Below are 121,896 nucleotides of genomic sequence, written 5' to 3' on the forward strand. Positions count from 1 at the left end.
GTTCTGAACCGGATCATTCCCACACAGGCTTCTTGTCACTTACCATTTCAGTCCCACGCCTGTCTCTCTTCTCCGTTCGTTTCCATTTATATCGCGGTTTATGCTACACCGTACTGGAAAGGAATGTGTGTGAGGACCGGTGCAGTTTGGGGGAGGTGTGTGTCCGTTAGTGTCCTTTGGTGTTGAAAGGAAAAGGTATTTTTCTCCCTTCCCAGTATGTTCTGCAGATTGATGAACATTTGCAAATTGCTTTGAGATGCGTTAATTTAAGGTGTGAAATAATAGATCTTGAGCGAAGGCTCAGCCACATTTCTGGCATTGATGGATTTCTCTCCCGTCTGGCCTGTGATTTGGAGAGGTAAAAATAGTCCTTGTTTCTACATTTTTATCTTTTTTTCCCCCTGACGTCATTCTTAGGAAGCAGCGGGCACATGCCGTGGACCTTTCCTTGGCCATCACCTCAGATGGCAGCCAGCACGTGGAGCTCCGGGGAACTAGAGGCTCCTGGGGTGCGGCAGTCCTCTGGGGTGGTCTGGGTACCCTCTGAGTGTCTGTGGAATTGCTGTGATACGAGCAGGTGGCCAGTAGCCAGGCTTGGCCAGCGACCCTCAGTGGCTTTTTGGTATTTGGCCATCTTCTCATTTCTGACCCTTGGGTAATGACAAGGTAGCTTTTTGGAAAAATGTTAGTTTAAAAAGAAAATAATCAGGCCATTGGCTTCACTCGTTCCGTTGAAGCTGGGTGATATACACAGGCCCTTCCTTTGCCTGAAACTGAATTAGACCAACAGCCTTCTCAGACGCGACTCCCAGACAGGAGCTGACATTAGCACAGATTGGCTGGTGGTGTAATTTCCTGTGACGTTTACACTGGGGACTTGAACTAGCATTTTGACATCTGTCCCTCTAACAGGACTTGCTTGTGTGGAAACAGACCCCCACACACAGCCTCTGCCACTGTCTCCAATTCTGGATTTTTCCACGGCAACTTCTCTGGTGGTCTGGTGGCAAAGGACCGGCCTTCTAGCCAGGCCTTCTTGGCCTCCACCAGCAGGATCACCGCACCCCTCCAAACCCGCAGTGGTGGGGCTCTGTCTGGGGGGCGAGTGAGGGGCCAACAGAACTGAAAGGTGGCTGCACAGCCGGATCTGAAATGCATTCAGTTCCAGCGGCCCTGATCCACTCGGAGCCATTCTTTCTTTCTCTGAGACATCTGCATGATGGTGACCTCATAGCAAAGAAAAGGGGGCTTTATGTAGGAAATCCACAGAGTGTGAAGGAATTCGGACCAGGGAAAGGGGAGGGAAGCTGCCATTCAGAGCCTGCATTTTCCCGGAGTTGTTTAACCTTCACACTTCAAAACCGGGCTGGGGGAGGGGGCGTGCTTGACCCTAGTGCACAGAGGGCCATTTAAGGAGAACTTCCTGAGCTGAGGCTACTGGATTGAGCCCCTCGGACCTTTTCTCACCGCAGGTGTGCAGCGGGGTTGGAATTTGTCCCCAAACCCTGCCCTCTCTGTTCCCTGTGTCCCCAACGTCTTTGAAACTGGAGTACTTTACAAACGACCTTCAGCTGTGATCGGTCCAAGCTGCGGATGAGGAATTCAGTTGGCTCACAATCCAGAAAAGAAAACGGAAACTGAGGCCCAGAGAGGGGAAGGCACTCACCCACAATTACATTTAAAAACTGGAGCCTTGGCGCCAGACCTACCACTCATGAGCAAGTCGTTCGCCTCGTAGAGCCTCAGTTTGCTTATCTGGAAAGCAGGGACAGTATTATGACCTTGTAAAGTCCGTGGGGACGACCAGAGGAAATGATGCATGTACAGTGGTCAGCATGTGGGTAGCATCTTGTAAGTGCCTGCCACTCACTCCCCAGATTTTATGCAAGACATCGTAGAGAGTATTTAGGTACTAAGGACCTGCCCAGGGTCACACGATCGTCTCTTTGTCAAGAGCATTTCAGTGCCCCTGCATATTGAGGTCCTAAATGAGGCAGAAAGGGGTTTCAGGAGGGCCCCTCTCCACATGCCACTGAAGCACTTTCCTATGATCAGTGACCCTCAAAATTGACTGGGAAGACACAGCAGCAGTTTGGAAAGAGGCAAGATTTAAATGTCAGGTGGCCCTGGGCATCTTCTGAAAATTTTTAGAAATCAGTACTTTTTGTTCCTCTCCCCTCACCCCCTGCAAGGCAAGAAGAGTGAGCCTGATACTGTTTTTGGTGCGTCCTCTCTGAGTTGGAGGGTCTCGGGAGGCTCCCAGAGCCGTGCCAACCACAGTGCGTCATTAAGCAAGGCAGATGTCGCGTTAGTTATTTACACAGCCCCAACCCCATCAGAGGTCTGTGCTGACAGCAGCGGCTGTCGGAGACCGAGGCGGGGCAGGCAGCTCTTGGTCAGAAGTGAGCTAGTGGCCCTCTCCCCACAGAGGCCTAAGGGAGTCCAGGCGTGTTTGGTGCGGACTAAGCCATTTGGGTTTCCCTCCAACTGACTTGTTTTCCCCGAGGGAGAGGTGAGACCCTCCTCCCGAGGAAGTGGCCGCCCCTCCTGAGGCAGCTTCTGCGGGAATTTGCCCTCCAGGGTACGTGTGGTGAGGGGAGAACACCAGTGGCTCCGGAGATCTTTGGGTCCAATGCCTGCTGGTCCCCCCCAGCGGTCACCTCTGGTGAGGGCTTCATGTGTGCACAGCCTCCACTTCCTCATCAGGAAAATGGGCCAGTAACATCCGGCTCGAGGCTCTTGGTTCTAGGACACTGTTCGTGGTGACTTGCCGTACAACTCCACCTTTAGGATTAGAATTCTGAGAAGAAAGGACCTGGGATTGGAGCCTTCCCTGAAAAGCCACTATGAATGAGGGGCGTGAGTACCAGGATGGGAGGTGCGGGGGGGGGACCCACGCCTGCCTTCAGCCACAGCACTCCCCCTGTTACCTGTTTTACATGAGGAGGTTTTGCACAAGAGTCATTTTAAGAAAAGGCTCTTATATGAAATATCCAGAATCCATAGATTCCTAGAGACAAGAGAGCAAATTGGTGGGTCTCAGGGGCTGGGGGAGGGGAGCAACCGCTTACTAGGTGGACACAGGGACTCCTTCTGGGACAATGAAAATGCTTCAGAGCTAGATAGAGGTGGCAGTTGCACAACGTTGTGAATGTGCTCAGTGCCACTGATTGTTTACTTTAAAACAGTTAATTCTGTGTTATGTGGAAGGAAGAATTGTAAGAAAAGGTTCTGATGCTTAAAACAAAAGCATGAAAGCCTCTCACTTTACAGGTGGGGAAACTGAAGCCCAGAGAGACTGTCCCTATCCTGGGGTCTCCTGTGATGTCTGTGGCTGCTCTGTAGCTTTAGTTGATCACCCTGCAGCTTTCAGGCCAAGGCTCTGGGGTGGTGTCTGGTCCTGGGCTGTGGGTGAAAAGTTTGATGCAGAAACACAGACTGCTCAGTGTTGTGTGGGTTGAGTGGACTCTATTTTGTAACAGATACGTCCATGCTGGCTGGCATGTGGCTGTTCAGTTCACTCATTCATTCAAGAAACATGTCCCAACATTCTGGGTCAGGCATTGTGCCGGGAACAGGCCCAGAGGCCCTCTAACAACCCCAGCCCTGGACCCGGCCCCAGCTGGTGGGGACACAAGTTGTATCTCGACTCCCTTGCAGGTAATTTTAAGTAAGGATCTTTCAGGACTCACTCTCTGGGGAAGTAAGAGGACTTCCAGGAGAGAGGGGCATCTGAGCCAGAGATCTGAGGTGTGCTCGGCAGGGTGTCAGGAGGCCCGAGACCTAAGAAGGCAGAAGTGAAGGGCAAGAAGATCACAGAGCAAGTGGACGTGTGGGGCTGTGGGCTGGGGTGTGGGCAGACCCCAAGCAGTGTGAAGCCAGGGACCTCCTGCCACTTCCTTGGCCTTTGATTCTTTCCTTAAATGGGCCCTTTGTCAGCACTTACCATGTGGTACATTCTATTCTAACCCTCCATGGACTCATTCACCCTCCCAGCAATTCTATGACGTAAGTATGCCCGTTTTATGGACAAAGAAACAGAAACAGAATTGAGGATATATGGTGCTTTGATACATTAGCATGAGTGCTGTGAGGAACGTGCACACGGGGGCCTGGTCTAAAGAGTCAGGGGGCAGAGGCTGCCGTCTGATGTGCTCGTTAGGTGGGTTGTGAGTCAGTGGCCAGGCCCAGGGCCTGGAAGAGGGCATCCTAGGCACCTGGAGGGAACAGCATGTGCCAAGCTACCATGCTAGGAGCACAGAGCATTTGTCTGGTCTAAGAGGAGGCCAGGGGGCTCAGCCACAGAAAACAGGCATATGGTGGAAGAGAAGGCTGCTGAGGCCCTCCCGGACCCCGATGAGAGCAGTGGGCCCCTGCGCCTGCTGCAGCCTCGCTTCTCAACAGTGTCCCCGTCACTCCCTCTGCTTCAGCCCGGCAGCCTCCTTACTTTTCCTCAAACATGCAAAGCATTCTCTGAGCTCAGGGCTTTTGCCCTTGCTGTCCCTTCTTCCTGAAATCCTTCCCCCAAATTCCCATGACTTGTTCCTAGCCTTCTTTCAGGACACCGCAAAAGTCACTGCTCCCAAGAGATCCCACCATACCCACGCTCTCAAAACGAGTCCCTTCCCCTTCCCCTCCATTCCCTGGCCTGGCTTTATTTTTCTTCAGGGCCCTTCCCTTTCCCTGACACCGTATGTCTGGTAATCTGCCTCCCAGACTAGAACCTGAACTCCATGACGGTAAGACTTGGTCTCTGGACCACAGCTGTGTCCTCCGTGCCCAGCACTGTGCCTGGCTCATAGTGGAAAATTTTAAGTGGGCAAGTGGCCGGATCCTTGGAGAATGTTTATATGAAGTTACTGAATCTGTTAGCAAATTTTGCCCCTCCCAGTGGGCAGTGAAGGGCCAAGTCGTGCTTGCCTGACTCTGTGCAGAGGAGGTTTCTCAGAGAAAGGCTCCTCCTCAAATTGTCCCAAGTAGGAGGAACTTAAGTCCAGAGGCAGGGCTGTACCTCCCAGGGCTAGAGGCTCCACCCTTGCCCCTTTTCTTCACAGGCTGCTCCTGAATGTCTGTATAGGAGGGGCTTTAGGTTGGAATGGGCAAATGCCTTGTCTTAAAGTGCGTTTTCTATCAAGCACACTTCTTTTTCTGGAGGGCATATCTTCGGGGGTTGCTTAAGGAAGGGGCTAAACTTTCACAAGCCACTTCTAGGCCCAGACATTGCTGTGTAGCAAATAAGCAGGACCCCAGATTCCACCCAGCCCAGAAAACGGGGACTCCCAGGTTGAAAGGAAATGCTTCCCTAGTTGGTGGACCACTGGGCACCACATGGCAGATAGACAGGGACCCCACTCCATGCGTTTGGCTGGTCCAGCTGAGTCCGGATGGATGTAGTTACACCAGGATCTCAAGTGGGAACTTGGCAAGCCTGCCTCGGTGGGGTGCATTTCCTTTGTTTGTCTCCCCCAGGAATTTTAGTGGCCTTTTGTGTTTGTGTTTGTTTCAAATGTCAGTCTCCTTAGCTAACCCAAGAGGAACTGGGACTGGATTTTTGTCTGTGTAGAGGCTGGGGACCAGGGTGGGTGCTGCCTGCTCTTGACGGTGACAGCGTGGCATTTGGGAACCACACGCAAGAAAATACTTTTACTCCAAGCTAGCAACTTTGGTTGGGGCCTACTTCTGTGATATCCCAGCTCTTCAGACGTCGGTCATCTATAGGTTAGGCACATGAAGGCCACAGTTTTCAAACTCGCAAAAGGGCAGTGGTCTGTGAAAGCATTCTAGTGACATTTGGGGACAGGAGAGGCGGTTTGGAAGATGCTGTTTGGTCGCCGGTGTGTGAGAAGTTCCCGGATGCTCGAATGGCTTAGGGGAGGTGGCATCCTTGAAACTGCACTGTGCTGAAAATTCCGGGACATATGGTCACTGTGATGTGCTAATGTTAGCAGTTGAGATATTTAATTACCCAGAAAAGCTCCTTTGCCTACCCACTACGGGTTACTGGAGAGCCTTTATTTCTCAGGAGGAGGGTCTTACACAGTGCGATAGGACCAGAAGACAGGAATCATTATCTTTCATTAATTTGTTAGCTAATTAAGTGATTTATCTGGTCATGCGTTTATTCCTGCAATTGCCATTCATCCAGCAACATTCCCTGGTCCCGCTCCCTGCCTGGCCTGGCGCTGGGCAATGGGGAGAGAATGAAACAGGAGGGTAAATATTACTCAGTCCATGTCAGGTGCAGCACACTGGGTGGTGCTTTAGGCTGCAGATGAATTAATTCATTTCCCAGTGGATGTTCACTGAGCACCTACTATGCTCAGACCCGTGGAGATGCAGAAATGAAAATGATACAGCTCCTAGTGGTTTGAACCCCTGCCCCATTCTGATGGGGTCTTTTGGTCCGTGTCCCTCTGCTTTCTGTGATAAACATGGCCAGCCACCGTGCACAGGCCACATGACCATGTCCCCGGCATGAACCAAAAACAATCCAGATGCCCACGAACTGACGTGAGAACAAGGCATCCCCTTCACACGTCGCATCTCAGTTCAGCGTCTTGCCACCACCCAGCATTTTGAGACAGAATGTGAGATCTCGTGGTTGGCTAAATACATAAATATTTTATGTCTCGATATTCTGAAAACGCAGCCCAAATGCGCAGAACTGCAGCACATCAGTGCTATAGATCATATGTTATAATAATCTGATGACATGTTGTTTAAATATTTATGGACGGATGCGACATGACAATGGGGGAGAGAGCAGTCTCTGAGCAGAGTCCTGGCAGATGCTGGAAAGGAGGGAGCCGATTCGCGGATCCCAGGAAGCACCACGCGATGCTCAGTTTTCTGAGTTGATGTTTTGGGGTTTCGTGACAATGGCAATGGCTGACATTTATTGAGCACCTTCTGTATGCTGTACCCTTCACTGACATCATTTCCTTTAATCACCACAGCAACCTCTCGAGGATGGGACTCTTGTTAACCCCAAGTTACAGATGAAAAGCTGAAGCTCAGGGCAGGTCTGATGGGCCCCAGACCCCACAGATGGGGGGTGGCCCAGGATCAAACCCAGAGTGGCCCCACCCCGCAGTCTGAGTTCTTACTCACTGTGTATTCTGCTCTATGGGTGATGATTCAGATCAGAAAAGCCACCACTGCCACCTGCTTGACCCCTTGCTTGGAACTAACTGGTCTTCCTAAGTCACAGAAACGACGTCTGCAAAATGTCAGGTGGGAGTAGAAACCACAAGGAACAAATATCTAACCCAGAGGGGCGATTGTGTGACAGCAGAGCCATCGTGGCCCCAAAAGGAGTTCGCCCCAAGCTAGTGGCCTGTGCCCCAGCCTTGCCTGTGTTGTACCATCTCCCTGCAGTGTATCCAGGGCTGGGGATACTCAGACACAGTGGCCACTTCAGGCTCCAGCACCCCACCTTACAGATGAGGGGCTCCTGCGTCCCCCAGAGTCGACTCCGAAGTCCCTGCCTTCCGAGGTCCCTGCCTTCCCAAGCAGCCTGAGTGTACCAGGCAGAGTAGCTGTGCCCTTCATGCTCTCCCTGATGCTCTGCTGGACTGTTTCCCTCCACCTGACGCTGCTACCCCAGTCCTGCCCATTTATCACGCCGCTGAGTCCTGGTTGATTGTCACATCTCCAGCCCCGGAAACTAGGCCTGGCCCACAAGATAGAATAAATGACCAACCATAGGGGTTCAAAGAACAAGACCCGTGGGCAGGGGAGGCCTGAGTTCTGAGAAGCCGCTGGGGGGGAGGGGGTGTGACTGTTTCAGCCCAGTACAGAGTGGAAATGCAGGTCCGTTTGTTCAAAAAGTAGGGAAAAGGGGTTTTCCTTCCCTTCGCTGTCTCTCCGCCTGTCATTTTTTTAATTAGCTATTTAATGCCACGCTCCCTTGGGCACAGGGACACTCATGGGGCAACTGCAGACCTTAGAAGGTACCTGGCGCCCCCACCCTGCAGCTGGGTGTGAGGTCGCCTGACCCTAACCCTCCCCACGCCTGCACTGGTGCCCCTGCCGAGGATGGAGGGCGGCAGAGCTTACTGGAGTGGGGTGGGGGGAGCGAGCAGCTGAGAACCTGCCCTGGGGAAGGCCGGCCACGTGCGAGCCGGGGCTCCAGCTGCCAGCACAGGCTCCCTCGTTCCACCAGACTTCACTTGAAAGTTTGAGGACAGAGTGAGGACCTTCAAGACAGTGACCACAAACCATGAAACCCCAAGCACGGGGCTCCCTTCTGAGGGTGACTACACTGGTCACTTGCACGTGAAGTTGGCCCTGACAGGAGGGCTGTGCCTCCTCCTAGCAACACCTACATTTCACAGAGCGCACGGCCCCTGTATCCGGCCTCTCCATGGGCTCGGAGCCAGATCTTATTTGAAGGAAACGTGCTGCTGAAGCACTGTCTGCAGACCACTGGCCCAGGATGTGACCACCGTCAGCTGGTCTCCCTCCTCACCCAGGCCCTCGTGCCAAGGACACGCCGTGAGCATGGGCCTCCTTGGAAATGCCCTTCTGGTTCAACCCCTCACGTCGTTGCCGGATGTTACTGCATTGACAGACCCATCCCCTCTGACTTCCCGTCCTTGAGTGACAAGGGTCAGAAATCAAATGACAAGGTAGCTGACCTGTTCGCTTGGGAAGAATGCCAAGCAGGTGGTTCCCTGGAGATCACAGAGGGCGGGGGGCTCGGATTCCACCAGCCACCCACGCTGTTCCCAGCCCTGAAATTGGGAGTCCGGCAGCCACCGGATGTGGATGTCTGGCTACTCTGGAAAACACGATGAGGGAGGCTCTGGAGAGTCAGCTGTGCTTGTTATTTGATAACTGCTGTGCCTCAGGGACCTGGCCAAGGGCTCTATCTGGGTTAATCCTCACAACTTTGGGCTGACCCCATTTTTCAGATGAGGATAACTGAGGTTCAGAGAATGAAGCCACTGGTCCAAAGATACAAGCCACACAGTGTGAAAACTGAGATTTGAACCCAGGCCTGAGTGACCCCCCAAACCAGTGCCCTTTGCACAATCCCAGGCATGGCTAGGTGGCTAGGGTCACTGCCTGGCTGAGCCTTCTGCCCCCACTGTCTGCTGCACATGCATGGGGACAGGACAGGAGCCAGAGTTCAGCCGCTGCCTCTGAGCAATCACCCTTCTTGGCAGGGAGCAGTCCCGAGCCTCCAGGTCCAGCTGTACTCCTCCAACGTCCAGCCGGCCCTGTGGCCACGCTCAGGCCCGGAGATGGAGGAGGCAGTGAGGTGAGACACACCTGGATTCGTGTCACACTTCCACCTTTTGCTCACCTGTCGCCTTGACTTGTCACTTCCCACTGAGGCCCTCAGTTTTCTCACTTGCAAAGTGAGGGGCATTCTCAGTTCCTGCCTGGGGGCAGTTTTCATGATCAGTAAGTTACGCATGAGCACCACAGGCATTCAGCAACTGGCGGCCCTTATTGTGCTGGTAATAAATGACACTGTGTGGAGTGAGGATTGCAGCTTGGTGGCACCCTGGTGCTCAGGAGCACCTCCCCACACTGGGACACATTGGAAATCACAGCCCAGAGCCGCCCTCCCCAAGGCAGTCACCCCCTCCCTGCTTTGCTTGCTCATTCATGCAGTGGAGGGGCACTGTTGTGGATGCATGATGAACAGAGGCCACAGGCTGGAGCTGGCGCTCTGGGGGGAGGGCGATCGTAAGCCAGAGGGAATAAAGTGTGTTCAGTGTTGCTGGTGAGAGTGTTGCAGACAGATGGACCGGGATGTGGCGTGAGCGGGCACCGCTGTCTCGGGCTGCCTGTTGGAGTGATGCGCCCCCCCCCCCCCCCCCCCCCGTGTCTTTCTTCCCTCCAGGGGCAGTTGCTGGGGATTTCACATGTGCCTGTTGTTAAAGGCCCCAGCTCCTCCAAGGGGCCTGGGACGGCCTCCTCGGGCTTCCTTTGCCTCAGGTGTGTTTGAGAAAGTGGTTTCCCCAGTGTGAATGGGGAAGTTTTTCTCAGGTTCTCCCAAGACTCAGCTGCTCACTCACAAGGCTGCTGGTCACCAGAGCCAACTGGGAAGTCCCTGGCCACCTATAATCACTCCTCTCAGTGACCCTGTGACCAGGTTCTATTAGTCCTAGACCAGGAAAGGGAAGCTGAGCGAGGGCTGGGTCATTTGTTCAAGGGCGCACATTAGGTTTGTCGCCGAGCCAGGTTTATGAACCCAGGCCTTCAGCTCCCAGAGCACGCAGCCTAAACCAACCTGCTCCAGTGTGAATGGATGTTTTTGTTTTTCTAAACATCAAAAAGTCCACAGGTTCTGCTCACAGAGCCTATGCTGAACAAGCACCTACTATGTGTCAGGGTGGTACTGGATGTTGTGGGAGGGTGTGGCTGAGAAGAACAGAAAGACCGTGGGTGCTAAAATTGGCCTGAGAAGTGACCATTTCCCACGTGAGCTGAGTTGCTCCAGGGTTGTGAGGTGGGTGGGGTTAGCCCGCCTTGGAGGTGAGGAGGCTGAGGCTCAGAGAGGCCCCACAGCTTGCCAGGGTCACACAGCCCCGGGCAGCCTGATTCCACCTCAGCTGTCTCTGTGACAGCTTTGGCCTCCACCCTCATTTTGCGTTTGGACAAACTGAAGCCTAAAGAACAGTTTGGCAGCTTGGTCCCGAATTAGAGAGAAAGGTGGGCCCTTTTCGTAATTGTGGAGATGGACTCCCATTCCACAGTGAAGGTGCCTTCGAGATGGTTCTCAGAGGAGGAGAAGACTTGACAAGTGAGTGTGTGATGAGGGCCTTTGGGTGTGTGACTGGGAGGGGCTGTGTCAGGGTTTCCTCCTGGGACTGACGCAAGAGCCATAGGGTTATATGGCATCTGGACAGACGAGCCTCTTAAAAGAAAATATTCCCAAAGCCATCCCATCCCACCGTTGGCAAACAGTCCCTAAACGGCAAAGAAATGGCCGCATTCACAAAATGGTGAGCTGGCGTTCAGGCCCATTTATTTAAACCCCGAGTCTACAAGGCTAAAGACCGGCTTGCCGCCCGCTGCAGCAGGGGAGCGTAATCTTCAGGGTTTTCTTCCCATTACAGTTTTTTTTTGTTATATATTTGTAAAATGAGGCTTCTGCTGGCAAAAGCAGGTTTTAGCGAGTGTGGCAGCTCTTTCAAGACCTAATAAGGCCCCAAAGGAGGGTGTGTTCCAGCCACACTTCCCTCCCCCCCAGGGCGGCGGCTCTGCTGGCCTCCTGTGTACACTTTGGGCACCTCGTACCATCCGTCTTGCTTCCCATTAACAGAATTACCGTCATCACTTCTGCAGGATGAGATGGGCCCTTTGGAACTGCCTTGGGGACAGAGGCAGGAGCAGCCGCCAAGCAGTTTTGCTTAGAGGGGAAAGAAAAAAAAATGAGAGACAGAGAAAAACCAAACTCTTACAGATGGATGGTTCCTTGGGCCTAAGGAGCCTGGGCCAAGGAGGAAAGGGGGCAGCGGGGCGGGTACAATCTCACTTCTTGCTCAAATCCCTGAGAGCGCTCTGGGACACCTACCTCTTGGAGGAGAGTGGACAGGGCATGTGATGGCCCCATTCCTGACACTCCTGAAGAGGGCTTGTCATGTGTGCAGTGAAAGGAGAGGCCCTTTGGATTCAGAGGCAGGGAAGGAGGGGGACCCAGCATTTATGGGGCACTCACATATGCCTAGCACAGTGTCAGCTGCTTTGAGTTTGTCTTGGGAGTGGGTGTCTTTGGCCCGTTTTTCAGATGAAACAGCAGAAACCCAGAGAGTCTCCAAATTCGCTTAGGATCACATAGCTCCTAAGTGGAAGCTCTGAGGTTGGTTTGTTTTCCTGGGCTGCCCTCTGAGAATGGAGAGCCCCTCCTTGAGGCTCTGGGAAGTCACAGAGCGAGGACTCCAGTCCAGATGCCTGTCACTAACCTGCCCCTGCCACCCACCTTCGATGATCAGTAGGATTTAGCCAGGTGGAGAGGGCATGCCAGAGGGAGTACACAGTGTGTGCAGGGGCCCAGAGGTGCGAAGCAGCAGGTGCAGGAAACGAAGAGGCCCTGTGGAGTTGATGTGGCGAATGGCAGGTGTCCCCTGGGACTGGGGTCAGGCAGGTAAGGAGGCCTTGGATGCTACGCTCAGGAGTGATGACTTTATCTGGGAGCCTTGAAGGTTGATGAGGGAGAGGCATGTAGACAGCTAGGTGCCTTAGGAAGGTCATTCTGGTGGCGTGTGTGGAACCTGGTTTGGCGAGGGTGGGGTTCATGCCAGGAAACAGAGGCTGGCGAGGACGCCCTGGTGTGGACGCCTGTGTGGCGTCCCCCAGAGCCTCTTGGCGCCCGTGCGGCTGCAGTTCAACCCAGAAAGAACCTTTGGCTTTCTCCCACCCCCACCCACCGGCCCTTTCCTGCTGGGTGTCAGAGCGGGAGGCCCCTCACCTCAGCACCCTCAGCCGCTCTCCCAGATTTCCTGTGACAAAGCCGACGTCTACCACTCACTGGGGACAGTGTGAGAGTAAGTGATAAAATATGTAAAGCTCGCAGCACTGCTTTGGGAAGGGAAAAAAGTGCCACAGATGTGTTATTTCCCTAAATCCGGATTTTGCAGTCATTTTTCCTTCCCCGTCAGGGAAACTGTTTTGACTCCCAGGGATGAGAGAAGCCCGAGTTAATGGGGGTACATCAGCCGGCCGGCCATTCAAGTGTCTGCTCGGATACCTTTATGCCCCCATTTCCAGGCCGGCTCATTAATCCGCAAGAGCCCGGGTTCTGACGCGCTTCCTGGGGAGCGAGCTGTGTTGTCACTGTGATTGTCACTATTCTTCCCCCCTGATTGATTGATTGATTGATTGAGTGATCTGGAGATGTCAGAGGCAAAGCCGTGAAAACGAGCAGCTCACAGTTTTTGTGTCTGTCTGTGGCAGGTGGTTTGTGTTGCGGGGGTGCAGGGGTCATAGTTGCCCCCCAGCCCACCGGGATTTGCCTGTCTTGAGCTGAGGTGTGGCACGCAGCAAGAGGGAGGGGCTCACAGTGCCAGGTTTGGTATGTGGCAGTGTGGTGGGCAGGCAGCACCCCACGGATGAGCTGGCTGTTCACAGACTTCGTCCAGACATCGTTTTCCATGGAGGCCAGGTTCTCAGGAGGGTGAGCCCAGGCCAGCCCACAGCCCCCTGCCCACCCTGTAACAGAGCCAGGGAAGGCCAGGGTGGTTATAGAGGAGCCTGAGTTCCGCGTGCCCACAGGCTTAGCCCCGCGCCTCCACCCTGGCCCACCACAGGGCCTGCCTAGGGCCCCTTATTTGCACAGTGTGACCCGCTCCTTGTCTCTGTTTCCCGCACAGCACTTTTTGCTGTTCACAACGACAGCTTTTTCTTCACCCACATCTCAGGGCACAGGGCCTTCTCTGCCTTGTGCCTGAGACAGTGCTTGGCTCCGTGAGCCCCTCAAGAAATGCTTGATGGATGATGATAGAATGAATGAGCCCCCGTTTCCTTTAAAAGGAAACTGAGGCCCACAGAGCACAGGCCCTGGAGGTTGGAGCCAGCTAGGGCCCCTCTCACAGACTGACTTTTGGGCTGGAACCCCAGGTGCGCCTGTCTGTGACCCCGCAGGTCCACACTGCCCAGAGAAACTTCCAGTCCACACTTGTGGCTTTGGATCGGCTCAGAAAAAAGCGTGTCCTGTGACTGCTCCAGGAATCTGGGCATTTAGCCCAGAAAAGAGTGTGTTTCCTGGCTTCCTAAGAACTGGGGCCCACCCTGCCCCTGGCCTGGGCGTGCAGAGCGGGAGGGAGGGAGCGATGGACTCTGGCCCTGGAAGGCAAGGGCATTAGACCTTATCATCAGAGGGTTGCTGCCCTGCACCCGAGACTGTCCTGACAAGACCACCCCTACACGGCCATGCGCCTGAGCACTCCGGGCTAAAGTCCCTCAGCGCCTGGGGCCCCCTCTGAGATGGGATCAGTGCTCTAGAGCTACTAGAAAAGAAGCATTCCTCGTGCTCAGACAAATCTTTATCCCTGGGCTGGCTCTCCCAGCACACCTCACCGCTTACCGCAAGGCAGGTGTGGGTGTGACATCCACAAAGCTCAGGGTGACCCGCTTCTGGTGGGTTATCGGGCTGCCAGGGCCAGATGTTTCGAACGCCAGGCATCTGGCCTCTCCCTCCGAGCTGGCGCGGGTTTATGAGGTGTCTTTGAAGGGAGCTGGAGTCATCCGCCGCCATGTCTGCACATTGTGTAATTTCACAATTTGGTTTTCTTTTCAGAAGAAGGGTCAGTGCTTCTCTCTCCCTCTCCTGCCTTTCATTTTTTCTTTCTTTGCCTCCTGCCCCCTCCCTCAGGCTGGGAGATCACCCAGTCCTCAGGGAATTAACTGGAATTACCCACCAGGTAACTGGAATATACTGGTAAAATTTTCGAGATGGACAAAAACCTCTTTCGTGTACTCACAGGAGCATGGAGGGGCCAGTCTTGCTTCTTCTCAGCCAGGATTGAAAAAAATCACCCAGCAGGGCACAGCAGCTTGAGTTTGCTGGTTCCCAGGTGCCAGGCCCAGGCCCAGCCCCAGGGTTGTGTGAGAGTCTCACCGATCCATGGTGAACGGAGAAAACTTCAGGATAGGCCTGACACTGGCCACTTTCTTATGTCAGGTGTCCTTCAAATGCAGGATGGTGATAATAGATGGAAATTTGTATCCAGAAAAAGTTAGCGACTTTATATTGGTCTTCAGAACCTGAGGGAAGCTTGGCGGGCCTGTGAAATCCCCAGGGCTCGGGACCCCTGATTCACTTCCTCTGTCACCCCAGAAGCAGGAGTCAAACCTGAGGGAGTCCTCAGTGAAGTGTGCAGCCGCCCTTGTAGGCTGGCGGCTCCGGGTGGGCTAGGAGACAATCAGATTCCTAGGGCCAACTCAGCAAGGTACCACAAACTGCTTGGCTTAAAACAACAGAAATTTACTCTCTCACAGCCCTGGAGGCCAGAAGTCCATACTCAAGATGTCAGTGGGGTGGGTTCCCCCAGGACGCTCTGAGGGATCCTGTTCCAGGCCTCTCTCCCAGCCTCTGGTGGCTGCCAGCAACCCTTGGCGTCGCTTGGCTGGTAGACACAACACTCCCCTCTGTGCCTCTGTTGTCACATGGGCTTCTTCCTGTGTCTCTATGTCCAAGTTTCCTTCTTCTTATAAAGACGCCAGTCATTGGATTCGGGCCACCCTAATCCTATATGACCTCATCTTACCTTCATTACATCTGCAAAGACCTTATTTTCCAATAAGGCTACATTCCCAGGTTTCAGGTAGACTTGAGTTTTATAGGAACACTCTTCAACCCAGTGCAGGGACCCCATAGGTGAGGAGAAAGGCCTGTCTGGGTAGGGAGTCACCAAGCATTAGGATGCTGGAGTTTCTATGGCCATTTAAGTTGGATCAGAGTGGTTCCCAGGAGATGAGGCTGGCATGTGAGCAGCACAGTTGCATCAGGCGTGCTCTGTGCCGGGCACGGGCCTGGGGCTGAACAGGACAGACCAGGGGACCCAAGGTGCTAGCTAACGTTCCTGTGCAGGAGACATGCTCACAAGTCCAGGGAGGGAGAGCCGCCACCTCACAGGCCAGGTCTGAATAGACCCAAAGAGTCAGGGAGCTGATCTGGTGAGGGCGCTCTGACTCCACTGCCTGCTCTCGGTGCCCTAGACTTGTTTACATGCTGCCAAAGACGAGTGGATCGGTACACGTTAGCACGCTTTTCTTAAATGCAGGCCATCAGCATTTCGTCCTTTGGCGGCAGCGGCCAGGACAGCTGAGGGCTGAGAACCTTCAACACTTGGCACAAGCAGCCCCTCCCATAATGACAGGACCCCGCCATTCCAGTGACTCCTGCCAGTGCATTCTCCACCTGCTTTGTGGATAAAGGGCAGGAAGGAGGGAAAGTCCCAGGCTCTTTCTGTCCCCCAGGGACCCTTATCTATTTTGGCAAAGGCTCTGTGGTCAGAGGTGTCTGGATTAGCATCCTAGCCCCAATACCTCCTAACCAGTGATCTTGAGTAAGCAGGACCCAGTGCCTCTCTGAGCCTCACTTCTCCTTTCCTGTGGAATAGGAGTCATGATTCCAACCCTGACCATCTCAGAAGAACTAGGGGACGGCTGAGGAGTTAGAGCTTGTAACTGTGATCCTGACACATAGTAGGTGCTCGATAAATGCTCGCAGAATAAGAGAGTATCTTGGAACCTGGAATGTGGCTCCCCTGAGGTTTGGCCCCAGCATGGTCCTTTGAGAGGGAGGTTCTGTAGGCATTTCCTTCCTCCCGTCTGTGGGCAGGGTGGCCGGGTCATGTGTATGCATATAGCATTGATGGAGGAAAGGTGCTGCTAAACTGCGTCTGGGGCTTTCATTCATCACATGACCCACTGAGTAAAACTATACGTAGGCTTGGTACAGGGGGAAGCAGAGTAGTGCACTGGAGGGGAATCTGGAGAGCTGAGTTCTAGCCCTGGCTTTGCACCCTTTGCCAGCCCTGTGTGCACATGCTCAGGGCACCCTGTCGGTCCTACTGAGCAACCTTCCCCTCTGCAGACCTGAGCCCACTGCTGTCATTGGGGCCTCTATCCCACAGGTAGTGCCGGGCTTGCCTAGCTTTCAGACGTCTGCACATGCTGTGCCCTCTGCCTGGGGTGCCCTCTGCTTTCACCGCTGTTGATTGAGTGAACAAATGTCCTCAAACACATCACTCCTCTGCCCTGAGCCTCAAATATCGGTTGTAGACTGGTGGATTCCTCAGGGCCTTTCTGAGGTCTCCAGTGAGACTTGAAACCTCAAATGAATGGATTCAGGGTTTCTCCTGCTCCCAGGAATTGCGTGTTTAATGATTGTCTGCCATTGACTCGACAATATGAACGAAGCCTAGGGGGTTTTCTGAGTGCTCAGCATATTCCCAGTGAATGGATTTCAGTGTCTTTGAACAGGCAGGACTGAGGCAGCCTCGTGGAGCTGTTCTAACTGCAGGTGGGCCAACTCTTCCCCACCTGTCCCTCGGCTGCAATTCTTTCCGGGCCCGTAGGGGGCTGAATATGTGCGTCCAGGGCCTGATGCACCTGCCCACAGAACTCTCTGTGCTTCCCTGTCTGCCCAGAGCTCCTCTTAGTGGTGTAGACAGCAGGTTCCACTGGCGCTCATCCCCCACTTTCTACTCCCCAGGCTGGCACCAGATTTCAAACCCCCCCTCTGCCAAATGTGCACGACTGAGCCTCAGTTTTCTCATCTGCAAAATGGAAATAGTACCACCCACCTTGAGGAAGTGGCAGGTGGAACCAAATACGTGGTACAGTGCGTGGCATGGGGTGGGGGCACGTGTTATGGGGGCTGCTCTTAGCATGAGTACTCCTTACTCTAGAGATCAGAGTGGAACAGAGATCAGCAGTCTGTGTTAAAGCCAAAAAATGTCTGTTGTCTGAAGAATTTTGCTTGGAAGACAAGCCCAGGTTTTGGGTCAGAACCGTATCCCCTCAGCAGTGTCACGAGCATCCAGGCATATTTTCTAGGCTTGGTGACCACCCAAGCCTTTGAACCTTCCACGTGGACGTTCCCAGGGCAGGCTTTCGGGGATCTCTTGCACAGCTGGGCTGCATGTCACGCTTTGGTAGCATCTTTTCCACAGAGCAGGCCCTGCCTGGCTATGAAGAGATGATTTTTTTCTCTCTTTCTTGGACGCCTGAATGGCAGTCTCCCTCCCACGGTCCCAGAGGCAGACCTAAGTAAAAACTCCAAAATGGACATCAGAGCAGGGCCATCCATCCCTGCTCGGACTCGTGGCTCCCAGCAAGGCTCAAAGAGATGGGTCGATGGCTGCTGTGACCTGGGACTCTCCCGAGGGTCTCCCGGCTGTGGTTATAAAGGCTGCTGAACAAACCAAAGAAATCAGTTCACAGAAAAGGCAACAGCTTGGAGCAGCAGCCAGAGTTGAGGAGGATGGTTCTGTGTCTCCAGAAACAGGCCTGCTCTCAGCCAAGCCACAGACGCAAAGCCCTGGTGAGCAGGAAGGACACTAGGGACGAGGGATCAGCCTGCCGCAGGCTGGAGGGCCTTGTGGCTCAGCGTGAGCTGGACCCACACTACCTAGCTTCAAATCCCAGCTCTCCCACCTATACTAGACAGTGTGCCTGACCTTTCTATGCCTCAGTTTTCCCCTCTGTGAAATGGAGATAACAGTGTACTGTGAGGAGGAAGGAGGATTACATCACTTACGTGCATTAGAGTGAAGCTTGATGTGCAGTAAATTAAAAAGGAATAAGCTGAGGCCCAGAGAGGGCAAAGGACTCATCTGTGGTCACCCAGAAAGCCACTGGGGGCGGCCAGGCTCATGTTCCTTTCCTTTCTCCCTCTTCCCCCTCAGTCAAGACTTTTTCAGCTCTGCCTTTTGCAAAGGAAATCATGTGACCCTTCAGCAGCGAGAGTTCACACTGCACAGAATTTCGGGAACCTCTTTGGGCCTGCTGGGGGCCTTGCTGCACTTCCATTCAGCTGCTAGTTCTTTTATTTTTCCTCCCTTTTTTTTCTTTTAAATCTCTAGAGGGTCCCTCCTTTCCTATCTCCCAAAATAGAAAAATTAACCTTTGGAGACCTAGGTCCCTGCTGTGTAGGCCCCCGAACCACCCTCCTCCCTTTCTGGGCCTCATTTGTGAAATGAAAAGGTCCCTGCCCCCAGCCTGAAATTGCTTTGAGGACAGGCGAACTGAGAGGTGCCACCCGGAACACAGGTCTGTGTTGACTGCCGGGCAAGTGCTGACTCAACAAAAGTGGGTGACGCATCCTTCTAGGAAGTGAGGTGAAACCCACCAGAAATGCTGCCCGCTTCCGCCTACCTCCGAGTTTCAAAGGTTATTTGAGTCATCAGAGTTGTCTACACTTTTCTTGCTCTCCTGTTTCAGACACTGCTCATGTCTATAGGTCTCCTCGGTGTCAGAACTGAGGGGTTGGTGGTTTCCTGATCTCTGCTGGGTACCCCAGCCATGAGCTCGGGAGGCTGCCAGCCTAGGTAGGAATCCCAGCTCCCAGGCTATGGACACCAGCCCTCTGAGCGTCAGTCCCCTCATCTGTGAAATGGGTGGAAGAGCCCTGCCAGCAGGGTGATATGTATGGCAAGCTCAAAATAAGTGGGTAGGAGTCTTGCCCCAGCTCACTCCCCTCTTCCTTCCTGACCAAGAGGCCCTGGCTCACCTGGGATCCAGCTGGGGCACAGTAGGTGTTGATATGCCTGCAGCCTTCCTGACTGTGGGAGACAGAGACACTTGGCCACACCAGGAAGCCTGGAGACAGACCCTTGCCCATCAGGGCCAACAGCTTCCTGAATGTAGCCCTCTCAGCCTTTTGATGGGAAACCAAGGGCCCAGAAGGGAAAGGGCCTGGAGCAGGGAGGCCATGGAGCCAAGACTAAAACCCAGGATCCTAGACCAAGAGTCTTCTTTCCTCCAGGCCCTCCTGTAGGTTCACTTTCAGGTCAGCCTGACATCATTGGGGGGCCAGCCTGGCTGGGTCTGGGAATTCAGAGATGGGTGCCATGGTGGGCCTGCTACCCCCCTGGCAGAGGCCTTGGGCAAGTCATACCCACCCTGAGCCCCGTTTCCTCATCTCAAAAATGGGCATATTTCCTGCTCTGCCCACCTCTCAGAATTATCATGAGGCTTTGTAAGACAATGAGAGTAAAAACTTCTCTGCAGACGACCAAGAACTAAGAACTGTTCCAACGTGAAGAATCTGGTATTTGTCATCCCCTGGGGCATTTCTGTATCCCTGTAACTCAGACAGTGCCTGGTACAGAGTAAGTGCCCAGTGAGTGTTGAATGAGTGAATGACAGTAGTTTATCATTTATTAAGCACCTGCTACGTACCAAGCATCACCCAGGCAACTTTCCATAAGGTTCTGTAACATCACAACCACCCCAGCAGCTCAAGTATGTCCCCATTTTACAGATAAGAAAGCTGAGGCTCAAAAAGTGCAACTTCCCTAAGGCCACACAGCAAGTGGTTGAGGAAGTCAGGTTTCACTTGTTACTCTAAAGTCCATGTGTCCTTCCAGGTGCTCAGATGGTCCCCTAGGTCACCTCTCCCCAGGGTCTGCTGGTACGTGTTAACGAACAATTCCCAGGGAAGAGGGGCTGGTGGAGGAGGGATTTGTACAAAGCTCTCATTTGTAGCATTTGCCAGTTTCCATGGTGCAAATATTCCTACTGGGCCTGATTTCAGGCAACCAGCCCTCTCCCACCAGAGCTCCTGGCGCTCCCTGGGGTCTCAGTACCACAGAAAGACTTGGGAGGGAGGGATGGGACCTGAAGACGGATCTACAACCCCTCGACTGGAATATTAAGGTCTGCCAGCCCCGCTGTGTGCGATATTCCTGCCAGGCCCGGAGCAGAGCCCTGTAAACGCTGGGATATAATGGACAATAAAAGTCGCCAGAAAATAGTGGGTCTCCTAGGACCCCTGTCATCCTTGCCACACGCTGCCTACTGGAAATTCAGGCCCTGTGATCATGAGGCACGATCGTCATGTAAATATATAGGGTCTCTCGCCAGCCGTGGGCCAAGATTTATTTTGTTGAGACAGTGGGAGGAGGGGAAGACAGCTCAGGCTCACCGTCCCTGCCACTTCGTGAGATGCTCAGCCATCACTTCCCAGCAGCCAGAGCCCGTGTGGCCTCTCCTGTCATCCCCTGAAAGCAGCTTCCTTAGAGGGCGTGGACACCTCCTGCCATGTCCCCAGGCCCAAGGGCCTGGTTGGCCACGAGATTGGGGTCCCCTGGAGAATGAGGACCAGACTTACTGTAACAGCTGATTTGCCCAGCAGGTTGCCAGAAATATTTGTTGCAGGGATATTGCTGTTGAGTGAGCACTGGATTTTTATAATGATAATGGTAATCTTAATAGTAGCAGCGGCCACATCTATTGAGCCTCACTCAGCCCTGCAGGTATTGTGGTGGAGGTTCATGGTGACTCAGAGGCCCTGCGAGTCCACCTATGGAGGGGACTGGGTGCCACCTGTACCCCTCAGCACAGCTCTGCCCTCTCTTCTGTGTCCCAGGTGGACAGCAGGGAGTGACTGACATCAAACGTGTGTGCATGTGAGGGCACGGAGGCTGGTCAGAGTAAACTTGGACTTCTGCAAGGTTCTGGCCACCTCGGGCCCGGGAGGCAGAGGAAGGCTCCATGGGGCTGGCTCATGGCATGAATCTGTGCTTTCCCTGGGTGCTGCACCCTGTCCTGGGCCAAGCACATGTGCCCCTCAGAGGCGCTTCTCTGCCGTGGAGGGAATTCCTCTCCAGCAGACAAGAGGCTGGAAGCAAAAGAAAAACAGTTCAGGCAGAAAGTGCCCAACTCAAGGGCCTGACCAGCCCATCTGGAGTCTCCTCCATGAGTCGAGGCTGGTGCTGCCATGTAGCTGGGTCACGGAGGACAGTCCCTGAGGACTACCACACGCACCAGGGCCTCGGTAGGGGTCTGCCTGAAAGCCTGTGGATGGCTGGCCTGGGCCCAGCCTCGGCCACCCCAGGGGCTGGCACCTTGCATATACCCGACAGTTGTGCCTGGCTGGAGGGAGAGGTGTGCTGGCAGGTGGCCAAGCCCTGGTGCCAACTCTGTATGTCCTCTGGGGCCTCAGCTGCTATATGCCTGTACCAGTCCCAGGGGTTGAGCTACAGATGGGGTGCGAGGGGGTGACTTGCCCAGGGTATTGGTGGCTCTTGTTCTGGAGGAGGCCCGGGCTGGCCATGGGAGCTCTTTTTGGAGATGGAGGGCTCTGCTGGCCTGGAGCTTTCCCTGACTTCCTCCCACATGCCTGCAGGTTCACCTGCCTCCATGCCTGTGACCCGGCCATGTCCACCCCAGAATTCCCTTCCCCTCTGGTCCGAATGCTGCCCATCCCTCTCAGCCATCTCAAACTCCGCCTGTTGTGAGAAGCTGGCCGTGACCTGGCCTGGCCTGAGGTGGGAGTCGGTCAGTTCTTTTCCCGGAGGCACTCTTCCCTGGCCTGTGGATGGGTATCTGTCCCTGTGTCCCAGGGCTCTCTCCTGCAGACCCTGTAAGGGCAAGGGGTTTCCATCTGTGTCCTGGAGTCACCAGTTATCAGCACAGGCCCTGCACGGAGAAGGCTGTGGGAAGGACACATGGAAGGAAGGGAAGGTGGAAATACTCTGAGCCCCCGTTCCTAGATCCACTCCTTGTTTTGGAGAGCCTGGGCCCCAGTAAGGATGTAATAATCACACAGTAGCTCTATTAATGGGGTGCCTGTTATGTGCCAGCCCGAGGCTGAGCGCTTTTGGTCCAGATACCGTCAGGAACCCTCTGCAGCCCGAGGCAGGGCAAACTATTCTTGTCCCTGTTTTACCCTTGAGGACACTGGGACACACACACTGGGACATGGCATATCCAGATCTTGAACCCAGGGCGTTCATCTTGGCAACAAATATCTTTGGTTCTGCTCACAAAAGAGAGACTAGGAAAGGTTAAGCTTTAAAAGCGACAGCAAGAACTAGACTAGGGGACAAGCCCTTCACCACACTGTGGGAGTGGAGTACCCGGGTTGAGGAGGTTGGGCCCTGGCCGGTCAATCTTGCTTCCTGCCTCAGTTTCCCGGTGGGTAGAATTGGGGAGCAGGACTAGATGATCTTAGAGTGGACTCTGGTTGCATTCCAAGCCCACGACTTTGAGGCATACAAGCGCACTCTCTCCAAGACTGTCCAGTGGCCCCTGCCATCAGATACCAGTCTCTGGTGAGCATCAGACTCCTTGGGGACTGTGACAAGTTCTACTTGCCACAGAGGCGGCAGCTGGAGCTATTTTTGGAACAGCGCGTGGTGGGGGTTTCCTTTTGGCTGCGGCTGGGGATGGAGTCTCAGGCCGGGGAAGTCCCATACAGAGACAGGGCTGGCCCCTCTTCTTTCACCCGCCCTGGCACAGAGGCCACCCAGATCCCTGGAGCACTGAGTCCACACTTAACCCCAAGCTGAGCAGAACTTCACCAAGCTTCTCAGGAGACACTTTGCAAGGTACCTGCCTTTGCCCTCTCCTGCCGTGGGGAACCCCTCACCCTTTCCTGCCTCCTGGGGCTACTGCCTTTGCTCTGCAGGGTGTGCCCAGCAAGTGACAGGGAGGCAGGCCCGAGGGGCCTCCGGAGCCTGGGCCGACAGAGCACCTACCCTAGCTGCACCTCTGCCACTGCTGCCACTTGACCACCCCCAGGTGAGGGCTACCATTGGGCCAATGCCATCAGCCTGGCATGACCTTTGCCACCACTCTGGCGGGGCATGTCACATTGAATGACCCTGGGCTTTGCCAGAACTCGGGAAGTTATCAGGGAAGCAAGAAAAGCAATACTTGCCTCCAGAGTGGGTTTTGGCTGCCTGGGCCCCTTCCTGATATCTGAGCAGTGAGTTCACCACAGAACTTTCTCCCACCAGATATAGCTGTTCCTCAAACCTTAAAAAAGGGGCAGGAGAGAAAATTAGGGGAGGCCAAGCTTTCAAGAACTTGCCCTGGGTAGAGGCAACTGGATGGGATTGTGGATACTATCCTGAGGTCCAGGGCAAGCTTTTTACAGACACTGAAGCCCTCTAGCCCCCTGGGGGCTGCTCCCTGGCTTCTTCCTCTTGACTTTTGGTGTTGCTATACCTGGTCAGCAGTCACTTACCTGGCCCTCCCTCTGTGCCACAAGGTGAGTGTTGGTGCCTATCCTTGCAGAAAACTCCAATTGAGGGAGAGGAAAACATGAGCAAGCAGTGACAGCACGGGGACCAGGGATGTAGAGCTGGGAATAACTGTCTGAGGGAGCCCAGGAAGGCTGCTTGGAGGAGGTACCTGGGTTGGGCTGTGAAGGAGGAACCAGATTTGCCAGGAGACAACTCATTCCAAGCAGGGGAAGCAGAGCCTGCCAAAGCCTTGAAGAGAGAGCAAGTTCATTTCCCTGGAAGGCAGGGGTTTTGGGGACGGTGCGGCTGTCTGAGGGGTACAGTGCTCCTAGCAGTGAGATACCAGCTTCCCCCAGCTCCATGGTGGTCTGGAAGGATCACCCCAGACAAATGAGATTGAAACTCAGACTTTGTAAAAGTCGAATCTGGGTTCAAACAGGGTCTGCCTTTTACAGGCTGCTTGAGCTTGGCAAGTCACATGACTTCTCTGCACCTCAGTTTCCTCCTCTGTAAAATGGGGCATCGCAGACATGGTGGCAGAAGTGTGCTGAGGTGCTGCATGCAACTCGCTGGCACAGAGGCTATGCTCAGCAGGTCTTCCTCCTCAAAGGGGTAGGATGGGTCCTGACCTTCCCCAGGTCCCAGAGCTACAGGCCTCCCAGACAGGCACCAAACGCCTCACTGCTCCCTTAAGTGAGAAATGTTCACAGCTCCTGCATTTTTTCTTCTAGAACTGGGTTTATTACCTGAGAAGGAGGAAGTGAAAGGTAATCAGGAGCCTCCTGATTTTACAAAGGCTCTGGGAAGCCCTGTGGTGTGTGGGGGCATGTTTTAAACGGTCTGGTGGTGATTTCTGCCTGGCTGGAGACCTCGGGACCCTGAGCCTGAAGGCAGGGGTTTCTTGCCTGGGGCTTCAGGAGGGTGGGAAGAGCCCTCTCCACCCTGGTCAGAAGTTTACTCAGCCAGCTCCCACTGAGTGTCTGTTCTGTGCCAGGCCTTGGGCACGGCCCTGGTGGCATAGAGATGACTGCTAAGACCAGTCCCCACCTTCAACGGCTGAGCCTGAGTAGGACCCAGGATCTGGTCATGAGTAGGACTTTGCCCTGTGAGAGATCATAGGTTCCAGGCAAAGGCTGGTGTGTGGAAAGGCCTGGGAGGGACAGGGGGCTGTGTGGCTGGGTGCAAGGCCTGGGGGAGGTGGGAGTGGGGGATGCAAGAAGGCAGGCCCAGACCAGCTGGGCAGAGCTTGCAACGCCTTCTCAGTCATGTAGGCCTTTCCTGGGGAGCTTGGATGGGGATCGGCAGGTTGAGATTTGTGTGTTGGAGCTGGGCCCTTCGCATGGTGGCCTGGAGGCTGGGTCATCTAGCAGTAGACGACTGCAGGGACCTACTGGGAAGGAGCCAGGCCAGCACAGGGCAGGGGCTCTGGGTGAATGCACACTTATTTGGGGAAAGAATTGGTAGGACTGGATGAAGACCAGCTGTGGACTGTGAGGGAGGGCTAGGCTTGGGGTGAGGCGAGCCTGGGTTCCTGCCAAATCCCTGGGCGGACAGAGAGGCAACCCCTTTGCTGAAATGGGGACCTGGGAAGGGCAGGCAAAAGCTCCGATTCGGGCCAGGTGAGTGTTTGGTGCCTGTGGCTTTTGGTGGTTGGGTCTGGAGCTCTGGAGAGAGAAGGAGTGGGTGGGTGACAGGTGAGGCGAGGCGAGCTGGTAGCGCTGGGGAAGTGAGCTGAGTGGGAAGAAAGGCCCGTCGTCTGGCTGGGCACTGAATCACCCCTCAGCTGGGGCCTCCAGGTCTTGCGGGCCCACTAGGGAGACCCACTGCCTGAGGAGAGGTTAGGGACCTCTGTGCATGGCTGCTTGTGGTCCCCTGTCTTAGAGAAGCCAGGCTCCTGCTGGCCATGGAGTCCAGGAATCTGAGCAGCAAATGTGGCTTTCAGGGTAGGGGCTGAGAGGACACCAACCGGTCAGGAAACCAGACACTGTCTGTGGCTGGTCCCCTACGGCTCCCAAGCCCCCCGTGACCCTGGTCTGAGATCTGGCTGCTTCCTGTCCAGTGATGAATGGGTAACGGCTGCTTATCCCAAGACCAGAAGATAAGGGAGGCTGGGTGGGGGAAGGACCCAGCAGCTGGAGCCACACATCTGGGCCACGCTGCATTCATTCACTCTTCCAAGGCCGTGTGGACTAGGGGGTCACAGACTTGGGTTCAAGTGATACTTCCCCTACTGCCTGCTGCGTGGCCATGGGCCCCTCACTTAACTGGTATGAACTTTCGTTTCCTCCTTCCATAATGTAGATAATAGCACCCATGACTCCTTGGAGCCTCAGGTTTCACATTTGCAAAATGGGGATGATGGCCTCTTGGGTTTCTTGGAAGATATCAAGTCACTGAGCTCAGGGGCTGCTTGATATGGCTCTTGATGGATGCTGACGCTGGTCGGGTTTGACGCCACCAGTGGCCAGGCTGTGAGCTGCCTTGTCTCCTTGCTGGGCCTTCGATCACTGTGGAGGGGCGTGCTGGGCAGTGCCGGCCTGTGGCATCGCACCTCTCCCAGCTGGCCGAAGGCCCCAGGCAGCGGACATCCAAGCTATGCATTGTCGTCGGGAGACTGCCGGTCAAGTGGAAACAGTCCCTGGTTCCTGCACTGGAGTTGGGTCACTCATTTGGGAGAAAAGAAAACCATGTGTGTGTATAGGAGAGTGTGAAGTCGGAGGATGGTTTTCTGCTTCAGGAAAACAGCCCGTGAAGCTGTTCACTGAGCCGAGAGGACTGAGAAGGGGCCTTCCTCTGAGAAACCAGTACGGGCCTGGTGGTCAGCTGAGGCTGAGCCTCCAAGGAAACCTGTGAGGTTCTCCGGAGGGCTTGGCAGAACCAGTCAGCCTGGAAGCCACATCAGCCATCGCCACCTTCACCCCCAAACAAGGGACAGTGATGCCCCTGCCTCAGTGGATAGATTGAGAACTGCTGGGCTCACGGCCTGGGCAGACGAACCCTGACCACATTCACTCATGTGCGCACACATGCAGAGAAGGGCAGGGACATGCTGTTTCCACTCAGGGTTTGCGAGCAAAGTGACAAATATTTGCTCCCACACAGTGTAATAATGCACTACCAGAAGACCCCCACACACAGACCCTCAAGCATGTGTGCCCCGACCTGCCCCAAGCCAGGTCCTTGGCCTGGGCCTTCCTGGTATCTTGGATCATTGGCACTAGGAGGGTAAGGGCCCCCAGGAGCCACCAGCCTCCATGAGGTGTGACATTTGGCAGGGCACAAAGGAAGGACATGGCTTTTCCCTAACTGAAGTTTCCAGAAATTGGAAGGCAAGGGTCAGACAAGTCTTAATCAGAAAGGCCACTTGGGAAACCTCAGAGCCCTGCCCAGTGGGAGCTGATCCCTTCTAAGGAGTGCCAGATTAAACCCAAGTCCCCACGTCCCCCTGAGGTCACACCCTACAGTAGTAAGAGCCTTGTCAAAGCCCAAAGTGGGAGGGGCATATCAGTGGGCTTTGCAAAGGTACCCACAGTTCCCTTAAGTGATGAAGAAGGTGTTTGCTCCAGCGTCATCCCAAAGAAGCCACACAGTGCAGTGGACAGAGCATGACCTGGGGTCCAACAGCCCCGGCTCTATCTCTACCAGCTGTGTGACCCTGGGCAAGCCGCTGTCCCTCTCTGAGCCCCAGTTCTCACACCTGGCACATGGAGGCTGTCACTCTCCATTGCCCAGTGATGGTTGGTACTAATGACAATGGGAGCAGCTAAAGCCTCCCAAGGCCCATGCATGTGCCAGGCTCTGTTCTCAGGAGTTTACATCTGTTAACGTGTTTAATCCTCTCAATCACCCTCAGAGATATATCTTATTGTTAGCCCCATTTTCCAGATGAGGAAACTGAGACACTGTGTAATTAAAGGTGTCTGTCCCAAATAAGCCCTGCGCCTTACCCCCTGGGCTCATCCTGATCCAGTCCCTGGGAGCCTGGTAGACACGCACAGGTCAGGAGTCTAGGCTGGGAAGCCACACTGTGTCCACAGCGCCTTGGAAATGCAAAGAAAAGCCCTCTTTGAGGTGGCACTCAGTGTGGCCTGCGGCTCTGGGTCTCACATTCCACGGATTTTTGGCCCCTGACTTGGGCCTGGCAGCCTGTTCCTCATTGTTCGGCGGCTGGCAGGAGCCCCGGGGAGAGGCAGCTCCCTGTGTTACCCGGCGCGGCATGCACTGCAGGGCTTTGCCCTGCTCTCCATGTCCTTCCTCCAAGCCCCTTTGTCTTGATCTTTCTGTGTCTGAGCTCCCTAAGAAGCAGTTTCTAGCAGGAAATTTCTCGGATAAAAGGGTCGGGTTTCTGTTGAAGTATAGACAAAACGAATGAAAATTCTCTGAAATACAACCCCCCTGGAGACACTGGGCCCTAGGAGGGGCTTGGGACTCAGTGAGAGTTGGGTTCAAATCTCCCCTTTTTAGCTCTCTGAGACATGACCTTGAGCTTGCCCTCTGAACCTGATTCCTCATCTGTAAGATGGGTCTACCAGCAGCCCCAGGAGGAATGGGAAAGACCTGGCCCACTGGAAGCTCAGAGAGCCTTCATTGCCTTCCCCCTCCTCCCCCTTCACTCCTTGCCCCCTGCCCCTTTGTGGTGGCCTTCCCTTGCACTTGGGGGGCTGTGACTTGCAGGGTCCTCCTTGGCTGCTGCTTTTCTGGAACAAAGGCCTCTCCTCACTGGGGAGCCTGGAGCAGTACCTTCCGTTAGCTCTTAGGAACAGTAATTTATCAAAGCCCCAGGGGTTTGGCAGACAGGGTGTGTGGACGGCTGTGCTGCATCAGCTTGGTGCCATCCCAGAGGACAAGGACCATGGGGCCCTAGTGGGGGAAAGTGGCTCCTTGTGGCCCATGCAGCACAGGCCCCATCCTTGTTCACTGGGGAGCCTCTAGGAGGGAAGATGATGTTGGGAAGAGCTGTGAGGAGTGCACCATGGAGGTTTTGGGCAGAGATGCCTTTGTGGGTTCAAATCCTGGCTCCTTTACCTGTGATCTGTGTGATCTGGGCAAATCTCTTAGCTTCCCTGTGCTTCAGTTTTCTCATCTGTAAAATGGAACAGTAAAAGACGCTGTTTCATGGAATAGTTAAAATGAGATGGGCTAATAGAGCTGAAGTGTAGGGAGCAGGGCCCAGCATAGTGAGTGCATATGATTGTTGGTTTATCGTTACTATTATTTCTTATGAGGTCTGGGTGGGGGCCCTCACGATGCTCCTGTGTGAGGAGCAGGGCAGCCCTGAGAAGCTCCTGAGGGCATGCAGATTGTGCCCCTGAGCTCAGATGTGGGAGTGCCGTGTGGGACATGGGGAATGGCCTTTGCAGATACCTCCTAGATTTCTGACCAGTGTGACTTGCCCAGGGTCCCAGCTGGGAGTGACAGGGTCACCATACAAACCCAGGCTGGCTGGCCACAAGAGGCTGTGTGAGGTGGGATGACAAGGGAAGGGGAAGCCGGGACTTCCCCTTAGTGCCTGGTGCACGTGAAGCCCGTGAGCAGGTGGGCAGGTGAGCGATGCGCCGTGGGCCATGCCAGTGCCTCTGCAATAAAGACAGAACCTTCCTGCTGAAGACAGTTCCCCCGCCTTTCCCAGAGGTCCCCCTAAGGGCAGAGGACGGTGAACATGTCACCCCGAGGGGTCTGGGGGTGCAGCCCGAAGCAGCTGCAGAGCCTGCAGGAGTCTTGGGTTTTATCTTAAAATTCATGCGCATTTTACATTCTGTTCCCTCTGTATCCAGTTTATTGTTGCACACATTTCCCCCCTGAGTAACAGTGCTGCCTCGGGAAGCTGCTCGCGTTTATCTGTTTATCCTGGGGCTTTTTGTACCCAGGTTCTCACGTGTCACCTAGGGGTGGTGCTCCAGTGCGGAAGCTCAGGCACAGATGGTGGGCAGATGCTAAGGGGACTGTGGTCCCATCTGCATTTCAGGAAGTGGCCTCAATGGCCCATGCAGAGGAGCAGGGCTTTGGGAGGAGGGCCCAGGCACTGGAGGCCCAGCTGACCAGGGAGTGGCAGGAGTGGGGGGGGACGGGCCTCCAAAAACAAGCATAGCCGTCACAGTGCCCTAGACCTGACACTGATTTGAGATAAGAGAAAAAAGAGACAGCAAAAGATCTACCTTTATCTGTGTACATTAGGATGAGCCACATAAAGTGCTGAGTGCGGAGGTGAAAACTGGTTGAACTGGGGCAACTTCAGAGACAGGAGACCGCAGGGGCGGAGTCATGCTCAGCAGGACGCTCCTCGCCCGGGGCTCCGTGCCTGCCCGAGTTGGGTGGACCTGCACTCTGTGCCGCCTGCTCCATGTGGCCTCTCCTCCTCGCCCGGGGCTCCGTGCCTGCCCGAGTTGGGTGGACCTGCACTCTGTGCCGCCTGCTCCATGTGGCCTCTCCTTTGCATACCGGAGAGCAGTTTTACCCCAAAACACAGATTAAAGGTGTGTGAGGGCAGAGCTGGGCCTGCCTTAGGACACAGGAAGCGTGGCCCTGGACTCGGCAGTGCTGCAGAAATGCTTGTGGGTGAAGGACGGCCTGACCTCCCGAGGAGCAGGCTGCTCCCTTGCAGCCAGGAGGGTCATGTGGCCGGGCTGTGCCCTCCTGGGGCCATACAGCTTTTTCTCCATGCCTGAGCCTTGGTCCCTGCCCCAGAGGTTCTTGTCTGCTGCAGGGCTGGCAGAGGCTGCCTGTGACACTGGGAGTGGAAGTGACATTGGGAGTGATACTCGTACGGCCTTTAGCACAGGCCTGGGCACGTGATGGCATTTAATCAGGGACAGCTGCTGCAGTTACTATGACAACTGGTGACTAGCATCCTGACTCTCTGGGAACCTCTGATGTGACAAGCCCTGGAGGTTGAGGGGGTTGCTCCCTTGTGCCCATAGGCTTGTTTAGGACTGTGAGCGGGACCTGTGGCCTTGGCCTTCCAGTGTTTGGTGCACAGGGCCCAGCAAGGATGGGGACGTGGGGTCGTTCCTGCAGTGCTGCTTGTGGTCTGACTCAAAGTCTGCCTCTCCTGATCACCCAGGCTGTCAGCCTGGGTTGATGTGGGGCGATATTGGGAGACAGGGGTATAGAACTGTCCCCCAAGAGGCATGGAGGACAGTGATGTGGAAAAGAGCAAGGCTTTGGAGTCTGGCACCAGTGGGATTGAATCTGGTGCTTCCCTTGCTGGCTGGGGGCCACCTTTAGACTTTTCCCTGCACAGAGCCTCAGTTTCCCCTCTATCCATTGGGGATAATCCTAGCAAACTAGTCAGGACAGTATCATGGAAGGAAAATGTATCATGCAGGGATTCGAGTCTTAGCCCTGCCACTTCTGAGCTAAGCGACCGTGGCAAGGTACTTAAGTGCTCTGCACCTCAACTCACACATCTGTAAAATGGGGCCAGTAAAAGTACTTCCTCTGTCCAAGGGCCATCAGGAGGGGGGAATGAACAGGCAAGTATATAAGAAAGCCCTCGTTTTCTTTTGCAGCCCGTGCCCTTGTGAGGCTGGCATGCAGGATGGCAGGACAGCCCAGCCACATGCCCCACGGAGGGAGCCCGAACAACCTCTGCCACACCCCGGGGCCTGCGCACCCTCCTGACCCACAGGTAAGCCCTTTTCCTCTGTCTGCAGGGCCTTAGAGTTCCCCAGGAACATTGACCCCTGAGGCTGCTTCATCCTGGCCCACAGGGGCACCTGGAGACAGAGCCTCTCCTTGTACTCTTCCAGTGATAGGAGCAGAGCTCACTGCCTGACCTAGTTGGTCCTTCATTTCATTCAGCAACACCTGGAGAAGCCTCTCTCTGCTGGACCCTGGGTGGGATGCCAGGCCCTGGTCCTGCCCCGGGTGTTTCCATATGAATGGAACAGCCTCACCTCTGCGGATCAGCGTTGCTGAGAAGGATGGATACAGAGAGAGTTGTGGAAGCCCTGAAGAGAAAGGAGGATGCAGGGGAATGGGCAGGGTGAACTTGGGGTCAGAAAGAACTTCCTTACTCTGGGCTGAAGTCAGCCTTCTTTCTGATCAGAACTATGTTCTGGCCCCCTCCAGCCTCTTTATCCAGAACCAGCAAAGCTCCGAATCACCAGTTTTCCTTCCACCTGCCTCACCCTCCCTGTAGACCTCGGAGAGCCAGGCAGACTTTTGCAGCTTTTCTGAAGGCAGCTTTGCGGGTACTGAGCTGCTCACACACCCCATGCTGTTCCCTGGGCCTGGTGTGCGCTCCTCCAAGCCTCAGTCCAAACGCCGCTGCTTCTGGGGAGTTTTCCTGCTCCACCCAGCTCCTCCTGTGTGCTGCCTCCACACCTGTGCACAGGCACCGGGTCACATCCATGATCACATTCCACGGGGGGCTGGCTTCTGGGTTGCCTTCCCTTCCTGGATAAAGAACCCTCTGGAGTGGGGCTTTGCCAGTCACACCATCCCAGGCCAGGCGCCTGCTGAATTAACGCACTGCAGATACGTGTTGTGCACACACCCAGGGCATGACCGTGTGTGGCACAGACCCACATCTGCTTTGAGCGAGCACACAGTCTCATGGGAGGGACAGACAGGAAAGAATGCAGAAAAAACTCGGGAGCCAGTGAGGCTCCAACAAGGCATCTGACCCAAAGCCAGAGAGGCTTTCTGGAGGAAGTGGTGTGCACAGGCCTGGAGGGGACCGAGGGCTTGGGCAGCGCAGCTGGGGCCAGATGCTGTGGTGTCCTGTGGGCAGCCTGGAATGGTGAAAAGTAATTGTTTAGGGTTGACTTTTGTCCCAGGACTGTGAGACCTAAATTAGGGGAGACTCAGAGGCAGCTACCTTTCTGATCCATGAAAGGATTGTCACAGCTTCTAACCACCTAGTTCCTGTTGGAGGACTTCGGGTGCACTGGGGTTTGGCCTGTTGGGCAGGGTTGCCATGTACAGTTGTACAGGTTGGACACTGCACAAAGGTGCCTGGCCAGCAAGGCAGGTGACTCTGAAATCCTCCTGTCCTGAGCTCTCCTCAAGCCATGCTCCCTGGCGTGGGCTGCATCAGCCCCAGAGAAGGCGCCTCTATAATAGATTCACACAGAAGCGACATATGAACTAGGAGAAACCACGTGTGAGTGTATGTGGACGCATGCACATGGGTGCACACATGCACACAAGCGCACGAGGGTCCGAAGGCATCTATGCTATTTATACTCCCCATTTCTGTTACTGGCTGAGATGCAGGGGCCCATTTCCTAAATGGAATTTGAGGAGGCAGATCCCTGAAAGCTGGGCAGCCTGTGGACACTGCTGGTCCAGAGTCCACCAGGACATCTCAGTGATGGCTGGGGGCAGTGGGGCCTCCTCGGGTAATGTAGCAATTTGTCATATTAAGTCATTCACTAACAATAGAGTCCCCCTTGATTAATCTCCCAGAATTAGCCAGTTGCATTTTGAGCAATTAGGGTTAATTACAGCCTCATTTGGCAGAGGAGAGAGCCCCGTAATTATTTCACAAACAAGGAGAGGACGCGCTGGGCTGCGGCAGCGGCAACGTCCATGGCATCTCGTCGCACATGTTGGAGTGGTAATGACATAGTTAAGTGTAATTAGATAAGATTACTCAGCATTGGCTAGCGGCTGATGGTGAAGATGCCCCGGTCCTGCCAGCATCTGGCCAGGTTTGCAGAACCATGCACAGTGGTGTTGCTGCTGGGACTGCGGCAGGTTGGTCAGGCACTTGAATGAAGTACAGTCAGGCACTTTCTGTCTCCTTGTCTGGTATTTAAACACCATCGGGGGAGATATCAGGGCCTGAATCTTGCCTATTTTAGGACATAGAAACATTTGAAATTGATGGCAGGGGCATTTTGCTTTATGGCAGGAGGCATTGGTGTTTCCCTGAAATCATTCTTAGAGGAAGGAGCCAGGCTCCACAATGGCAAGAATGCTGTACCCTGGCCCAGGCTGGGTTCAGTTCTCAACTCTATCCCTCACCAGTCAGGTGACATTGGTAAGTGACCTCTCTGAGCCTCAGTTTCCTCATCTGTAAAATGGGGCCATGAGGACTAAGTGAGATGGTATACTTTAAAAGTCCAATGTGGTATCCAGCATCGTGGGTGTTAAGGATTGATCTTATTCTGATAGTTTAAAATTTATTTTCGTTTTCACAGCTAAAGAGCCCAGAGCTGGAAATAACCCCCAGTGTAGCGAGAACAATTTAGCACTCTGGTTTTGTTAACCTTCTATGCCCAAGGCACATGGTTTGTTCATTTCAAGGAACTTTCTAGCTCTGAGAGCTGTCAGCATATGAAAATATGTTTGCTGAGCCTGGCAGAATCATATGTGAAATTCATATGTATTTGGGAAAGCTGAGCATGTCTGCTTTTATTGAGGTTTTGAATGAATGAATGAATGAATGAATGAATGAATGAATGAATGAATTCGAGAAAAAGAGCTTAATATGCCTTATGTTTTATGGTTTTACCAAGTTGCTACAAAGCGTTTTCATCAGGAATGAAATGAAATGCTCAGCTGACCCAGTAAGTACCACATGAATTTCCAAGAAAAGTGTTCTTGTCTGAGAAAGTCCTGGCTGATGTGTCTTCCATCTGGAAAGTCTCTGCAAACCTGCTTGGGCTGTGCCAAGTCCTGTTGTATTGAGCACTACTCAGAGACAGAGGAACGTGCCTGCCTCTGCAGGAGATAAGCACTGCCCTGCACAGGTCCAAATCTTCAGGAAAATCTTCCCAAGCCAGCGATGGTACTTAGATAAGATTTAATGACCGAATATTGACAGCCATTAAAATGCCAGAAGTGTTTGCTTTGTTGTAAATTCAGCAAGTGCTCATCTTATTTTTGCCTTAGGTCTGCACACTCCAGGGAGAGGAAGGTGCAGGACCAGTCGGGTTAGATAAGGGTTTGAATCCCGGTGCCTAGATGAAGTCGAATGGCCGGTATTTAGGCACGGCCTGGAATCCACGCTGTGACATTTGGAATTGACTCTGCAGCAGATGGAGAGCCCATTATGGGTTTGAAGTTGACGGGGTTTGGGCTTTAGATCGCTGGTAGCTGAGGCTTGAGGCACCTGAAAGGTGGAAATAGGAGGAGGCGGGGAGGCTCCTGCCCGCACCCAGGTGAGATGATGCCTTAGCCTTAAACAGGCCGACGCAGGAGGGAAGATTTCAGAAACTGAAGGGGAAAACCAAGTGCTCTTGGTAACGGAAGGGATGAGAGGGAAGGCCAGGATGTGTCCGGCGTTCTGGGTGGCAGCTGGTGCCCTGGGTGGCTTCGCCCTTCAAGTCTTTGCTTGTCAGTCAGTTGGAGCTGGTTCCATAGTCTCTCATCCGTATGTTTAATTAAGCTCAGTTCTCTCTGAGCTCAGTTAATGAGGATCAGCCTGGGAGCCACTACAATTGAGATGACTTTGGGTTTTGCTATCCGGTGCCTTCCATGCTTTGGGCATCTTGTTGGCTGTTCCTGTGGAACTGACTGTGTGTAGGTGTCCAGGTTGAGACAGTCGTGGTGGTGGTTGCGCCAACAGTGTGACGCCTGGCACTTACCTTGTTCCGTCCTTTTACCAACTCATAGAAGAAGCAGGGCTTATCCCGAACTTCATTGTGCAGAGGGGGACACTGAGATAAATAGCTTGCCCGTTGGCTGTGAAGGAGCAGAGCCGGAGTCACTCCAGTCATGTGGCCCCATAGCCGCCGTCTCGAGTTTGCAGTTAGCCAGATGGTGAGGAGCCGAGTGGGGTTGGCCTGGTGAAGAGCCCGACAATATGGACTCTTTGTAAATCATGCCCCTTTGTGCAGCGCGGATTTAAAACACGTCTCCAAATACACATATCCCGGATCCATTAGAAGTCCTTACACACAGTGTCAGATGTCTTTAAAGGTGAACTTTGTTTATAGGAAATGTCATTCTGATGAAGTGTGCGTTTCAAAATCATAGAAACGGTTGCCTTAAAATTAATGATGCATTGCATATATCAGGGGGAAAAGGACCCATCCAGTGTAAAGATGATTAAAATTCAGGTCAGAAGTCTGACTTAGTCAGGCTAAATTTTTTAATGAGATTTCAGAAAATTAATTGGGCGAATGCATTTTTATTCTTTTAACATGTAATTTTATGCTCCTGGTTTTTTTGTGTGTGGTTTTTTTTAAAGAATTTGTCCATGGTCGAGGCTTATTGTGGTTCAAACATTTTAAACTCAAATTAGCACAGGGTGGGGGGCATTTGTGGCCTAATTTGATCTGACTTGGAGACGAAAGCTGGGTTTGTCCAAGCTTCCTGGGTGGGGGTGTTCAAGATACACCCTCCCCGTATGCCCAGGTTTCGCTTGAGAAGGCTGGCAGCATTTCATGGGAGAGTGGGATTGGGGATAGAGGCCACTTCTTGGTTCCTTAGCCAGGCCTCTAGAGTTATTTCCAGAGGCCCCTCTTCTCTATGAGATGGCACAACCTCCTGGGCATCACAGGCCTCCTCCCTCGGGCCCCCTGCAGCTGGCAGCAGAGCCTGGGTCAGCACCCCTGCTGCCTACCCAGCCCTCCGCCCCATCTCCTCTACCTTTGGGGGAGAACTAAAGGGCTCCCCCCGGAGGAAGAGGAATGAGGCTTCAGAAATGGCCTCGGTGCCCACGGCACAGCGAGACAAGGGGAGCACAGTCCCTTGGCAAACAGTCCCAGATGACCCCCTCAGGGGACAGTGAAGTCAGAAGGCTGCAGAGGCAGGCCAGCCTCACTCCTTTCCTATAGCCTGGTGACACTGGGTCAATGACCTCTCTGCAACTCAGTTTTCTCATCTGTGGAATGGGGCCATGAAGACTGCGTGTGATGGAAAACTCTAAACATCCAGCATGGCACCCCACATCGTGGAAATTTATGCCATTGATCTTATTCTTATGGTGTAAACTTCAGTTTAGTTTTCACAGCTACAGAGCCCAGAGCTGTACATGCCATCAGTGCAGACCCTCGGTGGGGATGCGGATGGTGGCATCATTGATAGCAACAGTGAAATGCCCTGCGCTGGCGACCTGGGCCAGGCACTGTACACACCCCGCCTCAGTTCATCCCCAGCCCCCTAGGAAGTAGGTTCCGCTTGCTGCAGACATCTCAGACGCCAATACCAATCATAACAACACACAGCATTTCCTATGTGCAGGGTGCTTTCATTCGTTAACCTGTTTAACGCCCTGGCCACCCTCTGAAGGGGGTACTGTCATTATCTCAGTTTTACAGATAAGGAAACTGAGGCCCAGAGGGCTTGCCCAAGGCTCACAGCCAGGAAGTGGCAGAACTTGGACTTGAATCCAACTCTGGGCCCCAGTGTCAGTGTCTCAGCCTCTCTGCCAACCTGGGCCCCAGGAGTTGTGTTCATTTTCTCCAGGAGCCATCGCGGGGCCCTAGACCTATCGGGACTGTAGCATTAGAGGAGCAGTTTTCAGAAGGGCCATTGGGATTATTGCTGTCAGCCACTGCAGTGTGAGTTGTCTGGGGCTAGCCCCACGTTTGCCCAGCAGCTTAGAGCTCCTGGAACCCCTTTCGCCAACATCATCTCCTGAGACCCTCAGGGAGTTCTGAGGCTGGTATTACCCATCCAAGGTATAGATAACCTCATTCGGCTACAAGGGCAAGAGTGGCACCTGCCCAGGGCTGACCCAGGTCAGGGAGGCCCTGGAGGTGGCAGCAGAGAGAGGCCTGGCCTTTCAGGCCAAGAATTCAGCTCACCTTTTCCCTTTCCACTCACAGCCCCCGAGTTAAATCGGGATCGACTCTGCTGGCTTAGGCAGCGCCCAGGAGCCCTGTGTCCCGCAGTGGCCTCCACCAGAGCAGAGGCCACCCGGGCGACAGACCCCATCCCAACCCCTGCGAGGAACCCTCACCCGGTGCTGCTGCCTGAGTAACCTGCGCCACCGCAGGAGCTCATTCCTCTAATTAGGTCGAATGGGTTGTGACAGGAAATGCAAATCTGGGTCATCGCATATGCAGATGTGCAGCGGAGTGTCAGCAATGCTGACTGGGATGTCACCCATGTCCTTTGGGAGCTTCCTGGAAGCTGTGGAGCTGGGCGGCCTGGCCTCTGGGGCACATCCCCCCAGGGTGGGTGGAGAGTGCAGGGGACTCCAGCCACTCAGCCTGGGCAGAAGCAGCCCAGTGTTACCAGCACAAAGACCTTTGGAGATCGCATCCTTCAAACACTTCAAGTCCCAGGAGGAACATTGAAGCCCAGAGAGCAGAGAGACCCTGCCCCATGTCACCCAGCAGTACAGCTGGCTCTAGATTGTCAGGATGTTCAAGTCCCATCTCCCCACTGACTGGCTTTGTTATTTATAAAATGGGGCTAATAAGCCTTGCTTTACAAGGCTGTTAGAACATTTAAGTCATAAAATCTGCCTAAGCAGCCAGCACAGTAACTGACACATAGTAGGTCCTAATAAATGGTAGCATGTCATCATTTTCATGAATATGTGTGTGTCCCCCAGGTGCTGAGAAAGTTGAGGGTGTGTGTCTTTTTTTGAGGGTGTGTGATCTCAGCCGCACTCATAGAAATGACCGTAGATGGGCCACAAAGTCCCACTGTGCACCAGGCTGTGCTGAACACATTCCATTGTGTCGTTCAACAAACATGCCCCAGCACTTGTTCTGAGCAGGGCAGAGCCTTAGCTCAGGGGACATGCAGGGGACTAAGATGGGAGCCCACTTTTGGAGATGTCCATGGTTGGGGAGGAGGTAAGAGGCAGACAGAACCCGGCAAACAAGCCAGTGATCAGATCATGAAGGGAGGTGATATGTGCTGTGGAGGAAACCAGCAGCCTCGGTTTCTCATCTGCAGAGTGGGGTCACTGTCGGGATCACATGGGGCGGGTGTGGAAAGTGCGGGGGGGACATTGAGGCTCTGACAGTGGGGTTGGACATCAGAGTCCCTCCTTCATCTTAGAGGGGCGCTGGGAAAGGGCAGCAGTCTCCACCTCGGCCGGGCTGGACACTGATGCCCTCTGTCTGTCCCCTCCAGAGGCACCCGAGCACCCTGTCTTTTCGCTGCTCGCTGGCAGACTTCCAGATCGAGAAGAAGATTGGCCGAGGGCAGTTCAGCGAGGTGTACAAGGCCACCTGCCTGCTGGACAGGAAGACGGTGGCTCTGAAGAAGGTGCAGGTGAGCCAGCGACCCCATGGGTCAAAGTAGTCTTGCAGGAGCTGACTTCTGTGTCTAAACATTGTGGCCCTGGGCAGTCCCTCCTTCCATCCTCTTACCTCCCTTCTCCTCCCTGCCCTTCCCCTATAAATGAGGGAAATTAGTACCCAACTCACTGGGCTATGGAGAGAATCAGATAGACGCCTGCAAGCTCAGTGTGAGCCATAAATGGGGGGGGGGGGGGGAAGAGCGTGCTCTGAGTACCTACTGTGCACTGGGTCCTGCTAGACACTCACGGAACCTTGACAACAGCCCTGGGCAGGGACTAGCATCCCATTGCTCAGATGAGGAAAACAGTGCAGGGCTGGGCATAACTCCCCAGACCCACAGAAAGAGCTAAGGCCCACTGACCCTGTTGCCTGCACTTGCTGGTCCGTTCTGGGCCTGAGTGTCCTTCCTGACCTCCGCATCCTTTCTAAATGGCAGAAGGGGGTTGAATGGATGGTTTTAAGCAGCAAACTCTGGCCAGGAGGCATTTCATTAAGAGCCACTGGGCCCATTTGAATGCTGCTTTGCTGCAGGAAATGGTTTTCCTCCTTCAGCAGAGCTTCCTGAATCCCTCAGCAAGATTAGCAGCCTGGGCAGAGGAGGCAGGAGAGGAGCAGCCTGGGCAGGAGAGAGACGGCAGCTCACACTCAGCCACTGGGTGGGTGCCGGGCGAAGACTTCCAGCTGGACGGTCTCGGCATCACTGGTTTCTTGTAGATCTGTGACTCACACGTGGCTTCAGGTGGCTGGAGGGGAAACAGGCTCCTCTGTTCAGAAAAGGCCCACATTCTGCCCTTTGTTTTCCAAGGAGGGGCTCGCCTGGGCTCTCTCTGTATCGGTTTATTTGTGCCATGATGAGTTTTGTGGTGAGGCTCCTGGCTTATTGACCATCCGTGTGTTCCTGTAAGTCAGAGGTGCTGGGAGCACCCACCCAGAGTGAGCACTGGAGGGCAGGGGCAAGAGGGGTTGAGAGGTCGGGGGCTGTACCTCATCTTCTTACTCTTTAGAGCTCAGGCTGTTGGCCCCATTTACAGAAGTGAAGACTGAGGCTCTGAGTGTGTTTCCTGGCCTGCCACTTACCAGTGTGTGACCTCAGCAAGTCACTGGACTTCTCTGAGCCTCAGTCTCCTCCTCTGTAAGTCGGCAACAATAATTCCGGCCTCGTGGGAGTCACTCTGAGGATTCAGGTTAAAGTGGTCAGCATGGCTCCTGCTGGCACATGGTGGGAGCCCACTAAGCAGAACTGTTGTCCTCACAAGGTAGGGTCCCTGGGCATGGAGATGGCTGAACCAGGACGCTGGGAGCTGGGTTTTAACCATCCTGTTTCCTTTTTCCTCTCACCCAAGATATTTGAGATGATGGATGCCAAGGCCAGGCAGGACTGCGTCAAGGAGATCGGCCTCCTGAAGGTGAGTGCCCTGAGCGGGATGGTCCCCTCGGTGGACAAAGTCCTCAGTTCAGCTGGAACTGGGCTGACTGGACAGACATGCCAGGACCTGTCCGGGGTGAGGCGTGCAGGGTGGGGATGGTGGTGAGGTCTGTGGTCTTTCCTCAGCCCCGCTAGCATCTGCATTGGCTCCCTAGAGTCAGAGATTATGGGACATTCTGGACTTGACTTGGCCCTGGCCTGGCGCAGCTCTGTGCTTGGGATCCCCCCCTACTCCCCAAGGTAGGATTCTGCTGGGATCTCAGAAGTGACAGAGAAGGGGGAGCTTTGGAGGCCCGGGAACCTGGGTTCAAATCCTAATGTCTTTATGAGCTATGTGGCCTTAAGCAAGTGATTTAATCTCCCTGAGCATCTGCTTAATGGTGAGAACACCTGCCTCACAAAATGTAGGCAGATTGAGAGAATTAAATAAAATAATATCTAAAGAGGGCCTGGTGCAGTAGAGCACACAGTAGGTGCTTGCTCCGTACCTTCCTCCCTTTCCACGAAACAGGAGAGCTTGCTTGGTAGCTTCTTAAAGTGGGGCTGCTGGTGGCAGTGACACTCTTGGAAGCCACAGCTGCAGAATTTCAGGTTAACAGTTAATCCACTGAGCCCTGCCCTGGACGCTCAGGCCTGGGCCCTGTCATTGAGGACTCCTAGGTGGTGACCATTCAGGGTGATGCTGGCCAACTCAGAGGCCATGGAGTCCAGGGGAAGCCCTGCAGAGGCTGGGGCCCAGCTCCGTTCCAGAACCTGAGGCTGAGACGAGCCTGCCACAGGAACCCTGACAATGTGGATTGGAGGCCAGTATTGTGGTGGCCTCAAATGCCATCTGAGGACTTAAATGTGGTAATGATGCATCACAGTGACGAGGCTGGAGCAGGGAGGCTTGTAGGGAGCTGTCCTTAACTCCAACTATATAGGTAAAAAATACCCTTCAAATAACATTTTAAAATATTACATAATGGTCACCTCTGGAACCCTGTTGTGATTTGGAGACTCTTCCTGATCACCAGCCCTGGGAAACAGCAGTCCCAGTCACCCACTCGTGGCTAAGAACACGTGTGCCATCCACATCGAGTAAGGAATTGTACATGCATGTGGGCTGAGCCTGCCTGTTGAGGGTCCCTGGGTGCAGAGGCATGTGAGCGCAGCCCCTTTGGCGAAGCAGCCCAGCGTGGTGTGAACCAGCCAGCCGCGGGCAGGGCTCTGTCTTCCCCAGGCGGTGCAGCTGAGTGCCAAGGACCGTGGGCTTCGGAGGCGAGCGCACCCTTTGCTCACTAGCTGTGTGGCCGTGGGCAGGCTGTTAACTTCTCAGGGCTTCAATTCCCTCATCTGTACAAGGGGGTGATGACAACAGGGCCATCTTCAGAGGTTTGGAGAATCAGAAGAAGCTGGAGTAGCTCGGTGTATGCTGGTGTGTGCTGGGTGCTCAGCCAGAGGCAGCCCCCCGGTCATGGCTGGGCAACGCCAACCCCTTCCCAGAACGCTGATCCAGCTCCTGGCCTGCCCGTGGGAAGTCAATAGGATGTGCCAGGGCAGGAGGTGTTTCCTACAAAACAAAGGGAAACACGGTTCTCAGAGGGGCTGCTGGGCGACATTGGCCATACTGTTCATGCCAGGACCTCCCAGTGCAGAGGCTATGGTACATGGGGCAGAAAGGCATAGATTCATGTGTTTATGGATTCGGCACAGGTTGTGAGCACAGGGGATGCAGCCCAGCAGGGAAGGCAGATCCGAAAGGCCACAAGTGCAGAGAGTCCAAGAAGAAGGGACCTTACATCGATGGGTCTTTTGCTCTCAGCCCTGCCTCCCTCTGGTCACTTTGTTGGACATTTCAAGGGTATTACTCCACCTGATCTTCACAGCATTATGCCCATTTTACAGATGAGGAAACTGAAACTCAGAGATGCAAAATGACTTTCCCAATGTCACCCAGCTCTGCTTGACTCCGAAGCACAGGCCTTATCCATAAGACACTCACCTCTCCAGCAAATGCCAGGGCCCTGTCAGTGGGTGCCAGCTGGGTGCCAGCCCGGGGCAGGCGCTGGGGCTATACCATCTCTCATTTACTCTGCCTCCCTCTCCCTTTCTCTCCTTGGGTAGCAACTGAACCATCCGAACATTATCAAGTATTTGGACTCATTTATTGAGGACAACGAGCTGAACATTGTGCTGGAGCTGGCCGACGCGGGTGACCTCTCACAGATGATCAAGGTGAGGGTGCCTGGTGGGCAGACCCGGCCTGGGAGCTGCCCAGGGTCCCAGCCCTCTGGGACACTCAGCCCCCCTCGCTGATGCCCACAGGCCTCAGCCGTGGCCCAGAGGGTACCCTTTCAGGCCATGTCCCCATTTGCTGTGAGGGCCAGCCATAGACAAAAGAATCCCTCTGGCTACCCCCACGGTCCCAGCCTGCCATGGGCTCATGGGCCACTTCTCCTGCCTCACAGAAGGAGCAGGCACAGGACCCTAATTAGGTCAGATACCACCAGCTCACAGAATCTGGGAAAGTGTCTCCTGGGTCCAGTTGCCTCATTTTACAGGAGGGAAAACTGAGCCCAGAAAGGTTAAGAGACTTTCCTGAGGATACCCAGCAATGTGGGGACAGAGCCAGGTCTGTAGCCCAGGTCTCTGTTTCGAGGCCTGGGACCCTCCTGTGGATATCATCCCCAAGTTGATTTCCCAGAGATTCTTCCAGCCCCTGAGGGGTATCTTCATTCCCATGTAGCAGCCAAGGCTAGGAGTCTCCAAGAGGTTAATTGACTTGCCAAGTCCCACAAGCAGGCTCAGTGCCAAGCCTGTCACTTGCTGTGTATTCCACAGCAGCCCCCATACCACTCCACCCCCTCACCCCCACCTCCTTGGACCCAGGCCCAGGCACACATGAGTCTGGAATCAGGGACCATCGCAGCCCCCGTGATGGAGCACCTACTGTGGGCACAATCCTGCTGACCACTAGCATCACTCACTGAGTCCATACTGTTCTCAGATAGCAAAGCTCAGAGAGGTTCAGTTACCTGCCTGAGGCAGCACAGCCTCTAAGTGGGACCCTCAGGCCCAAGCCCTTAGCCCCACTCTCTGCTTCTCTCTCAAGGCCTTCACTGCCCTGCTGGCTTGACACGAGTCTGCAGGCCACTTTTATGAGTCCCCCTCCCCCCCCCGCCAGCTCCCAGCCACACTTGTGAAGGGAACCAGACGTGGATTCTCTGTCTCCCACCAGGCACTGGGGGTTGAGCAGTTGCTCGGCACTTGCTCTTCTGAAATTTGGCTCCTAGGAATACGGGCGTCTCTGGGAAGTGGCATTACTGGAGCTGTTATCACCCGCTTTTATATTTTCGTTGACATATTAATGTATTTGCAGGGATGTTAATCTCCACACAGATCCCTGGTGGGCACAGATGTGCTATATCATGTCTTAGTTCTTTCTTCTCCCCCGCCCCCCACTTTGTCTCTCCTTCACATGTCGCGCTCCCACTGAACACGCATGCACCCAGCACCCACTGTGTGCCAGGCCCATCCTGAGACCGAGGGGTGCTGCCAGCATGGGCGCTGACCTCATCAGGAAGCTCCTCTTCTAATGGGGGGGCAGAGCTGTGAACAGTGAGTCATGAGCCAGTTAGAATAGGCCATGTTCAGGGCCTGCAAAGCAGGAAAGGCTTCCTGGAGGCAGTGACACCTGAGCGGACCTGAGGGGAGACACAAAGTCTACTGGCAGAGCAGTTTGTGAAAACTCCAGGAGGATGCAAAATTGAGGGGGCCCACAAAGCAGTTTGGTCCAGGAGAGCAGTGTGTGAGAGGGGATTAAGGTTAGGGAGAAGCATTGGACCACCCAGGGCCTCCTGGTCCAGGCTCAGAATTTGGGACCTTGCCCTGAGGTCATTGAGAAGCTTCCTAAGACTCATGGTGGAGTAACATGTCAGCTTTGCATTCTAGAAGAAAGACTAGATGCCTAATAGTGCCGGGGGGGCGGGGTGGACAGGAGTAGGAACGGAAGCAACAGAGAAGAGACACGGAACGCGGCCCGCAGTGAGGGCACTGGACTGTCAGTCCCAGGAGACCCCAGACTGCTTGCAACCCTCAATCCATGGAGTGGGGCTGGAGCCTGGCAGCTGGGAGGCAGGGGTGATGGGACAAATCAAATCTCTCCCTTCCCCGAACTTCAGTTTCCACCCCTGTCCCAAGGGATGCATGGGAGGGCACTGTGGGAACCAGACCCTGTGTCCCAAGGGCCCCCAAACTCGGCGCCAAGCATCATGACTACAGCCATGGTGCTGGCATTTACTGTGGATGCTGAAGCCAGGAACTTCCACCACCCTAAAACCCACCAGAGACTCAGGGCCTCCCCACTAAATGTCACACAGCACTTATTGGATGTGACATTTAGAAAATCACCTCTCGCAGCCTTGCGCATCCCGCTTAAATGCTGTAATGAGGATTACCCAACATCTCGGCATAAATAACACCCCAGCCCGGCCCAACTCGCAAGCCTGGGGCGCCCGGGGGGGACGGAGGGGTCCTGTGCTGAGGGCGATCGGGGCTGAAGTAGAGATGTGAACACAGTGGCCATGCCAGGCGCCACCTGCCCTGCCGCTCAGCCCCTCACCTGGGCCTGTCCATCTGTCTGTCTCCCCACGCAGTACTTCAAGAAGCAGAAGCGCCTCATCCCCGAGAGGACGGTGTGGAAGTACTTTGTGCAGCTGTGCAGCGCCGTGGAGCACATGCACTCCCGCCGGGTGATGCACCGAGGTGTGTACGTGCCCCCCAGCTCCTCAGACTTTCCTGAGGAGGTTGGACCACTTTGTACCCCCAAACAAGTGGCTGTCGAGCATCTTCTGTCCTTAGTCGGGTCAGCGAATGAGCATGTACACGGCCTTGGGCTCCACTACCCACACATACCTCGTGCCCCGTGTCAAGAGCCTCCCCATGGTGGGTGTACCAAAAGCCAGATAGTTACATGGACCCCAGGGAGCAGGGGCCATGCTCAGTACATCATCGTCAGCCCCCAGTACCAGCCTGGGGCCAGCACAGAGCGGGGTGCAGCAAGGACGGGTGGAAGGGCTCCGCAGGGAGACAACCCAGTCCCAGCCAGCTCTGCCTTGGAGGGCAGGGAAGGAGGCATCCTAGAAAAAGGAACTTTTAATATGGGCTTTGAAGTCTTAGTAGGAGTTGGCTGGGCAAAGAAAATGAGACGCCTACAAAGGTATGTTTCCAAAAGTTGACGTCATCCTGAGTTGTGAAGAAGAAGCCTGCTGGGTGCCAGGAAGGGTGCTGGGTGCTTTACACAGGTTACTTCACTGAGTCCTCCATTCATTCATTCATTCTACCTGTGTTTACCAGTGTTGCTGTCTGTGAGGCATTGCCCTAGTCACTGGGGAACAGTGCAAGTTACTGCACGGAGCTTTTCCTTCCCTTGTTACATAAATTCTCCAGTGCCTACCATGTGCTAAATACTATTCTAGGCCCGAGGATATAGCTTTTAAAAAGGAAACAAGAGCACAGAGATCCCTGGCCCTAGACCTCACAGCAGCCCTGTGAAATAGGTAAAATTAGACCCATTTATAGGTGAGGAAACAGGCTAAGTTTCCCAAGGCCCCGTGGTGGGGCAGCGCTGGGGCCTTGCTCTGGGGGAGCAGGACTAAAGGCTGGATCTCCATCACCTGGAATTCCCTGCCCTCCCCCCAACCCCAGGCCCCCTCCTCCCTCTGTCCCTCTGATCCCACACCAGCCCCCTTCTTCCCCTGCAGACATCAAGCCTGCCAATGTGTTCATCACGGCCACGGGCGTTGTGAAGCTCGGTGACCTTGGCCTGGGCCGCTTCTTCAGCTCCGAGACCACCGCCGCCCACTCCCTAGGTAAGGGGGCCTGTCTGTGCCCCAGCAGCCCCCAGTCCCAAGTGCCCATGGGAGAGATGTGAACAATCTCTCCACAGTACCTTTGGTTTACTCACCTCTTCAAAACGGTGACCTGAGGGAATAAACCGAGACTCCAGGGGTCCTGGCTGGGGCTTCCCTATGTCCTCGAGCTGCCTTGCCCCTTCCAGGAAAGGATGACTGAGCCCAGTCTGTGGAGCGGGGAGGCGTAGCCCTGTTGTGGTACCCGGTAGTCATTCCATCTTTTTCATTGCTGCGTAATGTTTCGCCTATGGGGCACCACATTTGGTCCCACTCCTCCTGCTGGGGGACGTTTGAGCTGTGTCCAGTCTTTGTTTTTTAAACTGTAGTTTTGAAGCTGTGGGGGCTGAGTGCTCCCAGGAGGAGGTGGCATTGTGGCTGGACTATGAGGAGTGAATAAGAGCTGGTGGGGGCAGCAAGGAGGGGAACCGGGTGAGCTGGAGAGCAGGGTCCCCAGGACCTTGGGTAGCAAAGAAGGCAGTGGGGCCTTGAATACTGAGCTCAGTGGGTGGGCACCATCCCAGGAGTGTGGGAGTGCAGTGGGCTGGGTGGGGAAAGAGGCCGTGTCCAGTGTGTGTCTCAGGTCACGTGAAGCACTGTTGAGCTCCAGAACCCACATGCTGGCTACGTAACTGAATGCGAAACCTGGAACAACAGAAGATGCAGAATTTTACATTTAACTGGACTAGAGAAGCCAGCAAAGCCTCCCAGGGAAACACGGACACAGGGCCCCTGTGCATTACAACAGGATGTATCAGCATTGAACCAGGGTAGTGTGCAAACGTTTCAGAGGCAGACGGGCGTCCCCCTTCCTGGAGCCAGTTCCAGGCTCTTCGGTGCAGTGTTTGCAGGGGAAGGTGCGCCCAGGACCCCTCCCTGTGTGCTTGTGAACACCTCCCTTCATAACCGCTTCGTCCTCAGCTCCTCTCTGCCCCCCTGCACGGCCCCAGCCAGTGTCTCCTGTCCTCTGACCCTGAGGGCCTGCGGCAGGCCGTGGGCACACACAGCATCTGGTGCTGGTGGAGGTTCTTTCTGGAAGGCACACTTTCCTAATGGAAACTGTCACTGTTCATATAGGTCCCGGTGGCTTAGAGGCTCTCAGGGCACAGCATGCCATCAGGAGAGATGTGCTAACACTCTAGATCAACAGCTCTGAGCTGCTTATAGGGGTGTGAGAGTGTGTGTGTCAGCATGCTTGTGTGTGTGCATGTGTGAGTGTGTGTGCGTGTGTGGGGCGTGTTCTTGCGTGCATGTGGGTGGAGTTGTTGTGAAACTCCGCTCCATCTGACCCTGGAGGATACCTGGCACGTTGTTGGTCTTCTGTTTGTTCAAAAAGGAAAGAACCCACTGTCCCATGCGTTTATGACACTTCATTCAGGCCTCAAATAGCGAATGAGGAATCTGAAATCCAGGGAGCTCGAGTAACTTCAGAGTCCCACAGCGGCAGAGCCAGGCCCCGAGTGCAGGTCTCACATGGCTCAGCCCACGCTTCCTCCACCAGGCTCAGGGGCCTTGGGAGACGATGCTGGGTCCTCTCCTGGAGCTCGGCCACGCACTGGCTCCTGGGGGACACCTTGTCTTTCCCTGACCCCTCAGACCCTTCTCTTGGTGAAAATCAGTGTGTCTATTAGTTTGGGACTGTTTGCCTCTCTGGTTAAGAGCTTCAAAAAGCCCGAAACTCAGGGGAAACCATCAGAGGGAAGAGTTAAAGCCACTCTCTCCTGTCCCCTGTCAGTCAGGTCCCAGCCCTTCTCTGTCCCGCTGGGGAGAAGACTGCGGTGCTCGTCAGAGCCAGTTAAAATCACATCATTAGGAGCGGGCAGAAATACGGGCTCACCGACAGCACGAGTTTATCGACTTGACTGCTGCACTTATTATATTAATGAGCAGGAATTGGAACTTGGGAAAGGCTGCCCCTGGAAGCCTTGTCCTTCCTGACGCCTCCGAGCTACCGACCGGGCGTGGTGGGTGGAAGGAGACCTCCTGGGGTCGAGGTCCCAGAACAGAGGTTGACAGTGCAGAGCCAAAGCCCAGATGCGGGAGAAAGGCCCCCTTCCACAGCGAGAGTCTGCAAGCAGCTGACTGAGTCTTGCACACACATTAGTTGGGGAGAGATTGAAGTCATTGCCATTGGATCATGACTCAGGAAGGATGCAGGAGGTGGGGCTGCTTCTCACCCGCACACGGGTATGAATTATGCATCTCTGCAAACCTACTACGTGGGGCTGCTGTGGTGGCAGCCACGTTGCCCTGGCAACCACCTCTCCTGGGCTGCAGACCCACTGGCAGGGCTCATGCAAATCTCATTTCCCTCTGCCACTCCCTCCCCCAGCCCCCACCCCGCCTCAGTATTTGCTAACACGAGGCTGGCATGAAAGGGCATTAGTCATGCCATGGCCGGGCTGACAGGTGCGGTACCCAGCGGTGGCAGAGCGGCTGCCTCGGTGTCAGGCATAGGAGCCGTAATTAGAGCGAGGAACAGAATGAGCGTCAGACGAATTACCAGGCAGCAGATCATATTTGTCAGGAAGGATTGCATACATAAAAATTAAGTGACAGTACACGCCGGCATAATGAAAGAAAAATGAAAGATTTGCCTATACACAGCTCACAAGCTACAAGCAAGTGTCTCGCTCCGAGCAACGGCAGAAGCTGCAAGACAAATTGTGGGACTGGGAGAGCAGGCCCTGCTTCTCAGTAGCCGTGACAGGGTGGCCTCAGGCTGGGGTCAGGGGTGGAAGTGAGGCTGGCTCATGCCCATGGCCGTGCAGCGCCTCACAACGCCTCTCAGTCCTGTTGGGGGGTGACCCCCCGTCAGGTATAGGGGTCAGGGCCTGCTGGCTTTCCCAGGCCGAGAACCCTTGGCCTGGCCGCCTTCCCTGGACTGGGTACAAAGGACATGAGATTAGGTGACCTTCCGTGCTTTCAGGATGCCCCCAGACTGGTGAGGGGACAGAGTCAGTCCCAGGGTGGCATAGGTGGGGACAGGTGGAACCATATCCTGAAAGGCCCACTGTGTGCAGGCACAGTGCTGAGCTCCGTGTTGAAACCAGGGGCAGGCTGCCTCGGCCCCTCCCAGGGCTGCCCTTTATTTCAGTTTTCTGTAGTCACTGAACTCACCAAAGAGGTGAGTTAACAAAGAAGGCAAGGCTTAAAAGATGTTTGAAAAAACATTTTGCTTTTAAAACAATCATCCCACCAAGGCTTATTATCTCCATTTGACAGATGAGGAAACTGAGGCTCAGGGAAGGCAGTGGATACTGGAGCCCTCAGGGTGCCGGTTCCTCTCCAAGCACAAACCTGCATGCTGGGAAGTGGGCTTGGGTCCTGATGAGTTCTCTGGGTGCCGGGACACCCAGGGCACGGAGCACCCAGCCACTCCGGGAGGAAAAGCCCATCCAACTTCACAGCCGTGGGCCACAGGGAAGTAGGGTGGAGCCTCCTCTCCTTGTTGAATGGCAGCACTCCCACGAGTGTCCCTGTACCTGGCGTTAGGTGGGCCCCATGGGACATTTGCCAAGTGGGCAGACAGTCCTCAGGCCAGTCATCCCTGGGGACCCTGCCAGTGTGGTTCCAGAGCCCTGTGCAGATGCGTCCCTGGCCCTGCTCCCACCTGTCCCAGCAGCGCAGGATGCCTGTGAACAACTGGCCTGGAAAACCTGTTTCAGCAGGTAGAGCCCAGGTTCTGAGTGCTGACACCTGGGCAGGAGGTCATGGGAGGCCACGCCTGCCTGGCCGGTGGTGCCTGCCTCGTCTGCCACATCCCTGGCATTTTTAAGGATACAAACTGTTAGAACAAGACAAGCTGATGCCAGAGCGAGAAGGGGAGGGTCTCAAGGGGACTGCATGTGAAGAACTGATCAGGCCTACCATACAAACTACAGTTCATCTGTTCGTTCACTCATTCACTCAAGAAGGATTTGTGCCAGGCCCAGCTGCTCACGGGAAGGCCCGTGTCCTCTGGAACTTACAGGCTGGGGATGGAAATGCATTCAGTCTTCGCCAGGAACCAAGCCCTGTTCCAATAATTCTGCCCTGGTATCGCCTCATTTAGCACTCCAGGCCCCTGGGGGCGGGAGTCACCGCAGAGCAGGTGACCAGGTCCGGCGAGGTGAGCACCCTTGCGATGCAGATGCGGTGGGCGAAGGTGAGGGTGAGGCGTGCTCATACCTCTTTTTTCCACCTGAGACTCCGAGTCATCTTGGGTGGGACCCCGATACCTGGAAACACAGTGCTGTGCAGAGTCAAAGAATCAAGCCCCCGATCTTCACATCTATTAGAGATACTCAGTATGGGAACTAGAAATAGGCAGATATTTGTGCCAATGCAAACAATCTGAAATTAAGTCAGTGCTGCTACAAGTACAGTGTTTCTCTGACGTTGCTGCTTCTCCTGAGGACTGTATATAGCTTAGCATAGGGTCGGCTGGTAGTTCATTTAAGGAGGACTTGATGATAAGCGGTGACACAGGTGAGCCTGGGGGGAGTGGGGCGCTGGGATCAGGAACAGTCTGGAAAGGCCGCAAATGCCAGGCTGAGGACCTGGCCTTTCTCCTGTCGGGGATGAGGCGGCAGGGCCCCTGCCTTGGTGGGTAGGACGGGTGGGAATGGACAGGACAGGAGGCAACCAAGCAGTCAGTTGTCCAGGCGAATGAGGGCAGCAGGCAGGGGGACAGAGGGGAGGGGACGCCTCAGGATGTGGGGCCTGGTTGGATGTCGGGGGTGGATCACAGAGAGACCAGTGCAGCTCACACTGTCCAACACCAAAGACACTGCTCTCTGAGTTCCAGAACTTTCTTGGTTCTTGCCCTGCTCTCCGCTACTCTCTCCCTCCCAGGGTCTGTGGGCAGCCCTGCCTTCCCAGAGCCCTTCCCCATCTTCCACGCGGGAAACCAGGGCTCTGAGGGTTGGGGGAGGGACCCAGGGACCGTGAGCTGGACCTCTCCGTTTCACCGATAAGGAAACCAGCCTAAGAGGGAGGCCCAGTTCTCTGCCGAGTGGCTGGAGCAGGTCGGGCCTGCTGGCGGGTGCAGCTCCCAGTGTGCCCTCCCCCCAGCCCGCACTGTCGGGCCCACAGGGGGACCCAGTCTCGCCTGGCCGATGGACGCCGGCGACCCTACATTTCTCCAGCCATTTTCAACTCCACCGTGTGGGAAAGAAGCCCAGCCCACAGACACCAGCCTCTCCTTCATGTGGAATCTTTGCCTTTTTCATAGCTAATGAGCCTGTTTCAAACACTGCGAGCATTTCAAACCATGGCCAAGTTTGTTTTGACAGGAGTGGCGCATCTCGGGGAAGCGGGGCCCCTTTAATCAGCCTCTGCTTTGAGGTCCCCAGTTCTCCTCTGATATCTGCGGGGTTTGAAATCTGGGCATTCTAGGTACAGACACGGGAAGGTCAGGGTTTCTTAGGCTCCTCTTTCATATGCAGAGCTTGGGCCCCCTCTGTGAGTGAGGAGAGAGGGTGGGGGCACACTGGTCTGACGGGGATATTGCTGGAAGGGGATTTGAGACACAGGCTGTTGGCTCCATGTCTGAGCATCCCTGTGGGGCTGTGCTGCTGATCTGCCAAGTGCCCGCGGAGCACCCCCTGGGCGGGATGAGGGCAGGCCCACGCGGCCTTCAGACACCTCCTCGTGCCAGCCTCTCCCACTTTCCCCAGCATCACCGCTCCCCTGGGGTTTGGGGACACATCCTCCAGGGCCCACTGAAAGCTTGGAACCTCTTTGAAGTCTCTCATCTTATCTTGAAAACTCACGCATGTTTTGCATTATGCTTCAGAATGTTTGAGGACTTGTCAGTATAAAATCCGGTTTCACAGACTTATTCCCAGGGAACACCGGCAAAACAGGAGGGGCTGTGTTCACCCCCTGCAGCTTTGTGCACCCCTGGAGCAAGTTGAGGACCCCTCCGATGAAGCAGAGCACCCCAACTTTAAGACTCACAGACCAAGGTGGAGCATGCCCCTACTCTCCCCCCCAGGGTCAGAGGACTGGAGAATCTGCCCCGAGGTGTGGGGACCTGGTGTCCAGCGGGGACAGCCCAAACTTCTCTCAGTTAACACTTCATAAATTCATTTGGTCCACAGATGTTCTGAGCATCTGAAGGGCTGGCGGGTGGTTGAAATTTTGCACAGCTCCTCCCGAGCTGTAACGTGCACCAGCATCTCCAGGGAGCTTGTGTGAGATGCCGGTGTTCATGTTCCAGCCCTGGAAGTTCTTATCCTGTGGTGCTGGCGTGGGGCTGGAACCAGAGTTGTAATGAGCTCCTCCAGGGGATTTGGCTGCAGCCACTGATCAACCCAGCCTTTCCTTGATCAACTGGCTCCTTCCAGACACTTCCTTGGACAGGCAACTCACTACCTCCCAATGGGCCCAGCACAACATCAGAGCTCAGTTAACATTGGGTAGAGATGGATGGATGGACAATTACGGATGGATGGACAGATGGGCTGTTGAATGGATGGATAGATGAGCAGATGGATGATGGATGGACAGACTGATGGATGTCTGGATCAATGGCAACTGCAGCACTGGCATCTTAGAAGAAAGTCCAAATTACATCTGAGTGTTTGCCTTCATGCCTTAAACCAGTGGAAAACGGGGTAAAAGCAGAAAGAGCAGTGAGGAGGTGGACGGGTGGCAAGTAGGCAGAAGGGGTGGTGTGTTCCCTTTCCTTTCTCTCCCGCGGCCCCAAGGCTTTTACCACAAGTAGAGCTGAGGCAGGGATCAGAGCCTCGGCAGAGGGAGAAAGTGGTGACAAGACACAGACAGACCCATCGTCCTCACTGAGTAGCCAACTCTCGCTGGCCAGGGGAAGGGCAGTTGAACTGGACGTGAAGGAACTCGCCAGGAGGCGAAGGGAACAGCATGTGCAAAGGCACAGAGATGAGTTGAAGAGCAAGCTGGGGTTGGGGTTGGGGGAGGGCAGGTGTTGGGGACTTGAGCAGGGGCCAGGTACTCAAAGCCTTTACTTTCAGATGGGCCTGGCCACTGTGCCGGTCCTTTAGATCTGCCCAGGCAGATCTAACATGAGCAGAGGGAAGACAGTGTGGCAGGAGGCGGCAGGGCTGGCCCGCACTCCTAGCCCGGAGGGGGCTTGGCCGTGGGTCTTCGGGGTGCAGTGCAGCCAGACGGGGCACTGCTGTCTCTCCTTGCGGACAGGGCCTCCGATCCTCTTTTCCCCCGCTGTCCCTGCTGTCTGTGTGTATCCTGTCAGCCCCACGTGGCCTTTCAGTGTGGAGACGGTTCTCACCTCCTAGGCATGTCCATCAACAGCACCCTGAGCGCTGGAATCACTTACAGTTTGGGCTGAGGTTCCCGCTGTTAACTGAGAACTGTTTGGATGTCACCCCGCGATTTGGTTATGACAAGTCATCCATTTCACACTTGCCTGTTCATTGTCTTCTTGCTCCCTCATGACCAAAATATACAAGACGCTGCCACCGGAAGCTGTAGTTTGCTTCTAGAATCCCACAGGTACTCGCACGTTGACTGACAGCTCTTTCTGCTGAATGGCAATTAGCCCCTGACTTTAGCCCTAAAATATACGTAGGATTACGCGGTTCTCAAACCCTGTGCGTCAGCGGTGGCTGCTGTCCTTGTTGCGGGATTATTGCCATCAGAAGTGCTGGGTGCTCTGATAGAGTAGAAGTCAGGGCTCCCTCGTGGGCAGCCATCGGTTAAGGAAACAGTGCACTGGGCTGTAAGAAACAAGTGTGAGCACTGACATGCGCTGTCTGATAATGTGAAATGGATTCATTGACTCAGTGAGTAGACGCTTACTAGGTGCCCATTGTGACCTGTGACCTGGCCCCGGGCAGGGCGCAGGGAACACCTCCGTAAACAAGGTCACACCCCCGGGGAAACCTGAACCTGGGCTTCCAACACCTCACAGCCTCTACACGTCCATGCGACAGATGCTCTCATACATCTCCAGTGAGGTGAGAAAAACAAAATAAAGCTTTCAAACAGCTAAACATTTTCCATGGTAAAAAACGCTCCCTGATTTTGAGATGAGTTTTCTAGAGTGAAAGTGTCTTTTCTTTTTAAAATAATGGTGACACTGAATGGTAGTTGGGGTTTTGCATTTTTTCAGCACCTTTACTTGGCAAAACTTAATTGCCCTGAAACATGTCTGGCCCATGAAACCCTGAAGCCGTGATGGACCCCTGTTTCGGGGGCCTGTGCTTTCCAAGTCCAGCTCAGGGACAGGCCTGTCCTCCCAGAGTCCCGTGCATTTCCGTGGTGCCAGACGTCTCTTCTTCCCAGAATGGTCAGCCACATCTCAGGCTCAGCTAGCCTCCGCCTTGCTGGACTTCAGCTTCCTACACAGACTCTGGCCAGTCCTTCTGTAAAATGAGGATGCCTCCTCATGGCACTGTTAGAAACAGAAATGAGCTAACACATGACATGCTTGGTCAATGTTAACAGTGGTGGTTGGTCAGTTGCTACCCAGAGCTTGGCTGCTGCATCCCACTTCCCCGGGCAGTTGGCAGAAACACCAATCCCAGATGCCCAGTCCCCAGATTGATTCTCAGGTCTGGGTAGGTTCCTGTCCCCAGGGGCTTTTAGTACCCTGCTAGCACAGGAACCTTCGATCTGGCCCAGCCCTCTCATTTGAAAGAGGGGACAGGAGGAGAGGGAAAGGAGCTGCCCAGGGTCCCTGTGAGACTGAGCCTGGGTCTCTCGCCAGCCCCATGCCCTTCCCTCCCTTGTGCTCGCGTGCCCTGCCCCTGCACAGAGAATAAGCACCCACTCCCTTGCTGTGTTTCAGTGGGGACGCCATACTACATGTCACCAGAGAGGATCCATGAGAACGGCTACAACTTCAAGTCCGACATCTGGTCTCTGGGCTGTTTGCTGTATGAGGTGAGCTCAGGGCACTTGGTAGGGTTTTCATGGTGGGCATCCAGCCAGGCTGGGGGCACCCCACCAGCTCAGTGTGGGAACCCAGGGATGGGCGATATCCGCCTGTGGCATCTGGGTCCATTCCCAGATCTGGTGCCATCCTGGAAGGAGGGACAGGACATTTCTGAGTCTCAGTAAGCTCAGACGTGAGACACCGTGAGCAAATAGATGCCCCACCCATTTTAGCCAGCCACCCTTGGGCCTCAGATGACTGGGGCTCAGGGGAGCACAAGCCATTTTCAGCCACGAAGCTCTTCCAGAGGGAGGGAGGGAGACCTGAGCCTCTAGTATCTCTAGCTGGTGTCCACACTACCCAGGCCCTGGACCACCTCATGCTGAAATTCTCTCCAGCTGCCCCTCCAAGTCCAGTTACTTCTTCTGGTGAACACTGTGGGCACGGGGGCTGCCGAGGCCAGTGACAAAGCCAAGCCCAGGTCACGTGCTGACCTGGCTGTCCCTGGGCTCAGTGCTCCACCATCAACAATCCTGCCCACCCACCCATGCCCCAGCCAGGGTCTGAACAGGGGATTCCAACCACCTCTAAGTGGGCATCATCTGCCCGGTGTCATCCTGAGGGGGAGGGGCTGCTGCCCTGTGTCTCCCAGGACCAAGCAAATGCCCTTTGCTTAGCAGGCGGCCAGGGGGTGCTGTTTTGAATTAGTGTGCGCGCCTGTGCATGTGTGCGTGTGTGTGTGTGCAGCTCAGATAAGCATGTTAATTTGGGTGAGAGATGCAGCATCCTGATGTGGACCTAGACTTTGGCCAGCAGGAAGCCCAAGTGCAGCTCGGCTCCCGTCCCCATGGACTCAGCCCTGTCCTCCTGCCCATGTGGTTATTGTCCCTGGTCCAGATGGTGTGTCCTTATTTTCCATTCCGCATTTGGGATTTCCGTAAGCTGCACCCTGCCTCTGTGAACCGTGAGGGTCTTCAAACATAAACCAACAGGCACACAGGCTGACTAGTGTGGGACAAGTGCCCATGTCCCCGGGGCCGGTGGGGAGGAGGCAGCGGGCCCCCTGTGCCTGTACCACGCCTTCCACGCGAGATCCGGCCTGCTCCCTGCCCGAGCCTGCGTCTCAGCTCCTAGCGGCAGATGCGTCTGAGCCGGTCCGCAGTGCTCGCCTCCCGGCCTCTGGGCCAGGCAGCCCTCCGGGTCCTTGTCTTGGGCACCTGAACGCATGTCTAACGAGGCAGCTTCCATGTTAGTGGCTCCCGCGCAGAAGCTCTGGTTCGCCGGGGTGATTTATTTGTTGGCAGTGTGTGGGACCACGCGGCTTGCAGCCTGGGAGGGACATATCGGCAGTGGGAAATCGATGAAATCAATCAGTGGGTCCTGTGGGCACTGACATCCTCAGGGACAGCAGGGCTGATCTCAACCTAATGGCCCTGGGCCTCCCACAGAAGGGGACTTTCATGGCTGATGTGGCCGGGCATGGCCAGCCCCTCCAGGGGTAACAGTTGGCGAGGGGCTCTGCCCTGGGCTCCCACCCCTCTCCCCTCTCCCCTCTCCCCTCTCCCCTAGCCCTGCCGGGAAGTGGAGGCGAATGTTTTCCCAGCAGACAAGAGAGGGAGACGCATCTGAGCCTGGGGTTTGGTAATTGGAAGGAAACATCCCACAGACACGACTGAAGCTCCCGCCACACAGCCTTTGGTGTGTTCCTGGGGTACCAGCCTGAAGAGCTGTGACAGAGGCTCCCCCACCCACTCCAGACCACATCTAAGGATTTGGTGTGGCCCCCAAAGAGCACACTTGGGCACAGAGCCAGGGAAGACCTGTCCCTGATAGGGATAGGCCTGCCCTTCCCTGAGCCCCAGTGGGGACAGGAAGAAACAAAGCCCTTGGTTTTCTGTGGCTTCCGTAACCACTCACAACAAAGTTGATGGCTTCACGCAACATAAAATTATTCTCTTACCGTTCTGGAGGCCAGAGGTCCAAAGTCAGTTTCACTGGATTAAAGACAAGCGTCATCAGGGCTGGTTCCTTCTGCCGCCTACGTTCCTGGGCTCGTGACCCCATCACTCCCTCGGCACACCTCCTCCTCTTCTGTAGGCAAATCTCTCTGCCTTTCTCTTATAAGGACACTTACGGTTACATTTAGGGCCCACCTGGATCACCTGGAAGTCTTAATTTAATCACACCCGCCAAATCCCTTTTGCCATGTAAGGTAACACATTCACAAGCTCCAAGGATTGGGACAAGGACCTCTTTAGGGGCCATTGTTCAGCCCACCACACCCCATTTTACCTGGGCAACGGGATGTTCACCGAGGACCTCCTGAGGTCACCTAAGATGCTGATGTTGACCATGGCTAGTGCAGTGAGGAGCCACCCACCACAAGGCACTACACCTGGCCCGTGCCCTCAGGGGTGTGTGCCAGGTGGGATCTGTCTTGAAGAGGTCAGCATAGGAGATGCCACACAGCTCAGCAGCTGGAGTGACACTGCCCTGGACACCGGAATGAATCACAAGAATTGCAGCAGCCCGGTCCCAGCCTCGCTCTGAGGGAGGAAACTGAGGCTCAGAGAGGTGGAGAGCCTTCCTGGTGTCACACAGCAAGGAAGCAGCCAAGTGGGGCCCTGGACCCCAGGCTGCCTGTTAAAGCTTGTTCTGTAGACAGGAGCCTGGCCTGTTCCTTCTCCCCAGCCAGCGGGGTAGGCATGGCCTTGGTGGAGAAGGAGACACGGAGTCTCTGCCCAGAGCCCCTGGGAGGGCAAAGCCAGGTTGTGAGGAGGCCCAAGTGACTTCAGCGGCCCCTCCTCTGCCCCGGGAGCTCCCAGCAGAGATGCCCGAGTTCCGCCGGCTGTGTTGGAAGGCCTGATGCTTTATTTTCATTACCCAGCACGCCCCATGGAGGCGCCCAGCAGGCTGCCCGGCTCTGCAGAATTTATTTATCTACATGGGAGCTGAAGGAATTGGCTCATTCAGTGCCAGCTCCAGGATCCTCAGCTAGGGGGACCTCACAGCTGCCCCCAGGAGCCTGTGTGGGACTGCAGCCTGGCTAGAAAGCAGGCCAGGAAAAGACCAGGAATCAATTGCACTTGCTGGGAATCCTGCTCTGGAATTCTGGCCTGAGCCAGAGAATGGTCTGGATGCCCTCACCTCATGGGGGAGCAGGGCTGCAGACTGCTTGGTGATGGGCCTCTGGGTTCAGACTCTGGGACGTGCTGGGCAGATGCTGGGTGACGAGAGGGGTGTCTGAGTCCCTGACAGGGTGGGAGTCACAGACAATCGCTGTCCTCTCTGCAGTCAGATTCCCCTTGTCCGTCTGACATCTCTGATCACACACCAGTTCCTCTGAGTACTCCCCCCCAGTGGGTGCCAGTGCCTGCACTCTCCCATCTCCCTGGCTGTGTGTCCCAGTAATGCCAGGCAGAGAAAGTTCTGCATTTGAGAAACAGCCCTGGGAGCCATGGCTTTGGCAGTGCTAACGAGGTAACCAGCATCAGCCCCAAAGAGCAATTCCTCTTCTCAATCAGAGGAAGGGCGTCACCGGTACAGGGAGATCTCGCCATCCACAGTCATCCGTCTGATTCCAGCATCCCACGCAGCCCCAGAGGTTCCTTCACAGCCCAGTGCCCTAATCTGGGTGGATGGCCCGTGGCCGGCAGCTGGAGGAGGTTCGCTGCTCCCGCCAGAATCTGCATTTGGGATGGAGAAGCCACTGCTCACAGGAGCTCTCTTGGCCTCTGCTGGCATGGCCCACTGCTGACCCTGTTCAAGCTTTTCCGAATAGTATAGGGAAGGTGCCAGGAAGGAGGGAGAAACCATCTGAAGGGAATGGCAGGCAGGTATAGGGCTTGCCCCTCGCCAATTTCTGGGCCCCTTTTGGAATCGCAAACAGCAAGGCTTTTGCAAATCAGATCAGACTGGCTTACGGAAAGCGTCACCAAGTTCCTCTCCCAGGTCGGACACATTAAAAACCAGGGCCTGTGTTATGGGGCCAGCATTTAAATGTCCTTTCTACCCTGAACAGAAACTCTTTGCAGGAAAATCCATCTTAATCCCCCCACCATGACTCCGAAGGCACCCAGATCATCCTGAGTGACCCCCTGGAGCCTCAGCTGCTCTCCGCTGTGGCAACAGATGTTCTTTTGAAACTGCTCAATTAACCCTTTGCACCCAAGGTTCTCATATTAATGATTGGAAACGCATCACCCATGCGATGCCATTTTGTACGCTTAGTGGTGATGCTGGTTCCCGGTCAGGCTGGCGGAGCCATAGGAGCAGGGCCTCTACACACTCAACCTTCCCTGCCAAGTGCCAGGGCCACGCACTTTATGCAGCCTTCTCTCAGTTTATGCAGGTTCCCAGCCCTCTCGGGGGGGCCCAAACCCCTGGTCCTGGTGGGTAGAGAGGTGAGGCTGGCCCCAGACACCCACCTGGAAGCACACAGCCTGGCCCAGGCACCTGAGCTCACAGCTACTGCCCAGGCACGCTCCTGGACCCGGGTCAGAGGAAGCCCCCAAATCTCCAGGCTACACTGCAGCCTCCCCAATGGCCATTTGGAAACCCAAGGATGCTGCCTGGGCTCTGAAGCCCCCTGGGCCCTTTTGGAGGCAGGCCCTGCTCTTGGGAAAATAAGCCAATGGGTACCCACAAAGCCAGCCCCCTGCCGTGAGATAAGGAGCACTGGGCCACCCTCCAGGCCCGAGGACAGGGAAGGTTCCTCCGTATCCCAGGGCCCCGTCAGCACCGGAGCCCAGGAGCCCTCGGCCGGGATCCGTACAGAGCGGCCTTGGCAACCTGGCTCCTCCAAGAGAACCAGGGCCAAACGGACAGACAGGCACAATTACCCGACTGCACTTCATTAGCAGGAGGCGTCGGGCCGCCTTTTGGCGGCAGGCAACAGTGAGTGGAGTGACACGAAGCACTTGAATCCCATTATGGATTAATCAGCAGATGGGCCTCGGGCTCCGTGCGGGGCCACCGTGGGCTGCCTCGTGGAGCCTGCCCCATGGCTCCCGCCTGCCCCCTTTGAAGACATCCCCCAACAGTGCTCTGAATGGTGGGGTGAGGAGTCTGGGTGCCCTCCAGACGGGGAGGCCTGGTAGTTCCCTGACTGGGTGAGAACCCCGCCGGGGCTACCACAGTTCTTCCACTTCCCAGTGCCCCAGGAGCCGGCCTGCCTTCAGGGCGCAGCCTGGGCCACAGCCTCATCAGAGCCCTGACGGCTCAGCGTGGGTGCCTCCTCCTGGGCCCCCCAAACCTCACAGCCCTGCAGGTGGAGCCTCTTCCTGTTTGGGGCAAAGGTCAGGCACAGCCAGCACACACCAAGAGAGGGCAGAGCGGGGACTAGGAGAGTGGCCGCTGGCTGCAGAGCTGGAGCTTCAGGGAAGCACAGGGCTCCAGGGTCGCAGCCGCCCCACCTTCCTCCTCCTGCCTGCCCTCCCTGATGCCTGGGCATCCCACTTCCAAGACAGCAGTAGCCAGGCCTTCGGGCAGTAGCTCTGTCGTGGGCTGGTAAAAACAACCAAAATTAAAGCCAAAAATGAAATGCCTCCCCCTCCCCCCCAAAATGTTTGTCCTTAGGTAATTCCCTAAATTTATTACTTAAATAGACATCCTCCCACAGGCGTTTTTGGAATCGCTTCTTAGAAATATAGGACGATGCCCCGAGGGGACCTGTGGGCCCAGGCATCAATCCCAGGGAGCAGAGCCCCTGTTCCACCACCTGCTATGTGCCGCGACCACCATCTGCCCTCAGGGGCGAGGCATGAGGTGGGCGTGGGCCTGCACGTGGCTGGCCCCCAGTATTCACGTGGCCCCCTGCACGTGGCTGGCCCACAGCACTCATGTGGCTGGCCCTAGTATTCATGTGGCCCCAGCACGTGGCTGGCCCCCAGTATTCACGTGGCCCCCTGCACGTGGCTGGCCCCCAGTATTCACGTGGCCCCCTGCATGTGGCTGGTCCCCTGATTGCCTTTAAAGTTTTGTCACTGAAACCCTTGTCTCATTTAATTTGTTTGTGTAACAAGGACCATGTTAAAACGGCCACTTATGTCAAATCCCAGCTACCTCAGGCTTTTGGGGATGTCCTGCTGGACAGTCGTTGCAGTGGGGACCAGAAAAGGACCACACCCCAAACTGGACCTCAAGGCTGAAAATTCCTCTCTCCTACCCCCTCCCCCTGCAGATGGCTGCTCTCCAGAGCCCCTTCTATGGAGACAAAATGAACCTTTTCTCCCTCTGCCAGAAGATTGAGCAGTGTGACTACCCGCCTCTCCCTGGGGAACATTACTCTGAGAAGGTGAGTCGGCTGCCGCCAGGGCCAGACCTGGCGAGCCCCAGACAGCTTGTGGGGAGGGGGCTTGAGCTTGGGTTCAATTGACAGGGTGGGGGAGGGAAGATTTCTGGGAAGGTGACTCGGAGGGAAAAGTCAATTATTGTTACTGAAGAGCTTTTACACCAGTGTGGGCCCAAAAGCAGGTTGGTGGCCCACCCACTGGTACAGAACCCAGGAGCCAACGAGGAGGTAGTCGGCACACCTCTGGGTATGCGGCCCCCAACCTGGGGCCCGAGTGTGAGGCTCACTGCCACATGTCCCGGTCCCGGGTTCCAGAGAAAAGCTCCGCCTAGTGTCAGACACAGGAACAAGACGTGAGGCTGGAGGGGGCAGGGCCTTGGCCCCCACCACCACCGTTGGCTGCCACTCCGCTCCAGTGATAGGAAACCGCGGCAAACGCACTGGTGTCCTTGCTGTCGCAGACCTAAGTGACACCTTGGGTGGTTTTCTAATCCTCACTTGATATTTTTTCCATTGCTTTTTTTCAGAGAGAGAGAGAACATTATTGATGTGAGAGACACACATTGATTGGTTGCCTCCTGCACAACCTGGGGATCAAGCCTGCAAAAAAGATAGGTGCCCTTGATCAGGAATCAAACCCAGGACCCTTCAGTCCATAAGGCAACGTTCTAACCACTGAGCAATACTCGCTAGGACACACCTTGGATTTTTATTTTCAACATTTCCACTGGGTACAGGGGCTCTGGACACGGACTCTAACAGGTCTGCACTGGGCTGTGTCAGGTACCGTGTGTTAGCTTCACCTTCCCCAGTTCCGTGACCTTAAAAACAGGGCTAATATTTGCCTTCATGAGTAAAATGCGAGGGTGAAATGACAGGTTTACAGCCCAGCACAGCTGAGAGTATCGACAGATGCACATAGGTTTACGTGTTCCCTTCACTGTTCTTGGGCATGACACTGAACTACTCTCACTTTTCTCATCTGTAAAATGGGGATACTCCTAGGACCTACCTCACAGGGTCAGTGCATGTGATGTGCTCAGTCTAGTGCCAGGCTGACATTGACCCCATCATCAAAAGGAGCCTTTGGACGTAGCACAGGGCCTGGCTCAGAGTAAATGCTCAGTAAGCGTCAACTACTTTATTGTCATTTCTGTTCAAGGTTAATGCTAGTAGATGTTATTGTTATTTCTGTCCAAGGTCAACCTAGTGCCTGTGAAGGGGAGTCAGACCTCCCTGGGCCTGCCCTGCCCTGGGCCTCATGACAATGACATCTCACATTTATGACCCACTGTGTTGGATCCTCCCCATCCCATTTTACCAATGAGGAAACTACACAGCCCGATTAAGTCATTTGTCCAAGGTTACATAACTTGCAAGTGGCAGAGGCAGGCTTTGAACCCAACCTTTGAGCTTGATGCCACGCTCATTGGCTTCAGACTAGGCTGTGTGTCTGGGAGCGAGAGGTGCTTCTTGGCCCTGGAGTCCCCAGCACACCTCACTTTTTAAGTTCTCTGGCCTCTTAGAAATGGAAATAGACACTTGTTTTTCTTATAAAATTTTCAAACACGCCGTTATGCTAATAGCATGGTCTACTCACAAATGATGATTGAGATCACATAAACTTCACTTTAATCCAGTTTTCTTGGGTACTTCCCCTGTCAGAGGCCTGCCACAGCTCCCTTCCTCTGAGTACTGTAAGGACTGAAAAGTATTGTCTCATCCTGGGCAACCTCGGTCTCCAGGAGTGTCGAGCCGGCTGCAGGCTCAGCTCATCTGCCCCAGGCCTCCCAGTGTTTATAAAGCGGTGGAGTCCCAGAAAGGAGACACGCAGCTCAGAGGGATGCTCACCATGCCTGACCCGGAGGAACCCCGTTTGCAGCCCGGAACACCTCAGGAGTGACTCGTGGATTGTGTACAGCAGCCCGGGGCCTCCACATGACCATTCTGCCCTCCCCAGACTCCCCTGAGCATGGCCATGGAATCCACATGAGCCCCCTTATTTAGGACCAGCGCTCTCCCACTGCTGCCCCCGACCCGCAGGGCCAGCCAGGCCTTCCAGCAGCAGGTATTTAAGTGAAAAAATTGCAGTGAGCCCAGTGATGCAAGTTAAGATGTAGGCTTTTTAAGGTCATTATTTTAATTACCATTAAAATAATTGGCACTCTGGCTATCAGAAAGGAGGCGATCAGAGGCTCAAGGCGCCCCTCCCCCAGCCCAAGGCGGGTGCAGCCTTCAGTGTCTGTATAATTAAAAGCTCCGTCTTTCATGAGCACAATAGAGAGGCCAGGGGGTGGGCAGACTGCAGCCCTGCTGCATGTTAATGCGTTTATTATGATCAATAAGCCCTCGCCTGGAGTTTTGTCCTCTGGCTTGGGCATCTGCGTGACTGACAGCAGACACACGCACAGAGTTGCCTAGCTGTGTGGACAGCTGAAAGTTCAGAATTATTTGGGGCTAACCACTCCTACGGTCTCAAAGCATGGCCTTCGAGACTGGACAGGTGTTGGACCGGCCCTGGCTCTGCAGTGGCTGTGACGCACCCATCGCCTACCCCCTTAGCGTCGTCCCTCACCCTCGGGCGGCCATGCGGGCCGTGGGAGCGGCTGCGGCGCTGCGGCGCCTCGGCCAGGCCGCCCTGGGACTAACGCCAGCTCCTCTCCCTTGCAGTTACGAGAGCTGGTCAGTATGTGCATCTACCCCGACCCCAACCAGAGGCCCGACATCGGGTACGTGCACCAGGTTGCCAAGCAGATGCACGTGTGGACTTCAAGCACCTGAGCGCGGCGCGGACGGGCGCCTCGGCAGAGCCAGCGCCACTCTGCCCCGAGTCTCCTCTCCGAAGCGGCCGCCGGCAGCCCAGTCACCTCAGCCCGGAGGCTCCAGCAGGTCCCCCTGGGGCCGGCTTTACCGCAGGCGCTGACTGCGGAGCGGCTGGGGGAGGGGCACTGGTCACGTTACTGGTGGTCAAATCCAAAACTTCTTTCTTTAAACTGTTGTGGACAATCTCAGTAGGGTTAACGAGGGCGCGTGGCTCAGCGAGCCAGCGACACGCCCCTGTACTGTGAATCTTTAGGGAATTCCTCCAGTGACTGGGCAAGGTTGATACTAACGGAACCCAGGACTGATCTTAGCGAGCATTTGAAAATGGCTGGCGGCGAGTTTGGTAGCGTAGAATCTTTTCAGTCAAGCTGTGCGCTTCATTTACTCTTGCAAAGGGGTAAAGTGGGCATAATTTTTTGAGTAGAGTGGAAATTTTCCTAATATTTTTATCTATGTTTATAACAATGAATGAGGATTCAGAAGACAAACAGCATCTGAAAGGCACGTCCTCCCTGCAGTCAGCTCGGCCACCTCCTGAACACCCGCTCTGCGGGCACTCGCCACCCGCCCGAGTGCTGGCAGTTCACTCAATGATCAGTGTTAAGTGTTTTCCTCTGTGGGACGGAAACGCGGGACACAAAACTATAAATACAAAACATGCCTTCAGGCTGTTGTCTGTACAAGTTCTGGTTCTGCAACTTCCCACCATGACCCTGGGCAAGTTTCTTAGCCTCTCTGAGCCTTAGTTTCCTCATCCATAAAATGGGACTAATAATACCCTCAGGGTGCTGACGGAATTTGAAATAAAATATGCAAGTTGTCCAGCACATTGTAGATGATCCAAAACGGGCAGCCACTCACCCCTTCACAAATCTCAAGTCCATGGACCATGTAAATCAAGAATTAATGTACAACCGTATTATGTCTAGGAAACCAGAAATGTGTTCCTTTATTTCTTCTTCCCAAATAGGATTAACTGTGAAAACTAATTTATAAATGTGAACTTAAGGAAAACTCAAGCTCTGAAGGAAATAGTTTGAATTTTGTCTTTATACTCAAGTTAATCCTCAAATGGTCCAAGTTGTCGTCCACTGACTTGGTGACAGTTCAGCCGTCCAGACAGAGCACACGCCCGCCCCTACATCTGTGTGCTGGCCTGACAGGCCTCCCTGGGGATCAAGGACGGGCTGGGCCACTGCTCGGTTTCCATGTGTGAACTCTGTTCTACTGTTAATACTGTCGGGTTTGAGAGATTTTCTTCAGATGCCACGTTTGCTTTGTACGTGTTCTCCATGTTTGAAATAAAATGGGGAGAGGGGGTTACTTGTGTGAATGAGTATAATTTGTGGATAACTTTAAAACAGTTTCACACTGTAGCACAATTCCTTGAGGCACCTTTAAAAACAGTTACTCAGGACCCAGACATTCTGAGTAATCCCCGGATTTTTTCAAGCTCCCAGACAATTCTGACAGTAATCAGCCAAGTTGCTGCCCTCAATAATTCCACTGTTCTCCCTGCCCCACTCCTGGCAGTTTTCACTGGGGAGTCTGGCCCAAGAGCAGGTTCACACCAGAAGACATGGTACTGAGCCTCTCTCGTGCCCCCGCCATGCTCGCTCTGGGGGACTCAAGGCCCTTCTCCTACTGAGCACTCACCACTGAAAGTTTTTCAGATTCCACACAGATGTTTTACAAATACTCTGCTTACAGTTCTCAGTCCCTCCCGTGTCTCCCTTGGCAGAATCAGCATCAGACATAGATGAGCTCGCTTTCTACATGTCATGAGAACAATTCTGCCTACCAGGACCCTTTGGAGGCGTACAGTTTCAACCATTTGCCCAGGCCTATGTGTTTGTGAAATGAACGTGTCCTGATTATTACAAACAGTAATCCCTGAAGCATTCCTTTGACTTCTGTGAAACCTGCTCGACAGGAGTTCGACAAGTTTCCTGAAGCTATAGCAGAGCAGACTGTCCACTTGCCTGCTTTTTCTTGGTACGTAGGACTGAGCCTGTCTGGATATCTTTCCTACTTGGCTGCTTGGGGAAAAGGCTGTGCTGCACTCATCCTAAAAAAAATTAAAATGCAAACACCCTGGGACCATCCTAATCCAAGAGAAGGTAAGTTAATACAAGGGGTGGGTATAAATGTTCACCTGGAGAATCAGAGAAACCTAATCTGGCTTCCTGCGACACATGAGCCTCGTCTGTTTTTAGGATTATGTTGCCCTTACACCCACCTAAACACAGACTGGCACTCGGAAAAGGATTAATGTCTTGAGGGGAGGCCAGGTTGATGGGCCTTAATGGCCTTAAAAAAACAAGAAACACCACACAGCCCCCAGACTAACCACTCAATTTGGTTTACATTTTTTATTGGGTTTCATTCAGCAAACGCTAGCCGAATGAATGTCTTACAGGGGAGCCTCCATTGCCCCCCGTCTTCTAGAGCAGTAACCAGCCATCCATTGACACCGTTCAGGAAGTGTCCATTGTTTGGACCGTTTCTTCCAGCACCTCGATTTCCAGGGGAGTGACCTTTTCAGTGAGGACTGCAGTGGTCCCTTTCTCACACCTGTACCGGCCAAACCTAGTGAGAAAAAACAGCCAGGAGCTACGATTGGAGAGCTAGAGAGAGAGAGAGAGTCAAGTACTCAGGCAAGACAGAGGCCTATACTGGAATCCCGGCTCTCCTGACTCCCAGCTCTGTGACCCTGGAGGGACTCAACTGCCCCCAGGCTCGCTTTCTGCAACTCTTAAGGGCTATAGAGCGAGACACCTAGTATATAGAATGTACACTAAAAGATCAGACAAAGCACTGGGCACTTAGTGGGCACTCAGGTTTCCTCGCCCACCTCACCATTCCCAAAAGATGCTGGAAAGCATCTGGTCATTTGCCTACAAGCTTCAACCTCCTGAAAGCACCTCAGTAACCAGCAGGAAGTGAATCCTTCCATTAAGCTGCCACCACCCTTCTCTTGTGTAGCAACAAGACTAGCCTGCTTCCTTAACACTTAAAAAACATTTTGAAGCATAAACAATACTAAAATGACCCACAGCCAGACTCGGCTTGTCATTTGAGACCACACTCTCAAGACTCAAGAAAGGAGAGTTAACTGTCCCCTGCAGGAACATGGTGGGTCACCATTAGGACACACCCAGCACTTTCTTGGAATGAATCTGACAGGTTTCTCTGAGCACAAAGCGGTCTGTAGGATACATATCTGAACTGCTGGTTCTCATGCTGGGGCTGGAAATTACATTATTGTCAAACAGCAGCACAAATCCAACTGCTCCTCTGGTCTGTCCCTGGCTGGGACATTATTCCTGTCAGCCTGGCAGGGACTAACAGAACGCTACTGGCTGTGCCGTTACCATGTGCTCCTCAAAAATCCATCCTCTCAAATGGACACTTGTGCTCAGAGAGCAGGAAGCAGAAAAGAGGGCAATGTGACTGAGCTCTGTATAAATTAAAGAACTTGCGCAGCAAAGAACTGGCCTTTATTTCTGCTACACCCCCCATCCCCCACCCCCACCCCACCCCCGTGTATCTGAACTGCAGCATCTGGGGGAAGCCTCAGCATCCTGGGTTTCTGTTCCAGGTCCCAGCAGCATGCAGGGAGGGCTTCTACCTTAATCAACAATGGACTGCAAAACAGGGCTGTGGAGGGCTGAGAGCAGAGGAGCCAACGCGCATGTGCAGGGCCAGATCTACACTGGGATTAGGCACAGGATGCCTGCCTAGGCCTAATGTTCTGCCTGGTCCTGGCTGTCCAGTCTGGAGAGGTTCCCCTTACCCAGGCAGTACCCCCATCAGTCAGCCACTGGCAGACAAGACAGTAAGGTTCCACAGTGGGCACTGTTGCTGCAGTGTCCGCTGCCACCTGGCATCTGATGCAGTGCCTGGGCACCAAAACCAGAGCAGCTTGGCCCAGAAGGTAGGTTACCGGCACCTGCCACAACATGCCCAACCCCTTTTACACCATTCACTGGATGTTCACAACCAACCAAGGGTTTGTGCTTTTTGTACTTGAGTTTACAGTCTCCTTTACAAATGTGGCCTGCGTCCCAAGGAGTAAGATGTGCCCGCTGCCACACGTCCCCCTGGACAAGGACTCCTGTGCTGAGCACAGGTTCCTGTCCGCCACAAGCACCACTTTTCAATGGCTCACAGGTGGCTTCCAGAACCCTCACCCAGCACACTGTTAAGTCTGGATGGAGTAACCACCTCCTTCCCGAATTCTTTACCAAGGACTTGCTCAGGTGGTTCATCTTGCAAATAGCAGGGAGTAGGTCCCACAGGGGTACTTGCTCCCACTTCAGAGTGCTCAGCAAAGCTTCCCCAACAGCCCCAGGCCTGAGAGGTCACTTCCCTCCTGCTAAAGACCCCAGGACTGTGCAGGGTCACTAGAGAGCACCTAGACTAGCTCCACCATTTCAAAGACAGGGAGACTGACTTGCCCAAAGTCACCACGCCAGGTAATGGCATTTCCCCATCCCCTGACCAGAACTCTGTGCTGTGTGACCCTGTCAGGAACACAGAGTTTCTGCAATGCTGAACATACACTGCGATGAGTACCTGCTGGCTCTCGAAGTTCTATTCTTTCCTTGTAAATTACTCCTGATCTGAGTTTGGAGTGTATGCTGGGGAATTAACCAAGCATTCCAGAGGTGATGTGCTGGCTACCCTCGGATGCAGCTGGAAGCCGAGCTCAGGGAGCCACACACACCTTGAGCTGCTCAGGCTCCAGGAAGAGGTCAGGAGCCACCGGATGGTCAAGCAGCTGGACAACCATTCGGGACTGCAAATGAGCGGCTTACCTGCACACACCAGCCACCAGGGCTGGAAACCGTGCAGTTCTGCTCAGCAAATCAACAAGTCCCCCGCTCTAAGCAAGGGCTGCACCACTGAGACACAGTGCAGCTCAGCACATGCCATGGGCTAACTGGCACAGCTCCCCTGAGAGTCGAGAACACCGATAGCTCCCAAGGCTGGCTTTCAGAGACTCGTAACCAGTGGTTTATAACTGCTGAGGACTCTTGCACCACTCAGAAAAAGCTGAGGCCAGTTGCCCTGAAAAATCCACCTTCTCACAGAATTGCATACAAAATTCAGAAGGTTCTTTATGAGATTAGAGAAAGGAGAGCAGGTAATTCAAACCTCTGCCCCCAACCCCCTGCCTAGGACTCTTTCGTGGGCCTCACTCCACCTCTCCCATCAACATTCTACAAATTAAATCACTTTTCTACACCTGACAACAGCCCAGAATCGGGAAGCAAATAATGACTCAAAGGGCTGTTGCGTGAGGCTGGTTTGGGGATCCTGGATTTACTTAAAGTGGGTAAGAATCAAGAAGACTGTCCAGATGCCAGGGAGAGGTCACGGGTGGCCATGGAAGCCAGGGGACAGGGGAAGAAAGGCACTTCCTTCACTCACCTGGTTCCCTTCTTATTGGGCACTGAGTACGGGCGGAGAAAATCCAGCTTGTTCTTGCTGATGACACAGAGGTCAATGTTACTTCCAGACCCCAAGTCATTGAAGATGCCAGCTGCAATGGCCTCACTCACCAGCTTCTTGGCTTCCTCCTCCTAAGAAAGAGAGTAGAAACGATGTCCAGCAGTGCGCACAATGACTGTGAAGTAGGCGCTGTTTCCAATGCCCGTTTTACAGGTGAAGAGAAAGTCACAAAGTACCTCAACAATCTGCCAAAGGTTCCTCATCTGGCACATGTGGGACACAGGCCTTTCCAACCCTTTGTGCACAGCCCCCCTCTTCAACACACTGCTCCAGGTCAGACAATCACCACATAACTGAGGACTCCGGGCTGATAGCACAGAGTGCGCTATCAGGAGGTCAGTAAACCTATCCTTGTAAAGGAGGCCAGGTGGTAAATATTTTTAGGCTTTGTGAACATACAGTCTCTGTCATAACTATTCAACTCAGCCATGATAGCACAAAACAGCCATAGATAATATGTAAACAAATGCATGTGGCTATGTGCCTATAAAACTTTATTAACAAACACAGGCAGTGGACCAGATTTGGCCCATGGGCTGTAGTTTGCTAACCCCTGACTGAAAATATCCAACAATAGTTGGAACCTGATTCCTCATAATATAATGAAGTCAGTATCATAGGGGAAAATAACATGAAAACACAAACAATTCTGGGAAAATAACATGAAAACACAAACAGCTATGGCAGCAGAGTCAAGTGTGAGACTTGCCCGAGAATCTATCACCTCCCCCACTAACGAGCCTACATGTTCACTGAAGTGATTTATTTTTTTGAATCACTTTCTTCTACTGCTCCTTTAAGAAGCAAGTCTAAGGCCCCAACAGTTACTGGTAAAAAGTAGATTGATTCATTTCTTATCCAAGAAGGCCTACAATATGCTAGGCCTGTGCTAGGAGCTAACACTGCAGAGATGGATGAAGGTCCCTGCCTGTAGGCACTTGGAGTCCAGTTGGGGCATCAGACCCAAGGAACTACAATGCAGTGTGATAAGGGCCAGCAGATAACTGGGAAGGAGCGGTGGGAACACTGGTTAGGTCAGCACAGCTTCAGAGAGGGCTGACGGACAGGCTGCACACCAGGCACTCAAAAATAGGGCAGTGAAACAGAAGGTGGGCAGTGGAGAAAGCAAGGTAGGACCTGGGGAACACCAAGTTCAAGCTCTTTATGGAACAAACAGAAACGAACCAATCTCCCAAAGAAGGGGCTCTAACTTGTGGTGCAGCCCCTTACCAACCCACCAGGGCATGAGTCCATAAACACACAAACTAAACTAAAGAGCTCATCCCAGTAACATCCTTTGAAAAATACAACTCCCCGCCCCAAATTCCAACCTGAGACTATCAATGGACAGATTCTCTGACTTCAAGTTGTGAGTCTGAATGACCACTCAGGACTCCTGCTCCTCTGCCTCCCCTAAGCCAGGAAGTGGGATTCCAGTGTCATGAGCGCCCTCTACAGACTCAGAGAAGGAAGGAGATGGCTCTGCTAGAAGGGCGGTCCTCAGCAACCCAGCAGCAGGGGCTAGGGGGTCATTCTGACCTTTATTCCACCAGGTTTATTCACTTTCTGACTGGCACCTATGGAGAGCCAACAAAGTGAGTTATTCCCTTGTGCATATACAGCCCTGAAAGTATTCAAACAGGATCCTCTAATCACAAATTCTCTCCTGGGACTCCCAACGGTCTGTGAGGCCCCTTACCAGAAACAGTGAAGGTGGTAACAAAGAAAGCGCCTTAGAGAAGGAGACGGCTGCTGCTGCTACTACCATACAGACAGCAAAAAACAATCACTAACAACAAATGCAACCCCATTCCAACTAGTTTCTCTTACTAACCACCCCTGGACGTGCTTGCCTGCGTGTGTCAGGGCATCCTGCTTACTCCCCTGATCCTGACCTGCCATCTCTACTTTTCTTCTTTGCTGTTTTATTGCTTCCTTTGCTTTGTCATCACTGCTGCTGGTGCCTTAAGCCAGCCAACAGTACCTAGTGATGTCACAAATCTTGCTGGCAGCACTTAGGACTGAAGTTTAAAATTATTTTATATTTGGGGATGTGGATGGGGAGACTTAGAGGAAACTGAAATATACACATGATATTAGGCATGCATATCTAATATCAATCAGTTAGGTTGGGCACCAGGATGCTGACAGTGCTGAGATTATAGATGAGCCTTCCTCTACTTTACAAATATTCTGTCAGTAAATAAACTTTAAAAATGTAAAAATGTGCACATTTGAAATATTTTATGTATAGCTTTATTCATAAAATTATCACGTGTGCTGTTATTTAAGTGTAAAATAAAGGCTTTTAAAAACTGGGATTATACCTTTTAAACTTATTTCCTCCTCACCAATTCTAGGGGAAGATAACTTAAGGAAAAAAATCTCACCAGTCCCTTACTTTTCCCCCCAGTCCTACCTTTCTTATATACACAGGACTCAAAGATGTTATGAACCTTTCATTTTATTGAGCACCTACTATAAAGTGCCAAGTACTGAGTTAGGCACTTTAATAATCATCGTTTTTATCCCTGCCCCCAACCATCTTCTGAGGTTGGTACTATCAGAAACTATGGCAGAGAGAGAGAGTCAAGAGACAGAGAGAGACAGACAATGCCTCTCCCAAGTTCACACTGCTAGTCAACAGTAAAAGAGGTCATCCTTCAGGCTCCAGAGCTGGAGTGCCACACACCACACCAGCTCACAAGTAACCTGTGTCAGCTGGTGGCTCCTTGGCAAGTCGGGGAGAGTGGACAGCAGTTCCCTGATTGAGGGTATGTCACTCCCCCATCACCAAGGATCTTCAGAATTTGGGCAAGTTCAAAAGAACGATGTTGCCGATTTCTCTTTGAGCCAACTAACAGCTCCTGTGATGGTCATTTCCATGGGGGTGGGGAGCACTGTGTTTCACAAACTGCCCACAGACTATCACCTAAATAAACATTTCTACAATGTAATATGACAAAAATCAGTATTGAGATCCAAAATCTTATTTCGCATAGCCCCACCCCATCAAAGCCCTCTTAAAACACAAACAAGGCTCTATTGTCCACCCATTACTTACATAATGTCTTCAACAAATATTTACAGACACCCACTATGTCCCAGAACTGCTTCATATGTTGAATACTGTCTTTTACCACAGAATTTCCATTCCCAGAATTCTAGATACATATGCAAATATGCTACTGGGCATATTCATACTGTGTTTTCTTCATAGTAGAATTTCACAATTAAACAACTCTTGTCTTTAACACGTGCTACCAAATATTTAGGAAAACTATCAAGAAAAACCACAAACTAAAAGCAAGAGGTAGGGAAAACACCACATTTTTATCTGTCTCTGGCCTACAGTACATGCAGGAAGCATTGTTTCCTCCTCTGGGATTCATTCTTCATAGGGAAATTGCACCTCCCTATTTCGGAAGATGCAGAGTGATCCGAGTTCTGAGCATCATCTGCCTGGGGACAGTTGTGACAGAGGGCTCTGACAAGGGCCCTGCAGAGCCCGTGACCCCAGTTGATCAGGCCCAGGTGCAGTGCTCTCCCACTGCCAGGTTGGCATCCTCCCCTGGCCAGCTACTCATAGATTTACATTGCTAGTCACAGAGGAACTTAGATTAGTATGTAGACAGACCAGGAGTGCTCATCCTGGCTAGCAGAAAAATGGCCCTCCAGGCCAATGATAACTTCTTTTTATTTTGAGACGCTCAACCAAAAGATCACCATGACCCTGGTGGTTGAAAGTTAGTTGGGGGATGCAGGGTCAAGGTAATCTGGCAAACGTGGAGCAGACCTACTGGACTTGAATGCCCAGTTTCCTTCCTACTTACTGCTGTGCAACCTTGGGTGAGTCACTTTACCTCTCTGAGTTCACTCTCCTCCTCTGTAATATAAATTAGGGTGATAAATTAGAAGTTATCACAAACTGCTGCAAGAATTAGAAATAAAGTATGACGAGCTGCTACTATAGAGTCTGGCATGTAGCTGTTGCTTAATAAATGAAAGCTTATTTAATCAAGCAAGCCGGGGGGCTCCTAGAAACACAGTTCATCTCTAAGCAGTTACTGCCTGCACTGAAGCCCAGGCCAGGAGGAGGCAGCCCAAACATGCTGACAAATCTTCACCCAGGGCCGTGGAGAAGTTCCAGTAATAATTAATCCAAGCAAAAAGCACACTCCCTAAAAGTTCAGAGAATATAAAAGGAGCACTTCCTGTTTTATGGCTACAAAGACCAAACTAACTGGGAATATCAGTCCCGAGGGCCACCCCTGCTTCTTAAATGAGATTACAATAAGAGTGATGTACTGTACTGCAAGTCAGCTGTGACAAGCAGCACTTTATAGAGCTATCTGTTTGTCTCCATCACCGCATCGCACAATGTGTCCCTGGACTCCAATGTGCAGCTCCATTTACCGCTACATGACAAATGGGCAGCACTTGTAAAAGGCACAAAGAGGTCCACGTCGGCCATGTAATGGTCACCACAGCTGTACCCGAGTGCTTGAGGGGACAAAACAGACCCCCAAGTTCATTAAACTGACCAGTAATGGATCTTTCAAAAAGTGCCTTAGGAATCGTACAGAAAAGGCTAAAATAAATAACTCAGCATGGAAGGCTAATCTGAAATGGTGTTTGATAAATTATTTATAACACAGGCGATTGTCTGCATTTAATATTGGAGCTACTAGCAGCATCTTTAAAAGATGATTTATGTGTTGTAATGCTATTAAACTTTATATTGGCCCACTGCTAGCTATAAAGTCTGCTGAGATTTAGAGAATGAGTTTTAAACTGTCACTGCAACATCACAGGAGATGGAGACTGTATTAAATCTTTACTTTAAACCTGTTATCTAGAGAGTTGCATTTTGTAGACACTCACAAACTGATAGATTACCTTGGCCTCCGCTATGGTGCAGGTCCAAAATAGTACCGCAAAGAAACTTTTCTGCATTATTCCTGTCTACAGCGATGATCAAATTTCTCTTCTCACCTAAGTGATTTTTAGATTGGGAATGTCACCAGAGTACAGTGTAAGTGCCCTAGCCAATGGGCACCCTGGACAGCTCAGCATCAAATTAATACTCTTTAAATAAACCTTCTACAGCCAGCAATTCAGTTATGCATTCTGAACAGTGCCTTACTTACATTGGGGACAGGCAAAATATGAAATATGTATCTGACTGAAACCTAACATACTATTTTAGATACAGCTTTGGAATGTGAAAATACATGTATACAGTAAGTCATTTGAAACAATCAATTTGCAACTAAAATATTTTTAATTCTTAATAAAATTGGGTTCTATGCTGGGTAATAGATTTCATTGACATAGCTGAGGAGCAGACATTCAGGGGTTGAAAAGGAAGAAACATTCTGCGTTTTTCACGAGGAAGAGAGCTCTCCTGGCTCTCCTGTTTCTCAGCACACTGCAGAGGGGTCCCTTTGCTTTCCATCCCACCTTCATGCCAGGAGTCCGGACAGCGGCCCTCCTACCTTTGCTTAAGGGGATTTAGGATGTGGGTGGCATCATAGCTGACCTCTCACATCACACTTTCATCAACTTTCCTACTTGCTGTTATATCTGAGGATATTTCGTTCATAACAGTTTGCTCCTTTACTAAAAACTAAGGATTTTACTCAAATAGAATTGAAGCAGTCCATATCCATCTTGGAAAATCTGCATTATCTTTTGTCACTTTGATCTGAAACAGCAGAAATTGCTGCTGCTCTGACGATCTGCAGCAGAGCAGATAAAAGTCTGGGTGCAACAAGAGTTAGGTCTCTGAAAGGGGGACGAAAACCACACCGTCTCCATCTCTGTCCCAGGCAGCTAGCACAGTGCCTGGCATGGACTTCAACATTTGAAAAAATAAAATGTCAGCTTCCAATGTATTCATGACTTTGCCAAACTAAAAGGTGAAATTAATTATGAGACAGAATAATACAAAAAATGGGGTAATTCCAAAAGTGCACCAGTCCCAACTGGGGACGAAGGAACCAGAGCATTCAAAGACAGACACTCCAGAGGAGAGGTTTAAATGCAGTGATTAGTAGTGGCCTGAAGACAGGCTGAGGTTCTGACTATGCCACTGATGCGGCCTAAAGGAGTCATTCAAGGCTGACGGTTGGATAAAATTTAAAGAGCTCAAAAAGTGTTTAAAACAGTCCACCCAAAGTCATGTGCTTCCTGCGCCATGTAAGAGACCTGATGTGTCCCAGGTGTAGCCACATATCTTACAGTGGGAAAGGTTAATTTAATTGTTTTAGATGGGGCTGTGCAACAAAAGTAAAGGTGCCTGAGTTTGGTTTTGGGCTTGAGCTGTTTGGGTAAACAGTCTCCTTGTGTAAACACCTGGGAACGTCGGGTGTAATCGAGTTGCAGCTGCTGCTGGTGGGCCCAAAGCGGGGAGTGAATTAGTGACTGTGTTTTAAGGTGTAGATGGCACTGTCATTTCTTTCCTTGGTAGCTTTTGTGGCACCCACTATCTGGGTGATGCAAATAATGAGGACAAATCTGCTGTGAGTGCAGGGTGATCTGAGGAGTTTTCGGCAGGGGTGGGGAGGGGTTTTCATGTTCAAGGAACTGCCAACCAAGTCACTGCCAACTTGACCTGTCCCAGATCACAACTCAGGGCTAGGAGAAGAGGTGTCCGAGGCTGCACAAGCACAATGGGCCCCAAGAGGCTGTCAAGGAGCACCAAAGAGAAAAGCCCAGGAGAGTTGAGCCACTAATGAGCACAGCACTTAACTCTGTCTGAGCCACAGGCTGCCCATCGGAAGAATGGGGATAATGCCTCTGTCCAAGGGCTGTTGGAAAGAATAAAGGGACAGGAATGTCCCTAACACAGAGATTTTCCAAACAGAATTGGCAGCAAGTTCTAGGGTAGAAGGAAAGAGGCAAGGATGTGAGAGAACTAACATGAGCGCCCACCACATCCCTGGGTCTGAGCCACACACTTACGTGTTTCATCCTCATAATCACTGTGGGTACAGCAAAGGAAACTGAGGCTCTAGAAAGCAGGCTGATGCACCTAAAGGCACACGGCTGTGTTAAGTGGGAGTTGGGGATCCATGCCAACTTAGTGCCTGGCATCACCAAAGCCTATGTCTTCCTATCCCACCAGGAAAATCAGTAGTGGGCGAGAGGTTCTGCTGGATTCTGAGACAGTGAATAGAAGGAAAAACATCTAAGCTTCCAGAGGGAAAGGGAAAGAGAAATAGGAACATACTGCTTTCACAGGAAGAAGTCGGCGTTTACAGCATATGTGTACACAAATATATATTTGCAAGGCTGTACTTAAATATAATCAGAGAAAAAAACAAGAGTGGGTTTAAAGAAAGTGAGAAATATGTTCAACAATCCTCCAAACGAAAACCACACTGCCCCAGGTAGTAATAAGATCTTAATAACATTTCTCTCTCCCTCCATAAAGCAATGCGGTCAGTGGGCTAACTCTGCCAATAATTTCCTAGAGAGGCTGAAAAGGCTATCACCTGGAAGCAGAGGGGGCGGAAATGAAGTGAATTTGTTCCTTGGTCGCACAATAAAGATAAAAAAGAAGAGCCATGTTCACACTGAGCTCATCACTCCCAAGGCTGGGGGATAGAAACCACTGCAGAGTGCAGGGCATGTGGAAGCTGCGATGGGGGCCACACTGTATTGTACGATCCTGCTTCTGCAGCCTCATGAGGATCAGAAGGACTGGAAGGAGACCCGAGGAAGGACAGAGCACTCTTGTTCTAGGAAGTTTAAAGATGGCCACATATGAAGCCAATTTCAAATGATACAAAATCCCTGAAAGAAATGTACAGGTCAGCTTAGTTCAGCAAGTATATCCTGCTGACCTGGTACTAATTCTCTCCACTGACACTGTGCTCAACACTGGGGACAGGGTCTGACCAAACACGGACCTACCCACACAGAGTATAGAGTCCAGAGAGGAAACACAGATAAGCTCACTACAACAGGGTAAGAGTTACCAAGAGGCAGGCCTGACAATGGAACTATGGGTGTACAGAGGTCCCATGGGGCACAGGTGATGAAGTCTGGGCCGTGGCTTGACATCCAAGTAAATGGTAGCCAAGCCACAGGGTGGAAGTGAGGGCAGGTGTAAAGCCATGAAAATGGGAAGGAGGAAGGTGTAGTCAGATAGGTAGTTCAGTGTGGCTGAATACCAGAGAACTTTACGGGCCATACAGAGAGCCGGCCCTTCACTCTTGCCAGTGGGAAAACACAAACATCTTAAGCTGGCAAATGATGTAGTTATATTTGTGTTGCTTGAAAATGCAACCTGGAAGCAGTGTGGGAGAAACCAAATGCAGGGGACAGGAGAGCAGGTGATTATAATATTCCCAATGAGAGACAGTGGCAGGCCCACAGGGGCAGGTGGGAGTGCAGTAGAGGGATGTACAGGGTGTCACCTAGACTTCTGGCATCAGTCAGGAGCACTGACCAAACTCCACACAAACTCAGCCTTCACAGAAAGACCTTCTGCAACTTCTTGGCAGCTGCTTTTCTGGTGGGTTGATGGGAGACCATGATTAATTATATATTACAGACATTGGTAAGCTTCTGCAGTAGGCACTCTAAAGGGTGTCACCAAAAAGGGACAAGATAAAGTAGAGCCAGTTTAAGTATACTGAGGTTGTTCTGGAAAAAGAAAAAAACACTTAGGCTGGAAACAACTTGTAAGTTCCATTTCATTGGCAGCAGGGGCTCTCAAATTAGAAGCTGGAAGGGAGAATCGAATGAGTGTTTGGCCCCGTGCAATGTGCAGTTATGAGGAAGCAGAGGTGGGAAAGCCCAAGTAAAGCAGTAGCTCCTCCCCCATCCTGAGGAGCTAGCAACTCAGATACTTCTCCACAGGGCGCCCAGATGATCACCTTTTCCTGGGACCCCTGGCACATGCAGCAGCCTTCAGACACAGTTACTTAAAGTTCTTGAGGTGAATGGGGAAACCTTCCAAAGGGGCATAAGTTAACTTCTGGGGCCAGCAGATATATTCACTACATTGATCATGGAGGTGGAGGTGGAGGTGGAGGTGGAGGTGGAGGTGGAGGTGGAGGTGGAGGTGGAGGTGGAGGTGGAGGTGGAGGTGGAGGTGGAGGTGGAGGTGGAGGTGGAGGTGGAGGTGGGGAGGTGGGAGGATGGGGGGGTGGGGGTGGGAGAGGGGGAGGGGAGATGAAGACCCAGGAAATCAGGTATGAATCTAGTCCTGTTACTTATGAGCTATTTGACCCTGGTGGTAAAGTCACTTAACATTTTAAAGTCCTAATTTCCTCATCTGCAAAACAGGCCTAAAACCATCTAGCACCAGGATGGTCATGAGGATTAAACTAAGTATCTATGCCCAAGAGACAGTGCAAGCAGCTCTGGGTGCTATGACCGGCTCTGCCCTTTCTCTAGTGTTGACACACAGTTATGGACCCCGAGCTCTTTCAGAGCTACCAACACAAGGGGCAACTGAGAAGAACTCACCACTTCATTTTCCAAACAATTCAAAGCGAATCAATCATGAAAGCAGTTATACTACAAATGGAATTCAAAATGGTGCCATAAAACACTGTGTTCACGCACACATCTTCCACATGGAATTTACTGCCCTCTCAGTAAGTGTACTAAGTAGTACACCTCCACTTACTATATATCACTAGAAATAATATTCTAGAAGGCAAGAAGAAACTTGTATTTACTGCGTGTAGGACTGTGTCAAGTACATTCTTCCACTCACTCTTCCAAACAACCCTTTAACGTCGGCGCTACCCTTCTACCCATTTTATAAATCCAGGCAACTAAGGCTCAGTGAGGACAACAAACCGGAAGGTCCAAGATTCAACACAGTTTTGTCTGACTCCAGAGTCCATGTTCTGTTGTCTCAAGACAACAGAAACAGAACCTCAATTAGTCTCCAAAAACAGTGATGATACTTGATAAGTCACACACTGGTTTATATTTTTAAAGTAGTTTACCTCTAACATTCTTCAAAGTAACAAATATGTTCTTAAATAATACTACTCTATCACTCCATTATTCATCCGGCTTGTAACATTTGGCAAAATTAAGATCGTCTTGATGAATTTCTCTAATCAAATCCCAAAGCACACACCTATCAAATTCACTGTATCAGTCCTACATTCAAATGTTACATTTCCCTAAAATACATGTACAAAACCTCTCAGCAAACAGAATGAGTCAAATTGTTTTTAACCACCCTGTACGTCAATAAAGAGAGACCATTTAACTTAATTTTTCCAAAAAGCCGTTTGTTGATTGTAAATCTTAACTAAAACTGACCAAGAAAAGCCAAGTGCACTTTAATTTTAACATTTTATGGCAAGAAGTAGCCAGAGGATAAGAGTGCAAACTTCTGTTAAACCAGGCTGCAATTTACAACCACAGTCCTCCCAACAATCCCTTCAAGTACTGACGTGAGCCCATTTGCCAATGAGTTTTATATTTTATAAACTGGGGCTACAGGGGTTACACAGGAGGCAAAAATCAATCTTCAAACTCAGACCTCTTCAAAGCCCACGCATGCACTTTCCACCACGCCCTTTTCCCTCCTCTGCCGCCCAGATTCAACCAATCTGAGTTAGAAGAACCAATATATTTGAATCAAAGCTAATAAGTCCTTAAATCTTTTAAATATTCTGACATCACCAAAGCTCCAATTTTAGAAAAACTATATTCCAACATTATGACGGAATGCCAATGACTACAAGTGTGATTGCATTCTACAGATACAATGTTTATTACGAATATTTTAAAAACCTATACTACTAGGTGGAATTTTAAAATATCTATTAAGCACAACCTCATACCGTTTTTTATATTTTTGTTCCTACAGAATTTCAGGGTTAGGGGAGAGTGGTATAAATTACCTCACGGAAACCCACAAGTAACATTATCTGTTAAGGTTAAAACTTTGCCTTCCCTCGGTATGCTGCTGGGGTCTCATTACAGCAGGTAATCTCACATTCTGCCATGCACAACACACTAAGTACCAGCATCTCCCAATTACACTGCAACGTAAATCTCAAAGGACATCTGAAAAGTCTACACAGCTCCTGCACCCACTGCCGAAACACAACCATCTCTAATGGAACGTGGCAGCTTTCTAAACTAAATATTCACATGCAGGGACAGGGAAGTAATAAGCTCGGCCTTATCTCACACTGAAGAGCAAGGATGCTAATTAAAAGGCCACACTGACTCGGGAAATGACCACCTAGACAACTTCAGACACTGTCTGGAGTTTCGTTTTCGTATTTCCAAATATGTCCACCTGTCCAAACTTCCAGGATTACACAACTGAGAGAAAGTTAGCGCAGGAGGAGCCCCCACACCTCTGTGCTTGATGCCCTAATCTAGAATGGTATCCTGTCCTTCTCTTCAGCCTCCCTGCCCCACCCCTTCCTCAAACCCAAGACAGAAAAATTTCAAGTGAGGAGTCACATGCTCTTTGAAGCCTCTTACAGTCCCCCAGATAGATTCTACCAACTCCTCTTCTTGTAACCTCAGTGCCCCCTTATAGCTACCATTCTCTCAAACTTCTCACGCTGTAATTTCCATAGTTGTTGGTGGGCCTGTCCACCCCTCCAAGTTGTAAATGTCTCTAAGAAAGGGGCCATGTCTCCTAACCAGTCACAGGGCTTGGCACCTGCTGGAGCGCACTAAAACTCAGGTGAATGGGAGGCCAGGGCACCCTTCACATCTCAGAATGACCTCCATCTCTCAATCATTTAAAAGGTGTTAATGGCCACTCCAACTGGGGTATAAAAGACATTCTTCTGATGGTGTAAGTACCAAGAAACTTCTGGTTTCTTTGCTCACCACCCTTCTGCCTTTGCCAAATTTCATTCTAAAATTTTTGAGAAAGCACCTTTTAAAAAAACCTTCATAAGAACAGAGGGTATCCAGGGTGTATTAGTTCTTACCATAATCATTTGGCTATTTTTGGAACTGTTTTTACTTCGGCTAGCAAAACCTAGACTTGATATAGGCTGAGAAACAAAACAAAACAAACACACAAAACTGTCATAATAGTAGTAATGGCTTTGAAATATCTCATCTAAGCCATCTTTATTCTCATGCCTCTTAAGAATTGCCAAGCCCTTCAAGTATCGACAGTTCCATTTATTCAGATCTTCCGATACATAAAATTTGCTGACTTTCCCCCCCTTGAGTTGATACAGATATAGGAAAACTGTGAAGCCTTTTTGGGGGGGGGGGGCTAGAAATGAAACTTCTCTGCCGGTGCAAATCATGGGGGCATTTTGAAATTACCATATGTTTTAGATGAGAAGGTAAAAACAGTATAGCAGCCCATGAAAACTTTCCAGCCCAGGAAAGCTGACAGTTAATTTACTGAAATACATACAGTTCAAGCCTTCAAGTGCCCCCCCCCCGACTCTTGTAGGTAATGCTCTCATTTACCCCTTAAAAGTTCTGTGTTAGTAAATTTACCATTTTTATTTTATGTGCATTTACATGTACAATGTAAGTGTACATAGATACCACATTAAAATATTTAAACCAAATATTATTTTAAACTTAACATTTCCACAGAGGTATTTGATTTTTTTTTAAAAATAAAAAGAAACTTTCCTAAAATTCTTAATCGCACTTCAGTGTATATTAGCAAATGTGTGATGCTTGGCTGCTCTGCACACCCCCATGCCCCCCGCTTCCCTCTTTCTGATACCGCACACCACACAAGTATAATAAACCACGTTAATATTTCATACCACTGTGAAATATGCTGGAGTATCAATTCAACATCTGCTGTCTTTAGGGTCCAGGAGTCCCGCAGAGACACTTTCAATTTGTAATTGAGTTCTATGCTGAATTAATCAGCAGTTTATCTTTTTTACTAAAATAACGTCTTCACCGCTAACCCAGATTTACATTAACAATTTATGCCAAATTACCTGCCAAGGCAAAACTTATAAGATTCTAAGCTGCCATCCAGTTACACTCAGTCCTGTATTTCATTTCTTGTATTTCTCTAACCTGTACATAAGAGAAGTGGGAAAGCCATTGTTCAAGAGCCTACAAGCCACTAACACAGATGACCTCTTGGATTTGTGACACAGAGCCTCACTTTTGACGTGAAATTTGGGGAGCTCCCCTCTTTCCCTCAAAGCCGCTGTTCAGTAAGTGGTTATGATTCAAAATTTTTACAAAATGAGATTTCTAGAATGGAATGAAATCAGTGAATAAAAGAACTTCTCTTACTTCTTTTCGCAAGGAGCTACGACATTCCAAATCTTGGCTTGGCTTGAGTGACAGAAAAAGACAACCTAGAAAGAGGGAGCATTTTAGTGCCTTAAATTATGTCCCTGAGACCCAAGTTAGCAAACACATTTCAATTTGGTAAGAGATGGAAAAAACGTCCATTTTCCTCTTAGATATCATGATGCAGAATATTTTATTAGCAATAATATTTTCCTTTTAATTCCGCCTGTACAGTTGAAAGTCACTAAACATTTATTTCTATTCAACATCATCCCTGAACCTAGCTCTTGCCTCTCTGATTAAAAAGTCACTGGTAACAAAGAAGTTATGTTTTGCCTGCTGGATCTTGGCCACAGGTGCAGCAAGCAGTACACTTGGTGAAATATTTCTCCTATATGGTGTATTTCCCCTACATTCCAGTTATAGAGCATATGTAAAGTGAAAACATTTCAAATGGAACACCTGCTCCAAAGAAATGCATCACAAATAATTACTCATCTACTAGAGAATCAAATAATCCCTTCTTTAAATCTACTTTGCATATGGCTGTATAAGGAACTTTCACCGCCACAGAGAACGAACAGCCTCTTTCAACACTACCTCTGGGTTACAGCACCCTGTGCAATGCCTTGCATTCAGCTGGTCCATAATAAGTAACTGCTGACTGATTACATATTGATTATATTTTTAAAATTGAATTCAGCATTTACATAGCAGGGTAGAAGATGGGGGGAAAAATGTGCACAGAAATATTTTTGGCAGAAAAATCAACAAAAAATTCTTAAAGTTAGTAACTATGGCAGTTATATGGTTTCTAGTACTTTTGTTACTCCTCAAAGAATTGGAAATAGAGGCCTTCAAGTTTTACACAAGGTCACTTTCCTAAGACTTGCTGATTCTTGAATTCCAGAGGACGGGCCCCAAGAGGAATCCATTCCCAGCTCACTGGAGATTTTGATCAACTATACCTTTTTTTCCTTCTTGGCCTCCTCCCTTCTGACCCCCTTTAACTTCCTGAGACTAAATAGGAAGGATAGAACAAACTTTCTAAAATTTCCTTCACCCTCCCACTTTGAACTTCAACTTTTATCACAGGCAGAATACAATGGCAAGGAGAGAAACGACCCCCAGTCACCACTATGAAATGGGCTCCAGAGATACAGAGACAAGGAAGACATGGATTTGGCCAGAAGAATAGACATATAAGTGGCCATTTCTAAGTCAAGGACGACTAAGGAATCCTAGAGAGCCAAAGGGAAAGAAGCAATTACACGTGAAATTCCAAATTCTGTATGGTAGAAAGCAAAGCCTTGCTCTGGAACCATCTGGTGAAAAAAGAAAGAAAACTTCCATCTGTCCTACAAAACACCACAAAATGAAAACGTGAGCACAAACATGCTTAACTCAAGCAGTCCCCTTCTGCCTCTCCAAAGTTGGCCTACTGGTGGGTTCAAATTTAGGAGAATAAACTCACTTTTTAAGAGGAGGGTAACTCAAAATATCTGATGCTGTTGCAAAGCTTTAACCATCAACAGGGTCTTCTCATTACCATCTATTCTAAAGGCCAATGGCAATTCTCCAGATCACCCGCTGAACCATAGTGCGAACTTCAATACTGTGTGACTCCACCGGATATGACTACTAAGAATAATTCTGTTCAGGGCCCCAGAAATTATATCTTTGGGTTCTGAAATCCCTAAAAGTTAATGCTGTACATTAAATACAACTAGAGAGAAAATTATTGGGGAAAATACATTTTTCACCCAAAAATAAACACACAATTTACTACGTCTAATGCTCAGGTCTTAAGGAAAGCCAATGAATAAGCAGGAATTAGGACCAAAAGCAAACAACAGAAAAAGCCTCAGGGAGAGTCTCTCTAAAAGGGACTTTTCAATATTTAAACAAATGTGCAACCAATCCAATTACTGCCCAAATCCAGTGTGCAAAGAAGTGTGTCAAGTGTTTTAGAAGTTCCATCTAAAGAGCTCCACAGGTGCATTAGTTCTTAACCAATAAGGAATCCATCAAAACCACAATGAGATACCAATTCACACCCACCAGGATGGCTATAATCAAAAAGATAACAAGTATTGGTGAGGGTTAGAAATTAGAATCTTTATACATGGCTAGTGACCAAGCCACTTTGGAAACCAGTCTGGCAGTTCTTCAAAAGATTAAACATATGACCCAGCAAACCCACTCCTAGGTATATACCCCAAAAAAAGACAATATATGTCCACACAAAAACCTGTACATAAATGTTCATAGCAGCATTACTCCTAATAGCCAAAATGTGAAAACAATCCCAATGTCCACCAACTAACGAATGGATAAATAGAATGTCCATACAATGGGATACCATTCAATCATACAACATAGACGAAATGTTATGAAAATATTCTAAGTTAAAGAAGCCAGTCACAAAAGACCACATATTATATGATTCCTACCATATGAAATGTCCAAAACAGGCAAGTCTATCAAGACAGAAAGTTGTTGCCGAGGGGTGGGAGAGTCAGGGGAGATGGGGAGTGACTGCTTCTTTTGAGGGTGATGAAAATATTCTAAAATTGACTATAGTGATAGTTGTACAACTCTAAATGTATTAAAAATCACTGAATTGTACACTTAAAGTAGATAAATTGTATGGGTGTAAATTATATCGCAATGAAGCTGGGGTTGTTTTTGTTTTGTTTGTTAATCCTCACCTGAGGACATTTCTTCCATTGCTTTTCAGAGAGAGCAGAAGAGAGGGAGGGAGGAGAGGAGAAGGCAGAAGGGGGAAGGGGGGGGGAGGGAGGGAGGGAGGGAGGGGGGGAGGGAGGGAGGGAGGGAGGGAGGGAGGGAGGGAGGGAGGGAGGGAGGGAGGGAGGGAGGGAGGGATCAAAATGAGAGAGATACATAGACTGGCTGCCTCCCACACAGTCCTCGGCCAGGGTGAGGTGTGAACGGAAACACAAGTATGTGCCCTTGACCAGTAATCAAACCCGTGACCCTTCAGTGCACAGGTCGATGCTCGAACCACTAAGCCACACCAGCCAGGGCTCAATGAAGCTGTTATTAAAATAATGTGTCCAACATTTTCAGACTGGAGGACCTAAAAAAGGTCAAAACATCTAGTGACATATTGCAAGTAAATCCAAGAACTCACATTCTAATAGTAATTTTTTAAAAGCTAGAGATCACAATAAACAAAAATGTCAGTACAAATCCCGAAAAGCATTTAATAAGAATGAATTTTGGCTTTAACTATGTATTTTTTCCCAGACATACAAGACACCTAAACAGATGTAGCAACCAGGCCAACATAACCTTAAAATCTAAAAATCTGCAAAAGTGAGTCAAGTTCAGCTCATTAAACTGACACCTATTAAAGTGCTACAAGAAAAACTGTCTTAAACACCATCAGTATCAATACAGACAGGAAAACCATTGTTATGATAGCTATTGAAGGTCAGATTATTATTATTATTATTTTTGCATTTACTTAAAACTGTTTGATGCCAACAGGGTCCAAGTTGCACAGGAAGGTGCTTTGGCTAAACACTGATAGTCTCCCTTGATCTCCATTGTCTGCTGCGTGGGTTCCGTCAACAAACCTCCCAGCAAGTGGTCACCTTCCTATGGAGTCATTAAACCTCTGAATGTCAGCTGGTGGGATTAGCCAGCAGCTTCCACACCTGAGCCCCCATGGCAGGGACAGAGGCATTTGGATCAAGATCACTAATGAATACAGAATTCATATGCTGCTTGTCAGGGCTCCTGAGCTCCGAGTCGCACAGATGCAACCTAAATAAGACGGAGGACAGAACAATTGTTGACAAAGATTAAAAAGTTTTGGCAGCTGGGAAAGAAGAGCACCTCATTATTCAAATATGATAGCCGTGCTTATTTTTTATTTTTGTTCAAGTTATTCATGAGTTGCTGCAAATGGACAAATGCCATTCACCAACATTTAAAGACTTCCTGGTCTCACTACAAAATCTGAAGAGGGCTATGCCAACTGAATGTTAGCTATATAGAGAAAAAGAGCTTTCTTGTAAAGAATATTTGAAAACTTTGGGGGAAAGCAGTCATAGGATGTTTGGGGTAGAAGACAGTTAAAAGATGAAACCAAATCTAGAATTCAAAGAAGAAAAACGCGTCTTCCAGAGCCAATGACCCATTTCTACTTCCCAGTGCTTCTGTGTTTCTAACTTCCCTGCACCTTTCTACTCCTAGGCTCCTTCCAACACCACTCACCAGAGGTGTGTGAACCTCCTCTGACACTTGTTTAGCTACTTGCTATCTTCACAAGACCTCATCAGAGAAAAGGAACAGGCCAAGGAGCCCACACCTCTGCTCCCCTGGAATAAGATGTCTTCCCCCCCCCCCCCCCCCCCCCCTGCTGTCAAAGAATGACAGGCCTGGCACAGAAGTAGAGCAGCACAGTGATCAATTACATCAAAGAGCTCTAAAGTCCGATGACCAAGATTCAAACCAGGAGTCCATCACGGCCTAGCTGTGCGACCTCGCTGTGCATTTTTCTCTCTACAAACTGGGGATAACGAAGTACAGACCTCACAGGGCTGTTGAGACACAAATAAGATAATGCAAAAAAGCCTGTTAGAACAAAGCCTGACACAGTGCAAGCACTCAACAAGCATCAGCTATGATGACTACCGTGTTTTCAACACCTTCCCCCAAAGAAAAGCAAATCCCTCCACAGCCTGTACTATGTGTTAAACAGACGTTTTCCACTGTCATTATGACCACTACATAGGTCTGTCTCCGACTTAAGACGTCAGATGGGAAAGAAGAATCGTATCTATTTACTCTATAAATCACCAAGCCTGATGCAACTACAAATAATCATATTAGATGTTGCTATGTGATGTTTGTACCCTACTATTTATTCAAAAGCAGAAGCAGTGGCCATATTTTAGAGCCAGATTTGTGTGAGCCACCATATGAGGTGTTTTACAGACCACATCTAATTCTGGTAGCAACCAAAGGCAGGCCTCTGGGTCCCCATCTTCTACATGGACAGTCTTGGACCGTGGCTGAACAGGCTAAATATTAATCTTCTACCCATTTTAATGAATTATAATCTTTAAGAGTTTAAATTTCTCATGGGACCCAGTGTCATACCATGAGTCCAGTGGATCCCAGCCCAATACTCTAGCTCCTGAGCTCTGGTGCCCCTTTCCATCCAACCACATTGCACTCACACTCTATGTTTTCCTTTGGGAGCAGTCTATGTGCCAAACTGAACAGATTCTTTGTGTATTTTTTTAATCAAAATAACGTCGAGCTCTCACACCACTGTCCATCTGCAAAGCACAAAGAAATCTGTACCTTCAATGTCCTTCTATTACTGGACTTAAAAACAAAAAACTACAGTTACTTCTAAGATTTGCTGTCAGGATACCATATTGGTATCAACTCTTTCATTATTTAAAGTGGATCTATAGCTGCCTGCAATGACAGATTAATTCTGTTTCCTCCATAGTAGGTGTTTGGCATCACGTTTGTGATAACCACAAGCCTTTAGGGCGATAGCTGCTCACATCTTTAGCAATCTATAAGGGCTTCTCTAGAGGCCAGCACTTGCTGAGTGATGAAATATGACTCCATAAATCAGACAGCTGAAGTGGCACTTGTATACGTCACCATCTATCTTCGTAGCTTCTCTCTGAAGGGTATAGGGTAAGAGCTCATCCCTCGGTACTGCAACCAGAGAGAGGACCATAACAGTTGGCATTGACTAAGCATGTGCTATTTAAAACTGAAGACACACTAAGACTAGGGGGAAAAAGATCCTGCTGGTGTTAGCATGCCTCAGGCAGTGGTAGAAGCTTCAGCAACTCATCTTCAAAAGGCAGAGAGCCAGAGCTCTAGAAACCTGCAAAAATTGGCGAAGCCTGCAGTCTTCGTTTCTTTAAGTTGAGCATCTTCAAAGTCTAGAATTCTAACTGTAGGGCACAGCAGCTGCCACTGCAGATCTGATCCTCTCAGCTTTTGGCAGCTCTCAACTTGAGATTCTAGCAAAAGAATTTTTCAAGTTGCTATTATTGCCTGTCATGGATTTATAAATATTGTGCACTATCTGCTGTGGCATGGCTCTCATGGGACACCAGAGCATGCCAAATGCATAACAGAATGAAAAACAGTTTCTATTCTTCAAATAAATGCTAATTTTTTTAACTGTGCTCACGTGATTTGTTTGGTGACCAACTTCAATAGTACAGAATATGTATCAGAGAGGGGGAAAAGCTGATTGTCTTTTCCAGCAGCATTCAGCTGCTACTTTCATTAAGCTTGTTTAATTAGATTCCAGATGCTAATTTGCAAGTCGATACCAGAGGGTGCAGGACAGTTTGCCTTTGAATCATCTCCCTATGATGTGAGGGTCCTGCCGCACACCACTACCCTTCAGCGGCCCTCGCACGCAATTCTGACAATTAGTGCAAAGAGGGAACAGTATTGATCTTGACAGACTAAATATTAATCTTCTACCCATTTTAATGAATTATAATCTTTAAGAGCTTAAATTTCTCACTGAGCCAAATGAAAACATTCCTTCTTACAAAGAAACAGGATGGAAGGAAAACCTAAGTCATCTGATTTATTTCCTTAATTCCTTCCCCACCCTAAAATACAATCTGTTTTTATTTCAGCACTTTTAGCAATTTTCAAGAAACATACTCCCATGGAGTATAACACCATATTCCAAGTACTATGGTCAAATTCCTTATACTTAACTGGAAACTGGACTCAAAAGGCCACAGTGTGGTTATCACTAGTTTCCTATCCATGTAGCCTGTGGGTAATAACCGGAATCTGGGGCTTTTTTTTTTTAATATATCTTTATTGATTTCAGAGAGGAAAGGAGAGGGGGAGAGAGAGACAGAAACATCAATGATGAGAGAGTCATTGATCGGCCGCAGCCCGCAACCCGGGCATGTGCCCTGACCGGGAATCAAACCCTGATTGCCTGGATCCTAGGTCGCGACGCTTAACCGCTGAGCGACGCCGGGCCGGGGCTTACTTCTGATACCAGTTTAAACAACAGGAAAAAAAATCTGGGGGAATGGCTGCATCAATTTATAAACCACCAAAAAAATCTCTGACGCCTTGTCATTAAGTCAACTACCACATTTCAAAATGCTCTATTCTGCTGATACATAGGTACAATGTCCGAATAAGCACCACTGCAGATAAAAATAAAGCACGGGATTAACACCAGTTAGTAATACAATCTTCTATGCCTTCGTTTCTGTCACTGGTAAGTACTATGAACACTAAAGGTAAAGTTATCAAATTGGGAACTACATACTAAGTAAAGTTGCTTTTGACACCTTTTGACCCACGCATTCAACAAATACTGGATGAATACCTACTGTGTACCAGTTAACATGCTAGGAGACTTCCAGGCTAACATCAAGGAGAAAAGCAAATTACAAGACCACTAAAGGCAGTGTTAGGGCCACAACTGGGTGAGGATTTTTAAAGATTTTTAATGCGTCTTAAACTCACATGATTAGCTGGCAGTTTCTCTGAAATGGTGAACCAGGGCTTTTACCTGGGGCAAGGCACTGGCTCAGATAACTGGGAAAAGCAGAGGCCAGTTTCAGGCATTTCTGAATTCCAGTTTGGCTTCCCCATTCTGCTTTTTGGTCTGTAATTTCCCAACAAGCATCTGCCCTTTGCCCCTTCTTTGCCTTTGCCTGTGTACTTAGTGAGGTGTTTGCTAGGTTGACTCTACCCCAATACTGTATTTTATTTGAGACATGTACTAGTTACCTTCTTCTGTTATCTTAAAAAAAAAAAAAATCAGCACTTTCCAGATGGGAAGAAAAGAAAAGAAAGTCCCTTCCATTTTCCAGGTGGTTTTTGATGACTCAGATTTTACTTTAGCTCAAGATTCTTCTGTCTCAATTCAACAAACTCCTACTGAACATCAGGAGCTGAAAAACAAAGATGATTTCCTGGCCCCTGCCCTCAAAGATCTCCCTCTCTCAATGAAAGTAGGGGGAAATGTCTCTGAAAACAGCCATAAAACAATGGGACAGGTGTGTACAATGGACTACAGGAACACAAATAAATGAGGAAGCAACTGAGGGCACTGCTGGCACATGCCAGCAGAGAGGATTCACTGGCAAATACACAGTATATTCAAGGAACAGGGAGGAGGTGAGGAGGGTTGAAGAAGGGCAGGAATGTAGACCCTTTTCCCAAAGTTGAACATTCAAACCCCTAGGCTTACACGTGATGGTACTACATGAACACATATTTATTTATATTAATTGTGTGTGTTCATTTTCATATGTATACAAGATTTGATACACGTAAACCTATTTTAAAAAATAAATTTAAATTAAAAAGGTGAATTGAAGTGGCTGTGGGGAAGAGAAGAAAGGAAGCTGACCAGAAAGGGGCCGTGTATGGTGAAGAAAACATTCCATGGTTTTGAGTCTCAGTTACTTGGTTAATTACAAATGCCAAAACCTATCAAATTGTGCATTTTATTATATGTAAATGATATCTCAATTTTTTAAACAGTGAGTTAATTTGAAACATTTTTCAAAAAAGTACAGGTGGCACCTGGACATGGCAGAAATCTTAAATGTGGTGTGCAAATGACAAGCTCAAGAATGATGCCAGACTGACTAGTCGTGTCCAACAGAAACATGGGAACCACACATACAGTTTTAAATTTTCTAGTAGCTACATTTAAAAAAGTGAAATTAGGTGAAATTAATTGTAATATTTTTATTTAACCCAATATAATTATATTTAGCATGCAATCAATATAAATATTATTGAGACTTAAAATAATTTTTTTTTGGTACCAGGTCTTTGAAATCTGGGGGTTTCTACTTAGAGCACCTCTCATTTATGACTGGCCACAATCAAGGGCTCATTAGCCACATGTGGTTGGTGGCCACCATACTGGACAGTGAAGCTAAACACAATGAGGAAAGGGTCAAGGTTTTTAAGGAGGGACTTTCATTCCATACATACTATAGTATAGCCCAACACTGTCCAAGGCACAGGTTTGTAGTTACACAAACACGCATGCACACACACTAAACAACAACTATGGGCTTCCTCTAATTTGTTTTCACAATAAAGCCAAGAGTTTGCTTCATGAGTATGACTTAAAAATGACTGTTTGGCAAACTATTTGTAATTACAATAGCCTAAAATTAACCCCTCCCAATGCAATTCTCTGTGCAGTGTGAGCAGTTACTGTCCTGGCAATCCATACAAGGTTGGAGAGGCAGCAATGCTCTCCTGGGTTTCTGTTTGAGGCACATCCAGAATCCTTTCCCCTACGGAAAGGAAATAAGCAGACTTAGTCATCCAATCCTGCAGTCTCAAAATAGACAAGAAAAGTTATGGGTTTCTTGCCCCAGAAAAACAGCCTCCTGGAAAAACAAAAAATAAAATGTTTGGAAATTTGAAACTCAAACATTTCCCTGATTTCTATGCAAATGCAAAACCAAATGACACCTTGGCCAAATACTCTTCACAACAAAGAAAGTCACTAAAACAGTGTCCTCTCAACTTGGCGAGGCAGTCTCAGCCTGCCAATGAAACCGCACCATTCCATCTTCACAAAAGCAAGCAGGGTGGCCAGCAGTTAGCTGCCTGGTCTTCACAATCAACTTTTTCAGTATCTATCAACATGCCCTTAGATTTTTAAAGTATTATCTGCTGACAGCTGTTATACCATTATCTGCCTGCCATTTACTGTTAAACTCACTTCACTGGAGAAGCAGGTGCTACCTTCACCTTAATAAAGTGGTTTTGTTGATGTCAGTCTGTTTCAAGTTTCAGTAACTTCAATGAATAAAAAAGTCACCTGAAATTATAAATTTAAGTAATCAATCTAAAATGGGAATTTGGTCAACTTGTTTTAAGGTCTCATAGCTAACACAGAACATGAAGTTCTCGGAGTTACAGATAAAATGGATCTGAGGAACACAGTCTTCAGACTGATAACATTAGATGTGTTATTGGAGGGATGATCACATTTCCCTTTACTTCTCCAAATCCCATCAATATTAAATTCATGGCCTTTGAATAATTTCAAATTATATTCAAACTCTAAATAATGTAAAATTACTTTAGCAGAGTGTTAAGTCACTTTTAATATACCTCATACCTCCAACGTTTTCTGCAATTCTCATTTTTCTTTAACATATGGAGGTCCCAATCAATTGGAAATAGACAAAGCTTTCAAAAAAATGTGAAAAGATTAATGTGGTTTAAAGGAGGGCTTGACATTACTAAAGCAATTCTCTAATGAAAACCACCAGTCCCTCTCCCTCTTCCTTCATTATTTCTCGTGGATTTGTGGAGCCTCAGGAACTCCTCTCCTTTACTTATGAGACTGGGAGACCTTGTTTTTTCTTTTTCTTTTTAGTGACCTAGTATAACTTCTTTTTTCTCTGCATTTAAAAACCCCAAAGAGAAAATAATGCTGATATGGGAATAAATTTCCACACTGAGAAATGAGAACACAATCCTAATCTTATTTATCGTTGATACTTGGACCTGTTTACTACTCTTAATTGGAGCAAAACACTGTTGTTTTTAGTCTATAACACCTAGTTAAATCCTATCCTTAGTCAGGTATTTTTATTCCTACAGATGTCCAAGAAAGGGAGGAAATCTAGCCATCAGCGGCCAAGTCACTTGTGTGTGCTACCCTCATGCACCCAAAGCAAAGTGGCTTCTGGCAGGAGACCACTGTGCTGGCTGAGCAGCATCCACAACCCTATGTTCTCTGGCTTTCACAGCACCTGGCCCAAACCTATGGAGCAGAGAAAGCTTCAGAGCTCCAATGCTACTTGGTGCTCCAATGACAATGAGCTAGTGAAAAAGCAAATTCTTTTTAAATATGCGATCCTATCCTGGGGTGATTAGGCATAAAGCACTGTCAAAAAGCAATTCCCAGAGACAGCCTACACATTAAAAATAGGGTAAACCACTCATAAACAGCCTTCTAATTGCTGAAAACAAGTGGATACTCCCCACCAAAAATTAATATCTATAAAAAACCACAAGTGGATGACGAAGGCTGGCTTCAGGATCCATGTGCCTAAAAGCTTGTTCAGTGGCAAGGACAAAGCACAGTGGAGGAACACTTTGGTACCAGGAAGTGTCCAAGCACACAAAATATTCTCCTATGAAAGTGACAATGGAAGACCTGTGGGCTTGTTCTTGGAGAATAGGGAGACATTGGGTTGCTTAATGGGGGGGGGGGGGGAGTGTGCAAATCATTAAAGCAGACTTGGGTGAAATGCCATTCAGAAGATACCGCCCTTTCCCACCGCCAAAGAAAATATAATAAAAGAATGTCTTTATAAATGTGTTTGAGACACCAGGTCCATCACACTCTGACTACAGTCCACTACACACAAGATCTCGCTCCCATCTTCTGCTGCCAAATGCAGAACAATCTATAGGGATTTTTAAAACTGCTCCCACTTTCAGGCCAGGTCTGTGTGGCGTACAAAGACATACACAGTTTCTCTACTCTTAGCAAGAAAACAAAAAACCTGTCATTCTGAGATATCGTGACACAGAAAGACTAGTGCACAAGAAAACATTCGACACTGCAGCAGCATTTACATCTAGGAAGACTCCTAAACAGCCCAAAGGCGAGAGCAAAAAGCTGAACAGTGCTGACCTCAAGCCCGAGGGAGGGCACACAGGGCCACTCCAAGTGAAGCTTTCGCCGAGCAACCGGTCTTCTCAGCAAACACAGTATCTGTGCCAAAGAGCATTCCAACTAACAACAGTGCTGTACATGCTTTGGAGGAATCGGCGATCAATTTGCAAATGTCCGACATACAACTGGAAAAATATTTGCAAGAATAAAACTGCAGGGAATTACATACCTCCATATCTGGCCTAAACTTATCTTCAAACACAGCCATTGCTGCCAAGGAGCCAGAACCTGTAAGAAAAAGATGCATTTTTAGTGTATTTACCAACTCCCAGCTTCTCAAGTTTACCTTGGGGCAGCAACAATGGCAAAACATGTCCAATGTCACATTCAAGTACAGTGTAAATATTAATCCTATAGGAACACATAAACCAGGTAAACACTGCTCTTCAAAAGCCTGGAGTCACACTTACCACTATCTCGGGTAAACCTGCAACTGGCCCCACTTCTACCACTGACAGGAGTAATTGTAAATTATTTACAATAAAGTGCTGAAGCAGGGAAAATGAGGTTATGGAGAATTTGTAATTTTTTCAAAAAGTGAATGCCACATAATTTCATATATCCTGTGCTGTGAATCTTGTGCTCCACAACTGTGCCCTGGCAGGCTGCTAGGTATAGCGCTAAATACTAAGCCAGTTAGAAAGAATAGATTGTTTTAATGAGCTGGCCCTGGTAGAGTCACCTTGACACGCGGGGAAGAGACTACAGCACCAGCAATGGTAATAGGACCGAAAGCCGCAGCCACCAGTATTCCAGCTACAACTGTAAAACACTTTATTATGTGGCATTTATTTGGAGCTATTATTTTTAGTTTGTACTTTGAAGAGTAACAGCTGAGTAGACAAAATGACAGACAAAGAAACAAAAATTTATTATCACAATAGCAAATGGCTGAAAGGTTACGCTGCATAGATATTAACAGATAGCAAATTTCTCCCCACAAAAGTCGGATGTAAAGTGAAGGTATTACAAATAAGTACAGACTCCCTGAGAATGAATGTAAAAGACAGCACAGCATTATTTGAAATTTTAAATTAAACTTGCTTTGTTCAGAAACCAGAGAATCTTTAGAAAACCATCATCTTGTCTTTATAATCCTTGCAATATCTCAGGATACTCTACTTTTGGAGAGAAGATAGAGTTGCCCACAATTTTTTACTCCAATTAGAAGATTTTTTTGGCATTTATTACTTTTTAACTTGTTTTGCATAACACTATCTATTTAGCTGGGTCACAGAGAAAACCATATTTTCTATTTAAAATGATTTGTGTACATCGCTTGACCACCTCAATGGTTTAGCAAAGGAAAAAGGCAGCGATTAAACAGTTTCAAATGAGGTGTCCTGCTGATTTTATCAAGTCTGCTGAATGTATAATGAAAAAGGAGAAGCTGACAGCAACGCTGCATTGAGAAAATACAGACTACCTTATCTGAACCATTTAAGGAGGTCCAATTATAGATCAAATTTAAAGGGTAGAAACAGCAGATTTACAGACACAAATCAATGAACATGGTAATCCCAATGAATATGACAGATACTCCTGTTACGGAATATTGCTGCGGTTGAGGATCATTACCTTCACAGCACCAGATACATCACATCTAAAGCAGTGGGAAGCGTCAAGTGTGGGCCTGCATTACAAGCAATGACTATTCATTTAGGCTTTGGGAGCAAAAGGCAACCCCATTTTCCCCTCTCAGAACTGTTTCTCCTTTAAGAAAAGGGAATCTAAAGAGATACAAAAGCAATTTGGAAAGAGCAGAAATTAAAGTGATATTAAGCTAATGCACCCAAATAAGACTAGCAGATATGCCAGAGCAAATTCACCAAAACTAAACCTCTTAATTTCAAAGTAAACATGTCCTTGAAAATCTGGAAATAAAGTCTATTAATATTTTGTGAGTCACATGTTTACTCTGAGATTTGGGGATCAAAGGGGAAAGTAACCTAAGTGTCTGTTTTAAGGCATAGGTTGAGAACCAGTCTCAGACTTAGTAATAAAAAGCAAGCTGGTTTTGTATGCAAAACAAAGCACAGCTGTCAAGGAAATTGCAAATAAAGAAATCTCAGAAAAAAATACTTTTAGGTACAAAATGCTCCTGCAGAGTACCCAACAGCAGGCTGTCCTCTTCCAACCTGGTCCAAGGATAACTCTGTGATGAACCCAGGGTAACACACCAGAAACGGAAATAAACATTAAAAAGGGTAGCGGAAGGGCAGCTATCTACCTAAGAGCTAACAATTTTGTGGAAAACTGGAATCAATTATTGTAGAAGGGTAGAAGGTAAAACCAAGCTTACCTTAAAGGCATTCTTCCTTAAAATTTACTAATCCTGTTTTTCTCCTTTGCCATCCTTTCTTTGGCAGTTTCACAGGAAATAAATTAGTTTTACTCTGATTTTTCCTGGGCATATCTATAGCCTTTTGCTTAGCTCCATCCACCATTTCAAGAAATGAAAAATATTTCCCTCCCAATATAATAATTCTTCCTTTATCCGAGAACATTTTTTCCTGCTTAGAAACAATGTTGCAGACAAAATTTTTGTAAGTGGAAATTACATACTAAATCTAAACTCTTAGAACAAAAAGTGTCTATCCTGTGTGGGGATGCTTCTCACATTACCAGAGACAGTGATTTTTAAGAGCTATAAGATGTGGGAAAGGTAAGCGTAGAAAGGGCACAGGGGTCCTATTACACTGTATTTCTGCTTCCCCCTTTATACCAAGCCACCTCCAACACACACACACACACACCCCCCCATACAGAGTTTTCTGGAAAGCAGGAGCTCGCTAAACAGCCTGATTCTGCTTCCCCCGAGATCAAAGGACTCCGAATAAACTTGAAAATAAAGGGAAATTCAACATTAAAAACAGTATCTAAATCACTTGCAAATTAGCTCCTCCCAGCTTTTTAAAAAAGGAGGACTTTGGCGCCCCCTTTTCAAAAATACACAGAAGTGCTAGAACAATTGACATTGTCAACAGGTTTCTAGGAAACTCTGAATGTGTGTCTATTTAGAAAACTGAAGTTAGAATTTCAAATAGGACTGCAATTGCCCAAAGTGGTAAGAGAACAAGATACAAATTTTCACATCATTTCAAGGCAATTAAACTTGGGGAAGGAATAAGGAGTTGGCCATTAAGAGGAAAAAAGATGGTAAACTCAATGAGACCAGTATTCTTTAATAATTTCATTCAAGTTTCCTAGACTTTGTTTCAATGCCTCTTAAAACTACATGTGTACAATAAATCATCAGACAAATGTCATACTAGTATAGCAGCCATGTGACCTACAAACTGTTTAAATATTTATATCCCATTTTCCCCATAAACCATAATAATGCCCTAAGACATTCCATTGTCTCACCATCAACCTACCTAACCTGACACTTTCATACCCAAAACCAAGGCAATACCCTGATTTTCTATTCCAAAAACAGAACTATTTGGTTTCCCATTAAGAAATAAACAAACAGAAAAGCCAAGGGACAGTGTACACGGTACAGGGACCTCTGCTTTAACAGGAGGCATGCCGGGTGAAGGGAAATGATATCTGAAGGAGTATACATCTCCCCAATGTAGAATGAGCTCTAGGAGCAAGGGGTGTGGGGCCTGCCCTCAAAGAACTTACAGTAGGGAGGAGAAGCAGCCAGGGGGGAGGAACAAGAGCATTTGTTGAGCACCCACCGTGTGCCGCTCATCATGTCATTTAGTCATCTTCATAGCAACCCACTGAATCGATAAAGCTTCTTGTTTAAGATTACGGAACTAATAAGCACAGGGCAGGGTTCCTGTCTCAGGTGTGACTCTGTCACTCATACACACAGTTCTACATGCCACAATAGTTCAGAGCAGACACATATGGCCTTCCATGACTAGTCTCTGTCTTCTTGGGTCCCCTCCTCCTCCCCAATATACATACTTGACATTCCACCAGCACTAACCTGACAATAATTTCTTAAATTCTCATATCATTTCCAGCCTATCCCACCTTGACATGTAGTCCCTTTGCCCCTTGACAGTCCACAGAACTCCTGGTTACCCTTCAAATCCCAGCTGAGAGATTACCTCTTCCCAGAAGCCTTCCTTGACCACCACACACCCAGAGAGTTTATCACTCTCATCTCTGTAACCTGCCCATCCTTTCATATCTGCATCCTCCAAACCTAGCAGCTTCTGGCACACAGCAAGCACTAAACAGAATTTGTTGAGTTAAGCTGGGCTGATTTGAGTACAACTTCCAAATGGAGGAGCTGGGGAAACTCCGAGCTGGCCCTCAAGGAGTGATGACAGCAGTAAATGCCTTGATAAAGTGTAAAATAACATTTATTGCCTAATTTACCATACTCGGATGAATATAAGACAAACTCAAATGTAAAGCAAGTTCAATTTTCAAAAAGAAAAAAAGGCTTCAAGCCCACAAAACTATGTCCTATTATACATCCTAGTCTGGTCCAAATCTCTGTGATATTATAGGAGTGAAATGCTCTCCTTGGATTTCTGCATTTTATTACCAAGCTCTCTGTCTCATCAGTAGTTTCCATGTAGCTGCTCCTTAGCAACCTCCACCAAGGCTGCCTTTTTCAGCCTACCCACAGTTACTGAGTAGCCAGTGTGGCTTCCAGAACAAAGCACTTTAAAACAGAAAAACGAGGTGCAATTCAGCAACCAGAATTTAGAGAAATGACTGTGCAAGACACTGTTTGTGGCTACCTAGTTATCCAATGACTTACCTCCTGCTTCCACTGTCCTCCCCCAAGCTCACACATACCACTGGGCTCAACCACTCCCAACTCCCAAACCACCCAGCACCAACCTCCCAGCAGTGAGGCTGTGTGTGGAGAGACAGGGATGGGGGAAGGAGACACAGCTCAGCCCTTTCTCATCCACGGGGGCCAGGAACTGCTCTACACTCCTGATCCATTGCAGCCACCCAGGTGGGCACTGCCTTGCCCTGGCTGCCCTGTTAGGTGCTCATTAAAAGAATTCTTCCTGCCCTGGCCGGGTGGCTGAATTGGTTGGAGTATCGACCTGTACACCAAAAGGTCGCAGGTTCAAGTCCCAGTCAGGGCACATACCTAGGTTGCAGGTTCAGTCCCTGATCGGGAGCTGTATGAGAGGTAACAACCAATCAATGTTTCTCTCTTACGTCGATGATTCTCTCTCTGTCCCTTCCTCTCTCTCTAAAATCAATAAAAACATATCCTCAGGTGAGGATTAAAAATTTTTAAAAAGAAAACAATAATTCCTCCTTTAACAGATGCCTCTGAGAGTCCCAGAAAGCACATCTGCTCCCATCTCTGTCAGGGACTGCCTCATTCACCCACAGAGCTTCAAGATGACACTGTGGGTCGCCTACACCGCTGACCTCCAGGAAAAGGGGGTCGCAGGCACAAATGCCACCAGGAGCCATGTCTCCAGCCAATCTTTTTAAAATAAAATATCTGTTCTTATTAATAGAACATTGGCTTAAAAAAAAAGAACCTCTATAAACAATGTAAAATATAAGCCCTGAAACTCAGAAAAAGATGAGCAGCATACAGGATATTAATAACTAAAAAGAGCTCATGGAAAAATAATATCAGTACACCAACAAAGAAAGGAAACAGCAGTTTACCAAAAAAAAAGGGCAGAGGCCTATACACATTTAGAAACACTAAGTTCACTAGTAATCAAAGAAATATAAATTAAAATTAAATAACCTTTTTTGCCTGTTAGATTAGCAAAGATTAAAAAGACTACGACCCACTGCTGACAAAGGTGTAGTAAAATGGGCACTTTAACGTGCTTGTAGAAGCAAAAAATGGATGGATCTTCCCTACTGGGCAATTTAGAAGTAGCAATCAGAAAGCATAAGCTATACATACCCTCCAAACCAGCAATGCTACTGCTAGAGAGTTATTCTAAAGGAATTAATGGACAAGAGCCTAAATTGTGTATATTAAAAAATCACTGTTTAGATTAGCAACAAAAGAAAATAGAAAAGCTGGAGGTAAAGATTCAACAATCAGAAGATATAGAAAATAAACTATAAAATACTATATACATTCATTTAAAATGTCAATATTTGTTGGCAATGGAAAGATGTCCATGGTCTAACATCCAGTGGGGAGAAAAATCTGTCCCAAAGCAACATGAGTAGATACGCTTCTACAATACACATTATGCACATCTGGAAGAACATAAATCAAAATATCATGCTTATTTCTGGATGGTGCTATTTTCTTTTTGCTTACTTTTTTTTTCTTATTTTTCTTCAGAGACTATGAATTAACTGCAATTTTTTAAGGTATAAGCTTAGAGAAAAATAAGAATTCAACACTGCGGAGGCACAGGAGGAAAAAAAGCAAAAAGACCAAGACCTTACCAGCTGTCACAGTCTTGCTGTGTAACAGCAGCAGCAAGCCGCTTATTCCTGAAATTTGTATACAGGGGCCTGAAGGTCAATCCATGCAGGAGTCAATAGACCCAAGCAACGACAGTAATCAATCAACACAAACAAATAAATACACCATGCCTCTCTACCAGCGTCCCTCCTTAGGATGGCCGTAGAGGTAAAAATCATCCTAATAATAAAGTCCTTTGAGCACAGCAGTGCCAAAGCCAGATCCCACTTATCCAGAACCTTACTTGGTGGCCAACAAATTACTAAACGGACCACAACAAACATAGTGCACATGGTGTTGAAGAAATTTCAAAGCAGTCACATCGGTTCTGTCTGCTCTTCAGACATGGCAGGTAGCAGTAGCCCTGTTTTACAAAAGGGGAGACCAAGACTCAGAGATAAGGAATTTGCCCAGATCACACAGCCAGTGATAAGCAAATCTGGGAATCTGCACCCAGTTCATCTGAATTTAACGGGTCTGACACCTGGCTGGTGTGGCTCAGCTGGCTGAGAGTCCTCCTGTGCACCGAAAGGTTGCTGGTTCAATTCCAGTCAGGGCACATGCCCAGGTTACGGGCTCGATCATGTGATCGATGTTTCTCTTTCACACTGATGTTTTTCTCTTTCTCCCTCCCTCCCTTTCCCTTCCTCTAAAATCAATAAAAACATATTTTTTAAAAATAAAAATTAATAAAAATTAATTAATTAAAAAACAAAGTGTCAAACATTCCTGCCATTCCACCATGCTGCCTCTCAAATAACAAAGCCAAAAAGCTTAAAATAAAGATCAGCAAGTAAGCATGAAAGCAGCTATATGTTCTTAGCCCCCACCCCAAAAAAGCATACTATCTAACTGTTTTCTTCAGCAGAACAATTACCACACATCTGGATATAGTTATTTTGTGTTGTTTTGCTTGGAAATTCAAATGAGATTGGGATTTTAGTTAAATGTTTTAAATGACTAAGCAGATGCCATTTACTATTTAGCAATACCACTCAAGGGTCTGTTATGAGTCTTTATTTTAAAATAGCCCCATTCAAAAAAAAAATTAAATTAGTCTCCATTTTCTAAAACCACTGAAGGTGTTTATCAGCATTAGTAGCTCAATTTGAACCTAACTTTTTCTAAGAGAACCCAACTCAGGACAAAATATAAAATGTATCAAAAAAACTTACTATCTAAGATATTGATTTTACTTGCACTATATATTTAAAAACACCTGCATAGTATGGCTTGAGGACAGTAGGACTTTTTTAAAAACACAAAATGTTATTTTTATAGCTTCATTAAAGTGCTAAATTAAACAGCAATTTCTAGAAACTATGTTATCAGACATACTGAAGAAACAATAAAAGACTGAAATAAATTTCTAAAACCTGCTGCTCTAAGTCAAACTCTAGGAAGGATCTGAAAGCCAGCAGGTAGAAATTTGCTTTAAAGTCTATTTATTGAGGCCTTTTAGGCCCCGGACCTGACCTCAGTGGTGTATTTCCCGCATTTTACAGACAAGGAAACCGAGGCTCAGCCAGTTAAAAGGCAATATAGTAAATAAGCAGTGAAGCGAAGGGTCAAACCTAGGTCTTGTGGCTCTTAACTCCCTTTCAGAAGGGCAACTTTCAACTCATTCCTTAAAACAAACCATGCGAGGGTGGTTGGGAGACTTGAACAAGACGACATGTGTAAAGCAGAATACGTGGCACATAGTAAAAACTACTGTAAGTACTCTAAGACAAGGTCCCAAACCTCCAAGAGCTATTTTATACAATCATTCTCAGCAAGTCACAGGGTTGACAGCTATACTGGAAACAGAGGTGTTCAAAATCTCTTCTCTCAAAGTCATGAAGTTCTGAGAACCAGCAGGAAATGGATTTCTACTGCTTTTCCTCAAATCAATTTAACCAGATCTTTTCAGGACAAAAAAAAAAGCTGCTCCTTCAGCTAAGGAGGGGTCCATTGTAAGTACCCATGGACCTGTTTGGCACTGTGGCCTGCCAAGGTGTAAGATGCATGCAGCAGTAAAAGAGACACACACAACTTTGTAATCCATCAGTGTCAGCCAGCCCCGACAGAGTGCTTACTCACACTTGCTCATTGTTAGTCCACTGGCCACTCATCCTGGGTGAAATTTGGTGCTTTCCACAGCCCATGGATTGGGATCATTTTTCACTCTGTTCCTGTCTACAGGTGTTGCTGCTTGCTCTGGAGGCCAACACTGCCAATGTGTGAAGAGCTGATTTATGAATACAGGACAATGTTGGTGCCAGAGGACCACGTTCAGCCACTAGAGAGCAGTGGAGCACCTCTTATGGTTCCAAGAAAACTCAGACACCGGCTTAAAGTGGTTTAATTGTATGCATGCATTTCATTATAAGTCTTGGCCAAAAGCTTCCAGGCGAGGCAGGCCAAGCAATCAGACAATCTTGCATGGGTTGCTGAAATCCAGATTTGTCCTTTGTCAGCACAAACAGTTTAATTTGATGCTTTCACTCCTGAGTAAGCACTGAGTATTACACTTAACCCCCCCCATGAGGGGAAGAATGCTTTCTTTTCAGCAGCAAACGTACCTCAATGTCAGAGAGTCTATCTTTCTTTCCCAATGAATAGAAAAATATTCCCCTTAATATGCTTAGAAATAGATGTTTAACAATATTTTCACTCAAAATTAATTTCTCAAAAAAGGTAGTTCCTTTTCTAAACATAATGTAGTCAAAAAGGAGTTAAATTTTACTCTAAGTAAATAATTTTAAACACCACTTGAAGGGAACAGGGATTTTTCTTATAATTGCAAGTGCAACGTCTCACGTTCTAAACACTTACTCTTAAGAAAAGACTAACAATCAGGACATCCACGCCTAAAATGGAAAAGTTTTTATTTTATTAATGTATTTTAATGAAATGCCACGAGATACGAGGACAGAAAATTGTTCACCTAACCATATGTTTAAAGGCTAAGACAGACGATGAAAATTACCTTAAGATATGCCTCTCTCTTTTTTTACAAAAAAGTTTTTATTGATTTTTTACCGAGAGAAGAAGGGAGGAGAGAGAGACAGAAACATCGATGGGAGAGAGAGACATCGATCGGCTGCCTCCTGCAAGAGCCCGCAACCCAAGCTTGTGCCCTGACTGGGAATTGAACCAGTGACCTCTTGGTTCATAGGTCGACGCCCAACCACTGAGCCATGCAGGCTGGGCAAAATATGCCTCTCTTAAGCAGTTTCCCACAGCAGCAGGCCCTGCTCTCCCTCAGCAAGCACTCTGCTGGGCGCAGGGCACATACTTCCCCTCCTGTGGCACGAGCTCAAGGCAGTCTAAGCTGACAGGTCTTTCAAAGGCATCCTTTCCTCTGGTCCACATTCCAAAATAACTTCCCAAACTGCACGTTATTCCACTTTGCCGGTTTTTTCCAAGTTGCCATTTCCCTCTGAACACTCAAGGGCAAAGGACCACAGAGTTTAATAATTTATAGTCTTAATCATAAGTAAAGGTTTATCTTGTCCACAGAGCCTGTGTGCAAACAATAAGAAATCCTACTTACTGAAAAAAAATGTGTAAAACCCTGTTATATATATTTTCTCACTTAATTCATCTGTGGATGCTATTATCTCCATTTCATAGACGGAAAAAAATAAAGTTCAGAGAGGTGAAAGAATCTACCCAAAGTCACACAGCTAGTAATGGCAGATCTGGCTGAAAGCAAATCCCTAGTTCTAAGTACTCTGCAGAGAAAAGTCTTCTGATGCATAAAATGACTTTCCACTTATCTCTCCAATAAGAAAGTAAAAGAACGTCAAGACTTAGTTTATGAGAGTATAAAGGCACTTTTCTGTAGCAGGGCCAATTCTGAAAAAAGAACAGGTAGAGAGGAATTAGTTACCTCACTCCCTCTGAGGTAGGGTTTGAAAACAAAGGACTGAATTTAACTGTTCTGAAACATAGTCCTAGCAAGGGCTCTTACTTGGTTGTAGACTAAGGACTGAACTCAAGTCAGAAAAGACTTCATGGCAAATGTCAGAGCAGAAAAAACAGGAAGACTAGCACCCTACACGTTAATTCCAATACCTCACCATTTTACCTACAATAGACATTCAACATTTTTATGCAGAATCAAGAACAAAGTCCACTCTAATTAGACGAGATTAAGAACTGGCGAGGGCCAGCTATATTCCATGCCAGTATGTAACGTGATGAATTTTACGAGTAAATATTTTCTCATTCCCTAATAAAATGGCACCATCTATTGGCTTAGTACCACCTCTGCAGCAAACAGGAATCAAGATGCACAAGTCAGTTTTCATGGGCTTTGGTTCCCTGTTGTTTAATTCCTGGCATTCCATAGCAGCATACGTTTTAAAATATAAAATCCATGCACTGCACATTTTAAATCTTCTGAAATGCATCTTATACTAATCAAAGCAGGAAAAACTGCCAGAGAAATCCTAGTACACAGTCCTGCACACAGAGAATATGTTAGCACTAAAATTATCAAAACACCATACACCAAACATCTACGCTGCGCTACATGAAGATTTTGACATATGGTATCCCACTTAATCCTCACATTTTCTAGGGGACAGCTTCTCGAACCACCATTTTTCAGAAAAACATAAATGCTCATACTCAAAAGCTAATGTTGGACTTAGATTTGAACCCAGCTGGACTCCAAAGACCAGCTCTTTTCACTGTCCCACACTACCTCAAAACACGAAGAGCAGCACCTGTTCACACACAAAATGACACTGCAGCATCCCAACAGCCCTGGGGGCTTCCCAAGTCAAAAACAATCTGCTTGTTTATCGAAATGAGGGGCTTGAGGTTCAGAATGGTTAGGGGACTAGCCCCGGTCAAGCAGGGCTGGGACTGAAGCCAGGGCTTCTCTCTCTTTTTCTAGGATTACAGGTTATACCTCAGGTGGTTACAGAAAGCCCACTCTGGGTAGTCACCAACTATATGGACAAAGCTCCCACCAGAATGGGGTTCCCTCCACTGCACAGCCCCTGACTCACAGACAGCAGGGGCCAGGGCTCACTCCAGTGCTGACAGAGACACAGGCTTGTGGAACCCGCTGCAGAGTCACATGGCCCATAAAAATCAGGAAAAGGATTTCCAACAATACTAGAGCCATGAAGTCCACACGCCCTCTGAGAAGCTCTCATGTAGGCCTACAAACTAAATACAGTGCTGCAGAGTTCACATCTGATCTGAGAGTTGAAAATGAATGTGGAAAAATATTTGCCATCTTCTAGTGCACTAATTTTATACAGCACAGGAGCATTTTCAAAATCAAGTCATGTGGTGATATCAAAATGTCTGCACAAAGGTTGCACTTCAGTGTAAAAACAGATAAAATGGCAGGCCTGCATTCCCTGCCGATGTTCTTATGTTCCAGCTTAATTTCTGAGACTCTTTTTTGCCCACAAGGTGAGACTTCTGTATGTTTAGTATTCTGTCCCAAATCTTTTTTAATCACTAGGGGGCTCCATAAACTGGGACTTAAGAGGTACGTTCCATTAATTAGGAAACTGTATAACCAGTTTATCTGGAGATCAAATTTTACCTGAATGGCCCTGACAGTGGCCAAAGTCGTCCCTAATGGTGCATACCAATGTTTACTCCTTAAGTCAGAATTCCTAAATTGTCCAAGGACCTCATTTCCAGGAATGTCATGCTTGAAATTTTGTTCATGTTAATTCTCTATGTGACTAAGTGGGCAAAAACAAAAATGTTATATACCTTGCCAATGCTGCTACAGGAACACTGCCAACCTAATAGCAAAAGATGGTCCCCAGGCTTCTCCTGACACCACTTCAGTTTGCCTAATAAAGGAAAGCTGGCAAGTTGAAAGAATAAGCTAATTAATCTGAGAATTAAAGGAACCCACATTTTGTCTATAAAAAAATAAAACCATAACACTTTCCCCTTAGTGGAAAGAAAAGTCAAAGAATCTTGCTCAGCTTTCAACAATCACACTAATCGATCACCTGCAATTTCTTGCAAACTATGCTCTTAAAAAAGAAATAATTAAATAAAACCTAAGGGGCCCCTGCTTTTTTGAAAATAAACCAAATCACATTCGGTCTGGACCACATGCCACACACCACTCACAGCAATAACACAGGCAAGAGGGAACAGTTGCAGAGAATGAGGTCCCATCCCACAGCATGCACCTCCCGGCTGGGTGACCTCAGCGTACCTTTGTCAGCCTCAACTCCTCATTTGTAAGATGGGGATAACAGCACCCACCTCACAGTCTTGCAAAAATTAAATCAGTAAAGCATCTCAGGACACTGCTAGATGCGTACTGCTCTCATGGTCAACATCACATCCATAAGAAAGGTTTTAGGACCGAAGCTGCCCAAGGGCCACAGCGCACAGGGTGTGATACACTGTCCTCCTCAGCGAGCCCTGGGGAGGCGAGCCCTCGAGAGGAGGCTCCTGGGCTCTGCTCAGAGCTGCGCCAGCACGTTCAAGACGCGCGGCGAGACAGGTGTCTTCCAGTCGATGTAAATTAAGAGTAGCCTTCGGGCGCCTGGCTAGACGCCAATGCAGGCCCATGGGTAGACAGAATTTGGACACCCTTGTCTTACGGGTAATTTGTAGCTTCCAGCTCTTACTGTCAAATCACTCAGATAAAAAAATATTAATTACAAAGATTTTTTTAATTTTTTATAATAAAAAAACATAATTTAACTAAAGCTTGAGAATTGACATGAAATATTCATTGTCTCACTAAGCTACATTTATGAAAAGCCTCAATCCCAGTGAATGTCAATGCTCCGTGGGAACCTTTCACTTAGGAGGGCCCTCTGTTTTACCTATAGTTTGAGATTTGGTTTATAGCTCGCCCAAAATCAATAACACGGATTAAAACAAAGTCCACCAAATTTTGGGAATTCTGGGAGTCTCTCTCAAAATCCAGCTCCCCAGCCCCTCGGGGAAAAAAGAGAAGGAAAAAAAGAACAAAAAAGAACACTAACAGGAGACCGCCTTCATTAGGAAGAAAGGCAGTGCTGCACAGCCACTACCATAGGCAAAGACGCACACAAACCACTAAAGGTGAACAGTGGCCAAAAGGGACCAAAAGAGCAACACAGATGAGCCTGGGCAGCACAAAGTCTGTATTTTCTTTCACATTCTCGGGTAAAGGGGTCCTCTTCCAATGAACTTGGATTAGAAAAAAATAAAAATAAAAGTCATGCTGTCCTGGGGTGGTATAAGGTTGTGTATAATTTTTTTAAATTTTCCTCTGATACTATAAAGCTGTTTCAGTAAATACTGTGTTTAATATGCAAGATGGAGAATCTGCACATAGAGCAGTCGAAAGCATGCAAGACAAATAAACACCCTTCTGGAATTTGTACAAATATTTTCAGTATTTAGAAGCATGGCTTAATAGCTTAAGGAAGTAAAATCTGTAAGACGATCAAACCAAAGCAGTGTGTTGTATTGGGCTTGCCTAAGCTAGAAACAAGGGTTCAGATCCCAGCTTTGCCATTTACAGGCAGAGCAATAAGAGGCAAGTTACTAAATCTCTCGTTTAAGTTTCAGATTTTTCATCAATAAAATGGCAATGACAGCATCCTTTCTATAGAATTTTAACTGAAAATAATGTGACAGTACCAGCATCCTGTGGCACAGAGACACTCCATAATGTGCTTTAAATTTAAACTAATACTAAGCTTTAAAAAGAAAAAAAAGAACCCATCACACATGCAATCCCTTGCGCTAACCTGGGGTCACACAAATGGAACACAGTGTAAACCAACTCTATTCCAGGGGTGCTGTAAACTGCCAGTTCACAAACAATAAACAGCAGCTAAGGCTTCTAAAGCTAAGTTTCAATCATTTTTTGGCACAAACGAGTCGAGAGTATCAGAAAATTAATTCACCATCAAATATTCACAGTCACACACAGGACTCTGGAAGTAAAACACAAATTCCACTCTCTGAGATCAATTTTTCACAGGGGCAGGAGGGACAGGGCTAGGGAAAGGGTAATACGGACAGTGTTAGAATCCTGGAACCCTGTTTCACACCAAATACCCTGAGGGGCGCGTACTAACTCAGCCTGGGCAGCCCCATGCAGTGGCTTCCTGCTAGACCCAGAGTGAGGAGGAGGACCGCCCGGGCAGGTCTCTGATGGCAGCACCGCAGCGGTGGGGTGTGGCAGCCAGCTCAGGGAGGCAAGGGGGCCTGTTGTACAGGTGGAGGAGCGGAAAAAAAGACCTAGAGCCCAACTGGGAGGGAGGTGGCCTCAGGTGAAGGAGTTACTCCAACGCTGCGGTCAAGAGCCAGGAAGGGACCGGCACTGAGGAACACAGGAGAGGACAAATGACAGAGACCTGGAATCAAGCCTAATGGTCGGATGGTTTCTGAGTGATCTCCGTAATGTCAGTGGCCATCCCTACTGCCACTGGACCCGTCCACACCCTCAACATTTCTGGCCAGATGTAATCTCCCTCCAAGCCTCCAGATACCCCCATGCCAACCTTCCTCCCAATAGCTGTCACACAGCTCTTTCTAACAAGCAAATCTTACCTTGTCATTCCTTGCTGGAAAACATTAGATGGAAACCTCCAGGACAAAATCAAGACAGCTCACCTTCTATCACAGGGACCCTCTCTGACCTAGCTTTCCAGCCTTGCCTCTGTTCCCTCCTCCTGAATGAACATCCATGTCTTTGTTTCTGCTGCACCCCCTGCAGGGAACACTCCTCCCACCCTATGCACCTGTCTCGCCCATCCAGCAAACTCTGTCTGGCCTTTCAGTTCCTTGACCATAGGGCCTGAAAAGTCCTTCCCGTAGGGTAGGAACTCCGGCCAATTCATACTTATCATCCAGGTCTCAGCTTGTGTTATTTCTTCCCATCTTTCACCTATCAAACTGGCAAGAGTACCATGTACTGGTGAGGTTGTCAGAGAAAGGCATTCTCATATTCTCTTGATAGGAGTAGAAACTACTGCAATCGTTTTGGAAGGCAATTTGGCAATAGCTCTCAAAAGGTAAAACACACTGTATGGCCATCTGTCACTTTTTTGGGCTGGCGAGAAGCTGTACTTCCTTCCTACATCTGGGGAACCCCACCACTGTATGGGGGGTAACTGAGCATCACCAATCAGAAGCACTCACCCTCCCTTACAAGGAGCTATCTGGTGGTGGACGAGGTGGCAGGAAGACTGGGTTCCCGAGGCAGCGAGGGCAGCGAAGTGAGCAGTGAGCCGGGGCCCAGCAGCGCGGCCTGGAGTATTCTGTACTCGCCTGCCCTGACCCTCCTGCAGCATGAGTTTTGATATTGTTGTTGGCCTCCAAACCAGTTCTTGCCTTCCTGGCTAGTCAGTGAGCCACATACTATCCTTTGAAAAAATTCTTCCTTTCTTTTCCTTAAATCATCCAGTGATTCCACTGCCTACAATCCAGAAAGGCTACTACAAGAAATTTATCTGAATATGCCTGTGTATGTATTTATACAGGTACATCAAGGCACATTTGTTGCAAAAATCTGAAAACCAAAAATCCATCAATGGGAAAATGGGTTGGTAATTCATGGTACAGCCATATAATGCAAGTCTATGAAGCTGTTATTACAGGCATGATACAGAGCCACATGGGCTGACACAAAACTTCTTCAAAACAAGTTAACAGTCAGGGAACAGTATGTACAGTATGACTTCATTTGTGTATTTTTAATAGGGACAGAGAAACAGATCATAGAGGACAGAGATATATGAAGATGTATCACAAAACATTTTCTAGAAAAAAACGACAAGAAACTCTTAACAGTGGTTACTCTGGAGAAGGGATATGAAATAAGAGACTTATTTTTCATGTAATATTTTTCCCACTTGAACGTTTTGTCATGTTTGCAAATTACTTCAATTAGAAAATGTTTTAATGTCACTTGCTCAGTAAGGACCTCCCAAACATCCATTACCCATATACTCCTTCCCCTTCTTCTCTTCTTACTGTGCTTTTCCTCCAGGGCACTTAGCCCAGAACATTCTTTTAGAATGAGTATTTTCTGTTTAATTCCTGTCTCCCACATGAAGCTACAAGCTCTGAGGGCAGGTGCTGTGTGGACCACTATATTCCCAGCATCCTGCACAGGGCCTAACATATAGTAGATACTAAACAAGTATCTGGTAAATGAATGAATCTTCTTTTAAGATTCAGCTCAAGTGAGGTGAAGCTTTTCCTGAAATCCTCCAGTTTAGATGTGACCCTTCCTCCCTTGGGCCTCCAGTGGCTTCTGTACTCACTGCCCTTGTCAGTTCATACATCTGTCTCCGCCATTACATGGAGAGTATGGGGAGGGCAAGAATCACGCATTCGCCTCTACCTGTGGAGCCTGCTCCAGGACCTTTACCCACAAGGCCCTCAAGAAACAGTTGATAAATAAGTAGATGGACAAACTAAACCTCGAAGTAACAATTTACTCACATATTAAAATCGGGTGTTACTGATGGTCTTGCCCTTCTGAATCTGGTCTCTCGTGATAGCAAAACCAGACTGTGTGGAGTAATGACTTCTGAACAGGGTTAGTGTGCTATAAACTGAGTTGTGGAACCCTAACCCTGGTATTACACTAGACTTGGAGAGATGAGAGATCACTGTCAGCCAGGACAGAGCACAAAGTGGGGTTGCAGGAATGAAATGAGCAGACACAAACCTGCCTGACTACTCACTTTCAGCAACTTTTCCTAAATTCAGGATTATGCTCATAAGACAAATTACTACCGTTCATAAGCAAAGGAAACCAATTCAGCTGTTCCCATCTTAAAAATAAAACTGCCTCCTATCAATTTTAAATTTCCAAAAATTGATGATTTCATCAAGGTGATGTAAGAAAACACCCTAAAGGATTTAACGGTGGAGGCTTATGGTTCCTGCTATTTACTCTCAAATGGTTCCACATACAAAAAAATTAATAATGTGTGAGAGAGAACCACCGTGGTAAAATGTTAATAACTGACAAATCTAAGTAAAGGGTATACAGGGCTGTGCACTGTTCTTTCCTGCAAGCGTGAAATTTTTGAAGTAAAAAAAGAAGAAATGAAAGTACTTAATAGAAAAAGCTAGTCCACTTTTACATTTAAAAGCATTAGATGAGGAGAAATAGTAATTTGATGGAGATAACAAATACATTTGAATTAAGCAATTCAAAACAATTGTAAAATTACTGGATCTTTATTTTAAAATAATTACGAAGATTCATCCATATGACATCCAGGGGTAAATCATTCTCCCCACAAACACAACAGGGAACAGCTGTTGTATAAAAACCTTCTAAGAGGCTAGATAACACAATGGAATAGCAACGTCTCAAACTGGCAATGTCCAAACTATTCACGATGGCAGTGCTCCTAGCTCTGCAGAGCCAAAATGTAAAAGATCGAAAATGTAACAGGTTAAAAAAAACAGCAGGAAAAACACCAGGTACACAGAACCTGTTCAGATTTCTGGATCTGTACAATTTTTTAAAATGTTTTTATCAATATTTTAGAGAGAGAGGGAGGAGAGAAACATTGATGAGAGAGTAACATCGATCAGCAGCCTCCTGCATGCCCCTACTGGGGATTGAGCCTGCAGCCCGGGCACGTGCCCTGGCGGGGAACTGAGCTGCTGACGTCGCGGTGCCTGGGATGACGTTCAACCACCTGAGCCCCACTGAACAGTACTGGACCTATACAATTTTTTTTTTTTAATCTTCTCTCGAGGATATTTTTTTCCATTACTTTTTGGGGGGACGGGGAGAAAAACATCGATGTGAGAGAGGCACAACAATTGGTTGCCTCCTGCTTGCAAGCTGACTGGGGCCAGGGATTGAGCCTGCAACCGAGGTATGTGCCCTTGGCCGGAATCAAACCCGGGACCCTTTAGTCCTCAGGCCGATGCTCTAACCACTGAGCCAAACTGGCTAGGGCATGGACCCATACAATTTGACTCAGAAATTTAACATAAAATTTAGAGCTTACAAACTCCAAATCTTCTTAATTTTATCACTTTTTTTTTTTGGTCATCACAAATTATACTCTTGCCCCAGCTGGGTGGCTCAGTTGGTTGGAGCATCATCCCATATACCAAAAAGGTTTTTTGTTTGTTTAATATACCTTTATTGATTTCAGAGAGAGGAAGGGAGGGGGAGTGAAAGAGATGGAAACATCAATGACGAGAGAGTCACTGATGGGCCTCCTCCTGCACACCCCACACTGGGATCAAGCCCACAACCCAGGCATGTGCCCTGACTGGGAATCCAACCTGGATCTCCTAGATCATAGGCTGATGCCCACCTGCTGAGCCACACCCAGCTGGGCACCAAAAACGATTTTTAGTTCGATTCCTGGTCAGGGCACATACCTAGGTTGTGGGTTCAGTCCCGGGTCAAGGTATGTACGGGAAGTGACTGATCAATGTCTCTCTCTAATTAATAAAAAATATATCCTTGAGTGAAGATTAAAAATAAATATACACACACACACATATGTATACACATATGCGGCGCACACACACACACACACACTCTCTTATCTAGCACTTACAGCTAAAATACAAATGTAAAAAGCTAATCTAAAAAGAGTAACTCCTGCCCTGGCCAGTTTGGCCTCCATTCCAGCTTTCTCTCTGCCCAGAAGGCTCTTCCACTCAAACTCTCCTTTTCATGAGACCTACCTTGGAACTTCCTATTTAACACTGAAGTCTGTCTTCCCCCCAACACTCCCAACTCCCCTTCCCTGCATTAATTTTAACTTTTGTCTTGAGATAGTTTTAAATTCACTTGCAGATGTAAGAACTAACACACTGAGTTGTCATATATCCTTGACCCAGTTTCCCCCAAATGTAACATCTTACATAAATGTAGCACAGTATTATTCAAATTACTTTTTCTCCTAGTATTTATCATTAGAAAGTGATATTTATAATAGCTGTTGTTACTGTCTATCCACTCCACAAAAATATAAACTCCTTGCAAGCAAGAATCTTTATCAAAATTTTGTTCACTGTTATATCCCAAGCACATAGAACAGAGACAACCCTGTAGGAAGAAGTCAATGAATTCAATACATATCTGTAGAATGAACCATTTTACTGTACTGCCTCCTCTAACAGGAACTAGATCAGTTCTTTAAGAGGTCATCTTGGTAAATAAGAGGATTCTGAAACATCAGGGAAACATTACACTCACCCATGGTGACATAAGGCAACTTATCAGTTGATCCATGAGGATAGATGCTGTAGAGGTGAGGTCCAGTAACATCTATGCCCCCCAAAACTAGGGCTGCACCAATGTAACCTTGATACCTGGTGATCAGAGTATGCATAAGAAAAAAAAATGAGTCTACATTGCATCACTGTAACTTAACCAAAAGTATATGAGATGTCAGAAAACAAAAAGCCTTCCTTATACTGTCACTGTTTCACTAAGTGGTTACAGCTTTGATGGGAACAAAATAGGGAATGGAATGAACTTCAGTTGAACATCTATCAGCCAATAAAAACTGTAAATTGTGAGATAATCCACATTCTTTATTTCATCTCAGTCTCACAACTCCCTTTAAAGGAGGGCTGGTTCTATATTCTCAATTCAGGGAAGAGAAAACCAACCCAAAGACATTAAGTGCTTGCCCAGTGTCTCAAAGCCAAGCTTGGCTTACTTTAAAAATTATCGACACCCTTCCCATCACACCTTTTTGTGATCAGCAGATAAGCTCCCTTCCAAGTTAACATGAGGAGTTGCTAAACTCAAGCTGTTCAAATTATCAACCTCACCACAGCCTAAAAGGAAAATGGCTAATGTCAAAACACCTTCCCCCTGAATAAACCCACAAAAGTATAATAATAAATATATACATATAAGCTCGTGAGTAAAAAAGAAAACTATTTCATCACTCAGGGAAGTGAATGATGAAATTACTCCATGATGGCCTATAAAACCCACTGCTACCACCCACAGGACAAAGCTATACTTCTCAGGAACATGAACGGAAATATGTTTCCCCCCCCCACCCCACCCCACCTGTTTAATTATGCACATATTTGTTCCCTTGGACCCTTTACTTGGCTGGTTTTCTACTTCTATAAATTGCATTCCCTGTATTTGGTTCAATTATTTGCCATTAGAATTACTATGCTCAGTAACATGCTGGATTTAAAGTTCTCCACCGTGAGCCTTTAGCCCTTCAGGAAGAAAAAGGAAACCAACACATGCTGAATTTGCCTAATGATCATAATTATTAAAACTGATATAAATAAACTAACACAAGAAGCAATCATACTTTTAGACTGTTTGAGAGAGCTACCCATCAGGAAGTGCTCTAGGTAAAGAGAATAGTCAAGTCCAATATTTCCCATGTCCCCTGATTACGAAATTGTTATTTCAGAAAGAATCTTCTATTTATAAGTGAAAAACTAAAAAGCAGGAAAGGATTTCAGAAGCGCCTCAAGAAGGAAGGGCCCAGCACGGCCAGGCGTGGCTCAGCGGTTGAGCGTCCACCTAGGATCCAGGAGATCGGGGTTCGATTCCCGGTCAGGGCACATGCCCAGGTTGCGGGCTCGATCAATGACTCTCTCATCACTGATGTTTCTCTCTCTCTCTCCCTCTCCTTTCCTCTCTCTGAAATCAATAAAGATATATTTTTTTAAAAAAAAAGAAGAAGAAGGAAGGGCCCAGACAGAGGAAGAAAGTGGCCCTAAGGCATATGAACTAGCAGCAAGATCAAGACTACATTCCATGGCTTTAGAATGAGAAGCCAGAATCACAAGACCCACCACTCCCACCCCAGTCCAGTACTTGATCCACAATACCAACTGCCTATCAAACAGGGTGTTTAAAGTCAATAATAATCAGCTAGTTCCCTTCCAAGCTAAAACACAGTACTTTTTTTTTATGCTTTTAAGAGTCCAAGATATTGAAATTATTGAAATCCTTAAAAACTGATCCAGAAATTCTACTTCTAGGAATCTAACTCTAAGGATGTAATAGAAGAAATACACAGAAATGAGTTCACAAGAATAGTTTACTGCAGTACTGTTTGATGCTTAAAAAAAAGGAAATAGTTAGAGGGAGAATTGGCTAACCTGATACACTTTACAACAGAAAACTACACAATCATTAAAAACTGTGCTACATTTTCTCATCCACTACGATGATAGTGCAACTTAGTACAATCTTTCTCAGGATAGTTTCCGCAATATGCATCAAAGTGTTAACTACCCATATCTTTCACCCAGCAATTCCACTTCCAGAAATTTAGTTTAGAATATAGTCTGAGGAATTAATCACAAGTACCTAAAGGGGTCTATGTTCCAAAGGGTTCACTTATAATGCTTAAATACCTTGAAACACGCAACATCATTAATGTTCAAAAATTGGGTAGCAGAATGGAATTCTATTATACTACCAAAAATTATGCAATGATTCTTAAACTTTTATGGGTCACATACCCTTTAGAAAAACTTACTGAAATTGTGGAACCCTACCTCATAACAAGTGTATAGACAAAAGTTTTTTACGATTACAGGTCTCTACAACTCCTCTATGGACTCAAGGTAAAAACTCTGGATGCTGAGTTCTTCTACTGATGGGAACAATAGTCACAACATACTAACAGCAAGAAGAGTACACCTTGCACTCTTTTTCAGCCTCTGAATTTTATGGGGATCTAATTGTGTACCAGGCCCTGTACTAGGTATTGTCATAAGCCTTGCTTCTAAGGTCAAATCCTATACTTTTTCCCTTATACAACTGAATCATTTTATGTAACTCAACAAAAATGTAAGAAGACATAAAGGACCATAATTATTCTGGTTTAAAATTTTTAATGTTCCTCTTAAAATTTTTATAAAATTTAATTTTTACAAAGTATGTTAAACTAAAAATAATAAAACACTGAAAAGAGAATTTAGAATTCCTAAAACATTCTAAAGAGATTAACAGAAACATCTGCTAGATTTAGCTAAATGCTTTAAATGACACTGCAAGGAATCTTAAAATAGTCTATTTACTGCAATTTTACAGGTTCAAAAATTGTTTTAAATGTAATGCACCATACAAACCACCGGAGGGAGCTTTGTATTTAAAATCAAATCAAAATTACAAATGTCTTCAGAAATTTTTTTTAATCTGGCGGACATGGGGGTTTTTTTTTACTGACTTTAAAGAGAGAGGGAGAGAGAGAGAGAGAAAAACATCGATCAGTTACCTCCCACATGCAACCCTAGCAGGGACTGAACCCACAACCTAGGTATGTGCCCTGATTGGGAATCAAACTAGCATCCTTTCAGTGCAAGGGGATGGCGCTCCAACCAACTGAGCCACATGGGCCAGGGCTCTTCAGAAATCTTGACCACACTGTACTGGGAGAACTGATTTGATAGGTGATAATTCTCTAGGTTAGGATGATGATCATGTACATAAATAAATGGAAATCACTGACATAAGAGCTCATACAGCCAGAGCAGAAATTAGATGGGTATGACTAGGCTTCCTGCCCATAGGACTGATAAGTCCCGGTCACCTCACCAGTAAAATGGGAACTATACCACTGTTGCTGCAGAGGTTTGCGACATTAAACCTCATATCCGCTTACTGAGAGTCTAGAGGCCATGCCAGATGCAGAGATGAAGGCCTGCAAATGTATAGGAAGGCAAGGTCCAGGCAGAAAGGAAAGGGAAGTGAACCAGGTAGGGACTGACAGACCAGACACAGGCCCCCACTTCTCACGGCAACATCTGACACCCAGTTCCAGAAGATTACTGCCATATGTTACCCCACCCTCTCTGATTTTTTTTCAAAAGCATCCAGAAATCCAGATTTTTCATTCAAATCTCCCAGTTTATAATTAGTGGCCACTATTTAAAAAAAACAAAAAACAACACTATGTGACCCAAATAAAATTTCTCTACAAGCTGAATATGACCTCTGAGTTGCCTGTTTACAATCTTTGCTTTCTTTCCTGCTCTCCTTTGTCACGGGCCTGAATGCAGCTGCTGCTTGGGGCAGAGATAAAGAAAATGTTTTGTGTATCAATAAAGGTCTCTGGTCAACTCAGAAAGAAAAAAAAAAGATATCACGATGCACACATTCTACAAAGGAAAAGAGAGAAAATTTGTGAAAGGTAAGGCAGGTCCCCAAAGAAGCCAGTATTCTACCCCAAGACTAAATATCCAGGCTATTTCCACTATAGTATACTGCCTCAAGTGAAGGTCAGGTCAGGCAAGTGACTTCACCTCTTTAGGCCTCAATCTGTTCACATATAAACTGGAGGAGCCTGGACCTCAGAATTAAAAGGATAAAATGAGATCACTGCACAAGCACTTAGCACAGGACCTGGCACAAAGAGATAAACATTGGTTAATATCAATGTTACCATTTTTTCATTTCATTGTTTGTTCCCCTTGACAGACGAGGAAAAAAAACAATGTTCACAAGATGAACTCCTCAAAGGTTCCTTCCAACTCTAACTTTCTTCCTATGAAAAGGTCTTTTTGAGCCAGTAATATCCCTATGCCTGAGGAAATGACTCAACTGGTCACATGTCATTTACTCACTGAAAAAAGCAACAGACTCCATAAATTCATATTCAATATCAAAAGCCTTATGAAATTAAAATGGCTTTTTAGTAACAACTGATTTCTAAAATAAAATGTGGACTTCTGAATACTTTTTCTCTAGCTTCCAGGCTTCCCTTGTCTACAAATCCAAGACATGAGAAAAAGATACTATAGAAATCCTCATCCTGGAACCTTACCTGAAAAGCATCTGCTTCAGCATCCGATTGGCCGTCACAACTCTGGGAAGGCGGCCAGTGGAGAGGGAGTGGAGCTCCAAGTTGGAAGAAATGAGCTGGGTTGTCATATCTGTGTCTGCAGCTGTCCCAGCACCACAACAACTAAAAAACACGATGAGAAACTTAGCTGAAATTCAATTACCAGAGGGCTCAATTAGAAGTAGTTTCTTGGATAACATCCATGAAGTTCAGGTACGTAAAGAGATGTTTCTGAGTATATCTGCACTGTAACTGCTCTGTCTAATCAAATTTAAATAAACATAAAATTGACAATATGCATCTAATTATATGCAAATATATTTTCTGTGGCACAATGAGATTTAAAATCATTAGTTTCTGGGCTCCTAAAAAAGTGCATATTTTACTAATCCTATATAAATACATCCAAGTTGCACGAAAGAGCAAGGCATGTTAAAACTCTTGCTATTTAACATTTACCAAGTATTTACTACCAAGTACCAGTGCTAAGTGCTGGGAATAAAGAAAATATGACAGCCGTAGCACCTGATTTCAAAGTTGAGTGGAGATGACACAGGTAAACAAAAATTATACCTTGTATAATACAATACAGTAGCACAGGTACCAATGTTAAGGGAAACTGAAGAAAAGAGCAATTAATTTTGATCTTTGAGAAGAGGTTTCATATGAGCTGAACTTGGAAGAATAAAATAAAAACACTGTATAAGCAGAGAAGAGGAAAGGGTATTTCTAAGCAGAGGGGCTGGGATAAGCACAGGTGAAATAGCTTGGAGACCAGGAGAATAGGGACATGAAGGAAATAGGGACCGTCAGGTACAACTAGAGCAGTGGGTGATGGCAGCTAAATCGGCTGAAAAGATCAACTTTTTGTGAGATTGTGCAAGGCCTTAAACAACTTCGACTTTGTCCTGAAAGCAGTGTAAACATGTAAAAAGTCTCTTGAAAAGTTTTTAAAAAGGAACGTAATTAGATTTGTGTTTTACAAAATCCAATATGACCGAGGAATGAACAATAGAGATGAAGTAGGAACCAGAGGCAGAGAAGCCAAAGTGACAACTGTGAAAGTCCAGCTAAGAAAAAAATCTGAACGAAGACCTCAGCAGAGGGAAGGACAGAAGAGAATGGTTTCAAGGGGCACAATGACCCCTAGCCAGCTTGGCTCAGTGGTTAGAGCATCAGCCCACAGACTGAAGGGTCCTGGGTTCAATTCCAGCCAAGGGCATGTACCTCAGTTGCAGGCTCAATCCCTGGCCCAGGTCAGGGTGAGTCAGGAGGCAACCAATCGATATGTCTCTCACATTGATGTTTCTCTCTCTCTCTCTCCCCCCACTTCCACTCTCTCTGAAAAGCAATAGAAAGAAATTTCCTTGGATGAGGATTTAAAAAAAAGAGGAGGGGGCACATAGAAGGCAGACCAGGCACCAACTGAATGGAAGACTAAAGCAAAGAGAGGACTTGAGAATGACTTGCTTAGGTGACAAGTGGATAAAAATGCCATTTAAGGGAGACAGAAAGAAAATGCAGAATGAACAACAGGTTTTAGGGAGAAACAGTAAATTCAATTTTACCCCTGAAATGTTTAAAAATATAAAAGCTATTCAAGCTAATCAATACTTACTAAATGTTAGGAGATATGAAGTGTATCTTTGAACAGTTCTTGTCAGCAACAACCATTCCTTCAGTTGCCCTTGTATCTGCTCCAAGTACTATGCCATCCTATTTTTAAAAAATATATAAATTTATAAACAATCTTACATATTAAACCACAGCTCTCTACTCTAGTTTAGGGAAAACAATGTTGGTCATCCACTGCCCCCACAAACATCCAACCATCGCCCCTCCCGGCAAAAAAAAAAACCCTACCAAAAATATTATGCTATACTTTCAGAATTCAAGAAAAGGCTTGTTAACAAATGTTACTGGTTGAATCCTGAGTAGGTGGTAGGAATTATCATTCCTGTTTTCCAGTGAGGCTCAGAGATTCAATGAATTCCTTACAAATCAGAGATACTATGGGAAAAGACTGAATTAGGATGCAGAAACCCTCCCATTAAAAATCAACAGACCTGTCTGACCCCAAGCCTTGTGTTCTCCCACTACACCCTCCTGCCTTCTAAAACAGTAACTTAAGACAGAAAAGTAAATTGGCATCCTGTTAAAAACTCTGCAAAGTGAGAAAATAATATAAATAGTGATAAGCACACAAAACCTCACAGAGTCTCTCCTAAAGGACCTTTTCCTGATGTGCTCTGTGGCATGTGCCCTCCCCGACAGAGCCCAGAGAAGGAAAGGAGGCCTGGGTCACGTGTAACAGCTACTTTCCGCCCGTCCCGGCTTACCCTATAGACCACCCCCGCGATGGTCGTGCCTGTTTTCCGGGCCGCTGGAAGCTTGTACCCTTTCTTTGCAAAATCGGCTTCCAAGACGGCATTTCTAAGAGCAAATAAGAGAATAAAGCGTTGACGGGCAGGACCACATTGCGCCGCACTGGCAGAAAGAGTACGTGATAGGGAAATCGGGGAAAAAGAACCTACTATTCACTTTCACGCCCAGCTGTTCACTCCATCCCCCTTGCCAATATCAGGACTATTGTCCCGTTTTTTCAGCAGAGAGAGCCTCAGAGAGGGGCGGCACCTCGCCTAAGGAGCCGGAGACGGAGGATGTCCAAGTGCGCTGGGAAAGTGGGAGAGCAGACCCGGCCTCAGGAGAAACCCACGCTCAGGCCGATTCCCCTGAGTCACACGGGCCGCGACCCAGAGGCCGCGCCGCTCACCCTTGCTTTGGACTTCCCGGACCAGACCGTGGCCCAGCGCAGACTCCGGCCCCGCACTCCCGATCCCACCCCGAACACGGCCCCGGGAAGGATCGCACCTGCGGCAGTTATCAAAAGAAAAACCTCCAACCGGTGGCTGATACACTGACACAGCCGCCATCTTCCCAAGAAAGTACTTCCGGGCCGGGGGCGGGATCAAACAAAAAGAGCCGAGTACTTCCGGCGCTGCTGGCGACCCGGGCTGTAGGGGCGGGGCTCGCTCCGTGCTAGGGCGATTGATCTTAGAGTTGCGAGTTCCTAGAGAAGCCCGGAGGTGTTTGGAGTATATCACCCCAAGTGGAGTGGAGGAGAAACTGACGACAGAGCAGGGAAAGGACGT

The 121,896-nt window shown here is 49.0% G+C and overlaps 2 protein-coding genes across 2 annotated transcripts; one reads left to right on the plus strand and one right to left on the minus strand.

Moving 5' to 3' along the window:
- The first annotated feature begins 31,167 nt into the window (after nt 1-31,167).
- On the plus strand, nt 31,168-65,149 carry NEK6 (NIMA related kinase 6). The gene is made up of 9 exons (XM_016210956.2): nt 31,168-31,284; nt 38,646-38,786; nt 40,159-40,221; nt 42,348-42,458; nt 44,879-44,987; nt 45,986-46,093; nt 54,906-55,000; nt 61,174-61,287; nt 63,955-65,149. The coding sequence occupies exons 1-9, from the start codon at nt 31,195-31,197 to the stop codon at nt 64,063-64,065; spliced, it is 942 nt and encodes a 313-aa protein (XP_016066442.1). The 5' UTR covers nt 31,168-31,194; the 3' UTR covers nt 64,066-65,149.
- Nucleotides 65,150-66,460: 1,311 nt separating this feature from the next.
- Nucleotides 66,461-121,684, minus strand: PSMB7 (proteasome 20S subunit beta 7). The gene is made up of 8 exons (XM_016210957.2): nt 121,616-121,684; nt 121,084-121,177; nt 120,363-120,460; nt 118,727-118,867; nt 114,163-114,278; nt 94,764-94,822; nt 69,544-69,695; nt 66,461-66,696 (listed from the first exon to the last, which is right to left on the minus strand). The coding sequence occupies exons 1-8, from the start codon at nt 121,675-121,677 to the stop codon at nt 66,585-66,587; spliced, it is 834 nt and encodes a 277-aa protein (XP_016066443.1). The 5' UTR covers nt 121,678-121,684; the 3' UTR covers nt 66,461-66,584.
- Nucleotides 121,685-121,896: the final 212 nt, after the last annotated feature.

This window comes from Miniopterus natalensis, chromosome 12 (assembly GCF_054644295.1).
Source record: "Miniopterus natalensis isolate mMinNat1 chromosome 12, mMinNat1.hap1, whole genome shotgun sequence".
NCBI classification, from domain to species: domain Eukaryota; kingdom Metazoa; phylum Chordata; class Mammalia; order Chiroptera; family Miniopteridae; genus Miniopterus; species Miniopterus natalensis.

Excerpts from the sequence above, each read along its gene's own strand:
- PSMB7 (XM_016210957.2), bottom strand. The coding sequence starts at position 121,677 with ATGGCGGCTGTGTCAGTGTATCAGCCACCGGTTGGAGGTTTTTCTTTT. Across the intron at positions 121,178-121,615 it reads TCTTTTGATAACTGCCGCAG|AAATGCCGTCTTGGAAGCCG; the intron begins GTGCGATCCTTC and ends ATTTGCTCTTAG. Across the intron at positions 114,279-118,726 it reads CTGAAGCAGATGCTTTTCAG|GTATCAAGGTTACATTGGTG; the intron begins GTAAGGTTCCAG and ends TCTGATCACCAG.
- NEK6 (XM_016210956.2), top strand. The coding sequence starts at position 31,195 with ATGGCAGGACAGCCCAGCCACATGCCCCACGGAGGGAGCCCGAACAAC. Across the intron at positions 40,222-42,347 it reads AGGAGATCGGCCTCCTGAAG|CAACTGAACCATCCGAACAT; the intron begins GTGAGTGCCCTG and ends CTCCTTGGGTAG. Across the intron at positions 55,001-61,173 it reads TGGGCTGTTTGCTGTATGAG|ATGGCTGCTCTCCAGAGCCC; the intron begins GTGAGCTCAGGG and ends CTCCCCCTGCAG.